The sequence below is a fragment of the Chiroxiphia lanceolata genome, chromosome 15 (genome assembly GCF_009829145.1).
Source record: "Chiroxiphia lanceolata isolate bChiLan1 chromosome 15, bChiLan1.pri, whole genome shotgun sequence".
In the NCBI taxonomy this organism is placed as follows: Eukaryota; Metazoa; Chordata; class Aves; order Passeriformes; family Pipridae; genus Chiroxiphia; species Chiroxiphia lanceolata.
In genome coordinates this window covers 7,058,173-7,200,453 of record NC_045651.1, presented here as the reverse complement: position 1 = coordinate 7,200,453, position 142,281 = coordinate 7,058,173, and the positions used below count along the sequence as shown (strand labels likewise).

General features: G+C 46.7%; 4 protein-coding genes and 1 long non-coding RNA gene across 7 annotated transcripts; 1 reads left to right on the top strand and 4 right to left on the bottom strand.

The window, feature by feature from the left end:
• Positions 1–1,149: 1,149 nt before the first annotated feature.
• On the bottom strand, positions 1,150–33,082 carry DPYSL3 (dihydropyrimidinase like 3). Its single transcript, XM_032703178.1, is given in 15 exon segments — positions 1,150–1,833; positions 2,273–2,435; positions 3,002–3,181; positions 3,778–3,948; positions 4,298–4,439; positions 6,717–6,873; positions 7,650–7,770; positions 10,264–10,332; positions 11,427–11,507; positions 11,814–11,875; positions 11,995–12,159; positions 13,175–13,359; positions 15,596–15,684; positions 32,778–32,989; positions 32,992–33,082. Coding segments are annotated over 15 exon segments (1,977 nt in total). The 3' UTR covers positions 1,150–1,744.
• Positions 33,083–33,214: 132 nt separating this feature from the next.
• On the top strand, positions 33,215–36,080 carry LOC116794376. Its single transcript, XR_004359770.1, has 3 exons — positions 33,215–34,295; positions 35,153–35,268; positions 36,025–36,080. It is a non-coding gene; the product is annotated as an uncharacterized LOC116794376 (long non-coding RNA).
• A 12,313-nt stretch (positions 36,081–48,393) lies between these two features.
• On the bottom strand, positions 48,394–95,969 carry JAKMIP2 (janus kinase and microtubule interacting protein 2). 2 transcript variants are annotated; one of them, XM_032702978.1, is made up of 22 exons: positions 95,860–95,969; positions 75,044–75,309; positions 73,934–74,431; positions 72,517–72,726; positions 71,461–71,559; positions 70,687–70,833; positions 68,810–68,950; positions 67,978–68,034; positions 66,132–66,251; positions 65,530–65,658; positions 64,459–64,542; positions 64,097–64,159; positions 63,830–63,928; positions 62,684–62,782; positions 62,312–62,365; positions 61,502–61,567; positions 60,603–60,671; positions 59,959–60,036; positions 59,142–59,345; positions 58,597–58,662; positions 57,898–57,970; positions 48,394–52,552 (listed from the first exon to the last, which is right to left on the bottom strand). In XM_032702978.1, exons 2-21 carry the CDS (start codon positions 75,170–75,172, stop codon positions 57,920–57,922), a joined length of 2,463 nt encoding a protein of 820 aa, XP_032558869.1. In that variant the 5' UTR covers positions 75,173–75,309; positions 95,860–95,969; the 3' UTR covers positions 48,394–52,552; positions 57,898–57,919. The 2 variants fall into 2 exon arrangements, with proteins under 2 accessions (XP_032558869.1, XP_032558870.1); XM_032702979.1 differs by lacking the exon at positions 95,860–95,969 and adding an exon at positions 91,871–92,451.
• Positions 95,970–96,990: 1,021 nt separating this feature from the next.
• Positions 96,991–107,366, bottom strand: CDC23 (cell division cycle 23). Of its 2 annotated transcripts, XM_032703242.1 has the most exons (16): positions 107,109–107,267; positions 106,554–106,626; positions 105,587–105,724; positions 105,288–105,330; positions 104,825–104,930; positions 104,607–104,739; positions 103,320–103,497; positions 103,133–103,230; positions 102,845–102,926; positions 102,155–102,308; positions 101,904–102,023; positions 100,181–100,256; positions 99,853–99,914; positions 98,884–98,962; positions 98,666–98,785; positions 96,991–97,822 (listed from the first exon to the last, which is right to left on the bottom strand). In XM_032703242.1, the coding sequence occupies exons 1-16, from the start codon at positions 107,243–107,245 to the stop codon at positions 97,652–97,654; spliced, it is 1,770 nt and encodes a 589-aa protein (XP_032559133.1). In that variant the 5' UTR covers positions 107,246–107,267; the 3' UTR covers positions 96,991–97,651. The 2 variants fall into 2 exon arrangements, with proteins under 2 accessions (XP_032559133.1, XP_032559132.1); XM_032703241.1 differs by lacking the exon at positions 106,554–106,626 and having other exon boundaries at positions 107,109–107,366.
• A 14,446-nt stretch (positions 107,367–121,812) lies between these two features.
• GFRA3 (GDNF family receptor alpha 3) lies at positions 121,813–133,939 on the bottom strand. The gene is made up of 8 exons (XM_032702764.1): positions 133,829–133,939; positions 129,792–130,067; positions 129,012–129,104; positions 128,239–128,584; positions 128,051–128,160; positions 126,864–126,998; positions 125,783–125,913; positions 121,813–125,475 (listed from the first exon to the last, which is right to left on the bottom strand). Exons 1-8 carry the CDS (start codon positions 133,869–133,871, stop codon positions 125,335–125,337), a joined length of 1,275 nt encoding a protein of 424 aa, XP_032558655.1. The 5' UTR covers positions 133,872–133,939; the 3' UTR covers positions 121,813–125,334.
• Between the last annotated feature and the right edge of the window lie 8,342 nt (positions 133,940–142,281).

The window sequence follows — 142,281 nt, the reverse complement described above, 5'->3', positions numbered from 1 at the left end:
TGTTTTCCATTGGTCCTCTGCTCTCTGCCCAGTCCTACAGGGGGTCTGGCACAAGGCCTGGTCAGGAGGGACTCTGTCAACAGCTGTCCCTGTCCCCTGCACAGCACATCACTATTGTTGCGTTGCTCTGGTGCAGATAGGGGTCCACACTATCTGGAGTCCCAGACAAGGAAACCAGCCCTGCTCTTCCTGGGGAAAAAAAATCTACTGCTACAGAAATACCACTGTACTGGCTGGTCAAAAAACCCAAAACAACTTAAGTACTTAAATGGTAAGAACATCACATCTTTAGAAATTCCCCAAAGATTTCTACAATCATCTCTCCCTTCCCCTCTTCCACTGTAAACAGAGGTACAGTTTCAGCATAATCACTACTAGGCAACAGGGAAAAATCTTTAATTACTTGATAGCAGCACTTCACAAAGCTTGTAAGCATGAACAGCCTTTCCCTGCCCCTGGCACAACTATTCTGGCCTGGCCCCTTAAGGACTGCTGCATGGACAGCTTGTTCTGCCTGACTTGCAGGCATGTAAAAATAAGTATTTCAAGGTCAAATACTAAAGAAGGAAAAAAAAAGTGTATTTGTTTAGCACAGCCTAAACTGACCTTTAATTTTTGTAATCTTTAAAAAACAATCACTTTTTTTTCTGCATGCTTTTCAAGCTTTAGAGGGCAATGCCTCTCAGTCTGACAGACACTGCTGGATGGAAGGGGAGCATTTAACTCACAGGTGCCCACAGAAAACAGCCTCCAAGCCTGCCTAGCCAGGATGACCCCAATGCCATGCCCAGGCAGTGCCACATGGAGCCAGTCCCTGTCACCACACAGACGACAGTGCAGCTCTTGCCGGGCAGTCACAGCCCCCAGTGCCCAGGCCAGGCTCAGCCAGAAACTGCACGGACAAACTGAACGGGCTTTTACAAACACTTGCAACTTGCTGTTTTGCCAATACCTTGCCTGAGCAGCTACACCAACCCTCTGACACTGCACTGTGTCATCCTGACAGCCCATTCTTGCAGCCCCTCCAGCCCAAACACCACCCCGAGCCCCTTGTGCCACCCCGGCCCAGCTCCCTGTGGGTACAGCTGGGCACTGCCCCTGCCAAGCAGCAGCCGCCTGAGGAAGAAAAGAGCCAGCCAGCAACACGAGTTGTTTGAAGGAACAACTTTTTTTTTTTTAATAAAGTGTACAAAGTAGTAAAACTCCTTACACGAGGTGCTGTGACAGCTGTTACAGAGATGATTCGGGCTCCCCCATAGGCCTCGTGGTGAAGCGCCAGAGCGTTGGGTGGAGATGAAGGACATGAACACGACAGACCCACCTGCCCCTACCAGCTCAGTGCACCTGCCCTCCCCATCCCACAGCCTGCCTCTGGCCAGACCCTGCCCCTTCGCTGGGTCACCCCACGGGCTGTTCCCACTGTCCCACAGCATCCCACACGCGTTCAACACCAATAACACACTGAACCAGCGACCTGTCCGAGCTGCATGCATACAGAGAGGAAGAGCAAAACACAACCCGACCGAACCCACAACAGTGACAACAACAGAACCTTAAGGCTATGCAAAAACAAAATGAAGCAACATCTTTAAAGCTAGGTAGCAAGTAGCATTTGTGAAACATAAGGCTTGAGGCTTATTGATTCTTCTGAACAGGTTTACTTCTTTTCCTTCTTAAAACACCAATGTACCATTTTTCTTCCTTCGCTTGAACAGGGACCTTGTTTCCTCCTCAGCCGGGACATTTAGCTCAGGGAGGTGATGTTGGAGCGGCCTCCCGGGGGTGCGACGATGCGCTTGCTCGCTGAGCGCACACCTTCATCAACCTGGGTACCTGGGACAGGACGAGAAAGCACAAAGGGAAGGGGGAGAGCAAAGTTAAGAGCATTTTGTTCACAGAACTGAGCAATCAAGCAGACTGGGGTCTTGCAAAGGGCCTCCTGAGACTGTCTGCAGCAACTTGCTCCCTCTCCCAACTCCAGTAGCGACCCCAAGAGCAGCAGTGGCTTGAACATCTCTGCAGATGCTCCATGAACAGACCCACACAGCAAGAGTGGCATTGAATGCTGTGCTGGCCTCCACAGGCACAGTCTGCCTTGCTTCTACTGCAAGGTACAGCTCCAGCCATGTCCTTTAAGGAACACACAGGGTCTTGCCCTGCCTCTTGTGCTCACCTTGCCCCACGCCACCTCCCAGCTGCCCCCTGTCCCAGGAGCTGGGACAGGTGGCCAGGGACTCTGCCCTTTCCCAGCCCAGCTGCCACACATACTCACCTGACAGGCTGAATCCGGACTGGTGGAGGTTCCTGACAGGGGGTGTCTGCCGTGTGGGGGACTCCCTGGTTGACCCCGCAGGAGTGCCCCCCTTGGGGGTGGTGGTGAGGTCAAACACGGGTCCATCATACATGCCCCGGGGCACGGCGTGCATCTCCGCCATCTGTCACCGGAGAGAAGAGGACAGTGGCACTTCTCTGAGCCCAGGGAGCATCATACTCCAGCCATCCCTGGCTCCCCAGTCCCCCTGCAGAAGGAACTTTCACTGCCAGCCCCGTGCCCCCTCAGTCCTGCACTGAGAAGGCCTGGCACAGCCCCACCACCCACCCTTCACCTGCCCTGCATGGTGTGTAGAACCAGCACAACAGCCCAGATGGGGCTCATGCTGCACAAATGAGGGAGGACAAGGCAATTTTGGCCGATCTCTTCATTTTTAACTCAGCACTTCCCTCCACACTCCTGCTGCAGCAGGACAGGATGAGGACAGACATCACCCACTGCTGACCTTGAGGAGCATCTGCCTCCAGCTTGGCACACAACCAACACAACAGGCAAAGCTGCCTACCCAAGCCTCAGCTTTATAAGCATATATTCAAAATACATCAGTCTGCAGCACTGCTTATAGGGTCCAGCAAGAACAGCAGAGTAAAAATAACCAGTTATGAAGGAAAAATGCGATTTGGGTGAGCAGCGTCCCAACTCTGTCTCCTGGTATCCCCGTCTCCTCACCTTCCTCCTGGCTTTGATGCGCTTGTAGACATAGTCAGGGAAAGGGCTGCTGGGCAGGAAGCGCCCGGTCCCCTGGGTCACATGCAGGTTGCCATCCTCCAGCATGATCTTCCCCTGGCATATGACAACCAGCGGGGCCCCACGGAGCTCCATTCCCTCAAAGATGTTGTATTCAGCCACCTGCAGCAACCCAGGGATAATGGTCAGGAGGGATATGAGCACTGCCTGCCCACTCAGGGCGGGTCAGTCCCCACACTTCGCTGCTGGAGTCACCAGTGCGGGGAGAGGACACCTGTAACAGCCTTGTCTGCCTCATAGGCCTCCTGAAGCTCACTAGCCCAGCACAGTAAGAACCCACCAGAGCTCCCAACATGACCCATGACCTGCTGCTTTGAAGCTCAGTGTGAGGACAGAGTCCAAGAACAGAGGAGGGCAGGACTTAGGCTTGAGGTAAGGCATGAACAAAGCACACCGGCAAAGCCAGGAAAAAATTGTGCCTGGAAAAGGAATCCAGATTAGAAGAAATGTGTGCCCTTACACCTGCATGGGCCAGGGTCAGGAGAAGAACACCCAAGCAGGGCGAGAAAAACCCCATGTGCAGAGCCCAGGGCTCAAGGACATCCACAGACACAGCTGGCATGCCCAGAGCCTGGGCTCAGTGACCCCTCCTCAAAGACAGACAGGGCAGCACCAAGCTCCCAGCAGCCAGGTAGCCTTTCTACAGAGCTACTCGCACCCCAGCCTCCAGCATTCACACAGATGAGCACAGGACTTACAGACTGATGGGTTTTTGCTGTGATAATCTTCACTGCATCAGGATCCCATATAACCAGATCGCTGTCCGAGCCCACTGCTATTCTCCCTTTCCGTGGGTACAGGTTGAAGATTTTTGCAGCATTAGTGCTTGTCACAGCCACAAACTGGTTTTCATCCATCTTTCCTGTGGCCTGTTCAGACACAAAGAGAACTAAGTATTCTTTTTGGGGAAAGACAGAGAAAGAGCCCTGGGAAGCACCAGACTCCCTCCCACATGAGGTGCTGGCTGGCTGGGCCCAGGCTGTCAAAACTAATCTTACCACTGGCACCAGACAGGCCAATAAGTGGGGGCACCATCACAGCTCCAGGCTGTTCACCCCAAACCTACAAGAGCTGCCTCTCCTGCTCCAGCTTGGTTTGACTCTCAGAGCCAGAGAGGGGAGAAGCAGCTGGGTGCCCAGCTCTGTGGGGCAGGAGCATAGGTGCATGAGGTGGCAGCCAACCCTGCCCGCTCTGCCCCTTCCCTGGCAGGACTCTCACCACTGCCTTGTCCCAGATGATTGACATTCGTTCCTCTATGCCGTTGGTCCCTTCTGGGATGGCTGTGAAGTTGTCTTTTCCAATGGCTTTCTGAGCAGTGCTGAAGGTACAGTGAGCACTTCCCGAAACCTGCAGGTCACCACTGAGGGGTGGTGGCACAAACACATTGTCAGTGGTGGAACAAACACATTGTCAGTCATTCTGCAGTCAGACAGCAGCAGAGACATGAGGGACATGGATTTCCTCTGGCCACAGGCAGCCCCTGGTTCAGTTCTATTTTATTCTGCACCCTCATTTCCACAGCCCCTCAGCCTTAAGACTTCCACCTGACTCAGTCCCTGGGTCACTTGGGGGCAAGAGACCTCTGCCATGCTGTGCTGCCTGCCTGAGTATGGACAGCATCCTGCACACAAGGGGAGTCAACAGCTCAGCTCCCAGGGAACAGGGTGGCCTTTGTGTCAGGCCAGAAGATATCCTTCCACACCAGGCTCCATCATTTGCACGAGCACAAAGGAAAAATCATCCCAGTGCAAGTCAGAAAACCTATTTTCGTCAGTTTGTCAGGTCTGCTGGGGAGAGTCCTTCTGCTACACAGGGAGGAAGAGGTCACTCTGCTCCAGAACTGTCCTGTACAACCAGCCCTTGTGTCATGCACTGCCAGCTCCTGCACCCCGAGGGCAAGCACAGCCCTCCCTGGCCCCACGAAAGCCTGTGGCAGTGGGATGGAGGGAGTCAGGACGGTCCAGAAGCAGCTCTCTCCAGGAGGCCCAGAAAGATGAGACACCCTGACCCATCCCACTCCTCAGGAACAGGCAGAGCCAGAGAGCTGCCAGCAGCCAAGGCAAGCAAGGAGCTGTCCATGGCTCCCTGAAAGTCACCCAGCTGCTGCCGAGTGCTCAGGGAGCAATGGACAGGCAGCAGCTGGGAAGTCATCACTGCCAGGCAAAAGGAAGCAGACCAAGGCAGGCCAGCTCCTGGTACTGCCCATGAGAGGCAAGGGGCCTCCAGCACCCAGACAGCGCAGACACAGCAACTCTGCTCGAGGCTGTGAATCAGCTCTAATCCACTGTTAATCTCCACCTTCCTCTGATAATTTCTGCCATATGTCTGATGGACTGCACAGCCAGAGGCCTGAGCTCATGACACAACACGTTTCCTAATCTCCACCAGATTTGTCCTGGTGGAGGAAAACAAGCCATCCAGCCCAGCTGGAGCTTCACAGCCTCTCCTCCCACTGCAGCCTCGCAGAAAGCAGTATGGCAAAGGTGTCAGGATAGACACCTGTGGGCTGCAGGGACTAAGACGTACTCATCTCTCCTCTGAGGTCTGGAGTAAATTGGAAAGGGAGGATTAGAAAGCCAGTGAAGGAGTTGGGCTCACTTTTCCCTCCCAGTCGCTATGACCTGCACTTATATAACATATCCAGACTGAGTGGAGGCATCTCTTGGTCCTTGACCACAGCAAAATCCAGGGTGACCTGCATACTCAGACCCCAAATGCACCTCTCTTACACCCAGGTATGGCATCTCCACCCTGGCACAACCAGGTTTATCCTAACGTGCCCTGCTGCAGAGACACCTTGTACTGACTGCATCCCTCACTCATCTCAGCAGAGATGTTTCCAGGGTTACCTCAAAGGTCATTTCCATTTACAGCTCCCCCATTGTCAGCCATCCCCTGGCTAACACAGACCAGCCACCACACGATCGGTCATACAAATGCAGGGTGAGGGGGTGTGTGATGGACACAGGGCACGTGGACAGGGCCAGGAATGTGCTGTGTCCCCACAGCTGCTGCACGGGCCTTGCCAGTGAGAGGATGGAGTGTAACTGTGAAAGGTCACAGCAAATTGCTGAAGTGCTTTTACTGTCTGTCTTTTTTTCAACAAACCCCTTCCCCACCCCCTCACCTTCAGGGTGAAAAAAAGACCTACCATCCCAGCCAGATGTGCAGGAGCTGCTCCTAAAGGCCTCCTGCACTTTGCAGGCTCTGCTACTGCTCACCTGTACAGGTGTGAGAACACATCTGCTTTGTATTTGACTGCAGCTCTCACCAGCCTGTGATACTTGCAACCCTTTCATGTTCTCCTGCAGCATCCCAACCCAGGCAGCCATTCCTCACTTCTCCAGCTTGGTGAATGCTTCTGTTGACAAGTCTGTGTTAGCTGGTCCTCATTTCTTTGCCTTCTTCAGGGCATTTAAAATGGTTCATGACTACCTGTCCTGGTATTTTTCTCATTACTGATGTTAACCTCATGGTACCTCCCCTGTCCTCCCTCCACTCTCAGGGATAAACCACTACAGCTTGGAGTCAGAGCCATTTCACCAGTCAGCTCAGTAAACACCTACATTGAAGTGGTTCATACTGAACTAACCTCTTCCTTCCCCCCAGCAGCATCCCCAGCAGAGCTGTCACTCACCTGGCCAGGAGGGAGTTGATGTAGTCAGGAGTTGTTGGGTCTGGGCTCAGTGGCGGAGAGACCACAAATGCTGCAGCCTTGGCCCAGTTCTTGCTCCAGTAGTGTGTTCCATCAGTCCCCAGACTGGCTGTGATGGGCTCACCAAACACCACAATGCCTGGAAAAGGGCACAGAAAGGATGCTGTTTCCGTGGAGCCTGCAGGCATTCTCTGCTCTACAGCACTACTGACAGCCCAGAGAACACCCAGACCCATGTCGGGCTGTCCCACACTGCTGGCCTGGGCCTCTGGTGCTGGGACAGGCAGGAGAGACAACAAGTCCTACAAACAAGTCCTGCAGCAAGTCTTGCAGCAAGCCCTGTCTGCCATCACCATAGGGTCCTCCTGCTCCAGGGCACAGATCCCAGTGCACCAGCCTCCCCCTTCACAGCTCCCGGGGTGGGGGCACAGAGCCCACTGAGCACAACTGTGGATATGCCCACATGCCTGTTGGGAATCCCTGTGCTCCACCTCCAGTGACAAATGGAGCCCCCAGCCACCTGAAGAGGCATCCAGGTACCTCCAAGGGGCCAGCACTTCAAAGGGAGGCCAGAGCTATGTGCAGCAGCTCAAACCACCAGCAATGTGCCTGGAACAAGTGTCCTCAGCAAGCCCTTCACAGCCACAGATAAAGTAGTGTTTAAAGCATTGCTCCTACCTGTGCCCCACATGATGTTACCTGATGTGATAACAGGAGGTGGCTCTATGTGGCCTGGTGCAGTGTCCCCCTACCCTTCATAAGTCAGGCAAACCTCCCCAGTAGAAGGGGAAGCACTGGACAGTACTCCAACCATGGTCATGGTCTTGGCAAAACAACCATGAGGACACAGGGGCCACATAATCCAGGATCCTGGTGGCAGCAGCAGGGCTGAGTGCAGCACCAGCTGCCACTCACCTTTTTTTCTGGCTTGGGAGATGAGGTCAGCAGCACTTTTGCTCATCACTTTAGTCACGTAGAGAGGACAGTTGGTCTGGCTGGCAATAGTGATGGCCCGGAAGACAGCTTCTGCTTCCAGCTGGAAGAGAGGATGGCACACAGCTGCAAAGGAGCACTGGGTGGGCAGGGAGGAGCCCCTGCTCCTCTCATCTCACCATGGATTGCACCCTGTGTCCTTGCTTTTACCCTTGACTCCCCAAGGGCAGGTTAATCAGGGAGATCTGAGGGGGGAAGCTTCAGTCTCCCCAGGGCCTGGCCCAAACCACAGGCTACAGCAACACAATGCCTGGAACAGGAGCACTGCCTGGACCCTGCTCCATGCCCAGAACAGGAGCAGCACCTGGACCCTGCTCAGGGGCCAGCAGAGCTGCATCTGCTGTTTCTTCCACTGCCTGGTTCCAGCTCTCTTGACAGCTCAAGGAGCCCAGAGACTGCTGCACAGCCTGCCAGCACAGGCTGACACCAGGCAGCAAAGGGTCAGCCCTTCCACAGCACTCCCTGCTCCAGGTTGTCCCATGGCTGCAGCAGGTTTAACCAGATGTCCCTGCCACCCCCATGGCTGGGTGCAGGGGGCCATGCCCTGGCAGGCTGCTGGCACTGGGGCCTGGCTGTCCTGCTGCTCACCCCAGCCTGCTGACACCCACCTCGTCCCACTGTCCTGCTCTTACTGGAGGGCGGATTTCCATCAGGAGTGATATCTTTGGACTATTACATCAGTCTGTGTTCAGCCTGAGCTCAACCCCAGAGTTCTGCAACTGTTTGCTCTACAGTTTGGCTTCAAGCTTTGGAATGAGGAAGTTCAAAACAGAAGCCTTAAAAAGACACCACTGATCCAGCCCCAGGGCAGCTCCTGGGGCTGTGCCAGCTGAACTATCCTGGGGCAGAAGAAGCAGAGCACTGCACCCAGACACACCACCCACCCATGCCTCTCGTACTTCTGCTGGGCTATTTGCTGTACAGTGAAAAGAGGTTTTTCTCTTCTGCTTAAAGACTCTTTAAACAGAAATTTAAGCAAGAGAACAGTTTTATCAGCACGCTTATGGACTGCAGTAGTTGGCAATGCTTAACATGTGGACAGGAGCAAACAGCCATCACTCAATACCCTCACAGCAGGTTACAATCTGGAGCAGCACCATCCTGTCCTACCTGGGCATCATCATCACCACCATCACCAGAAAGAAAAACGTGTCTTTAACCCCCATTGAGGTCCCTCCAGGACAGAGCAGACCCACGGAGCCACAGATCACCCTCCCAATGCTTTGCACCTGTGGGCTTTATGGGGTAGCAGGGCCATTTGTGTCCCACCTAAACATTTTCCCAGATAGAATGTGTTGTTGAAGAAGAACATTGTTTATTTTCAAAGGCAATGAGATTTGGATTTGGTTGAACAGATGATATCTAGAGCGTTGCAGTGTTCTCAGTTGCCTTATGCTCTAATGGCATTTCAAGATCAAACACTCAACAATGTTTTACTGACTCTGGGTGAGATCTGCAGCGCTGTCTTATGGCAACAGGACAGTTCTCAAATCCTGGCACAACCACAGCATCCCTTAATTGCACCTTTGCTTGCCAGCTAGTGGCAACAGGTTAGTCATAAAAATAAATGGCAGCTTACATGCAGAGGGACTCTGAGCCACTGTGTTTGACACTGAGACTCTTCCCTGTACAAGAAAATGCTTTACACTCTCGTACTTCTAAGAAAATAAACACTCTATTACACTAGGCCATGTATGTTGTTACCAGCCCTAATATAGCCAACTCTGTACACTTTTAATTTGAGCCAACTGATTTTATTTCAGTGGGCCCTGAAGTACAAATCCATCCCTGTGCTTCCCTGCTCGGCTTTGTTATTGTACCAAATTCTTACTGTTTTCTTCTTTCACATGTTGTGGAAAGTTAAAGCACCTCTCAGCAGGGAGTTATCTCAAGGAAACCTATCTAAAATTAGACTCAACTCAGATTAATGGACCAAACAGAAAAATACCCTGCAAGCTAAAATTAGAAGTAATCTAATTAGTATTCTGACAATGATTTGTAACCAGGGAATTCCCCCTCTCCTTCCCTCCCACTCCTTCCACCAATGGCTTTGTCCATCTGACTCTCAAACATGCTTTAGACTCTAAGCAGATATAAAAGCAGAGAGAGGCTGGAATCTGTCAGCACTCAGACATGTACAGTGAATTCTCAGAGAAACTAAAACTCATCATTTCATTCTTCTCAGGTCTCTCACCCCCATGGAGTCACCTATACCAAACAAATGCCCCCAGTCCAGCCTTAAAGGCTGCTACAGCCATATAGACATTTTTGTTGATTGATTCCTCTCTGTGAGACTCAGAACAAGGGCTTCTATCTCCGCTGGGCAACTTGAGCAAGACTGAGAACTGTTTGTCACAAACATGCACCTCGTTCTTTCCTGGGCTGATGATGAACCAGACAGCAATGTCTGTATAAATGGATACCCCTGGATGCACACACACACACCCCTGCCACGATGTTTGTCTGGCCCCACTACCCACACTGAGCCCCACTGTGACGGGGGCTCAGCAAGGCTGAACTGTCCTCTGCATCTTACCTCCTCAGGTCTGCTCAGCACGTGGCCCTCAGGGCCTGTTATTCCCATCTCCAACATCCTGGCTTGTTCCTAGGACATCAAAAGAACAGAGAGCTTTTACAAGACTGAAACCACCAACCAGAAAAGCAGATCCCTTCTGTGTCAAGCCCTTCCCTCAGGACCATCACTACCCTGTGTCCTGTCTCAGCCATGGTGAGAGGCTGATGCATCCTCAAGGGGTTTGAGAGAGAAAGAGGAAGGATGGGGAAATGGGAGGGCAGACACTGACTGAAATCTCTTCAATGAAACAAGCATAGTGTAGAGGCAAAAAAAGGGTACAAAACTCCTCAGCCTTTCCAATTCCCAGGTTTGTGAAGTGCCACCAATTAATAGACTGGGGGCCTTTTGTGGTTAGGCTGATGCTGAAGCAGAGATAAACTCTAGCCAATACAATTCCTCTGATCACTCCCAGTTTTCATGTGCAGGAGCCATTCAGTTGTGCACTGCAGCTCTAAAAGTCCAAAGAAAACCTGATTTTTGTAGTCTGAGAGGATGTTCAAAGAATGACCTCTCAACTCCTCTCATGAATGACCTCTCATGCTCCTTCAACTCCCAAGAATAAGAGACAGAAATATCAAGTAATTGCAGAGCTTAATTTAGCAATGTCTTCTGTGTCTTAATGAAAATCAAAACATTTGGACTTTCTGTCATCCAGCACCAATTACAACAGAGCAGGCGAATACAGACTACTCATCTGATCACCAAGCCACATCCCTCAGAATACTTCCTTGCAAATCCAGCTTCATTAGGCAGCTGCTTGCTTACAGGGAGAAAACTCACAGTACTTCTCAATGCACTTTACCTCTCCTGACTCATTATGTGCAAAGCAAAGGTCTCTGCCTCTCCACACTGAAAAGAGCTGCAGCTGGAGTGAACATACCATAATTGATGGCTACTCTCTTCCATTTAGATAATCACTAATTCACTATTTCAGATTCACTTATGTACAACATATTAAAAACAAAAAAAAACGGTGCTAAATTTGACATTGCTGCTGAGCAGCAAAGATACCACCTTACAAAAGACATCCATGCAGCTTTAGAGCCATTTTGCTAATGTCCCATACCAAATCTGCCTGGGGTAGATTTTCAGTCCCTGCATGCCTGAAGTAGTTAGTTAGTTACCTGTGCAATTATATCGCCGTTTTCAGCATGAACTTGGGCTATGGCACCCAGCTCTGCCAGGCAGCTGAATATCTCATACAGCTAAAAGAGAGACAAGAAGAAATGATTCCTGAGCAGGTAGCCCACAGCCCTGGCACCTCCCATGGCCCCATAGCTGCCAGGGCCTGGTGCTGCCATGCCAGGCAATGCTCTGGCCGTGCCAGGACCAGCTTTCTGAAGGATACAGTCACCAGCAGGTGCTCTTGGTGATCTCCACACCAGATCTGTGCCGTACAGAGCACAGGAGCTCATCCAGCCCACGGCCACAGCCTGGGGCAGCCCCGCACAGGCAGCCACCCCCCACTGCCCCTTCCATCAACACAACCACGGCAGCAAAGGGGGTCTCACCTCGGTGTTGGACATCTGGTACAAATCCTTGTAGGCCATGTACACCATGAAGGAGTTAACGCCTGGGGCAGAGCAGAGAGGAGAGAGGGGTGGTCAGGCTGCCTGCTCCAGCTGCCCCTCGCCCTCCCCGGCCAGGGCACAGGGCTGGCCGAGGCTGGGCAGGGAGCAGCAGGCAACAAACCTTTCTCCTGGACGATGGTGTGCAGCTCCTGCCGGACGCGGTCGCTCCAGCGCGGGATGTCCACGTGCAGCGCGTAGTCACAGCAGGCCTTCCCGTCCGCCCACTCCCGCCACCGCTCCAGCGCCTCCGACAGGCTGGACTCGGGCTCTGGCACCACATGGTCCACTGCAGGGGCACAGCAGAGCAAGGCCTGGGCAAGGGTTCCCCAACCAGGCCACCCCACCATGGCCTGGCACCTCCACCACCCCGGGCTGGTCTCCTCAGGGGCTTCAGGGCAGCTCCCAAGAGGTTCCTGTTACCTTCACAACGCGCCTTTGCTCCTCAAGTGCATTTATTGGCAAGGAAGTGCACAGAGCCCTTGCTTAATGGCCTCTGGCATGGGACCAGGGGCTTTTACAGCTTCTGCTGAGAAGCTGGCTGGAAGCTGAAGGGCCCTGTCATTCCCCATCCCCACTCCCACCCCATTAGCACACAGCTTCCTCCCACACTGCAACACTAATGCACCTTTTATTGCCCACCATGGAATCCCCACACCCTGCCATAATCCATTCCACAAAACATATTTTTTTGGCACAGAGAGAAGGAAAACTGGTGGGGGAAGGACAAAGAACCCAGCCCTTTACTGGAAGGATCAACACTTGCTCCTGCATCCCAAGAAACCCTGCAGTGCACACAGCTGTGACCACTGCACAGCAGTAACACCTGAACCTCAAGCCAGTGCACAGCCATGGCTTTCTCCAGGGAAGGACCTCAGAATTCCCTTTCCTTTTTCGTTAGCACTGTTTATTTCTGAGCAGTGTGGGATGCCAGCACATTGCTCTGTTTCCCTGCTCAGAGTCATCTGAGCACCACATGCTCTATTTTTATTTAACAGGGAAAAAAAGTGATGTCATTTTTTCTTTTTGAGGGTCCCAGGGGCAGCAGTGGCTGCAGACAAAGAAGTACTGCAGAGCACAGGATCTCCATGGGCAAGTGGTCATCACTTCATGATTACTAAGGATCCAAAGATTCATCCCAATCCTCACTCTCTAAACCGCACTGATAGAGATCATAGAAGATATGAATACACCATCATGGGCCTTTAGAACAAAGATTGAGGAAAACAAAGAGAAAAAAGATCTGGACAGTGTTGCAGGAGTGTTGGGTGGTGTCATGCACAAGCCCTGCCTGCTGCACTCACTGATCATGGTGGTTCCACCAGCCAGAGCCGCTTTTGTTCCTTGGAAGAAATCGTCCACAGCAGTCATTCCCTTGTATGGCATCTGCAGGCGAGTGTGGACATCAATTCCTCCAGGGATCACCATCTTCCCATTGGCTTCTATGGTTTTGACCCCTCCAGGGACAATCAGGTTGTCTCCAATCTGCCTGATGAGATCATACAAAGATGGTCAAACAAAGGAAAACCAGCCACAGTACAAACCCTGAACAGCTCAGCCAGGAACTGTCAGGTCACCTCCCTGCCCACAGAACACCCCTCTCTGTCCCACTCCCAGACCCGGGCAGAGTGAACCCACTCCACTGCACAGCCACATGCAGGGTTGTCTGGTTTGCTGACACCTAAAATGTGCTTAGTCCAGGGGTGCTGCCATCTGTCCAGCTGCTCTGTGGGTGTCTGGGATGGCACCTGCTGCCTGGGGGAGGCCCTGGGTTGGACAGCTGGGGAGAATGGTCTGATGGTCATGCAGATCTCTGCAGTGTGTGGTGAGAAGCTGCCTAGGACAGCTCATACTCTACAGACCCATGGGCAGAGCAGACCTGTGCTCACAAAACCCAACACCAGCCCTGCTCCCAGTAAGCAGCACCCCTAATCTCTCCTCTCCCCCATCCTTCTGCCCACTTTAAGTAAGGCTCAAGTCTGAGGCTTACTTACAGAGAAAGATGATTTCCACTGTAATGCCACAGCTGCTAGGCCAGCTCAGGGCTCATCAGGCACTTGCAGTGCCACTCACAGCACAAGGTCCCAAGGGTGAAGGGACTCCTGGGGGCTGGGGGGGAGCTCAGCAAGCGCCCAGCCCGACTCCAGCCCACTGGGCTCACAGCACATCCTGCAAGCTCCAGGCTCACTGTCTTCCCAAGGCACCCAGAGTCCTCCCCTCTCACCTTGTCTCCTCTGTGCCCTGAAGGACAGCTTTGCTATGAGCAGTGCCATGCTGTAGTTAAGGCAGCTAAAATCACAAGTACCTAAAAATATCTTCTGGAAACAGGAAATCTAGAAAGTTCCAGTATACATTCACTGGTAACCTGATACACAACCACAGTCCTCTGGAGCCTGTTCTGTTTGAGCACAACTCGAGGTACCCAGCCCTCCTGCAGGCCAAGTCACCTGAACCTCAGCACTCCCTTCCCTCAGCCCCTGCCCACTCAATCCCTTTATCTGTCCATATGTAGCACTCAGCCTTCAAATCTCTTCTTTCAGAAATCCTATTTCCATCAAGCCTTCCTCAGTCTTCCCTGATAAATCAAGATAAAAGACAAGTTGGTTTTAGTGGAAAACTTCTGATTTCCTTGGCACACTGGGGAAGTAAAAATGAAAAGCAAATTCCATTTTTGCATTTCATTCAAGTTTGGTCCCTTTGCAGTTTTTTTCCCTAACATAACAAAAATTCTGTGGACAGAACTGCTTGCTCCAGGTCCTCACACCAATAAGCCAGCAGCTCTTCCCACTGCTTTTACAGAGATCAATCTACCACTAAAGGTTTTAAACTGCTCACTGCATTCTTACCAGAATTCACTTGCGAGAGCATTTTGCTTCCAAGGCAGTGAAATTCTGTGACCTCCAGGCTGCAGATGAGGCTCAAGGATACTCAGGAAGCCTGTGCCATAACAAGACCTGAAACTAGCTCTGATTCCTGCCTGGGTGCAACTACTGTCAGTCATGAATGCTCTTGTTCATCTAAAAACAGCCTCATAAAAATACAGTCCCACTTCTTGAACTATTTATCTGCTGCTGGATTTTTAACATATACCACCCTGGTAATGCTGGATATTTAACTCTTATCATAGAGCAAGAAACGCCTTTTCAAGTCTCTTTGTTATAAACTTCCACGGTTCTTTCACTTCACCTTCATTTCATATGTCCCAACATGATACTTTTCCCATGTCTGAACAGCAGACTTTAAACAATGAAGCTATTCCTGCAGCTCTGAGGCACACATGGAGGAGCTGGGGGAACCCAAAGGTTTCCCTGCAGTTCCCAGAAATTTCAAGAGAGCAGATGACTTGCAGCACAGCACTGTCCTTGTTAGTGCTAACAAACAGGATCCTGTGTGGGGTCATTCAGGCTAATATGGTTAACACAGGGCAAAACAGGAGTCAAAGATGAATCTTGTTTCTGGTGCAGTTAGACACAGCTTTGCTGCACACTGGATGCTGTATCACAATCCCACAAGCCTGACTGCAATTCAGTCACTGGAGTTACCCTGAAAACATGTCAGGCAATCACGTGTGTGCTCACACAGAGAGCTGAGCCTCTGTCCAGAGAGGGCTATCAAGTTTTCCTGGCTGGCAAGTTGGGTACAGACCACATCCACAAAAAGCCAACAACCAGCCAACCTAAAGCTGGTTTAAGGGGAGATGGAGATAATATAAGTCCCATACTTACTTAATGAGGCCATCCTCCATGTAAATGTCAGCATAGAATGACTGGTCATCATTGACTATTCTCCCTCCTTTAATAAGAAGACGATCACTCTGAGAAGGGAAGAGCACAGCAGTTGTCAGTAACAGGTATGTCAGTAACAGGTAATATACACACTTCATTCACTTTTCATTGTGAGGGTGATTAGACAGTGGAACAGGATGCCCAGGGAGGCTGTGGATGCCCTAGCCCTGGGAGTGTTCACAGCCAGGCTGGATAAGGCCTTGAGCCATCTGGTCTAGTGGGAGATGTCCCTGCCCATGTCAGATGGGGTTGGGACTAGATGATCTTTAAGGTCCACTCCAACCCCTTAACATCCTGTGATTCTGTGATTTGCAGTGCCCTGTACAGGGCCCTCCAGAGTGCTCTTCCACTGCTCACCTCAACAGGCAACACTGCAGAAAGGTCACACTTGTAATGACACTTGAAGCAACAGGACAAGAGCAAGGACTGAAAACAGCATACTCCTAAGGCTGTTTCTGAATGGGACAGGGGCCGCCAGAAACACCACCCAGGCAGAGTGAGCATAAAGGAGAGTCACTGAGGACACAGCAAACACGCTTCCATAAAATATATAGAGAAGTCAAAAACTTCTTGGGACGTTATGGGCATAACTGGAGGCACCATGAGCCACACACCAGTATTTAGAGCAAGTTTGTACTACGGGCGTGTCCTTAAATCTTATCCAGATACTATGTAAAATAAGTTGCCTTAAAGAAGACAATTTACTCTCTCCTGTTACCATCTTGCAAGGACCACCAATAGGATAGGCAGCCTGTTGCTGGAATCTGTCCCTCCCCTGGTTGTGCTCAAGATAGTTCTTCTGAAGTATTTCACAGGTCTATACAAGGCCCAGGAGGCACTGGCCTGTGTTCCTGTCTCATGATTTACCACCTCCTGTGTTCTCCTCTCTACTGACCAAAGTGGCCAGCAGCCTTGTCCAAAGGAGCACAGCCAGACAGCTGAGGAACACCGAGAACAGAACTGTGCTTATGCTCTTCCTGCATTCACACTTTTGGACCGGGACAGCTCAGCATACACTGATGGGAGAGGATGGACACTGTCCTGGGGGGAACAGACCCTGTCCCGAGGAACTGGGAAGGCTGAGGTTCTGCTCTTCCACCTACGTCCACCCACACAAGTCTGCACAGCTTTAGGCAGTACAGGGGCAAACGACCTGATCTCACACATGGCTGCCATGGATTCAGGCGACACAGGCTGATTGTGCTGTGACAGAGAATATGCCGTGTCCCCCACTGCTTAAAACACCTCCAGCAACCCCCCAGCTTTGCTCTCTGCTCCCCCCCCGTGCCCACAGCCCAGGTTTTGGCAAGGGAGTACACTCCCCGTCTGCTGTCTGAGCCTGGACCAGGGCTGGCCAGAGCCTTCAGCAGGGCTCACACGCCAGCCTCACCCTGTGAAGCTCTAGCACAATTAATTCCTCTGCAGGGAACCGGGTTTGTTCGCCATCCGCCGACCCTGGGGCAATTCCTTAAGGATCGCCACAGTGCTGGTAATTTGCAGCTTCGTCCCTGTCAACAGAAGGATGCAGAGAATACTCCTGCGTCCCTGCAGCAGCCAAACCCCAAAGCCCCGAGTGCGTTTGTACAGCAATCTCATCCACCCGCAGCCGAGACAAAGGAACTGGGTGGGGAAAGGCTGGGAATGCCGGCGCGGCTCAGCGCGGGGGGATCACCGCGGATCCCCGGCGGGGCCGCCCACGGCTCTACCCATGACCGGCAACCCCGGTGTCGGCAACGCGGATTTACCCTCCCCGCCCAGCGCAGCCCATGGGAGCCTCGTCTCCCACCAGGAAAAGAGCTCAGCCGAGCTGTTCCGCGGTTCCCGTCTCAACCACCATCCTCTCCAAGACGCAGACCTGGGATGAGCCCCGCTTCTCCCCTGACCGCAGCCAACACGTCGGGCGGGTCTGCCCGGACTGTGCTGTGTGAGTGGGGGTCTGGAAGCAAGGGCACGTTGCTGGTCACAGCTCCTTCCAACGCACCTCCACGAGCACACGGAGGCAATGGCCTTGACCTGGGGGCCCAGTGTCACCTCTCACGAGCAGCCGGGGCTCAAGGACAGCGGGTGTGCACTGACAGTCCCAGGCGCTCGGACCAGCACGCCAGTGCCACGCCTCTCCCCAGGGGCCACATGCTCAGCTTTGGGGCTGAGGACCCCGAGCACAAACAAGTGCTGCTAATGAACTACTGATTCTCCTCCCCCTCCTTCAGCACAGGGTGCCTGTCCTCCCTTCTGCGTCCATCCAAATGTCATCAGGCTAACAATACTGTGATTTTAAGTTCAGAAACCCCTAAAAGGCATTGCTTGGAGCCTGTCGGTCACGGGGGCAAGCAGCTGAGCTGTGGCTCTCATGGAGGAAAATGATGAGTGTTTAAGTAACATGCAAGAGATGTGGACAAAAACTACTGAGCAATGGTCTCAGGTGTCAGCTATGGATAAATCAGGGCCAAGGTCAGAAACACAGGGAAGAAGAGTCTTGTCTTCTATTTCAGCCAACCATAGATAGAATTTCTCCCACGTAACCAGTTCCCTACTCCCTGGCAGATCCCCCTTGGCCTTACCTAGCCTACACAATGAGAAAAAAAGAGTCTACCTGCCCAGATCCAGTAATACAACTGGGCCTCCACTTTTTTGTCTTGCCCATACCCTTTAAACCCCCCCAACTGACCCTCCCCAATACTGGAGTTCTCAGTAGAGTGGGAGCACCAGCAAATACTGTTGCTGGCCTGCCTTTCCCTGCACATTGGACAAGAGCAATCCAAGGGAGTCAGGCACAGGCATCACAGGGGCAGGAGACTGTAGCCCTTAACAATTACTGAATAAACTGTTAATATGAGCTCAGGAAATATGCCTGCTCCCCCCCCCCAACAAATGGTCATTCTGTGGCAGATGTGAAGGGCTGCTCAGTGCTAACTCTGTTAATACACAAAATTGAGAGGTCCATAATGGCTGGAGCACAAACAAGGCATCTATTTAGGGGATTGGGCACTGCCAGAACCCCCTGCACTCACTCGACAGTGAAGGGGCTGCACTGGCACCCACCCACTGACTTCAAGGAAAAAATGGAACAAAGTAGAATAAGGAAAATCCAAATGACACATCTACAGGCTCTGGCATCGTTCAGGAGTGCGCCCAGATGTCAAGAGGCGGGGGAAGAAGAAAGGAAGAGAATGAAGCAGTTATGAGGAAACGAGTCTGATTTAATAGCCAGGCTTCTGCAGTACACGCTGCCAGAGCGGCTCCAGACCACAATAAACACACTGTTCCCCTGCCAGGGCTCACTGTGTCTCTGCACACCCACCACAGCTTCCACCAGCCAGTGTCAGGCTGTGTCATCAGCCACTGTCAGCAGAGGGAAAAGCTCTCCTGCGCCAGGAGCTGTGGGGCACGGCCAGGGAGGAGCAGCCAGGCCCTGACCCCGGGCACTGCCCAGCACAGCCTCTGGGCAAAGGGCAGCAGTGAGTGTGAGGGGCTGCACAGACCTGGCTGCTCGTGGCTCTACCTGACCACTGGCACTGACCTGTCGGGTTCACTGGCCTGACCTCAACTGCTGACCACGTCTCAGAAGCCCCTGGGCAGCCAGTGACAGCCCATCTGCTACTGGCGTGGTGCTTTCCATGAGGATCCATTTCTGCAGGCACAGGAGATGCCCATGAGGCCAAGCCTGGAGCTTCCTTCCAAAACAGCTCTGCCAAAACCTTCCAGGATCACCACCAGCCCCCAACACCTCGCCACACCAGGAAACCCTTTTGCTGAACACTCCCTGTCTCTCTGCCTATTGGCATTTGGGATCAAGCTTTCAAACCCATTACCCATTGCCTCATGCCCACACTCTGCCCTTGATGCTCTTAAGCATCATCTGGTCATTTTGAGTTCCCAAAATATCAGGCGGTCTCTTAATATTTCTCAGAGTGATGCTGCAGAAGGAAAGGCAGGCAGCAGCTTCCAGAAGGCTGCTGAACCCAGCCAAGAACAGTGCTCACCTCATTTACAAAGCACAAGGGCATAATTAGGGGAGCGTGGAAGCAGGTGTATGGTTTCACTGTTTTCTTCCTTGTAAAAGAAGAGACACTACTTGCAGTGGTGTTTCATCAGAAGCTGATGTCTTCTCCTTATTAATGTACTACAGGACAGCAGGGAAGAACCCCTGGCTGGAGTCAAAGGGACAGATAGCCAGCTGCCAGCTATACTGTGATTCCCAGGGGCCTGTGGGCAAGATATGATATAACAATAGCTGCCAGTTAACCAAAATCTGTCTGAAGCCTTCCTTCCCACTTGCACCTGATACAACATAGTGGCCATCCCCATGCCACCTCCTTGCTATTAGAGGTGTCAGAGACATCACAGAGATTGTGCTCACGGGCTCTGGCAGGGTGACTGGGATGGACATGGCTCACATCAAGAAAAGATGTGGGCTAGGAAAGTGTGTTATGACAAAAGCACAACGACTGAGTAATTTTGATTCAATAGGTATTTTGTGAAATCAGGGCAAGACTTTAGTCTTCCACCTCTCTTTCTGCAGGAAAACATACTGTGGACAACAAGAAGGGAAATACTTTGATTATCTCTCCAAACAACCAAAGAAAAGGAACTAATAAAAAGTCTCTCAACAGACACAGAGGATTTGAAATTACTATTCTCCTGAGCTGGGCATCCCAGCATCAGCACACATCTGGGAAGTAATAACATGTTTAGTGGTCTCTGATGCACGGTGCACAACCCAAGGCACACTGAAGAGCAACATATCCATACCGAGCTGATGGAGCCATCACTGAAAAATCCAAAGGCTTGGTTAACCTCCCCTTCCTGTGTTTCCTCCACTGCATAACCAACAGACACGCCTGTACTTCCCAGTATTCCATCAGTGGCTACAGTCTTGCCTGTCACACTGTCACACACACAGCTTTTGACCAGACTTTTACAATTCAGGTTATGAATAATTTGCACAGCAATTTAATCTCACACTAACACATGCACCACTCACTCGTGCTCCTGGCTTCTCCACTAAAATGGCTGTCCTAGAAAAGCCCAGAAATTGCTGCAAACAGATACAAAAGGCAAACTGTGGTTTTTCAGATGTCACTGTCAGAAACCAACTACAAATACTGACTGCAGCACTGTTGAGTACAAGAGGAATCAGGAGGGAGTGTTTCTGCATCTCCAGAAACACACTAGGCAATTCAAACAATAGCTGTTGGGAAGTACAAATACCCAGTTTTCCAACACATCCTTCACAAAAGCCCAACCTGCCCATTGCTTGGGTGACAGAGGCAAGGAAGGCACTGCTCCCCTTGTTTGTGGGCTCAGCCCCCGATTCAATGCTATCAGCTCAAAGATCTATAGCTGAGTTACCTGCCAGTGGGAGGTGGCTCCTGTATTCTCTGTATACTCTCATGCTCCAGACCTTCCCTCCCCCGCCCCTCTGCCTGCAATGCTTTAGATGCTTTAAAGGAAATGGCACAACACAGTCCCAAACGTTTCTCTACTAACAAGCACAGCTTAGGTGACAATCTGCCATCCCCATCAGCTGCTACCTGTACTGACATGCAAGAAGATTCTGGGGCAGAAACCTAGGAAGGAGGAATAAAAAGTGCCAGCAGTGCTTGGGGGCACAATCAGTAGAAAGGGACAGAAGAGGCTTTGTTCTAGGGGAGTCACCAGAACTGAGCTTTTATTTCTGTCACTCCCTTAAAACAGATGAGTCCATCCAACACCTGACTTCACTTCATTGCCTCCCCTGCATCCGAAGTATGGATTCAAGACATACTAGTCATTTGACCAGAATTCCAGAGCCATCTCCTCCACTCTGACCAGGATATGACAGTGCTACAGAAGGGGGCCAGTGAGTCCTGGGGGGTCATCCCCAGGCTGCACAAGTCAGAGGAGAACAACAGCGACCTGTAACATCAGCGACAGACACCATGTGCCCGCAGCATTGTCAGCTTTGGCAGAAAAAGAAAGGACTTAATAGGGACAAATCAAGCAACCTGGGAGATTTTGTTACCATTAAGGTGAGAGAGCTCCAGAGGAACAGGCACAAGCCCTGCACGTGGGTAAAGCATATCATAAAGGTCCCTGTATAAAAAGCCCTAGGGAATGGGAGAAATCCCACCTACACTAGCAATGGTGGTGTCTCCATAGTGGTCTAAAGATACAGAAGAGGCAAGATGTGTAAAGCCATAATATTGCTTATAAAGCAACTGACTCAGGGCTGACAAAGGAATTTCTCTTTACAGTGGTAAAGCCCTCAGTGCTTCTTTGGGAGCATTTTGTTCACATCTGTAGATTCAAAAGAAGAATTAAAAGCAAACGCTTTGCTTTTCCTTTTTCTTCAAGGAGCCAGAGCTGACCTCAGGGGAAAAATCAGGAGCTACATGAAGCCAGTGAAAAGCCATCAACAAGATGAAAGACCCGACTGCCTTCCCAGGAGCAAGCCCCGTGCAGCCTTCGAGGGGCGGGCCGGGGCGCACAGCTGGCCCGGCAGAGATCGGAGCTCCCGGAGGGAGCGGCACGGCCGGGGGCACCGGCGGTACCGGGGCTCCCGCAGCTTCGGGACCAACCCGCGCCCGGGCGGGCCGGGGCAGGCGGGTCCCTGCGCACCTGATGCGGCGAGACCGGGGAGCGGCTCAGCGGGGGCACCGAGCGCGGGGAGCGCCCACGGCCCCGCCCGGGGGGAGCCGCCCGCCCGGCCCCGGGCTCTCCGGTCCGGTGCGCGCCCCGCTGGTGCCGCCGGGCACCGACCGCCGCAGACGCTCCAGCCCGAGCTGCCCCGCCGGGGCGCGGCTCTGCCCAGCCCGGTTCACCTGCGCGGGCGGCGGCTCTTTGTTTGCGCGGCGCCGCCGCCCCGCTCCGACCCGCCCCGCACCGCCGGACACCGGCACCGCACCGACCGCCCCGCGGGGCGCGCTGCCCCGCCCGCCTGCCGCACCCACCGTGATGCGCGGGATGTTCTTCTTGCCCTGGTACGACATGGTGCCGCCCGGCTCGGCCCGACCCGCCGCCGCCCGCGCTGCCTCCGCGCCGCTCCGCACAAAGGCGAGACCGAGCCCGCGCCCGCCGCACCGGGACGGCCGCCCGCCCGCCCCGCCCACCGCGCCGCCCGCCGCCGCCAGGGGGCGCTCGGCAGCGGGCCCCGGGCAGGGCGCGCCCCGCCCCGAGCGGCAGGTGCCGGGACCGGGATCGGGCACCGGGACCGGGATCGGGCACCGGGACCGGGATCGGGCACCGGGACCGGGATCGGGCACCGGGCTGTGACACTGAGCAGTGACAGCGGCACCGGGATCGGGCACCGGGACAGGGCAGTGACACCGGGCTGTGACACTGGGCAGTGACAGCGGCACCGGGACCGAGCACTGACAGCGGCACTGGGACCAGGCACCGGGACCGGGCAGTGACAGCGGGCACTGACATTGGGCAGTGACATCGGTACCGGGACCGGGCACTGACACAGGGCACTGACATTGGCACCGGGACCGGGCACCGGGACAGGGCAGTGACACCGGGCACCGACACTGGGCAGTGACATCGGCACCAGGCAGTGACACCGGGCAGTGACACCAGCACAGGGCGCTGACAGCAGGCACTGAGCACCGGGCACTGGCACTGAGCGCAGACACTAGGCATTCACACCAGGCACTGAGTGCTGACACCGGCACCAAGCAACATCGGGCACTGACAGCAGGCACCAAGCACTGGGCACCAGCATCGGGTGCTGACACCAGGTATTGACACTGGGCACCAGCATCAGACACTGATAGCGGGCACCAGGCACCGACAGCAGGCATTGACACTGGGCACTGACACCGGCACTGGGCACTGACAGCAGGTACTGAACACCAGATACCACACAGCACCGACACCAGACACCAACACTGGGCACCGGCATTGGGCGCTGACACCAGCACCAGGCACCGGCAGCGGGCACCACTACTGTCACCAACACCATCCAGTGTGCACCTGCATCCAGCCTGCAGGGAGGGCCCGGGGGAATGGCCACAACCAGGGCTCTGCTCCAGCTGAGACTTTCCATGTAACAACAGCCAGTACAATGACCAGGGCTGTAATGGAATGGGTGGTCTTGGGCCACTGGAGTGCACCTGCATTACCTCAAACTTTCTTTCACAAGCACAAGAATTAGAAACATTAAAAAATAATAAAATACACCACACCTCTGGCTCCGGGAATCCTGTGTGCCACATAAACACTGCGGGTGCTGGCAGCACCAAGGACTTCTTGCCTTTCCTCCGCTGTGACCTTGGTAGGAAGGTTTGAATGGTGGATTTGGTTACGAGTACCCAGCCTGTGCCAAGACAGACAATGCTGAGCCTGGGACCCCACAGCCAGCCAGGACCAGGCCAGCTGGAGCTGTGCCATGATGGGATAAACTCGTCTGCCCTTTCCTGCCTGCCACGATCTGTGGTGCTGCCAGCATGTCCAAGAGCCAGGACTGCCCTGAACCTCACTTTCTCTCCCAGGCCAGCTGCGACTCCGCTCATGTGCAGAACTTCAAACACAATCAGCAAGATGTTCCTACAGATCCTGCTGCCAGGCAGCAGCCAATGGTGTGCTCTCCACTAGACAAATTTTACAGACACACCTGGCACAGACATTGCTGTAAATCCAATTTCTAGCTCCTGGCAGAAAAACAAGCCATCCAACCTGGGTGACCAACACCCAACCCCTCCTCCAGTTTGCTTCCTGGCCCAGAACCTAACAATGGCAGCAGGGGCCTCACGAGCACCCTGCTCACCAGTGCGTGCACAGGCAGAGCAATCTCACAGCACAACCCCTGACACTGCAGCCAACTCGGACTGCTACTGAGCTCTGGAGAAGCAGGTGACAGCAGCATGGACTGTCAGGAGTTCGTGCTCTGCCACCAGGTTCAGTGGGGGGTCACCACAGCGTTAACTGTCTGTTCTCCTTGCCCAAGGGTTTATGTACACAGATTGGTGCAGCCCTCCCTCCTCCCTCACCACAAGCTTGGATGTCTCCACCAGTTCAGTAACACAGCCCAAAGCTTTTACTACCCACTGAGTCTGTTACTCTGTGTGTGCTTCCGCTGAAGCTCTTGGAGAGTTTTACTGGATATGCATTTATTCTAAACCCAAAAAGCTTTCACCAGCTTAAAGTGAAAGTCAGCAGATGCTCAATAACTTATTACTGCCAGGACTGTGAGAATGGACAAAATTGCAAGGGCTGCTTGGCCCAGCTGCCTCCCTGTCCCAGCTCCTGTGCGCTGCTGCACCTCCACAGTCAGCAAGAGGCAACTGGAAACCACCCCCTCCCCAGTGGATCTATGGGCAGGGGGTGTCTGCAAGTCCAGGCAGGGAATGGGGGAGCAGCACTGTGCCAGAGCCTCTGCAACTAAGGAGCATGGGAAGAGAAGATCCCCATGGATGGGGCTGGGAGATGACAAAGATCCTCAACTCCTATCCCCAAACCTTCTGAAACTTCACTCGTCCATTCTACAGAAAGTTTAAGAGGATCCCCATGCCAGGTGGTGTCACTGTAACTTTGTCTGGAGTCAGTCACAGAAAGAGCAGCAGTTAATTAGTTAATAACAGATAAATGACTATGCAGACAGATGCTGCTGACTTCAACACTTGGACAGTTTCAAGAGCTGAGCTTGCATCAGCCCTCTGGATGCTGGCCAGCCACGGTGACTTCAGACCCCTCGTTTGAAGAGATGTGCTTTCCTCCTGGTTGCTATGTGACACTCACACAAATACAGTCAAACATGCTGCCCTGGGCCCAAAACATTCAGAATGGAAACAGGCTTTTTCCATAGGATCTCTTCCAGGTGCAGTCTGCGAGGCATTACTCACATGCTTCAAAACATCCTCTATGAGAAGCATGGTCAATTTGAAAGGTATTTAAAATGGCAATCCTCAGAGCTCACAACATCCTCAGAAACACCTGCAGGGATAACATGGCACCAGATGTTCGTGGCCAGCCACGAGTGACAGGAGCACGGCGAGGAGCACCAGCGGTGTGAACACAGAGTAGAAGGCACGTGCTGCCACAAGGACTTTGCCACCAAAACAGGCCCAGCTCTGACTGTGGCCTGCCAATGCTTGGTGGCCTGGCTCAACCCCCATCTGTAAGGGCCCTGGGGCTGCTGAAGTGCAAAGGACAGAAGTACATCCCACCAGCCCTACGTGTCCATGACTGATGGCTCTCAGACAGCCACAGCCCAGGCTCAGTGAATGTCACGGAACAATCTGGGCTCAAATGTTGTAATGTTCAGCACATTTGCCAGGCCAGCCTGTCCCCATGCACACCATCTCCTCCTCCCCATACGTATTCTTTGCATGAAACTCTCCCCTCTGCTCTCCCAGCAGACAAGTTCTCAGGGGCTAAGTTGCCTCAGCGGCACTGAACCCAAGGGACAGAAACATCATCCCTGCACCAAAGCTGGGAGTCCTGTGGCCCCAAAACAGCTCCTGCACCCTGCAGGCATGTAGAGAAGGTGTCCAGGTAAGGGAGAGGCTGTTTCTTCTCTTTGCCAAAAATAAATGAGGTTGAAACCAAACATGTCAAATGGAATATGCAAATATGTGTACACAAGTGACTGCTGCTTCAAGGCCAATTACTTCAATTACGGCCTGATCTCTCAGAGCAATGAAGTGTCCTTGAGCTGGGTGGATCAACAAGGGTTTTTCCTCTCCTGGGGCTGGGTTAGCTGAGTGACTCACAGCGACCCACACGAGGCCAGGGGGTTGGCCCAGCAGGCTACAGGACCAGTCTCTGCTGGGGGCCCTCTGCTCAGCATTGCTGCCAGCAGCAGCAGCGACCACCTGAGACATTTCACCCCTGCCAGCTCTGGTGGAGAATCACCTCTCTCTGGTTCCTCTTTCCAAAGGCACAGTGGAAATGTTCCCACTGCACGCAGGGGCATCCCTCCCTCCTCCTGCCCCGCTTGGGCTGCTCACCCAGGCAGCCATTCCTGGTGAAAGGCTGATGCCAAGCCTGCAGGGAGATGGCTCCCACTTCACTCTTGGCTCCCTCTGCAGGGTGAGCTTTGGCTGCACATGAGCATCTGTACTTCCACTGAAACAACTCAGTTCCATCAGAGCGCAGATGGACCAGCCCAAGTCCCTGAAACACAGGCACCCATCTCGCCCCCTTTAACATGCAGAGCAAAGACTAGAAAGGTCTGAGCTCTCTGCTTAGCATCACTTCTTTTCACCCCTCAGCTGTATGAAAACATCTGATACTGGACAGAAATCTGTGTGCTGTAAAATGGAGCTCAGCTGTTCCCAGCAGAGTGATGGGAAAGATGCTGCTGGATCTGACCCACAGTCGAGAGCCAGTCCAGCTGAATGAGCCAAGGTCCAGCTATATTTTCCAGCTTCTCAGCCCTGTCTCCAGGAAGGCTGCTAGCATGTTTGGTTTTTGTTTTTCTACCATTTCCTCCAGCCACCTCCAACAACTGCTCCCTGGGAGAAAAATCAACCTTCTCCGCCTTCCATCTCTTGGCAGACGTGACAATGGAAGGGGGTCTGTGTAGGGAAAGCTTTTGCCCAAAATAAAGTGACAGAGCACACATTGCTCCAGCTGTTCTCCACCATGGTTTTCCTCAGGATTACGGCTGTCGGTGACCAGCTTTGCTCTCACCTGGACCACCTCTCAAGAGTAGACCACACATAGGAAATTACTTTTCTGGGTCTCATCACAAAACCTCCCTATTTTGTTGCCATTTGCAACAGCATCAACACTTTACAGTCTTTCTCTAGGTCTGTTTGCTTGTACTTTTCAGAGCTGAATCTCTTTTTGTCCTTCCCGGCTCATGTCTCTGAGCCCTCCACACCACATCAGGACGGCTCCTTCCCAGCTGGCACTCACAACATCACTGTCACCTGCACACATGCTGTACCTCTCCTTCCAGATCACTAGAGATACTGGAGAAGAGTCACTTCTAGCACAGATGCAGCCAGCTGCCCACTGAACAACTAGTGCACCCTCCCTTTAAGCCGCACTCAGTTTTCCTATAGAGCTGTATCTGCTGAGCCAATTCCAAGCTCCTGCTCCGGTGCAGACACCCCAGATGGGAAACAAAAGCCCCCAAAAGTTGATCCACTTTGTGGCTGCACATAAGGGAGACAAACACACCCCCCAGCCTGGGCAGGCAGAGCCGTGAGGTTCTGGCCTGCTGGAGGTACTGACATCTTAGATAGAAAGGAAAAGGTTATTTTGGACAGAGCCAACTATTTTGCTAAAGCCAAACCACAATGTTTAGTTTCAATTTAAACCTACTGAAGTTTGCATTTGACACTTTTAACCATGTTCATAAAAAATGCTAAGAGGAGTTTCCAACACAACAAAGCCTCTTCCAAGCAAGAAAGCAGCGAGCCTTGCCTTGCAAATCTCAAATCTCAAGTGTCACATGAACCTGTGAGAACAAGAAGACTTGTCCACATGGCTCATGCAGTTTGGCTCCCAAAGTACGTTTGTGGATTGACGGCTACCTACCAGGAGGTGACACCTCCCCAGCATCCCTGTCAGGACCACAGACACCCAGGAACCAGCCCTTCATCACTGTGCCTCGTGCTACAGCAGCATGGCAGGACAGAGACCCCTCATACCTGCTGGGTCTCACTGGCCAGTCAGAGAGGTGCTGCTGCATTGCTGCTGCCATGTCCTGCTGCATTGCTGCTGCCATGTCCATGTCCTGCTGCAGGTGTTTTCCCTGGGCACCCCCCCCACCAGAGCACCAAGAGAGCCCACGGCTGGCCTGCTGTCACAGGAGAAGCAATGGCAGCTACTCTGGAAGGCTGGTCCTGAAAACAGCCCTTTCCCTGATGCAGCACCAGGTGAGGACTTGCTGTGTTTTTCTGACAATCTCGAAAACATATACAGTATAAAAGAAGCATCACCTCTCCTACCTGCTGCAATGGCCTATGGCTAGAAAAGCGTGAGGTTTTCAAGAACACCATCACATAAATAACACTCACAGCATCATTCCAAAGCACCGGCAGAGCAAGCCTGGCGTGCCCTGGACACGGTGGCCAGGTACCCCACGGTGGCCACACCTGCCAGCCAGCTCCCTGCTCCCACTGCACTGCCCACACACAGGGACCAGCCAATTCCAAAGCCCTGACCACCCAGAGCTGAGAACGAGGACAGAAGGAAACCAAGGACTGTTGCCACAAGGTAGTGTGAAAGATCAAACTATTTCCATGTTAGGGTAAGTTTTGTGGTAAAACATAAGCAGCGAGCAGAAACGCTTCAAATGAATCCCTAACTTCTAGCCCTACTGCGTAACTCCCACAGAATCCAGTATCTGTCTTCTTACACAGGGGTTGGGTTATCAAACTGCAGTTTTCATAACTGCTAGCAATAACCTCTGTACTGGCATGAGCAGCCAAAGAACTGACTCATTACTGTGCTTCAGGCATCAGATTTCTTAAAAAAAACAAACACACATGGAGGATTTTTTTCAATAAAAACCTGAGTATTATCATTCAACTGCATGAACTGTAACACGTTCACTGTTGTATTTGCATTATGGAAATAGTTACTGGCTTGGATTTGTTCCTGCTGTTTGTAAAAGTACAGAAATTAAAGCAACTCCAAATCACTGTCCTTATAAAAGAGCAAGTAAAACCAAAACACAGATGCTGAACAGGTGATACTGAGGTGATGAATTAATATTATCAAAGTGCTTTATGAGGATCCTTCCACAAATGCAAGATTTAAACTGTGCTAAAGGCAGTGCACAACTGCAAACTTCAGACTGCGCCAAGCTGCCTCGTGAGGCACAGCCTGCCGTTGGCTTGGTGCTCCTGCCCATAAATTACTGGCAAGGGAAACCAGAAAGCTGAATGCAGAAGTCAGAGCACATTTTACAAGTGTCAGAAAAACTAAGAGAGCATCAAGTTAGACCAAGCTTTGTTCTCCATTTGAGGCAGCCCTGCCTGTCTTTCCAGCCTTTATCACAAGTTGAACCCGAGCGGTGTCACGCAACCGGACATGTGTGACACTGGCTGCCTGCAGGAGAAAGCCAAGGACTGGCTCCCAACGCCTTCTGAGGGGAGAGACCCTTTGCCTGCTTTCACTGCCTGATAGTTTCCCTCACACTCCTCCTCCTCGACGGAGCTGCCCCAGCCTGCGGTGCAGCCGCAATCCCGTGTTTGTGGGACCACAGCCAGTTGCCTTGGAAATGACGACTTCACTGCAGAACCACGCAGCAGGACAAACGGACGGAGCGTCTGGGGGCGAGCACAGCGAGCCACGTGCTCCTGCCTGTGTGACTGCACAGGAGGATGGAAACATGGGGTCTCTGCACGGCTGAGCAGCGAGGAGGCACATGGAGGAGGCCACCACAGGCGTCTGGATGACCTTCTTCCCAGCCACCAGGCACAGAGCGTAAAGCTCTTTCCCTGTTGCCTCTGCAGATGCCCAGTGCTGCAGCTCTCCAGTACCTGTTCACACATCAGCAGCCCTTGGTGAACATCCTGACCACAGCAATTCAGAGGGTGTTATCTGCGACCTACAGAGAAACTCTCCTTGACTTCACTATAGTAATCCACTCTGGCTACACGAATGGCATGACATCTCTCAAGGAAAACTGCACGACACTTCACAAGGGTAGAGTCCATATTGGCTATTACAGATGGAAACCTGCCCCAAGTTAAATCACTCTTGTTAAAAAAGGTCTCTGCAAATAGTTCAGAGCAGAGCAGAATGTGGCCTCCCAGTGTTGTTCCTCCAAATTTTAAGTGTTCTGCAATGACAACCCTTGCTGCAGCAGAACTTTTTACCAGGGAAAGGGGCCTCCTGCTCTGAGCAAAGAGCACCTGAAAGGCACATCTCTTGTTCCCCAGGAAGCCCACCTCCCCACACAGGCAGGCAGCAGCAGTTCCTCATAGCCAGGGCCTCCCCCAGCAGCCTCCTAGCCCCTGCCCCTAAAACAGTCACTCTCTGCCCCTGAATCCACTGGCAAACCTCAAACTCCCACTGATGGAGCAAAGGCACGGCCCCCAACTGCTCTGAGGCACATCCCCACTATGGCTTAACTGTGCCCCAATACACAGCCCAGGTTTTGTCCTTTCACTAGACTCTGTGATAGAACAAAGTGAGGTTGAACCATGAGCCTGGGCCTGTACTACACCATCCAGCTGCATGACACCACATGTTATCACTAGGCAGTTATTCACTGCAGTTGTGTCCCTGCAAAAATGTTGGTGCTTTAATTGTAATTAATGTTGCTACAAAAAAAAAAAAGAAACTTTTCACTGCAAAAATTAGACGACAGATCTCTGTCTACTGCCCTGGGCACAGGCAAGTCTCTTACTCTCAGCTTCTCTAATAAACAGGTTGCTTGGACAAGGGTAGACGACTTGAGCTCTCTCTCTGATTCTTAATCTGTGAAATTATTCAAAGAAGTTCAATTTGCCTTGACAAAAGTGCCTTTGTGTGCTCTGAGTCTGCAGAGTCCAACGCAGGCAAACTCCCCGTGGCTGTGCAGGCAGCGAGGCTCAGTGTGCACGATGTGCATTTCCCACTGGACTGTCCTACTCCGGGATGAGTCATATGATTCCTTCGAGCCATGCACACACAAGAACACATGTATGAAGCTTCCCACCCTCTTAGGCCAGACATGTAGACAAAAGGGGTTTGGTTCCTGATGCTTGTCCGGTGGAAGGCCTCACAGGAAGAAATCTAGAGGCAGAAATCTTTAGGAAGAGAGGACTGCTGGAGAAAAACCTCAGCTACAAAAGGCCAGAGACAACGGTCTACATAAGGCCTTAAAAGGGAACGAGACTGTTTCAAATTTTTGGTAGAGCTAATAAAGAAAAGCTCACAGCAAAGCCTGCAGACAGGCTGTCGGGAGCTTCTGCTTCTTTTCCAACAAGCAGCAGCATAAAATTGTTAATGCAGTGGTCAGTTCTGCAGCTGCCATTCAAACCACATGGACAAGGTTGGTACCGACAGGAATAATCCTGACTTTGTAAAACGAACTGTAAAGGAGCAAAGCTCAAGAACAGGAATTGAGAAGCATGCCAGTAAGAAATTAAAAAGCAGAGGCTGAAGAAGTTGAAGTGCAATGAAGAAAGCCCAAAGCAAGCATTGCCTAGCTGGACATTCCTACAGAAGACAGTAGACACTAAGGACAGCCTGATGCTATTCCCTAAAACCCAGACAGGCCAAGTCATCACAGTTCACTGCTGTGCTCCCACCAGGCTCTAGCTGGTGAGGTCAGGACTCCAGATCACAAAAATCTGCAGTTTATCAGGGTTTGCACTCCAGAACCCCGAGACATTCAGGCCGCCTCTTTGTGCTCAAACACAGATGATTTTTGATTCCCTCTTCAAAAATGGGTTTTATTAATTTGCCCCATTCACCATTGAAAACGAGTGACCTTAAGATGGCTACTAAAAAGTTCAGCTCCAAACAAACTCATTGACCAGCAGCAGTGAGTGGCCTTACTTGCCTGATATAAAAATGAGCTACAGGGCCCATTGAAACCCCAACCAGAGGATTCACTCCACACCATTAACTTAATCACCTTCCTGCCCAACTGCTGGTGCAAAAGGGGCCAGAACCAGCACAGCGAGCCCTCTCACCCTCTGGCAGAAGGACCTACCCCGTGGAGCTGGATGGATCAGTTTATCACCTTCAGTTTGATGTAAGTGGAGAAACTTTGTGCCTGATGATACCTCCGGCACTGCCACTTCCAGATCAACGTAACGCCCCTCACTCCTGATGCGGTACTTCTAGTTTGTGTCCATGGGAGATAAGGATCGCCTGCTTTGGACCAATAGCCCCAAAATCCCTACTTTTTTTTTTTTTTTTCCTATGCCCGGCGGCGCGGGGACAGGTATTCTTTGCTCAAGTATAAAAGAGCAGCTGCAGCAAACCGAGCCCGCGGCTCTGACACTCGGCCTTTGCCGCTGCCGGTGCCGCGGTGACATCGCCGACACCCCATCGGGCGGGCGGAGCTCCGCGTACCGGCCACGGCCGCGACCCCGCCGGGCAGCCGGGCCTGGGGAGCCACCGGCGGCTCCTCCGGGCCGGCCCCGGGGGTGAGCGGAGCCGGACCCGCCCCCGAGCCGCCGCCGCGGGGCCCGCTCCCGCCGCCCCGGTCCCGGCCCAGCCCCGCCGCAACGCCGGCCCCTACCCTGTGGTCCGCGGGGGCCGCGTCCTGGAGCCGCTCCTCGCTGGGGGCGGCGCGGGGGTCGCCAGCGGCCGGGTCGGGGCCGGGGGCCGCGGCGGGCGGCGGGTCGGGCTCGGGGCCGGGGCGGGAGGGCGGCGGGGCGCGGCGCTGCCCGACGCGCAGCGCCCCGAAGTCCAGGGTCTTGCTCTCGAAGGCGCCCTCGACGCTGCAGAAGAGCCCCCGCGCTTCTGCCGCGGCACCGCCGCCGAGCCGGGCCGCGCCAGGTACACCGGCAGCTCCTCGTCTTCGCGCCGCCCGTCCGCCGCCATCCCCGCCGCGCCGCGGGACGGCACCGACGGGGCGGGCGGGGCGGGACGGGGCGGGCCCGGGCCGCGGGCGGGGCGGGGCGGGGCCCGCGGGACACGGGCGGGCTCCGCCCGGGCGGCCCCGGGGCGGCTGCTCCGGCGTCCCGCGGGCCGGCGGGGCTGGCCGGGCCGCCGCGGGGACCTGACAGCGGCCCCTTCCCGGGACGGAGCGGACACGTGGGAGCGCACACGGGCTGTGCCCGGGCGCACCGACAGCAGCCCCGTCAGAGTTTGCCCCCGCCGGTTCCTGGGCGCTGCCCGCAAACCGCCGTTCGCTCATCTCATCCCGCTTGGCCACGGCCCCTGCACGGGCGCTGCGGTTGGGTGAACGTTGCAGCCCGACGCGAGCGATGTCTGCTGCACAAAAGCTTCACTGCTCCCACACGGGTGCTGCTGTCACGCAAACACCACCAGACGAGCCGCACGAACAAGCTCCGTGTGTTCGCTAATTTAAGGTGTTGCTTTGAGAGTTCCATTGCAACTTTATTTCAAAAGCACTGGAGGCCCGGAGGACAGATGGAGAGCCAAGGCAATGCTAATGGCTTGACAGCAATGCTAATAGCAGCAGCAACCTGTGAAATCTATCATGCAGCACCAGAACTGGAGCTTTGACTAAAGTTGTTTTTCGAAGTGCTCATTTCTTTATCTAAAACAAGCGTACGTGGTACCTGGGCTCAACATTCCTGCCAAGTGATTCCTCACACCACATATTTGCATTATGACGTTGTCAGTTATGCTTTTTCCAACCTTTTCTGCACAAAGCAAACAGTGCCATTGTCTCTACCGGTCCTCCGAGGACCGGTGGTTCTTAAGGAAAATCCACATGGAGCCTGACCCATCATGGAGAACAATGACCCTGTGATTAAGCCTGGAGAGGCGGTCTGTGGGTACTGGCTGACTGAGGCTTGAAGTTATGAGGGAGGAAACGGTTTGGGATTGTTTCCTTCCTTTTGCACTCTGGGAAGGTTTTGTAACTGGACTTGTACCAGTGTCATTAACTCACTCAGTTTTTTCTCCACCCAAGTGGAAAAATCTACAGAATCTTGAATTTTTGACTAATTATTCAGGTCTGAAGGGTCAGGAGAAGAGAAGATGCACTAAATATAAACAGGCTGTGTCAGCAAACTTGGAAGAGTTACTTCAACAGCCTTGTGTCACGCAGCAGAGTAAAATGCTGGTCAGTGTCTGCCCTTACTTTCTCTAGAGCAGCACCAGAGAAGGTTGCATTGGGTTGTTATTGTGTTCTTACGTGAACTTTACCGTGCAGCTGCCTCAGCACTGTGCCTTCACAGGTGCTGTGCCTGCACCAGAGCCCAGCCGCCCCTGACCAGGGTGTACCAGGAGAAGAGCCTGGCACTGACCCTGGTGGGGGGCTCGCTGTCCTGTTTCAGGTGCAGGGGCAGCAGCGGTGCCTGGCAGCTAAGGAAGGAAGTATCCCTTCAAATAGCCAGAACAAGTTTGTTTTGGAGTTTTTTCTACTATTCTGCTGGCAAATGCTCTTCCTCTGTAACTCGCTCAGTGTCAAGACCACCAGTACTGGCCAAACAAACACACACAAAGGGGCCGCCTACTAGGTCTTTACCTTCCTAAGGGACTGCCTTAGCATAAAGAAATTTATCTTCCCCTTGCTGCAAGTGGGATCCACTGAGTACAAGATGAAAACCATCTCAGCCAGCTTCTGCCCCTCGTGAGAGGGATGTGCTGCTCTCGGAGCTGGCGGCCGTCCTGCTCCACACGGAGAGCTGAGCCTTGACCTTCCCAGGGCCAAGCACGTGAGGCCTGAGCCTTTCCTGGGACAAAGAGCCCTGAGCTGCAGCTGCCCCTTGGCTGTGTGCTCTGACCACAGTGAGGTTAGAGTGAACCCCTTGTTTTGGTTGGGACCTCTCCATATGGTTGTGCAGCTTTATGAGGAATTAAAATTCTTTGGAACAAGGCCTGGCCTTTGTCTGATTCTGCAAATGTGCAAAAGTTTCAGCATTGTACTTTAATAGCAATATTTATTCAAATCCTGATTCCAGTGTTTATCTTTCCTAGTGCCTTGCTACATAAATGGTTGCACTGCAATTATTTGCACCAGTAAAAGGAGTATGGGGGCTCTTCTGAGAAGTGGAGGCTTTAAAATCTGACCTTTAAGGAAAATCACTCACTGTGTAAGAGATAATTCTTAATTTTTATTTCTCAAATTGCCATTTGCTTTTAAGATCTTTTTTGTGAGGTGTTGTAAGGGCACTAGTTCAAGAATACCATGAAAATTGAAGTTTGGGTTCAGTGTGTGTTCACTGCATACCTGCTTTTGGGCCCAGCAGAATGCATTATTTATATTTCTCTGTGTGTATGCCTTGGATCTGATGTGAAGCTTTTAATTACACAATGACAAAATGCATGCCCCCTGTAATTAAGGAAATTTTCCTTTCTTTAAATCACATGTTTATATGCTCGTGGACAAAAATGCTTGTCAGGCAAACAGTCATGAGTGGTGCATCTTCAGATCCTGCTGGGAAAACAGCTCTCCTTTTGCTTCTCTGTGCAAAGCAGATGGGAGATAGAGATCAGGGAGGGATCTGGCCGGAACGCTGTCTCCCCTGCCCAAGCCCAGGGAAGATGGAGATGGCAGACATGTGAGCTCATGTGCTTGGTGCTGCCTCAGGACCCAGCAGAGCCAACCATCAGCCCTGCGGGGATTTCCTCGGCTCGAGGGCTGGGTTCACATCCTGACTCCAGAACAGGAGTGCTGGTCCATGTGGGTCAGGAGTCTGAGCTGAGCCTGCCACATGGGCACTGCTGATTCTAGCATGAAGGAAAAGACATAGGCTGCTCTTCTGATAGAGGGAACAGCATTTTTTTTAATGGGAAATTATGTTTTGTGGTGGCAAGCTTCTCATTCACATCTGACTGCATCCTTCTAGTGGAGTAAGAACTGTTTAAGGCACACTGAGAAATGGAAATCAGTCACGTTACAAGGTGAGCCTCACTGGTTATGAATGGTGGAATGGTGCCTTCTGGGAAGTGGTCTTTAGGCAAATCCCTTTCTGCAAAAGGATTAGTTAATAAGATGGGACATAATCACTCTGTCTGGGGTGGGCGTTTTCCTGTTCTGTGCACTCAGCCCCCGTGCTGGTTTTCTTTGTTGCTCCCTCAGCTGCTGCCAGAGCTCTGTCTGGGGTTCCCATCAGAGCCTGTGCAGGGAATGAGGGGCTCAAACTACTGGAGCTGCAGAGTAATGAGTGAGAGGCACAACACGTGGTGTAACTTTCACAAGTTACTAAGTGTTATCTTTAAAATGTTTGAAGGGGAATTTAAATTGCCAACTGAATCATTCAAACAGCAAAAGTATTGACAGAGAAGTCAAATTAGGTCATCTTGCCTCCCACTGCCAAGGCATCGTTTTTCTCTGATGGGTATTTTCTGATGACTTTGCTAATTCATTTTCTGTTTGTCAGGGCAGTGGGCAGTTTCTTAATTGGAAAAACTCTGCATTCTCTGCTGGCAAACTTTGTGCTGGTTCCCGGATCCCAGATGCTTTGTGCAACATCCTTCTATCTGTAATAAAACCAGAAAACAGAAAAAGTGAAACATGTCACAGCTTGTGATTTCTTGTTCACATAATGCTGCCTGTGTCACTGGAAGTTGCTTATTACACCAGGAAGCATCTCGGGCTCCATAGCTGTGACTACAATGTTCATTATACTCAGAGAATGTTGTGTCATTTGAAGGAAAAAGGCTGTTGACATTAGGTGGGATTTGACCCCCTCCTTCACCAATGCTTACGAGCTCAAGCAAAGGAAAGCCGTGTCCTGAATGAGGACATTTCCTTCCTTGATGTCAAATCCATACAGAATGGCTTTACACTGGTTTTCCTGTGGGCCTGGAGGCAGCAGATCTTTGATTGCACATGAAAGGGATGTAATAATAGTGTAACTTTGTTAGCATGATAAATAAGCGTCGGTTTTCATAGCTCATTTTCCTCTAAGGTCTGTGGGTCCAGCTGGAGAAGCACAGGGAAGCAGCAGGGCAGTGGTAGTGGCAGGTTAACACTGATTTCTTCGCCCTCATCTGCTTCCTACAGGGCTTGATAAAATCGCATCCCTTCACTACATGCACATGAAGTAGCAATGGTGAAATAGGCCTGAGTTGTCTTGTTTCATGCAAAGTCAGAGCTGCCTTCTCATACTCTGCAGTCATGATTTACTAGGGTGTCCTGTTTTTGGAGGCTGCCAGACAAACAGGGTTGTTCTGCTGATTCATTCTTGCAGCAACATCAGGACAGCCCCCAGCACTGCCTTCCATGCACCTCAGGGAGAGTCAAGCTAAGGACAAACACAGAAGAAACAGTGAAAGAGCCAAACTTGACAAGAAAATTTGATTGTCCTACTTACCTTTAGAAGCAGAGATCAGAGATGGGTGGGATCTTTCATTCCCCAAGAAATGGCATGTTCATGAAGGGCAGGTGACTGACAAATCTGCTCTCAGTCAGCTGGGGAGGGCCAGGGGCTGATGCCTCCGTCACCACGCTCCAGTTTCTAAACTTTTGGACATAGCAGGTTAGAAGATGAGACAGACCTTTGTGATCCTCCAGGCTGCTCTGCATATCAGTCCCTGTGGGACTGCTGTGTGCAGGGTGATGTCTTTGATGAAATCCTTTACCAAAGTCAAACCGCTGCAGAGTCAGAAAGACAAAGCATTTGACTCTGTCAAAAGCCTGTTCAGTGTTTCATATCAAAGCCACAGGGAAAGTGGGTTCATAGCATGGTAATTTCAATTGCAAAATGCTATTGTATTGTTGGAGGGTGCAATTCCAAGCAACACACACAGCCTGACTTCAGCGTGCTGTCAGTCTGTCATGCTAACAGAGACCACAACTCTGATGAGCAGCTGGAAGTTATAATGTTCTATACTGGGTTATTCCAAGAATATTTCTGAAATGCAGTAATGCTTTTTGCTCCCAGATTTATTTAGTGCGGAGCAAAACCTATGGAAAATTTTGGCATTTCAACATGTGTTGTTTTGTTTTTTTTTTCTTCCTGAAATGAGCTGCTACTCAAAATGTTAACAAATAATAATTGCTGAACAAGGGTTCTGAAAATTTCCCTGTGGGGAATCTGAATTCTCCTTCTCCCTCTCCAAGTCCTCCAAGGAAGGACTATTATCTTCTCCTCAGTGCCCAAGGATTCCTGTGGCACTTCAGGCCTCGCATTCAGATGCAAACTGAGTCACCCAGTCATGAAGTTGTTGGGAACAGAAGGGGACAGAGATAAAGCTCTCACAAGGCAGAAGAAGTAATGTTTTCAAGAGAGTCAGAAGCACAGATCTGGCATCAGTATGAACCCCAAAATATTCCAACCTAGCTAGAGTCTGCTGGGCCCACCTGAAGTAACAAGGAGGAACAGGTGGTGACCCAGGAGGTTGTGCACATCAGGTGAGCTCCAGCCACCTTTAAGATGGAGATAGTTCAGGACCACCCCAGAGATGTCACTCCAGACTTCCAGGAACAACCAAGTAAACTTGTAAACATCTTCTGTTGATTGCAGGTCAGTGGGCATCTTCAGGATCACAGTTTGGAGAAGGGTGAAACCGTAGCCACTCTAAGAGCTGTCTAGCTTTGTGTGAAGTAGACTGTTAGGGCTTGGTTGAGATGGATTTACATAAGAAAACACACATTCAGTATAAGTTTGAAGAAAAATATTCTACCATTACATGTGCCAGATTCACTCCAAGAGCAGCCAGCTCAGCTCCTCCGAGTTCATGTTCTGCCTCTCAAAATCAGTCTCTTTCCACCTGTTCTGTTTGTTCCCTGCTTCCCAGATGGCATCATCATCCAGCATCTTCCCCAAGCTGTGCAGCCTGGCTTGGCTGGTCTCACTCTGCATTTGGCCTCTGCTGTGATGGCAAATGCTGACTTGCTTCCAAACATCAGTCTGCTGTTGTGACTGCCTCTCATTCCAGCCTATCCCAGGGATCACCAGCTACTCTCCTCCGTGCCTGCTTTTGTTCCCAGAAAGGACTTTGAGGACTAAGCTGAGATTTCCTTGTTTCCATGGTGTTGCACTTGACCTAATCAACCATTGCAGACCTCAAATGTCCTTGCCTTCAACCTCCCTGCCCATGGCTTCAGGAGAGCACGCTGACGCTCTACAGCAAAAGCAGGTGGTGTATCTAGAGATAATTAGTGATTACATGCCAGTGATTACAAGCCTATAATGAGTAATTAGATGTCAACAGAGTAGAATTACAGTGGATTTAAAGGCACTATGTTTGTTTGTTTGTTTATATGGTTCCTTGTGATTGTGAGGAAGCAAGCAGTCAAATATGTTTTGGCCAGGCTGGTGAAGGAGGCGGAGCTGCCATTTGTTCACATTTTTTGTCATGGCCCTCTTCCCTCTGGTAAAGCCCATGACAGAAACTGTGTGAGTTCCGCAGGAACCAGGCTGTGACTGAAGATCCCGGTCTGTTTTCCTGTCAACCCATTTGCTGCCACTTTGGAGGAAAACTGTACTCTCTAAACTGAGTGACTGATGCCTTGCAGGAACTAGAACCTGTGCTTGTTATGGTCAGGACTACTTCTTAATTTTTCACTTAATTTTCACACCCCCAGCTAATCTAGTTATGTTAGAAATTGCGTTCAGTCTGTATTCACTGTCCCACCAGTGAATTTCCTTTGAAATCACTGTCAGATTATCCCACTCTTACGGACTGGGGAGCTATCCCTTCCACACAGATGTTAAAAATAGATAAAAATAGATTATGTCCATCTGTGTTCCTTTTAAGTATGTCCCAGGGAAAAGCAAACATAGCTTACAGGCTCCCTTTTGCAGAAGATAGAAAAAGGCTTCTGTACTACCAATATCCATCACCCCAACACAGCCTGCCCACCACCTCCTTTGCAAGATCACTCTTTTGCAAATGGCCTTGGAATGGGTTCTTCCCTAAACTCTTCTTCAGCTGCTCTTGTGAAACCCAAGACTGTCTGACGCTGCATCAAACACACCTGGAAGAGGTGAAGAAGTCACCTGAAAAAGAAGGACTTAGTCCTTAATCTTGCCACATCGAGGTCAGTGTCAGCTATGACAGACCTACAGGGTGGAGGAGAGAAGGTTGTGCCAGTTCCAGACCACCCACCATCCCTATTTCCCAGGGAAATCCTCACCTTAGCTTATAGGATTACTGTGTTGCACAGACACTAAATTAACATCAGTGTTTTATCTGTATAATGCATGCTCATACCCACCTTTGCTCAGGATGAAGGGGCTTTCCCTAACTTCTGGCTTGGTTCTTTCATCTCAGCTGTTTTTACTTTTAAACCAGTGGCCTGTGAGTGCCACACCACGAGCAGAGTGTGGTGGAAGGAGCTGAGCTGACTCATCAGACCACAGGCTCGTTCCTGTCTAACAGGGGATTGTGCACCACAAAATTCCATTGTGCTGACTGTCACCACTCTACGAATTTTACTAAATATGAAAAAAATAAAGACCAAAGAGAGAGATGAACTGATAAAGAGCAAGATGCTTTCTTGCTGGAACCCGAGGTCAAATTGCAGCATTTTACAGAGCACGGGTGAGTTATCAGCATCAATTGCTGTGAACTTTCTAACACTGTGAGGTGTTTGGGGTTGGGAAAAGGCAGCTTGTTAGTCATTTCCCCACAAAAGCATATGAATGTTGTATCTGTTCATGATAAACTTTGAATGCCTGAAGTTGAAATCAGTCTGCAACCCAGATGTGCTAACTGCAATACAGTTTTCATGCATCCATAAAACACAGAGTATTTTAAGAATTTCAGACCCATAACTGCCAAATGAACCACTTGCAGTCTGTGGAGCTAAAATTATTTTCCTTTTCCCTGTGCTTGTTCCATTGCTACAGATTTCTCTTGATAGAACATGCATAAGAAAGTGGCAGGTTACTTTTGCATTAACTGTTAGTGATTTACCTTTCCATTATTTCTGACACTGTGATACAGAAGTGAGGACCTGTGTGTGTTACACACTGATATGTGCAGGTGATCAGACAGCGTTAGGTACCATATCCATGGTTTGTTCTTACAGGTTTAGACTAAGTGGCTGTCCATCATCAGAGTATTCAAATCCTTCATTCAGTGACTAGGCTAGCTGATAAAAATCCAAGTAACAGATACCACGGTAACCTCTGGAAGTTTCTGTGCTGAGAATGTGAAAACAGAGGCTTGTCTTTCTTGCCAAATCAGAATCCTTGAATTCTTTTCACAGCCCCTATCAGTTAAGCAACTGCAACTGTACTGGCTGGCTTACCTGGGACTGGGGAACTGGACACTTTAACAGTTCCCTGTTTCATAGGCAAAAGAATCCAAACTACTGTAGGTTGTTGTCTTTTTGCTGTAATACTTGGCAGGTTTTGCCATTCTTTCTTCATTCTCTGAAGTGACAGGGCAAGTTTAGCACCAATGCTTTCTGTATGTGTCCAAAACCAAGAGCCTGGTTTGAGAGTGTGTGTTGGTTCTGGATGAGGAGGTTTACAGAGAGAGCTTTCCCAGCATCACTTCTGGGCTCGGGGGGAGCCCTAATGGCTCAGGGGGACTGAACTCCAGCTCACACAGCTGCCCTCTGCTCTCCTTTGGCTTGTCTTATATACATGTAAAGTGTGTGCCTTAACCCTGCTAAGGAGTGTGTACCTTTTCTGTACTTTTTCTGTGCTTTCCTTTGTTTGAAACTGCAGTTTCTCTACTTAGACTTGCACTGTGATAGTTTCTAACACACTCACATTTTTCCTTTGAAGACTGCAAAGCACTTTCCACAACAAAGAGGAGAGGACCAGAGAGGTTCACATTTTCCCTGCAGAGCTCTAGCAACAAGGGCAGCTACGGCACAACCTGGAGTGGAGTGTGGGGACAGTGCAGGCATCACTGGGGGGACTGCAGCTGAGGAAGTGTTGCTGAGAACATGGCAAGGAAAGCCCTAAAACATGCTGACTGAGAGAGTTACTGTGGTTCTAAGATACCGTGGTTGTCATCCTGAAAAACTGTTTCATGCATTCTACGCTCATGATTAATGCTATTTTTGTAGATTAGAATGTTTCCATGGTTTTAAATTAGAGAGAGTATCACAGCTTGCAAACTCAGGACCTAAAAGATAACTGCAGCCAGTACTACTTGTCAGAATGATCCTGTAGAATTTACTTGGCTTCCATTCATAAAATTCTATTTTAGATGCCTAATGAAAATAGACTGATTTTCCTGTGTGCTGAGCACTTCCAAATCTGCCATTTTCCCTCCTTCTTTTTCAGTGTAGCCTCTCCATTAATCCTAAAAAACATCCAGTTGTATTCTCTGCATGCCTGGACAGGAGTTCAGATCCCTAACTTGGAAACTGCTGTTGAAAAATGTTGTCTTCTGCCAGCTCTCAGACCTCCTTTATCTGTCTCCAGGAAATGAAGCTCATTATATTTCCCCTGGACCATGCAAAGCAGAATAATAACCTTGTTTTGTAAAGTATGTTTTGTGTCAGGTTAACATGACTTAACTTCTGGGATGGTTGAAAACATACAAAGAATGTACAAACAAAAGATTTCCAGTTCCATTCAGATCTCTGAATGCACATAACCTAATTAGGCTGTTATAAGGAAATCAGAACTAATGAGCCACTATTACTTGATCCTGACTGCATTTTTTATCTCAGTTTGTTATTAAAGGAAATGGTCTGCTCAAGACCTGAACATTTGAAGCACCTGAGAATCAGCAGCTGCTCCTCAGCAGATGTGGGGCTGGGCCATGAAGACACTGACCCGTGGGTGTAACTTCATTAGAGCGTGAATGGAGCCACAGCAGAAAGCACACAGAGATCTCCTGCTGTCTGTGAGCTGGACAGGCAGCCAAACCCCGGCGGGGGTGTAGAGTTGAAGCATTTCAGAACAATGTTAGTTCATGCAAAGGATCAGATGTCCTCCATGGGAGGCAACTTTCCCTGCACAGATGTCTGCTGTGGGTGGGTACCAGGCTGCACATCTGCCTCTTGCAGGCATTCTACAGCAGTTAGGTCATGGTGTGTGGCTGCCTGGGAAGGAAACTGGTGTCTACCCTGGTTGTGAACTCACTCCTCTGCTGCTGGCTCATCCCAGTGTCCCTCCACAGAGGTTCCCAGCGCAGGCACTCACGGCGGAGAGCAGGCCCTGATGCCCGTGCCCCAGCTCACCACACAGTGCGTCTCACTTAGGGACAGAGCTTTACCGGCTGGGTTTGCTTCCCTGGTTGTGCCACACATGGCACCCACGGCCGTGGGAGCTGGTGGGTCCTGCCCTGCCAGCCCGTGTTCACACACAGGGCAGGGAACGACCTCGATGCCCGCACGGGGCCCTGGGGCGCGGGTTTGCTGCGGGTGCTGCCACGGTGGCACAAGGGTGACTGCCCTCCCAGCAGCCCAGAGCTCACATGGGAGGTCCATCACCACTGCTGAAGTCAGCAGTTTGGGCTGGAGGCACTGAAAACATATTTGATGACTGCATCTGGCCAGATCCCAGGTTTTCATTACTAATCTCTGCCACTGCCTTACACTTCCATGGGTAAGAGGTGTCCTCAAGTCACAGTCACACAGTCATTTAGGTTGGAAAAGGCCTTCAAAGTCATGACTGGAGGTTGAATTTCCTGCTCCTGCTACACTCTTGTGGCTCAAATATGGGTGTTTTTCCTGTGTCTGAGGTAGTTGAGGAATTTGGGCAACTTCAGCATTAGGTTAGTGTCTGCATTTTACGAGGTAGGTTGGTATAGGGTAAGGCCAGAAGTAAATAAAAGAGATATCATTAATTTAGGTATGACAGGAAGCAGGGTTGGTGATGGGGTCTTGGTTAGGGCTGTGGACTCAAAGCACTGCTGGCTCTAGGCAGGCACCCCAGGTTCATCAATGCCAAAGCTATTTTCTCTCCCAGCCATTATCACGTAGCTAAATCTGGAAACAACAAACATGGGGACAGGTTGACAGGATTGTTCTTTGGGTTAGGGATCTGGAATAAAACAGCTGTTTACCTTAGTTTATAGATGACCCTTGTTTGGCCCATGCCAGTGACAATGGGATCACCTGCTTGGTTGGTGATTGCTTTAGTTCTTGTGTCCCAGGGCTCAAAGTATCAGTTAAAGAACAGATCCCAGTGCTAGGGGTAACACCAGGGTCCAGTTTTGTGGGCTCTGTAAATCTCAGTGTATGGTTTGTTATACGACTGACTGGAACAGAAGTAGGCACAAAGGAGTGGCAATAATGTGTTTTCATCTGCTCCAAGGCCAGGACTCAGTAAGATGGGACCATACTGGGATTAGTATTATGGACAATGTTGAGGTTCACATTCAGAGGTGCTGAAGATCTGTGACTGGTTTATAGAGGTTCCCCTCTTTGTGTTGAGAAATGTGACTGACTGACAGCTGGTCTGTCCTCAAGGGAGTGCCTGGTGTGGAGGAGCCTGCTCTGTGCAGCTGGGGCCCTGTTCCATGCAGCTGGGGTCCTGATCCATGTGTCTGGGGTCCTGTTCCATGCAGCTGGGGTCCTGATCCATGTGTCTGGGGTCCTGTTCCATGCAGCTGGGGTCCTGCTCCATATGTCTAGGGTCCTGTTCCATGCAGCTGGGGTCCTGATCCATATATCTGGGGTCCTGCTCTGTGTCTCTGGGGTCCTGCCTTTGAGTGCACATGCCAGGCCCCTAGACATGTCCCAGTTTCAAGATCTGCAATAGACCAGAACTGAATGCAAGATATTCCAATATACAAATGAGCAAGAAGTTGGTGCAGTGAAATTTTCCAGTCTGTGTTCCTTCCCTAGTTATCCCTAACATGGCATTCAGTTGTTGAGCACTGACCTGCAAGATCCCTCCCTCAGTGGAAATGCCTCTCTCTCATAAATGGTAAGTGTTAGTCTATAATTAGGGAGTCTGTAATCCATAGATTAGTGCCTCCATGCTCTAAAGTCTCCATCTGTTGTACACACTGAAATCATTATATCTCAAGTCTCAGTCCTGTTTCAGGCTTCTAAAATGGTTTTCACAGGATTTTCTTTGTTGTGCAAAGCAGTTTGTTCATGGCTGTCTCTTGCTGTCCAGGCACTGGAGCAGACATTGCACAATGGCCTCTTGTCAGTGTGGCACAAACTGTGGGATGCACCTCTGTCCCAGGCAGGAATGGGACTTTGGAATGTATATTTCTGCCATCTTCAGAGACTCAGCCCCCCTCAACACAAAGCATATGGCACACTGCCAGTTATTAGGGTTTTTACTATGTTTAGACAATCTCTCAAACAATGGAAAACTTTTGCCTTCCAAACAGGCTGCAGAGACAACCCAGAGACCTTCTAACACGCTGCCAGACTTCACACAAGCCATCAGCACTGGCCATGCCTGCCCTGGCAGAGGCACAGTCTGGGACAGGGCTCAGTCCTTCACTCTCCAAAGCCTGTTCAGTGATAAACCACTGCACAAACTGGAGGTGTCTCAAGGGTGGCCCACACAGATGCAGCCTGGGGCTCTCCCTGCCACCATACACCCTGCCCAGGGCAGGTTGACCTGCTGTCGTGGGACAGGGACAGGCTCACCCCAGGCTTGCCCATGGCTTGTCCCAGGACAGCCTGGGACTCCCTGGCATCATCCCATGCTTTTATTGTATTGTAGCTGAAGACACCTTGCAGCTGTCCCAGAGGAACACCCAGAGCATTCTGGACCCGAAATCTCCCACAGAGTTCTTTTTATTAAAGTTCTTTTTATTATCACTTATAAAAATTATCCCTTGGGTGGCCATGCTTCCATGTATACACGGGAGTCAGACATAACAGATGTTGACTTAGGCTTACCATTCCGAGCTGTATCCGTGCAGGATGCTGGTTTCCTTGCACTGTCTCTTCATTCCATCAGCAAAGTACTCCTGGTACAGGAGCAGGTCTTCAGGCTGGAAGCTCATCCAGGAGCTTTTCTACACCCCTACTGATCTGAGTCCCATTTTCAGCACCTTGCCTGAAACACATTTCTAATTTTATTACAGGTTTTTCAAAGTCTGAATGTCTCCTGGTCTGGTCACTGAGCAACTGTTGCAGAAGAGATGTTTGTAGGGGCACAGGAGCTGCACCCCACAGCCTCACCCAGGGAAGATCCACAAAGTCCTTCTGAGCTGAGCTTGTCCCATGGGCCCTGTAGTGCACATCTATTTTACACTGCATATCTATTATCTTTAAAGTAGTACATTTTGATATTAAATAGCCCTTACATTTTTTTACTGTCAAAGGAAATAAGACTGCTTGGCTCAAGTTCTTTGCGTCATTCATTATTTGAAGATTATTGTGCAAGGGAGATGGAGATGAACATGTTTGAACTCTGTAATAGCAGAGAAATAAATCTAGATCCAAGTTTCTGTGGTTTGGACCCATTTATGTGTTTCAGTCTTCTAAGAACACTTTAAAGAAATGAGCTGCAGTTCTTGGGAACCAGAGGTTATTGGTCACTCCTGGGGTTACTGGTCAGTCCCAGGGGTTATAAGTCAGTCCTGGGGGTTACAAGTCACTCCTGGGGTCTTTGGTCACTCTCAGGGGTTATTAGTCAATCACAGGAGTTATAGGTCACTCCTGGAGTCACTGGGCACTCCTAGGGTTATTGGTCACTCACAGGTTACTGGTCTCTCCCAGGTCATTGGTCACTCATCAGTCTCTCCCAGGTCATTGGTCGCTCAGGTCACTGGTCACTCACTGGTCACTCACAGGTCACTGGTCATTCATTGGTCACTCCCAGGTCACTGGTGACTCCCAGGTCAGTGGTCTCTCAGGTCATTGGTCACTCCCAGGTCATTCATTGGTCACTCACTGGTCACTCAAAGGTCATTGGTCACTCACTGGTCACTCCCAGGTCAGTGGTCACTCCCAGATCAGTGGTCACTCCCAGGTCACTCACCGGTCACTCCCAGGGCCAGTGGTCACTCCTAGGGTCAGTGGTCACTCCCAGGTCACTCATTGGTCACTCCCAGGTCAGTGGTCACTCCTAGGGTCAGTGCTCACTCCCAGGCCACTCATTGGTCACTCCCAGATCACTCACTGATCACTCCCAGGTCACTCACTGGTCACTCCCAGGGTCACTGGTCACTCCCAAGTCACTCATTGATCACTCCCAGGTCACTCATTGGTCACTCCCAGGTCACTCATTCGTCACTCCCAGGTCACTGGTGACTCCCAGGTCAGTGGTCACTCCCAGCTCACTCACTGGTCACTCCCAGGGTCAGTGGTCACTCCTAGGGTCACTGATCACTCCCAGGTCACTCATTGATCACTCCCAGGTCACTCATTGGTCACTCCCAGGTCACTCATTGATCACTCCCAGGTCACTCATTGGTCACTCCCAGGGTCAGTGGTCACTCCTAGGGTCAGTGGTCACTCCCAGGTCACTCAGTGGTCACTCCCAGGTCACTCATTGGTCACTCCTAGGGTCAGTGGTCACTCCCAGGGTCACTGATCACTCCCAGGTTACTCACTGGTCACTCACAGGTTACTCATTGGTCACTCCTAGGGTCAGTGGTCACTCCTAGGGTCAGTGGTCACTCATTGGTCACTCCCAGGTCAGTGGTCACTCTAGGGTCACTGGTCACTCACTGGTCACTCCCAGGTCACTCATTGGTCACTCCCAGGACATCGAGCCCTTCCCGAGCCGCCGTTGCCGCTCCCGCTGTCCCCGTGCTGCCCCCTGGCGGCGCGCGGGGAGAGCGGCTCGTCGGCCCCGCCCCTCTCCGGCCCCGCCCCTCTCCGGCCCCGCCCCTCTCCGGCCCCGCCCCTCTCCGGCCCCACCCCTCTTCGGCCCCGCCCCGCAATCGGCGGTTTCTTTCACAAACTGGGACAAGAGAGTCGAAGGACCCCCGACCCCGCTCCCCGAGCTCCAGTAAAGGGAGGCAGCAGCTTTCCGTTGTGTTTTGGTTTCTGCTCAGGCCCGGCAAAAAGCAATAAATCCACCCGTGGCCCCTGCCGGGAACGCTACCTGCCCCCCCCTTTCCCACTGATCCCCCCGGGACCTCGCTAACGCTTTAACCGATGTACCCCCATCCCGAAGCACTCCCATCCCGATGTACACCCCAATCCAGTGAACCCCACCCCGATGTACCCCCAGCCCGAAGCACCCCATCCCGATGTACATCCCAATCCAATGAATCCCCTCTCCGATGAACGCCCACCCCAATGTACCGCCCCACCCCACCCCACCCCATGCCGTGTCACAGTCCCCGCCCCAGCCGGGTCCCAGCCTGTGCCCCCACAGCTCAGCTTTACAGTGATTCCTCTGAACAGATTCCAGACAGATGCCGAGATCTCCGTGAATGTAAAGTGATTTTTTTTTATTATTTTTTTAAAAATGCTGCTGTTTTTTTTTTATACAAACTAAAACACCAGAGGTCATTGAATCCTATATTAAATACATAAATTAAAAAATAACCATTCATAAAACTTTACATACAATAAGGATTCTCTCCTACACGTTAATACATATAGTACAGATACATGTCCAGTGTTTATCAAAGGGTCATTCTGCCAAGTCATTTACAATTTTGTTCTGGAATAGACACCAAAAAAATTGGGAACAAAAAAGTATATATAAAACCACAGAGGTGCTGATGTGAGGGAGGGCAGGGGAAGAGAAAACCCTTTGGATCACCAGCAGCTGTGTGTCTGTTGTCTGAGCCCTGCCCCAGTCAGGAGAGCCTGGCCTGGGCAGTCCTCTTGGGATGCCACGGAACGGAAAGCAGTGGGGTTCAGAGGCTGTTTCCCACTGAGATGAGGGCAGGGGGTTGGAAGATGAAGAACACCTACAAAAAAGTCTCCATGACCCCCCAGGCACATCAGTAAGAGAGGATGGAGCTGTGAGCCAGGCTGACAGCACTGCAAGAAGAGCCATATTTCCTTCTGCAACCCCAACTGCCTAAATTCATCTCGCCTAACCAGGCCCTCATCTGAAGAGCTTAAATTGAAACTGTCTTTGAAATCTCCCAACTTGGTCAGTGGAGAAAAAGCAGCAAGTCAAATTGTGGTCAAGCTGATGTGCACTACCTTCTGTGGCTCACCTCCCACCTCAGCGGGACAGAGAGCCTGGAGTGCTGGTACTCCCGAACAGGGATGGATGGGAGGGATCCAGGGCTGTATTTGCTGTCCTCAAAGGCTGCAGTAAATTGATTTTTATTTTGCTGGTTGGTCCTGGGGAGGGGAGGTTGGCTGTAGTGACTAATCTGAGGGGGGATTCTCAATCCTTTGCTTCAGTGAATATCAGGAACAGCAGAAAACCCAGGATTAACCAGTCCCAGGTACAGAGAAGGGTCCAGAAAAAGGATCAAAAAACTGGTTGCCCATGAGATGTGAACTAAAACTGGAGGAGTGTACCAGTTGGGGCAGCTAAACAAGTCTAGATTCAGTTCCCCATACCCAGATTGAAGTATACTTTCATCAGCTATAGCAACGATTTCTATATACAACAGGGAATAGATAGGTATATGTATATATATGTATATATATGTACATATACACTATATATAGATACATGTATATATATATACACAAACATCAAACTCATTTAGATCTAGCTGATAGCAGGACGTTTGTATTAACTCATATCAGCAAGTGTGTTTTAGGCATGGCATGTGTTACGCTGCAAGGGGAGTAAAGCAGCTGGTTCAGCTCCATGGAGGGAACAACAATCTTTGAAAGGTTTGCAGACCCAGGTCTGCTGTGGCCAGACCACCACCCCACCCTGAGCCCTTGGGAATAGAGCACCTGCAGGCACATGTGTACACACAGGAGTAAGGGAGGGCAAACTGGGTAAAAAAGAGAAATTAAATAAGACAACAAGGCTCAGAGAGTCTAAATGATGAAGCCTGCCACAAGATCAGTCAGGTTTTTTCTATCTGTGCCTAAACCTTCCCTATGATTGCCTGAAATAAATGTTTCTAGTCTCTTTTTTTTTTCTTTAGCCAAACCAGTGGTGGAAGTTATTGCACTGTCATTGAACCAGGTGCTGCTCATTCTTCTGCAAGAAGAGCTCAGTGCTTTAACTGCCAGCCCTAACGCTGAGGAAAGCAGCCTAATGGTGTGAAATTAAGTGGTGCTGCAAGAGGGAAGAAAAGAGTGAGAGGAGAAGAACGACTAGCCAATGAGACACCCCCCCCCTTTTTTGTAGCTATCAAGCTGTTGTAAAGCTGCCAGTGATCTCCAGCTGTCACAGGAGTGGGACAAGACTTCCCCCGACTCCAGAACTTCAGGACTGAACTGCTGGCTTATGGAAAGCATGTGTACATTTGAGTCAACCTGATCCATGGAGTCTTCTGCTGAGGAAAAGGAATTTGAACAAAGAGCATGCAACGTACCTGCAGTCGTGTATCCTATATGCCTACAAGCCTGTCTTTTAAAACAATGAACCAACAAACATACAGCAGAACTCAGTGCAGAACTCAGTGAACCCCTTGGCTGAACCAGAGTGCTTCAAGAAGACGTGGTCATTCTATAATTTAAATCAATTTTAAGGAGCAGGGAAAAAAAAATCACTTGCTAATAGCTTCTAACCTTTGATGGAAGGCTTAACACAATATGCTGGCATTCAAGAAATGAGGATTTAAGGAGTCTGTGGAGAAACTGAGCCCAGCATTGCTATGCAGTTGGGTGAATGGACACTAGTGATTAAAAGCTCTTCTGGCCAAGAAAAAAAGATATCTGTGAGGTGCTGGCACCCTTGATACTAGAGAACTTCCTCCCTGCTAAGGCCACAGAACTGCTTTTGACCTGACGAGTTGCTGTGGCAAGTGACTTCACTGCTTTGTGCCTCAGAAGCTTCATATGTAAAAGTAAACAGGCAAACAAAGGAGAAGCTCTTTGAAAAGCACTTTTTGATGAGCCATCTGTGTGCGTAAGATGTTGGTACATGTGAGCCCTGTTTTGAAGGTGTAGGTAATGCACAGGCTGTATTCTGGCCCTTAATTTTCTAGTTTGTAGTACAGACATCCATTTCTCCCAGTTAAAATAAAGGCTCCATCGTGGAAGACACAGCCTTGCCACAGGAACCCGAAGTCTGCCCAGGCAGACTCTCCATTCCCAGGAAAATGAAAGCCGAGGCACAGAGATGTGCACTGTCAGCCCAGCAGTGAGGGAAGGGAGGGTGGGTACAGCTGGCTGTGCTGCTCCCTGCAGCACAGGACCCTTGCAGTGTTTGCTGCAGGAAGATGCTTCTCAGGGTCGTTTTTATAGTTCTGGGGGCGTGGACCTGTGACCCTCAGGGAGGCACCAGGGCTGGGTTCTGAGCTTTGTGATTAGAGAGGTAAGTAACGCTTTGAAATGCAAACTGCTTTCACCTACTCTTAACAGTGGAAAAATCTAAACAGACTAGCAATACCTCTTACTTGTAATAAGCCTGTGTTCACACAGCTTTTCCCCATTTTTGGTTTATGTGTCATTGATCAGAAGCCAGCTACCAAGTCAGTAGACAAGCTGAACCAAAACATTTGTTCCAAGCCAGGACAAAACAGTTTGGAAGCTGATGCTTTGTGGATCATGTCAAATGGGCTTCCCCCACCCCACCCCCCATCCTCCAACATTTGTTTTCTTTCTCAGAAGCTACTCTGTAGGTCCAATCCAGTGATCCTCAGTGGTTATTCAATAGTAAAACCAAGTATAGTCATTATTATCTCAATGGCAGTCTTTAAAGAATATGAAAAGTATCTGATAATAGACAGGCTGTTCTTCATGGAGGGACAGTGAAGAGAGATAAGGCTTCAACTCTGTCAGAAACCCTCCTTACACCAGACACCCTCTTCTCCCCTTCCTTGACCAAGGCGGGTGGTGCTGTGTTACGACCTCAAGCATAAAACGTGGTGACCTGTCCTGCCCATCCTGCAATAACCCAGACCGGTTTATTTTCCTTTCTTCCTCCCACATTGCAGCTGTCATTTGTTCCTGAGGTTAAAACCAAAGAGGGAGAGCAGGAGTCCCTGCAGCGAGAAAGCCGCACAGTTCAAGCCGAGTGCTTGGTTGTCACCATCTCCCCACGGCTCGAGTTTCTCCTGCTCTGTCCTGTTCACTTTTGATCCATTTGTGGGATGACAGGGTGACATTTAAATGATTGCCCTGCACAGCAGGGATAGATTTTTCTGTTGTAACTTTGGTTCCATGCCCAAGACACACTGACTTGATCAGCTGAAAGTGGTTACTTCCCTTTAAGTTCCTCCCAGGTGACGTAGGTTCACAGTTTGTTTTTCTTCCCCTTTCGTAATTTCAACATATAGAATTTCATTAGATGCAGCATATATCATAGCTTTAGACAGGAACTGTCAGGTAACAAATTTTGAGTGATGGCTTTAAAATACAAGGTGGTTGCAGTCTTGGCTACAGGTTGTTCATTTTTATACTTTTTAAAATAGGTGTAAACAATATTCTCTTCATCGGGGGATGGAAGCATTTGCCTTTATAAGGACTTATCTGGGTGGTCGGGCACTCTAAAAATAAAAAAGAAAAAAAAAGAAAATCTGTATCAGGTAAGTGGTAAGCTCCTCTATCTACCTATCCCAGCTGCCAAGATGCAATCTATCAATCAGGAAGCTGAAAAGGTCTGATTTTACAGCTACCAGTGTTAAACTGGTTTTGTTTGTCTGTATGAAAAGCATTTGTGAAAATTCCGGGTATTTTGCTAAGCCTGTCCATTTAAACCCCTCAAAGTCCAGCCCTTTGGTCCATAAAAGTCCCCATAGGCATCTTCAGATGAATAGTTACGCACAAGTTTCAATGACTCTTGAACCAAAGCTGCCCAAAATTCACCCCTGACAGGAGACATGGCAGCAAGCAATACCCTTGTGGTGTCAGGGCAAGCCCAGAATTTTGGCTAATGCAGCACTGAGGCAAACACAGAATGCTGCTGTCCCAAGGAAGCTTTCCCTATAGAAAAGAACTTTAGTTCTCAGGTTTGCACCTAGGGAAAAAAGAGCACCATTTTGTCTTTGTTCTCTCAGCATTCAAGCCTACATAGTAAAATTCACTGGGTGCAAAATCCACACAGACCACACTTCCTTATGTGATCACAAATAAGTGAATGTGTAAGTTCACAAACACAGAGAGAATGCAGGTAGGAAAATCCCACGTAAACAGGAATTAGAGAGCTTCTGGTCTGCATACAATATACTGCTGCACATGGTTTCCTCCATGCTTGTCCCTTGTTATCTCAGTTCAGCAGTGAGTGCTGTGTTCACTCTGGGCAAGAAAGAAACCAGAAAGTATAATCTGTGACTGCACTGTGGTTTTCTCTCACCTGGTTAAAAGGTCCATAAAGAATAAACTGCACCAGGGCATGAACAAAACCAAAGACCTTTCACCACCAAGTGGCTCCCTAGGTGCATTTCAAGGAGGAGTTGAGGTTTTTGTTTGTTTGTTTGTTTGAAGTCCCTTACAATAAGGGTAACACACTTCACTTGCATCCAGTGGAAATAAAGAAATATACCTCAGTAGTTGTAATAAGAAGAAATGTTGATGGCACACTCCCCATGCCATTCTCACCTTTGCTGAGTTTGTCACCTGGGTAGGCAGGTGGTTTTTAACGTGAGTGGGAAACACAAATCAATGTTAGTTATTCTCTCTGATTCCATGTATTCCAGCCTCAGAAAATATGATGTTGTTAAAATCCCTCTCAGTCTTGCCAACTCCATTCCCAAATTGCTTCTGTCTGGAGATTTTCCCTCAGGTAGTGAGGGGAAAGAATCCCGTGGAGGAAAACGGAGGGGTGAAGGCAGGGGACGAGGAGCTTACCATTGCCTTGTTTTTGAGGAACTGCTACAAGACTTGATGCTTTGGACCTGTGGAGTGCCTGGCCTTGGTAAAACACTCTACAGGTATCATGCGTGCTGTGATGCTGGGCCTGCTGCAGCTCTTACAGTTCAAGGGAGTTCACAGCAGTGCAGATCCTCTGGAAAAGCATTGAGTTTATGTATCCCACACACACACCTCACCCATAAGATTTTTCCACTTTCACTGTCAATGTCCCATTCTCTAAGTCACTGTATCTCCACCGCTGTCACGGCTCCTTCCCCGGTCACTCAGCTCACCCTAACCCATCTTCTTGATTCCTACCTGGCATTCATAAAGCCAAATATGCAAAAGAATCCTTCATCTCCTGAGTGGTCCTAGGAGCAGCATAACCCAACAGCAGGCTCTCTGGGGCTGTAAACCACATTTCAGCTCTCGCTGATGCTTCTTGTCCTCTCTATGGGGAACTGGACCCCCGTGTGACCTCAGGACCAGCCACTATGGAGCAACAGTGAATTCCAGGAGTGAAACTCATCTTGGCACTGCAGTCAGAGCAGCCTTCCTGGGCTCCCCAAAGTGACACCAAAGGGATTTACGCCTGCTAAACCTTAGATGCTGTGTAAAACAAGTGGAAAACCCACTGAAGGAGATTGGGCTGGGCTGGGGGGCAGGGTGTGGTGCAGGGAGAGAAGTTTGACACATCCCTAAGGGATCCATGTAACCCCCTGCAATGACAGCAGTCAGTGCTGCAGCTGGGACAGTCCTGTCAGCCCTAAAGACAGCAGAGAAAGGCTTATGTTGCCTTTCACTACTAGCCCTGCTCAAGGAACGTGCCAGCGAGGTGGATCAGCTCAGGGGAGAGCGAGAGCTGGACGGGACCCAGCAGCCCCTGCAGGCAGAATGACTGCAAGTGAACAACAGCAAATCTGCTAGAATTTTAGGAGAAATGTGGAGTTCTGACCTTAAACACCTCATCAGCTTTTCTAACCAGCCAATATCTCCCCTCAAATTAGGCCAAAAGGACATAAATGTTAGCAAATGTGGAGGTGGTGATCTATTTTAGATGGTCTTGATTCTTCTCCTTTTCTGTTCTTGGTTCCCCCCTTCCTGCTTTGAGAACAGGGAAGGAATGGCTGCTCTGCAAAGAAGAATGCAGTCTGCCTTCGAGTACATTGCAGAGCTCATTGTGAGGGCTGCTCAAACACATTTTTCTTTGCATGCAGACACTGAAATGTTACAAGGCACTAGAGATAGTTTCATAGGCTCCAAGACAAAAGTTAATCAGCATTACTGGAATTCCATGTCAGAATAATAGATTTCTTTTTTGTTTTGAGAAACTGCCTATTTCAGAAGATATTGCTATATAATTGCAGTTCCTGAAAAGCCAATTTTCCTTGTCTAGAGGGTCTGTAATTCTCAGCATGCCTCCTTTCTCCTCTGTGCTGGTATACCAAACCATGCAGACAGTCCCAGGAAGTACACACTGGCATTTTTTCCCAGGAGTAGGGATTTTGTATTCTAAATTACAGTATAATTAAATTTTTCACGTGAATCATATTTTTCTTTTCTAATGAAAAATGTTCTAATGAAAAGATTCTTACCACATTTTGTGAATAGTTTTGTCAGTTGTATCTACCACTGGTGGTTTTTTTAAGCTTCAGAAAAAAAAAGTGATTTTCAAACTAATAACCATTTAAAAATCAGGAAGACAACAGTTCCTGATGAGTTCTAATACTAAGAAAATTTTAATTGTTATTTCCTCAGGATGCATGCTCTACTGCAAAGGCTTCACTGCATGCTTCATCTTAAAAGAGACAGGATTAGGAAAAGCTGTTCAGTAGTTGAATGTCATGAATTACATTTTTAATCAGGGTGACCTAACTGAGCAATGTTGCCCTTTGAGGTACTCCCTGGTTTCTAACTTTTGAAGTGCTCTTACTCCACCACAGCCAATACCAGTACTGGTAAAACTAGGATGTATAAGCTTCTTACCAGTTCTGTAGCTGTACCAGAAGAGGCAAATAGTCACTAGAGAACCAATTCCATACTCACACAGGTGGAAAATGTAGGTGCAAATGTATATACAGCAAACTCTGAACCTCCTATTACTCAGTTTTTCTCGTATGCTGCACAAGGACATTATTGTAGCTGTGACAGGAACTGAAAAAGGATGACACTACAGGCAAATGGAAAAAACTCATGCAGACAGGTTCTTGCAAATGTCACTGTCAGCTCCTGTGACTTTTCAAGGTGCACCTTAAATCCAAGGATTTTTTTTTTATTTGGAATCTCCCCCTAGGTTGACTGCTTGTTCTGGACTCCTGATCCTGCGGTACAGCAGAAGACACAGTCATGTAAAACTATTTGCTGCTACTGCGTACAGTGAAAATTTGGGCTTCTTAATATTACCCTGTCCGTAATTTGGCTGTTTCAGAAGACTTTCTGATTTTTTTTTTCCCCACTGTGAATAAGTGAGAAATTGTAAAGTCACATTTCCACCAGTCACAGCCACTCAAAACATCTCGCAGCTGCTGTGCTGTGTCACGGTTCCCAGAAACCCTGCAGCAGGAACATTAGTAAGTATGCAGTCAGAACTTAATCTGTTTAATGATCACTGGATCGAGGCAGCATGTTTTAAATAGCAGCAGCTCAATAATGATATTGGCTGTTGTTTACAGGAGCTGTGATCACTGATCTGTCCATTGCTCTGATTTTTTTCTACGGCTCGTTCCCCATCCAGCCCGACCTACACATATATTGGTGCCTCAGCCCATGGAAATGTTCATTTTGAGGTCTGGCTGGACAAGGAGGCAGCAGATTCCATTTGATGTGGATAACAGAGTTGTGTCTGCATCTGCACAGAACTGAAATCCTTGATCTAGCTGGAACAAAGCACAAAGTAGGGGCTTTTCCTTAAAGGGAAAAGGAAAACCCACTGACCTGGACCCATGGCACTTAATTGTAATCAATACCTTGAATTGCACCTGGAAACAAAGGCTGAGCTGGTACAAATAGTGGAAGGACATGGAAGAACATCTTTCACACAACTGTATCCTTGGCTTGCCTTAAGTGCAGAGCAGAGAAATTTATTCACTGACATAGCTGAAGCCAGAGCCAAGAGATACAGTGAGAAATTCAATGGTATGGGTCTGCCCCCAAATCAGAAAATTCTGCTCCCCCATTACATGTTCTTGAGACTAAAATAATGTTTTCTAGGCTGTGTTCTATTTGTTATCCTGGATCAAAGAAGATTGTCTATCCCAGCATCCTGGTTCTGGAAGTGGCTAGCCACAGATGGAAAAAATGGGACCATCACAGTTCTTTGATTTATTTCCCCATCTTCACATTGCTTTTTGAACTCTGAACTTCCAGCTGCAAAACATGCTGTGACAAAGCCTTCTTTACAACACTGTATCCTTATCTATCAATTTTCGTTTCCTTTAAGCTTATCACACGATAATTGCTTGTACTTGAGGAGACAGTGAATGATAGCAAGCTATCCATCCATCCATCCATCCTGTGACAAATTTTCTAAACCTCTCCAATACCACCTTTTAACAGTGTAACTTCCTGAGCCAGAGAAATCCTTCCATCTGTCTCCCCCTTCCTGTCTCTCAGCAGCTCATCATTCTTCCTTCCCCTCCTTTGCATCCTTCCTACTGCTGGACATGGAGCTCTACCTGTTACAACCTCCTGACCTGTGTCCTGAGTGTCACTTCAGAGCCCATCACAGTGTGTATATGGTTGAGATTATTATAACTGTTTTCCATCTGCATCCCTTTGCAAACATCAACATTGAATTTCACCTGCAGTTCTCTGGGCTGTGTGATATTGTGAAATTCCTGGTAGCTTTTATTTTTACAATTCTGAGTAGCACAGTATCACCAGTAACTCAGCAGCAGGACAACCCCCTGTTGTGAACTATTACAAATTGACAACGACCTGCTGAATTCGCTGGCTCCAAACATCCACCAGAACACACGAGGATGTGATCCTCAGCTCTCTGCAAGAAGTGCTAGCTTTGGGGAAATAAATAAAACAGTCTTACCTTTCCAAGAGGCACATTGACATCAAGGCCAAAGAATAAAGGCAAGAGAGAAGAACAAGAATAGAAATAGAAACTGCAGAAGAAAAAGAAGATTGTGTAAAAACTAAAGGTAACGGCATTGTAAGCATCAGAATTATTTTTGCACTCAGCAGAACAATTAGAGTAACTATGCATTTCAAACCCACTGTATTTCCCTATTTACTTCTGTAAGTACCATACCACCTCCCAGGCTTAGAAAACAGATCCCACTAATTCCAGTGATGGATTACAACTGGCACAGTATTGAAAGCCTGAGGTGTAACTGTTACTAGGAACCCCCAAGGGTTGACTTAAGTCACAAAGCTGGATATCAAAAATAGCATGGGGAGTATTTTTAAGTGCATTAAAAAACAGTGGCTGCAAGCCACGCTGGAAATGGCCTGGGAATATATCTATGTATATATGCACATACATACATACACAAAATGTTTATCAAAGATTAAATTAATTAACAATTTAACACATTTAAATAATGTAATGTAGTATTGTAATATTAAAGTCTGTATCGACTGACACAGACTGAAAAGAAAGGACAGTAAATCACCACCAGTGGGTGCAGCTGATGGAGTGGAACAGAAAGGTCATGCAGTTCAAGAGCACTGGGCCCCTACTTTCAAACCACAGTTGACCAGCTTGCTTCAGAAGCATAAGAAAACCAACCTTCTCCTCCAGATCCTTAATTTGTCTCTTTTGGATGTCAGTTTTGTCTTCCAAATCTCGGATCCTCTGGAAATCAGAAAAGAAAGCATCCACCTTAATTTCTCAGTAAATCTGTCCCACTGAACTACAAACTTAATGTTCCAAGTGCAAAAAGCCTAGAAATCCATTTCTGTGGCAGGGATAATCTTGTGTCATACTGTGACTCCATCCCCCCACCCTGCCAAACCACAGCTTTACCACATGTTCAACTGCTCAAAATATGATCCTATACACACGTAAATGGATTCTCAAATGCTGGAAATCAATATCAATGGTGGTTTCGTTTCACATTATCTGTTTTTTTATTAATCCTTTGTTAAATAGACGGAAAGTGTAAGATCATGGTTATACTCTTCGCATGCACAGAAAAGACACAAAGCATGAAACAATTCTAAAAGCTAGATGCCAGGCTCCCTCATGGCCTGGAGCTTGCCTAAATTTGACCTCAGATTGTGTTCCTGTACAGCAAGGCTGAATAGATACATGTGTGTAAGTTCTTTTCTTACCTGATGAGCCTGCTGGAGCAGCTCCATCCTCTCCTGAAGAATCTGGCAATCATATTCTCTGCTCTTCCTCAGCATCTGACGCCTTAGCTTTTCTACTGCTGTCCTCAGCTCCTCCTGCTGTTTTTCAGTGAGTAGTTCCCCAAACTTTATCACCGTTTCTTGCTGCAAAGCATTGTACAAGGTGGCCTCAAGCTCCTGGATCCTCTGGTTGATGCAATACCAAAAGCCAGTTAGAGATGAAACATGGTTTAAAGCACATTGGGAACTGGGGGGTTGGTGGCAGATTCCCTGCATGAGAGGTGGTCCCTGTGCTCAATTGTGCAAAAATGTGAAAAACTGAACTCGGAAAACGGTTCCGTGTTCTGGAAAAAGGATATGAACTTTTATTTTTAAAATATTTTAATACTAATTTTCACTGAAATCCTGTACTCTTACTTTTTTTTAATGCATTTAACAGAGATGGAGTTTGATAGAATTTTCATACCTATTTTAAGTGTAAAATATTTCACCAATTCTAAAATTTCAAGCCATCGTGCTAAAAAACTCCAGTTGGACAAGCTGACATTAATGAGCAATATCTACCTTTAACTGTTCCAGACTTCAGGAGATGTTGCCTTTTTATGACACGAAAAGGCAAGATGATGTGTTGAAGCCATGCAGATTGCATGCTAGTACATCAAAAAATGAGAAAAAAATCAAAATAAAAAAACCCCCAATGCTAAGAAAAAAGCAAAAACGTCTCTTCCTGATTCAACAAGAGTCTGTGTCCTATTGCAGGGCTGTCCAGTATGTGCTGCACAATTTCCTTTGTACATACCATGTATGCTTGGTCAAGAGCTTGTTTCCTGTAGTCTAATTCTTCCTCCAAATAACCTTTTATTTTGCAAAATTGCTCCTACAATGAAGGATCATTTGGACAGAAAAATGAATTAGTTACTCCAAATACTTCAGGAAGTTTTATGAAATCATCTACAGACACTTGATTCAGCAGGATGAGGAGACTGGTTCTCAACTGACTCTCTGCAGAGTTATTAATAAGGTCCTAACTTTACTTAACATAACACTGCTTGCTTTCATTCAATAATTCATTAGTTTCTCACTGGTCCTGAATAAAATGCAATACAACAGCTGATGTTTAGACTGTGAATCTTATGAGACAAAGACTGCAGGCACTTACATCCCTGAAAATTACTGAGCAACCTTTGAGCCCTCTGTACTTATTAATAAACAGTCATCCTCATGGAAAGAGAGAGAAAGCTTTCAAACTTTCACTATTTCTGTTTCTGTTATTCTGCTGTGGCATGTGAACCAGACTAGGAACAATTTCATGGATTCACCAATAATCAGAGAAAGGCTGCATAGTGCATTTGCCAATAGACTCTCCTACTACTCTTTTGGCACATCAACTAAGTGTGACACACTCAGTGTCCCCAGAATGTGTAATAAGGAGAGTTTTCTTACCATATCACTTTCCAGTTCCATCATTTTCTGATGCAGAGCAGCTTCAGCTCCCTCAATCTGCTGGATCCACTGGAGGGAAGACAATGAGAGCTGTAACCTGCTGTGTTTTCTAGGTACAGGAGCAGTGGGATATCTACAGTTTCTTGCTAGTCTGTTTTTAGTAACCTATTGCTAGTTCCGGGCTCATCCTGGGGCTGTTCTCCTCCTGTGACAGAGGCAGCCAGGATGTCTGCAGGCAGCACTTGGCAGGGAAGCAGCAAGAGGGTCACCACTGCCATGTCACTGGAAGATGGACACGTCCTTGGATGGGCAGGGAGCCCATTTCATCTCATGGATAAAGGCCCACAGTGAGGCTGTAGCTTCTCAAAAATAGCTTAGCTGGCCAGATGGCAACTCTGCTTGCAGAGGAGGAATTGTTCAGTAGTCCTTCGAAGCTCACATGTTGACAAAACTGTATTGCACTTGAGCCTCAGAAAGCAATTTTAACCTACTTTTAACCCCACTTCCTTTTTCATTTCCAAAACACAGAACTTAAAACACATACTGTCAGTGAAATTTTGGGCACAGATCCCTTCAGAAGTTTTAGAAACCTCAGGCCTAGAAATCTCAAACTATATTTACTTGTAGCTTAAATGTCTGATGGTTTTTCGTTCAGTTTTCAATTTCAAGTTTCATTTGATATTCTTTTTGTATTTGCAGTTGTCTCTACTTCACAGCTTGGGCCAGATGAGTTTGATATTTTTGCTGGTTTAGCAAGGTGTTTGGGACTCTGCTGGCACACTTTATTTGGGGAATCACTTTCAGTGCTAGAAAGTTTGACAATATTGACAACAACAGGGCATGAAATGTGTTAGATCAGGCTTTAGATAACACCTGAGAAAAGCAAGCACACAATTTACCTTTTCTGCCAAGGACAATACGGTGGAAGCCTGAATTATGGCCACTTGTTCTTCATTTCTTAAATTCTGTGATGAGAAAGTGAGGAAAGGAGAAAATTGGCAGCAGTTTCCTGCATGAATAAGGACAATCCAGCCTACAGACAAGGTGTACAGTTTTCAGATCCCTGTAGTACTGAATATCCTATTCCCATTGAAACATTCAGAGCCCACTGCTTCTGCCCTTCCATATGATATGGACTAACTGTATGTCTTCATTAAATTGCATCTTACGAGAAATGTAAACTAAAATTAGACCCATTTGTTTGTCTTCCTGCTAGTTTTACAAAGGTGAGTTTCCATTATTAAAGCTTTTGTAAAAATAATGCTGATTTACACCAGCACATGAATAGACAATCATGATGCTTTGTTGTTTTTCTTTTCCTTGTACACTCTCTTAAGACATATCTAATGTTGGCCAGAGATACAGGATGATCTCTTTTATGTGGGCAGCAGTGCCTTCTTAGAAAGCCACAGGGAATTTGATAATTATTGCCTATTTATGAAACTGTTTGGAGGAATCTTAGTCCTGAGGAAGAGTGGTTGACTCAGACTGCCAAACTAATTCATGTGCTTTCCTGAGTGAATGGAGCACAGTCAGGCCCAGTTCCAAATATCAGTGGCCTCTGGACATTCTTCCCAGTCTGCTAAACCAGACGTAGAAGATGCATAATTTAAAAAGCATCTTAGAAAACAGACATAATTACAGATATCACTTACTGTGCTGTACAAAATGCAGCTTGTAAAGAGAAAATATCTCCCATTTCAACTTACCCCATTATCACCTAGGATGTCTAACTGCTTTATGAGGTCTGGGATGCTGACATCCTGCAACGAGAGAATAAGGTAAAGGCATGGCATGCACCTTTCATCATGGTTGCAATATCCATCCCTCCTATGAACCATGTGGAAATCAGCCAGTTTGTTTTATCCTGTGGAAATGCATCACACATTGATTTCGGTTGCCTTTGAACCAGATTTTATCATTATGGTGAGAATTTTGAGTCTAACTGAACTGTGTCAGTCACCACACTCTTACATTAGACTGAGTTTAAACGCCTGAAATTTAGTGGCATTATTAGTAAGGGGTTATATGGGCAGCACCCACCATCCCTGCAGGGAGAAGCACTTATAAAACTGACCTACCTTAACCCCTTCCTTCATGCAGTAGATCTGTAGAGCACTCACACCATCTGAGAATGGGTGAATCTGGAGATTAAATGGTGGGGACCGTCTCTCTCTTTCCTGCAAACAAATTGGCAAACATGCCAGAAGAAGATATTAAAATAAATGCACACAGAAAATGCCACAGCTGCTGTTTACATCATGTTTCACAAAGCCAAGCTCTTCATTTTACAAGTCGAAGGAAGAAACATTTAGACCTAGTCTAAAAAAGTGTGCCAAGAGGGACAGGATCCTAAACCCAAACTAATTGTTTTGCGGGAGATTGTTTGATGAATTATGTCATTTTGCAAACTGTCTGTGGAAAGGCTGTCACCTAGCTAAAGTGATTCGATTTCTGAAGCTTTGAAGAACTATGTGTTGTTGTAAACACTCCCTTTAGAAACAGGTGTTTGACTTTACACCATTAGGACACTCAGATTACACATTTGCTATTCCGGTACCTTGTACTTTCTGACATCTGTGGAAAACAATATGGTCAAAAAAGTTGATCAACTTAGGTACTTCTACATCTTTGTTGCTTAAAATTTACAAATATTTGTCCAGTTTTAAAGGACCAAAGACATAAATAAAAATTTGATGATGGTATTTCTTATCCCTTTCAGGTATTCAGGCAAGCACAGAAGTGAAGACGAAACTTCACTTTCAAATACATTTTTAATTTATGAACATGTAATTCACTTGATCAATCCAGCTCCCTGTCACATGGAAACAGCTGTCAGGTAGAACTGTGGGTTACTTCTGTAAATAAGGGGAAAGTCTCACACAGCACTGATTTACGAGAGCTCTGTGTGGCAAATGTGTTTGGCCTTGGGCAGCAACTGAAATGAACAACTGAAAAATAAACCAGCTTACAGTGGATATTAGAGCAGGTGAAGTTTTGGTTGGCTGGTATGACAAGATTTTCTAACTAGGGGCAGTCTGTGAAGAGGGAGCTTGAGGTCTGGCCTGTCCATACTTCAGCTCACAATTAACAGTGCTGGGCCTGATTTGTTGCTGTTTTATCGCCACATCACTTGTAAATCACTTAAAACCTTGCTTAAAGTGGGTGTCCAGTGCAAGTGCACCCTAATTTTCTACCAGTTCTCCTGTAAGGAGCCCATCCATCACCTCCAGCTCAAGGTTTCGAAACTCCAGCAGCTCGTTCTGGTCTCGGGCATCCTGCAGCTCCTGTTGCAGACGACTGTTTTCTGCTTCCAGTTTCTCTATCTAACAGAAATATGTAAAATCAGGATCTCTGTGACTGTTACAAGAAACATTAAACATTTGGTGAGTAGTAGCTGAGGTAGCACAGGCTGTGCAAAATCAAAACCCTAGAGATGGTTCACAGGATCCAGACAACCCTCCAGAGTGAACACGCAAAACTTGGGAACATACCTTGTCTAAGAGTTCTTGGTTCCTCTTAATGAAAAGCTGCTTGTCTTCCACCCAGTGTGAGTCCTGTTGGATGAAGCAGTACTGTTATAAAATAATCAAATTCCATGAGGCCGGGCACATTTGTTGACAACTGGAGCCACAATATTCAGGCTTTAAAATCCTACAGGAACAAACTGTCACTTACAGATCAACATATTAGTTTACCAAGCTGTAGCAAGAGTTCTGACTTTGCCAGACCTGCCTGTTTACTGACCAGCAACACTGCATCTCATGGAACTTTATACTGCAACTGTGCCAGGTATTTTGTAAGCAGAGCGGGTAAGATACAAAATAGGGAAGAAAAATACACAATAATTACTTACCTGTCCTTTCTGTGCCAAAGTTTTCTCCAGATCTTCTATTTTGGCTCTATACCTCTGGACTTCAGCTTGGAGCTGCTCCTGAGCCTGTTGAAGTCAGACACAGCATTAAACAGTAACAAAACCAGCACTGTGACTGGTAGTAAAAGGAAACCAAAACCAGCAGGGCCTGGGTTCATGGGGTTCATGCTGTCAGTTCCACTGAGTGAGAAACCATTAGAAAGATTCAGACTCAGTGATGTTTTGTGCCACCCCTCAGACTGGCACACAGATGACACAAGGGAACACAGTGGTGGATCAGCCCCAGCTCCCCACCCAAGCCTGTTATTACCATGAATTGGCATTAAAGCAGCAAAACACAAGTTCAGGTACTTGGGGTGCTCTGCTCAAAGACCTTGGCAAAGGGCAGTCCCTGAATTTAAAAATAAAGGTGCTTAGTAGATGACAGTGGTAAAAGGTAGTGGGAAGAGGCAGTTAACAACTGCTGGGGGGGGGTCTTCAAGAGCTGACTCAACAAACTAGTATGATCTCACAGCTGACTACTTTGAGCAGGAGTTTGGGCTGGAGACTGCCTAAGGTCCCTTCCAGCCTGAATGATTCTATAATTTTATTAAAGGCACAACATTTTTAGCCTTGGAAGGTTTACTGTAGCCTGCATCACCTGAAAATTTGAATTCAATTTGCATTTCTCTGCTAGAAACATTCAGGTGTTCCTAAAGTAGGTGCAATGTGTGCTTTTGTGAAAACCCACCAGTCTTCATTTCCCTTTAAAATGCAACCCTATCATATGCAGGCAAAAGATGAGAAAACCTTGTGATTCTGTGCCAGGCTGCAGAGTTGTCTGCTTTGGCAGACCTGCCTAACTGCAGAGTTTTCAGGTTCAGGTGGAGGACAGCCTCTTGTGAACTGAGTGATTAAAAGTCACTCTCTTTAAAAATGCCCTCAGCAAACGAGTGAAGAGATATCTCTCAGTGTCAGGGACGTTGTATGTACTCTATTCCCCTGTACGTCCCTTTGAGGGGTTTGTATGTCCTGAGAGCAATGAAATGCTGGTACCCCCAAACAAATACTGACCTTGGCTTCTCTTTCAGCATCTATGACCCCTCCTGTCTGCTCCTGCAGCAGTGCATATGCTCTCTGCAGGGCCTGGTACTCCTTTGTCAGCTGCCGAAACCGCAGCTCTGACTCTTCTGCTGCTAAACCCTGAAGAACAGGAAGGGACATGTCTGAGCACTGGGACAGCAAAGCACTGCCAGAGCAAAGAATGCAAGTGTGATTTGTTAAGCACAGTAGTTGGTTTACAAGTCTTGGTTCAAATAGCTTTTTGAATCACAATGAGCTTGCTGGGATATGAAATACTAAGAATGGGGAGTTTATATAGCATTTATAGGTCTTTAAGCTGAAAGGAATGTGATAGGTTTGTTTCCTTGAAGGGGGATAGGAAAAAAACCAACCTCAAATTGCAATGTAGTCATAGCTGTAGACTCTATGGACTAGGTTGTGGAAGAAACTCTCAGCATTTCAGTATATGAGTAACCAAAATAAAGGTCAAACTTAATTAAATACTTATCACTCAATATGCACTATAAAAACCTAAGTGTTCTTTAGAGCCTGACCACTTTTTTTGGAAGTCATAGTATGAAAACCTGTATTTGCTTACCTCATCCAGATCTTACCTCATCCAGATCATCATCTGGGGTTGCTGGTGTCCTGTCTGTTCTGTATGAGGCCACAGAGGATGTTTCAGAGTCCATGGAATCATCATCATACCCAAAAAATGTATCCACCACATGTCTCTATAGAAGGAAAAACATGATTTCTGAACCTTCTTGGAAACTCGTAGCTTGAGTTTTGGAGGAGGGCAGGGGAGAGTTGCTAGTTACTTAAAAGACAAGGTATCAAAAATGAGCAATGGGCTTCCCCTGCAATTACCAAATCCAAACAAACTCAAACCACACTGAAGATCAGATCTTGTGCTGGTGGAGAATAAGTTTGCTGATTAACTTTCCCAAACTGAGGAGCTGTCTGAGAATTGTTTTGTTAACCACAAAGCTCTTCAGAAGACATCTATCAACATGCAGACTGGTGCACAAAGGTAATACCACAGAGAGCTGGAAATGTGTGCAGAATGTCTCCTCTCATGGACAGTGCTGATACTTTTAATGTCTTGGTGCTTCTCTTGCTGATGTTGCTGTTGGACTAAGTGAGTGAAAGCTGTGCTCATACAAAACTAGCGTGAAGGAGCTTTTATCACATCTTTCCAGGACTGCAGAAACTGGCACGTGTTGCAAGAGGTTGCTCACGCTGCACAGTTTGGTTTTATGTCTGACACTTCACTATCGCCAATCTCAGCAGCTGAATTAAATCAAACGAAAACGGTCAGATGTGTCCTGTGAAGGCACAGATGTTTGACCCTGCAGGCTTAGTTTCAGGGTACAGATTTGAGCATTTAAATACTTGGCTTATGAATAATTCTGCAGACAAACGGATTTATGAGCAATTAAGATGAACTTCTGCTTTGTAACATTTTTCACTTTTGCTGACAGGTTAAAACCTAAATCTGGAATTCGAATCACACAAAAAACACGTACCAAAGATGCCAATTACCTTTTGCATATATTATCATTTTTGTTCACTGTGTTGTCAGGGGAAGATAATTGCCATATTCTCTGATGTTATGCTCTCTGGTTTAGAAATAAAGTTTACTGATGAAAACACTTTTCAATCCTTGTCTCCCAGTTGTATCTACTGTGTATTGCTTCACAACCCATATAGAAACAATGAGATGACATGTGTAGGATTTACTGGTCTGAAACTCCCCATGTGTAGGACAGTGTTGCATTACTTTCACAGAACATGCTGATGCACTAAGGGATGTCCTTGGAGGACCAAGAGCAAGCAAGCAACCAGTATTTATGCTTTTTGGAGATGGGACATGAGTGTTGCAAAGTCATTCTTCACATCTAGCTGATAAAGAAGCTATTTGAACCACTACTGACTACTCAGCTCTAAAATCATTGTAAATTATTCCAGTTTGGGATTTAACCCAATTCAGGCTGATACAAAGGCCTGTGGAACCGAGCAGGAGAGAACCACACTCAATTTCTCAGGCAGGAACTTCTACTTGAAGAGTAGAGATGCACAAGGATTTTGCTTTAGCCCATATGTGCTGTGAAAAATAGATCACGGAAAACAGTGGGAAGGTCTCTTGAAACGTAAATAACTCTCAGACTAACAGACCTTGAGATCAATATTTATAGAAACCAGATGGAAGGACGATTATTGCTATTTCAGGGGGAGGGGGGAAGCCCCATTTTGCTGAAAGTAAAATAGCTGCACACCCTTAAACGAATTTCAGAGTGGATTTAAAAAGCTCTCCCAAAGTAACTAAGGTGTTTATAAACCTGATCATTAAAGCAGATTGTTATAATCCACAAAGCTCTCTGTAATCTGATTGCTAAAGTGTGTTTTCCTACAGAGCCTACTAGCATTTTGTAAACTGAAAACAATTTTTCTTCTTACCTTAATTGGCTTTGAGCTCCTTTTATGCTTCCTGCGACGAATGAGTTTCTCCCTGTCCTGGAAAATAAGATTAAAAAATTACTCTCTCTTCTCTTCTTTGCAGAAGGCCAAACCTACAGAGGAAATAAATCATAGAACTTCCAGTGGCTCTCTGCATACATTCAAACAGGAGTCTGATTCCAGATGGAAGGGAGGATTCATATCCAAATCTGAATGTGTGTCAGCTGAAAATCACCTGAAGAAAGCCCTTGTGCAGTTGCCTTGAGCAGCTGTCAAACAACAGGAACTGAGGGATTGCCCTCCAAAATCCCTGTGACACCTTGTGCACGGGACTGGTTTGGACCTTGCATGAGGGGCTGCCTGCCTTCCCTGCCAAGGAGATGCTGCCTCTATCTCAAAGTCATTAAATGATGGGAGTGTTGATCTCACCACTCCTGGCAGTGATGTCTCAGAAGAGACAACAGCCTGTTTTGGAGTCTTTCTCCTTCTCCTCAATATCATAATGCAAAGTCAGCTGACAAACAAATTGTCAGCATTAAATGACAGAACATGCCCTGTGAACATGTAGGTACCTTCCCAAGCTCCACAGTTCTTAGTCTGCATTCCTTTCTGGAGCTCAATTCACACACACTGTTATGCTTTGAGCTGCAGAGGCTGATGCTCCACTAGAAATTCAGTTAAACTGCACACATGCACACCTACATCTAAACACCTGCAGATGTTAAAAGTAGGCAAAGTATTAACTTTCGGACCTCTGGTTAGAAGAAGAAATACCACCAGCAGTGGACAGTACACAGCAATCATTCCTAATTTCCTGGTGCTCTGGACATACCCTTGTTAACTCATCGATTATGTTCTGCTGTTCTATGACCTGAAGCTTTAAGAATTCAGTTTCTTGTTCCTCATTGGCCTGATCCAGGTCATTGAGAGATCTTAACTTCTTTAAAGGGGGATGTGATGTTATTTTTTCTCTCTGTGGTAAAAACAAACAGATAAAATAAGATCCAGCACCTAAAAGACCATCTTTTCGTTAAAAATTAGACATTACCTCTCATTTAAGCTGTACAGCCCTTTTAATATGCTTCAGCTAAACCATTTTTATTAATACCCATCAGTGCCTTTTAACAATAAAGTAGCACAGCAAGGCTGAGTTCTTCAACCAGAACAACAAAGCTTTATCTATTTAGTTATGGTGTGTCAATACAGCTTCTACAGCAGCCCTTGAAGGTCACATACTGTAGTTCTTCCCTGGCCATGCATCAAGATGCCCCCAAATGTGGCAAATAGAGTTGAACCTGTCCAGTGAGTATGCAAATAGTATCTACTCCCATGACCCCACGTGCTTACTGATGCTCAGTGTGTGACCATACACAGTGAGGAAATGGACATGCTGTACTCATGTGAAGGACATGTATCCAGTCAGACCAGGAGGGAAGGCAAAAAGTGGTGGTAACAGATCTGTTTTAACTACAAGTCCATATCCTGCCTGCTCCTGAGCATATGTGGGAAAAGAGATGGCTACAGCCTGTGAGAATTACTGTAGCCACCCACAGCTCACTAAGGTTCATGATTTGGGCATCCATAGCATGAAGAGCAGATGTCAGGGAGCTCAGTTAGAACATATATGCTGTGTGTGCAGATATGCACCAGCAGTGCTGCCCACTGATGCCTAGTGCATGCAGATTCCCCAGTCCCTTCTCTGCTCTGAGAGAGCCCAGGGGACTGTGATCTGCACTACCACTGCTGTGGAAGAATAACTCTGACCCATGACACCTGCAATAAGTTTATCTGTCTTCTGGGCATGGGTGAATTGCAGTCTTAAAGTGGATTAACCTTGTAACACTAAAGTCTTTTTTTCTATGAGACAAGAAAGTGAATCTGATCGTCTCAGCCTAATCGCCAGGAAAGCTGCTCCCACTGCAGGGCACTCAGCCTGCTCAGGACAGTGGCTGCTGCAAGCCAGGGACAAGGCCCACAGACACACTTAGCAGGGGAAGCTTATATCTGGCAACCCAGAACATCCATCTCCCTGTTTATTATTGCTGAAGCAACATCAGTGCATGTGTAGGGGCCCGGATGCTGACTGATAGTCAGGGCAACCCCCCTTGAAGGATATGCAGACATAAATGCTTTGAGCCCGCTTCATATAGCCCCTACATGTGAAATTTATAGCCCTAGCCAAATTTAAACACCACCATTCTCCCTTTCCCATATCCATCCATCATGTATATGTTTTATGGAAAGCAGTATGTGCTCAGTGCCACACCAGAACTTTTTGTTTGCATCATCAGCTCTAACAAGAATATATACATGCAAGATGAACATTATGCTGGCTGAAAACATCACTCTTGAAAGCTTCCTTTTTGAGTTCCAGATGAAAAATAGAACAGTAGGACAATGCCTCAATAATGCAACTTTTTTTTTTTTGTTCTTTTTTTTAAGCAATTGAAACTTAATATTCTAAATTTGGAGACAGAATTAAAGACTGTGACTATGCATTCACCTAAATATATTGCCAATCTATGCATAATACACAGAGTTATAGTATGTAAGTCTATAATAATACAGACCTAATCACAACTGTATATTAGCAATAGTATTACACTCTATATACAACAGATACTCTCTGTGCATATATACATGCATACACTATGAAGATTTGGCCACCAAAACAGACATAGATCATCCATTTTGCTCTTCAGTACCAACCATTTCTATATTTTCTTTAGTGACTGCTTTGAGTTTATCTTCCATGCGCTGCAAAGACTGCATAAGTTCATCATTTCTCTTCGTGAGGCACTTGTTCTTTTCCAGAAGAGGTTTACATTGTTTCTCAGCTTCTCGGACACGTTTCAACTGGATTGATAACAGTAATAAATAATTGTCATGAGAGACACGAACATACTTGTAATTTGCAATCTTGATAAGACACTATTTTGCAATTTTGACATCAAGAACATTGAGGAGATCCAAGCCAGCTAAACTGATATGAAAGGAGTGCATTAAGAATTATAGCTCAGGAATAAAAAAAAACAACAAGAGTTGAACTTATCACACTCATCCTTAATTGCAGAAGTAGGAATGTGAACAGGTCAAAAAACCAGTGTGATTCAACACACAGGTATCAGCAGAGGAGAAAATCAGACAAAGAGATCAATTCTCTGTTGTCCATACTCCCTAGACCCAGTACTTTAATATTCTCAGCCTGGTCAAATACTGGAAAGACACTATAGACCCTGTTTCATTTGCAAGTCTCACCACACTGCTGTATGCTCAAAAGTCAAGGAGGAAACAGCAGCATTCATGTAGAATCCCATAAAGCCTCAGTGCCTCAACTTCCATTGTGATTTTGTACTCACGTAACTTCAGTGAAATTACTATTTAACACTAGGATAAAAAAAAAAAAATCCTTCTCAGCCTCCCCTCTCTGCCTTTCCTCATGGCTCTCTACCTCCTCTCTCTGCCAGAGCAAAGCTCACACACCAGTTCATTTCGTTCATCCACGAGCAACGTGTTCCTGTCCTCCAGCTTGCGGATCGTGGCGTTCAGCTCCGCTATCCTCTTCTGGTTCCTGCGCAGGTCCTGGGGGCAACAACGCCACAGTCACTGATCCTCCTCAACATTCATGCTTGGGAAGAGAATCCTCAAAAAACACACACACCAGCCAACCTCAGCTTGCCATCATCAACAAGTTATCTTAAGGGACTTTTACAACACCGAACATGCCGGCAAAAATACATACATTTTTGGAAGGAATACTTAATTGGAAAACGTTAAGCTGTTTGAAAAAAAATAAAGAAAACCAAGCAGATGATAATTTTTTAGGATGGGTAGAAAAAAGCTAAAATATTCCAATTTTTATTGCCTTTTCCTAGAGATTGCTTCTATTTACTGAGCCACTACATCAGGTGAAAAGGCAAGGACGACCCTTTCAGTATGAATTGCATTTACTTTCTTATTCCTCATTTGTGTATGTGTAAATATGCTTTCACATATACTTTAGTTGTGTAAACACCTTCAGTTTAGTCTCACAATGGGTGGGTTTATATATACATTTGTTGTGTAAACATCTTCAGTTTAGTCACACAATGGGTGAGTTTATATATACATTTGTTGTGTAAACGCCTTTGGGTTAGTCACACAACGGGTGAGTTGCATGCTTTGTGAATGACATTTGTGGGAAGGCTAAGACAGACAAAAAGGAAGATCTACTAAGAGCCTCATGGATTCTCCACCCCCTGCCCCTCCCAGCCCATCCTCCTAATTTTATCTGGTTTTGAGGATGCATGTTATCAAGGCAGTTATGACCATCAAATGATTCTTTCAAAGGGGCACTAATTACTTAAGATGTTTTATATTTGTAAATAGAACAACCAAGGAAACAAAGTTTTGCCCAACTAGCATTCTCTCTAAAGACTCTACAGACATAATTTTTCTGTAGTGAATAAGACAAAATGTTTTCCAGGGGCTGAGAAGCTATTTCAGCAAGCAAAACACATCCATGCTTCTGTTTTTCAGGGACCAGTAAAACCTGCATACAGGGCTGCTGCAGTGCTCTGAGCCATCTCCAGCCCTTCCTGGGATCTCTCTCTTGGGACTGCTCATGTTACACTCTGCCTCCTTCACCAAGAAGAGCTGCTCATCCAGAGCTTCCTTCTGCAGCTGCAGCTTCTGCACGTAGCCTGTCTGTGTCTCCAGTTCTTTCTCCAAGGAAAATATGATCCTGTCTTTAGCCTTGATCTCGTCCATCTGAATGAGAGAAACACCAAAACAATATCACTGTGTGAAAGCAACAGCATCTCAGCCTTCTCCAGTCTTGTAGTACATGAATTACTTAAGAGCACTGTTCAGCCCTCAAGTCTGCTCTACCAAACTGCACCAGTTTCTGCAAATCACTGTGGCAAAATAAAAGTACTATTATCTAGGAATGATATGAATCATTGCCTGAAAACAAAACTTATGTTAACTATGTTAAATTTTGCCTGAAGCTGCCAAAGATCCTTTCTGGTCTTGCAGCTTTCTAGACTTGGCAAAATCCTCCCCATAGCATTTTTCAAAGGGTAGGGCTAGGTGATGATCTCCATTAACTAGATGTCACTCTGATACAACTTCCTCCACTCTGACAGCAATACAGTGCCATTGGAAACCATTGTGTAAGTCTGAGAAAAGTAATTCTGGACATGTTCAAGGTTCTTATGCAAGTAAATAGCCTTTAAAAAGCCTTTCATCAGTTGCTAAAGATAAAACCATATAATACATATGTAGAACCTGAGTTGATTTTACTAAATTGCTTTGTTTCATCCTGAAATTCAGTGCAATTCTTTTTTATACTAAAAACCTGAAAACAGCTCCTCAATTTCAGATGAGAAAAAAAGAAGAGTAGTTTGTCCTCAGGGTGAGGCAGAACGAGCAAGCACCAGCGTGGTTTGGAGAGTCTCAGTGGGAGCACTAAACTGGGGAGTTCCATTCCTAGACCACAGCACAGGAAAACAAGGCAACCTGCACCACTGCTGGCGTGGGCCTCTTTTTGTTCATTTTCCCCAGTAATTACTGAAGGCTATGCCAAGGCCAAATCAAAAGGTGTCTCCCCTCCTGCCATGGTTTAACATGCTCAGGGTACCATAACATGTACCCTGGAGAAACCAACAAACTGCAAGTACAGATGCAAACACTCTTTATCTAACCCTTTTCACCACGCAGGTATTAACACCTCAGGAAGCCAGATCCTTATGGACTAGGCCAATCCCTCTCCTGCTTGGAGTTGTTAGCTGCCATCACAGTGCTCTAGCTGACTCACCATGATCTATCTCTTCCTGAGACACGACAGTGAGAAGTTTGTAACACTTTTTCAAAGTGAGGTGCATTGCAGAGTTCTGTTATGCACAAAAAGCTGAGAGACACAGAAGGCAAACTCAGTGCAGCGTAAGAGAACACACGAACTGTTTTGATTACTGACCAGGCGTCGGATATCCCTTTCACTCTCCCATTTGATCTTGGAAATGGCTTCCTGGTGGGACTGGTGCTCGCTCCGAAGATCCCCCGCCTTGATCTTATCGGCCTGGATCATGTTGTTAAGGGCCTCATCCACCTGCTTTTTGGCAGACTTCAGTTCAGTAATTTCCTGCAGAAGCTTAAGGCGCTCAGAGTCGAACTGTTTCCTGGCCTCCTCGCGAGCCTCGATGGTCAGCGCTGTCCGTACTTTGTCGCTGCTCCCGTCCCGCAGCGCGCACAGCGCTGACTTGAGCCGCTGGATCTCGCTGTCCCGGACTTTCACCATCCGCGTCATCTCCTGCTCGTGCTGCTTGATGAGGTTCTCCCTCACAGCCTGCAGCTCCTTCATTTTCTCCTCATGGAGCTTGGCTTTCAGCTCCGTGATCTGCACGGTCTGCTTGCGCTGCTCCACCTCGCGGATACGCTTCGTTTCTTGGGTCTTCTCTCTTTCCAGTTTAGCAACCTGCATTGAGACACAATGGAAGTCACCTGCTGCCAACTTAAGGTTGTCAAAACAAACCCACCCAGACACATCCATGCCAGCACCCTGCTGCAGACCCCAGATAATCCTCCACCCTCCTGCAAAAAAATATGGGCCAGCTCCTGAGGCATTCTCATAGGTTACACTGCCTTTACTCAAACAAAACAACCCTGTCTTCTCCAGGTGTCCTGCCTCCCACAGTGACACTACACGTACTTTCAGTATTTCCTTAGGAAATAAGACTCTGAGTATGTGTGTGCATTTGTTTAAAACCCTTTCTAACTCAGCAGTCAACATCAGTCAAATTCACCAGAAAACTGGAGGGCTCAGGAATAGCAAGGTTCCTACAACTTTCATGAATGTACTGCTCCATTTGAGGGCCAGAGGCTTCTTAAACTTGTAGCTCAGTAAAAAGGAATCTTTTCCAAGGGAGCCACAGGACATCCACAGCAAATGCTGTAAGGTGGGAAAGAATCAGAGCACTGTTCTAGGAAAGAGCTGTGTGGCATCTGTTGAGTTCTGTGATACCACTTTTTCCATGTGTTTCTCTTCCTCAGCACAGACACTGCTATTTAAAACCAAATCCTCACTCACCTTAGATTTCTCCTGATGCAGCTCAATTTGAATGTCTGTTAGCTTGGTCCTGAGTTCCTCATTGGCAGCCTGTAGGGCAACAATCAGTGCCTCAGGCTTTTCGCCCTTGCTACGTCCTTTTTTTGACATGGTTTCTTATCTGCAAGAGTCCACGTGTTTATTTCAAATACAGACTGCCATCTTTTTCTGGTCCTTTCAGTGCCAGTTAGTTCAGCAACCACTGTGTGACATTCCTTAAGGTCCTGGACTCAGCTGCTTTGGAAGCCCTGCAAAAAGTAAGACATACTATTTTTTGTCAGTGGACACTGCAGCAGGACAGCTCACATGGTTACAGATCACAATAGAAAGCTCCCATCTCCAAACACTGCAATCTTTGTCTGAAAACCTGCAAGGGACATCCCAGTACAATCATGCTTCTGTCCACCAGCCTGGCCCACTCGTGGGGATTGCATGTATGTCCTTTTTCAGTCCTCAGAAAGGGGCACTGTGCACTGAAGACAGGAGTTTTTACCATAAGGATTAGTGCTGTTGAAGGCACAGGACTAGAATGTACAGGTTATCTAATCCAATCCTTGCAGTCTGAGCTAACCACAAAGCAGACACTTCACTCTCAAGGATCTACCAACCATATCATTCTCTTCCCCTTCCCAACCCTTGATCCCCTGAAAGATCTTGTGCCAAACTCAAAGACTTTTCACAGCACTTCTACCACCTGCCACAGGAGGAAAGGGCAAGTGCTGGTCCCCGTCAGCATTCTGGGTCTCTGTAGAAGCAGAGAACTAAGGACATGCAAAAGCCTGTTCAGATTGAAAATTGACCCTTTCACCATTTCCAAATTGTAAAAAAAATTCTACCAATGGTTTCTGTCAACTGAATTTTATTGGGAAAATTCTGTCCTAAGCCAAGGTGATGCAATAAGCTCAAATCCAAGCACATCAGCCTGATATACAGATCAGGAAACCAAGGGGGTTTTCCATATCACTGAGAATACAGGTGCCCCTTTGTCTCATATACCTGTTGTTCAGGGTTTTTTGGTGGGGGGGGAGGTGGTGGTGGGTTTTTTGCATTTATTTTGGATATTGGCACTAACTGACAGCCTCAGATAAAGAGGTGTTCTGTCTACACTCAAAATAAACATGGATTTAATAAGCCGCCTAGAAATTTATGTCCACATGTCTCAGCAGTGAATTAGATGATGCCATGTTCGTGTTCACATGGTCATTCTGACTTTCCTACCACATCCATGAAACATGCAGAAATGACACATCCATACTGATCCTGCTATCCTGAAAACACTGTCCTCCATCACCCAGGGCTTCCTATGCTGCTCCCAGTCACACCACCTCTGAAATCTTGGCATTGCTTTGTATACAGCTAAACATTGGTCTTTTATGAACTGATTTCCTTCCAGAATGAGCCACCTTGGATGCTTAGTCCTGAAAGAATAAAGAGATAAATAGAGAGGTGCCCACCCTACAAATGGAATGCTGGGGTGCCTCTGGACAGCACAGAGGGAATGGCAGCAAAAAAGCCCACGTCAAATGGCAGCACACTTGAGCTGGAGAAAGAACATATTAAAGGGAAAATCCATAATGAGGGTCAAAAAACATTCTCAGTCTTCTACTAAAGGGTAATTTAATCCTTAACAATCAATCCTTAGCTAATCAAACAGGCATTTTTATTTTTTCCTCTGCAGACTTAAACCAGAGGTTTAGTGTTTAGTATGCACAGCCATTCTAGAGGCAGCAGCGATATGCTGAGAGCATAGAAATTTGTGGGACCCCAGCACTGCTGAGCTACTGATCTTGAGCTGAGCAGACAAGGCTTCAAGGAAAGTAGCAAAGGGCAAACAGAGAAAGCAGAATATTTTCTACTCCTGTGAAAGGAAAAATGGGACACAAAGCATGAAATTACCCTCATTATCCTGTGACAAAACACCAGCAACTCGATGGTTTAGAAACTGAAAGTGGGGGGTTTTTTTTTGCTTATGAGCCCCCTTCCTTCCTCACTGCAAGCCTACACAGTTCATTGCTTTCACTAGCACTGTCAGGTTTAATATTATCCTGCAGGCTCCTCCAGCAAAAGCCTGCTCTCACAGCCACGCTGCCAACAGTAACAACTCCAGGAGTTCTGCTATTTTGTGTGCAGTTCGCCATTTGATACAATTGATGTTTGGTCAAAACACAAAGATTTGCTCTGAAAAGCAAAAGGCATCACTTAATAACTGAAGCCACCATCCTGATCTTTTGAAATGCAAAATACTAAGAAAACAGGAAGCACCAGAACCATCTGAAAGGGAAATGACAAGTGTGGGTATACACTGTCTACCTGGCCTGCAAAGAATGAATGTGACCAAGCTGGGCATAATGTCACCAGAAGTGCAGGGCTGTGTGCAACTTTCCTGGTGAATGAAAAGAAAATCTCTATGGCATAAGGACAAAGCAGATGTCAAGGATGGCAGAACGACTGATGAATGTACAACTGCTCTTCAGCAATCAGTGTAAACAGTGCACCCTAAGGGGCCACAACCTTATTCCTGCTGAAATCACTGCAGACTGCCCTCTGCCTTTTCTGAGCTGTGTCTGAGAGACAAGAAAATCTTTCAATTAGCCCAAATTAAACAGAGCTTGGAAACAGGAATAAGCCCAAGAGCAGTACTGTCCTCCTCAAATCTTTGATAGCTCCTTAAAATGAAACTAGATGCAAGTAACCCTCTGACTTTTGATGCAACAGCAAGGAGGACCTAAACACCTCTGAAGCTGCTGCACACCTTGGAGGATACTGGATGGCAAATCCTTCAGTTACAACACATCCACCACCCCACGTCATGTAACAGATGAGAGTCTGAGCTGGGTTTAGCAGGGCTGAACAAAGCACTTCAGGTACTAATGGCAATTAATTTCAAGAAGTCCCAGCTCACGGGACTGGCTGCAGGTCTGTTCAGGAATTATCTAGTAACAGAATGACTCCACAAGAAGTATAACAGCCACAGGCCACATTGTCACTTCCCCACCTTGGCTTCCACTGAAAGGAAAACTGCATCGTTTGGAAGAGCCTATTCCTACTGTATCTCTTGATCTGGACATCAGGCTGGAGAACCAGACTTCACAGCAAGCTGTGGGGCACTGCATCTTCTGAGATGCATATTGAGTTAAAATCCAGTTAATTCACTGGAGAATTTGCCACACCTTTCATGAGAAGTAGGAGCACATTGCTATAGGCTGTGGAGTATTTATCAGTAAGAGATCATGGCTACACTGGAACTTAAACTGCTACAGCAATACAAAAAGGCACATTTCAGTCTCAAGGTTTGTTTGTTAGTTGTTTTGGGGGTTGACTTCTGTTGGGGCTTGTTTTAGGATCAATTCAAGCTTAGCTGCATGGCATAAGCAGGTAGAAGTTTATTTGTATTCACGCTCCCAGAGGTCTCAAACAAATATTGGCCTCTCAGCATGACAAACACTGAGTGTGCAGATAACAGTGTGTTGCTTCCCGTGGCAGACCAAGCCATAAAAGCATACATGCCTCAAGGAAAACACTCCATAATCTTTAAGGTTGAATGTAAAAAGTATAAATGGATGAGCAAGTACACTGGAAGCTTCTTCCTATACAGTTTCTTTATTCTTTTGTTTTCCTTCCATCCTACGAATTTCACCCATTGCTATTTCTTTTATTGTGGCTTCCATCCTTTCCTTTTTAAATTCTTTTTCCCTTTTTTTGCTGTTTGCTCTAGTTCTTTCTTTTCCATGGCATTGCAGGTTACCTTCTTGTTGATATTTGGGTTTAGTAATACCTTAGGATAGTATAGAGGAAAACAACAACTACATGTGCTCCTCAATAACAGCATTATCCTTTATCTGAAGTGGCAAAGGAATCTGTTCTGAATGTTGCTCCCAATCATAATCTATGTATAACACAGCTAATCTCTACCTATCTAATTCATTTCTCTCCCTTTCTCCTATAGTCATTTGTTGTTTTGTTTTCTCCAAACCAATAGACACATTATTTACCAAAACAGGCTTTGCATATTACAGAAGTGGAAAAATACCTTTCTCTGCCATTACAAGAGACACCTTGGGATGGAAACACCTGGGAAAGAAGAAATGAGCACTTCACCACCACAGCCTCTACCCTCTCGCATCAGAGTGTTCTGGGCCATGAGGTAGGTGGAGATGCCAAAGCATTACAAAGCCCTGTGCCTCTGCTTCAGGGACGTTGGGGATCACTCAATCATTTTCATCAGTAGCTCTCACGCTTTTATCCTCTGAGAAATTGTTGCTGCATGATACTGTCCAGAGCAGGAAAATGGTCACAGATGTCTAGCTCCCTGAGTATGAAGCGTGCAGGTCTCTGCAGGGAGACACAAAGCCTCCAGTGGTTACACCCAGATCTCAGAAGCAAAGAATATGAAGAACAGACCAACCCCTCCCCTATCAGTCATTTCTCTATTGATTACAACCCTGAAACACAATTTCAGGCTGAAGGTGAAAAAGCAGTGGAATGAAGTTTGCTTTGAACACTCTTTTTTCTCTCTCTCTCAGCATGTGTCCTGCTGATGAGGCCCTGGGAATGACTGCTCCATTTCAAAGATCTTTTTAAGCCAGGCATGCCTTTCAGGGTTAAGTAATTAAGCAATTGCTTAAGACAAGACACAGATGTGCCCTGCCAGCATATGGAAGGTCAGTCTGAACTCCTGGCACATGAAGAGGTGGTTGAGATGGCTGCTGAGAGCTGAACTCTGCTGGCTTTGGCCAAGAGAACCCAAATCCTCCTCAGTCGGGCCCCCACGGTCACAGCCACAGTCAGACCTCAGACTTGCCTCTGCTACTGCAAGTCTGAGCAGGACCTGAATATACTGCAGGCTGCTTCCTCCAAGCTCACACTAAAATGTCAGCATGACCTTAGGCTGAACAGCCTTCAGCCTCTGAGGTGCTGAAGCCAACCAAGATGGATTAGTAGGGGCAGGAATCAGCTGATAACACGTTTCTCAAGAGGGCTTGTCCCCTGAAGCTGCTGTTGCAGTGAGTTCAAACATATGCTTGCCTGTTCACATCAGGACAAGGTCAGTCATACCCCCTCATCTGAAAGGATCCACGATGAAACAATCCCACAAAAGATATCTGAAAGTTTGGGGAGGGTTGGAGTTTAGCCTTCATTTCTAAATCTGTAAAAATCACTACTATACTGAATATTAATCTGTCAGCTTGGGGTCAGGCTATTTCAAAGCAATCTGTTTTTAGGGAAGGACTTTGTCATGAGAGTAGAAGGCTCAAAATTGGTTCCTTTCTCTGTTTTGGTCTGCCAGGAACAAGACAAATTGCAGAAAATGCCTTCCTAGTTTCACCAGAATAACAGCACAAGAGAAACAACAAAGCCTTTGCAGGGAAAGTTCAGCCAAGTATGAAGGGGTGTGAGCATGTACCAATCAAACAGCCATGGGCATACATGCCCCAGTTTGCACAAGTGACAGGCGACCCCATATTTACAGAAATTGCCTGCTGCCTTGTCAGGAAAAAAGCTGAGGCCATTGTCTCTTACAGCTCTCTGTTGGAGTTTACCCATTTTTAGTAAGACTCTTATCTGTTTTATCTTGTTTTACTGTAATAAAGTGCATTAGAGGAATCCAGCTGACTAGTTTTGTCTTCTGAACCATCGGTTTGCTTTTTCCACAAACTGTGTACAAGATCCACTTGAAATGGCATACCCAAACTGTGCAGGCAAAATGAACTTCATGTGGAAGTTCATGGTGGACAGAACTTGACCGTGGGTGCAAAGAGGGTCAAGGCCACACACCAGAAAATAATATGCATAATGCAAATTTTGCTCTTGCCCCAGCAAACACACTGCATTATACACCTTTATGTGTGGCTAGACATACAGACCTATATTCAAGGACATGCATATAATGACATAACTGCAGACTATGCCTTTCCCACCTGGTAATTACTAGGTAGGTTGTCTATGAATTCCAAAACATAGCTAACAGTGCAAACATACATCAGCTCAAAGAAGCCTTTAAAACAGTAGTCCTGAGCACTTTCTCACCCCTGGGAAATAATCCTGGGTACACTATCCTCTGAGGGACTAGGACATGCTTTACTCTCCATCTTGACCTCACGTTTAAATTGTCATGTCCACAGGTAGCACAGGGTTTCACTGGCAACTTCTAACTGCAAAGAACTGGACCAGCCTCACAAGTCATTAAAAAAACATAAATTATGTTGCATTCCCATCACTCTTGCCTACAGCTATTCGGAAAAAGTAGAGAAACAATCTGTAAAACATGATCTCAGAAAAGACAAAAATCAGAACGGAAGAATATAACCAATCCCATTGTTAATCTATCAGCACAAAGCTAACTTTCCACTTGTACAAAACAAAAGAAATGAGAATAAAACAAGTACTTTTGGGACTTACAGATTCTTTCTCATCTGTCAAAAAGACTTGCTGCTGTATTTTGAGAATTCCTTGGCATTCCAAGAAAAGCTTTTATTTTTATGTGGAATTGGTTTCAAGTAAAAAGTGAAGAGACAGCAGGTCGAGCAACCCCTCTGTCCCAGACGCTTTACAGCCTGATGTGCTCCTCCTCCTCCTCCTCCTCAGTGCCCGGAGGGAGCTGGTCTAGGATGGGGGACAGGAGGGGATGGGGGTGACAGGCAGATCATTAACTGCTCATCATGTACACCAAGGCATCCAGCCGTGAGGACACAGGCTCCGGCATTCAGCCTTTCCTAAACAGGAAAGCTCACACACGGAATGTGGCACGGCTAAAGGAAAGAACCTGTCCACAGCATAGACACACCTCTGCTCCTCTAGGCACCTTTGTTTCCTGTCCGTCTCTCAGCCATCCACCTCATTGTCTTCTGTAATCAACTCTCCAGAACACTGGGCAAGGGGAGCCATGCAGCACCCAATGGCCTCAGTGGTTCCTTGTGCCCCCGGGAGCCCGGCTCTGAGCCCCCGGAGCCCGGCTCTGAGCCCCCGGAGCCCGGCTCTGAGCCCCCGGAGCCCGGCTCTGAGCCCCCGGAGCCCGGCTCTGAGCCCCCGGAGCCCGGCTCTGAGCCCCCGGAGCCCGGCTCTGAGCCCACGGGAGCCCGGCTCTGAGCCCCCGGGAGCCCGGCTCTGAGCCCACGGAGCCCGGCTCTGAGCCCACGGAGCCCGGCTCTGAGCCCACGGAGCCCGGCTCTGAGCCCACGGAGCCCGGCTCTGAGCCCACGGAGCCCGGCTCTGAGCCCACGGAGCCCGGCTCTGAGCCCACGGAGCCCGGCTCTGAGCCCACGGAGCCCAGGTTTGTGCCATACACGAGTCAGCCCAGCCATCACCACTCCACTGCCTCGAACAGCACAGGGCTGCCAGCGCAGCCACAAGTGACTACAGCCACACTTCAGCCACGAGAGCCAGGTTAAATTACATATCTCCAGGCATCTTTTCTGGGTCAGAAATAAGTGTTCCCGAAACGACGGGTGATTTTGCCCGAGAGGTTTTGCCGCCTCTCCAGGTGAGCTCAGCAGCAGACGCGGGTCCTGCCGCCCCGCAGTGACCCCCCCGCAGCACTGAGGGTTTGCAGCTGTGGGCATTTTCTAGGTCATCCCCACACAGCACAGCCAGAGCAGAGACACAGCCTCGGCGTGCCCAGAAAAACGCAGCAAATCGGAATTGATCTGGACCACAGGGGAACGGGAGCAGCTGGAGATGGGATAGGGCTGCGCTCCTCTGGCCGCCGCAGCGCGGAGACCACGCTGTCACTGCGGTCCCTCTGAAGTCTCTGTTTAGATGGAGGCCTGTGGCAGTGAGCTCCCCTGAAACCCAGATGCAATTCTGACCCCGAGGTCAAAGAGCACAGGTTTTTATGCCTGTACTTAGCAAGCAAGCCTGAACAGTAATTTTTCAGAAAAGCAGAAACATGGCAGTTTCCATAGAATTTAGAGTCATTCAGTGTCCCTTTAAAACATATTTTAAAGCATAGCCCCTCCTTACAGCAAAGCAAAGTGTCTCATGAGCTAAATTTTGCCTCCACACACAAAAACTCTAAGTCTCAACACAGGAATAACCTTGACTATGAAAGAACAAAAAGCACACGTTGTACCTCCTGAGGAACAATGAAACCTACATTCATTCAAAGTAGTAAAGATCACAGTGCAGGCATCTAGCAAAGGCAAAACTAAAACCAAACAAATGCTCATAATAGCCTTTTGCAAGGGCAGAGAAAACAGCTCATCCCAGTAACTTCCATCATCTGGCCTTCAAACACCCCATAGAAACGGATCCAAAAATAGACTAAGAATGCTCCCTCCTGCATATTTTGTGCCCAAATATCTCAGTGGAATTTTGGCCTGTAACTCTTTTAGGTTTTGTAGAAAATGCAGCTGCAATATTTTCCTGTAAACAATAAAATCTTGAAAAAACTTTTTATCTGCTCAGTGTAGTACCTTACAACCTGCCACGGGGTGAAAAACGAGTGCCTATGCCTTCTGGAGGATTAGGATCCTAGTTTACAAATGAGGCAAGAAATGCCAATATCACACTGCAATCTAACCACTGGGGTTTTAACACCTATTTATTAACTGTATAAAATAAAATTCTGGACATAAGACAAACATCATCATTATCCCTGTATTCGTTTTCATTTGATAGCATTATCGTTCCCATTTGTGGCTGCTAGATAAGAGAATGTTTGGAGATCTGGTTTATCAGTTTGGAGATGGGTAAACTGCTGAAAAATGAAGACTGCAAAGAAGGGGATAGTGCATAATGCATTGCCAGTGGTGAAGCTTTGCAGGAACCATGATCAGAGCTCCAATGCCAGATTCCAGGCAAGCTCTCCTGCATTATTCTCAGGCTGCACATTAACTTTCATTTTTTTATTTAAGTACAAAACATGAACAGAATCATAATAATAATCTCCTGTGTTCAAACAGAAGAGATCTCTAAATATTTAAGTCTGTTTAACTCAACAAAAACTGCCATGCATCAGTAGAAGGAAGGGCAAGAAAAGAACTTAATTTCTCTGTGTTTTAACCAAAGAGGGAATTTTGAGGCTGTTCAGGTAAGTCTGACCATCATTTCCTATGGCACTTTACTCATTCCTGTTCTTCTCTAGAGTGCTACAGTGACAGCATCAGGACATTATTAGAGCAGCTTAATACTAAGGCTGCTAGAGAAAGATCACTTGCAAGCTGTAGACCACTTCCCCTGGCATGCTCCAGCTGTGGAGTGCTGTTTGTACAACCAAGAGCATCCACAAACCTTGTCTAGCCAGAAAGTCACATGGGATTTGCCATCAGTATCACAAAGCAAAGAGGGAGAAGCACAGTAACAAATCTCCTGTTCTGTCTGGTGGTACAGTCAGTATGGAGGCTGAGATGGCCTATGGAATTCAAACCTGCACTTCAGAGCAAAAGGTCCTGTAGCAGCAGTAATAGTTCAGTTCAAAGCCAGAGGAGCAATCTCACACAACAACAAATCCTCAGAATTAACCTCAGTGAGTTACTGCATACCACGAGGGTAAGACAGAGGAAAAATTTTAAATGTAGTCTCTGCCCCGACAATCTTATAGCTTGTTCAAAACCCCAATTCAGTTACTGTGAACCAAGTACTTTCCAAAACACAGAAAAACCTATCCCTTTTCTAACACCAGGTGCTGTGCCCATTCTGACTGCACAGCATGAATCTGTACCACAGTCACCACAGTCCCTCACTCTGTTATTAATGCATCTCCCAGCAGGCCTCATTACAGAAGAATATGCATATAGCTGTACATTTATAGCAAGTAGAATGACTGTGCTAATTATGCAACAGCTGCCTAATATGAGGACCACCAAATGCAAGAGGCATCTGAAACACTTGTGTGAAATAATTTTACAGAGATCCAGTGAAAAACTGGTTCCGACCCTGTAACAAGAAGTTCCAATTGAATAGTTATCCACTTGTCTAGCAAACTGCAGTTAAAAAAAAAATCTTACTTGAAAATATAAAACCGTGCCTGCAGTTGAAAACTGCTTTACCAGTACATCTGTACAATGTTAAAGTAAAAGGGAACTTTGCCATGGATTGCAACAGAAGCAGGAGACCAACATGCCTCCCATGGTAAGTGAATCCATAAAATGTACTTACAGCTGAGCCTGGGGACTTGGAAAAAAGAAGGAAACAGAATTCTATTAACTCTTAGAATCTTAATCAGCCATACTGCCTTTCATCTTGATGAATGAATAAATTAAAGCACTCACATTTTTTCTTGAACAATGCCACACATGTACCAGATTGCTGCAGTGAGGGGCTGAGAATTCATAGCTCTGGTCTGACTAAGAACACTTCAGCAGTGTTAAGCAGCATCCAGACTACTCAAATAACACATCTTAATTTCCTCTCTCAGGAGAGACCCAGAGAAGCACCATTTAGCCCAATTAAAGTTTAAATATGAAACCAGGTTTAAAGTAAAACATAACTGAACAGTCCCCTTTGCTGCATGGGTACTATCTGCTCTGGATGTGTGTTGAAGATGGGCACAAGTATCCAACTTTCATCTCTGACAAGTAACCTCTCCAGGGGATGCTGCTCTTTGTAGGGTCACTCCAGCTCTTTTTACCAGACTTGAAAGCTAAAAGACACACATTGTAACCACAGATATGTGTGGCATACTAGACTGGGATTCAAATGAAAATAACTTGGAATACAGTAGACAAAACTCTGTGCAGGGCAATCTGGAGAGAAACACAGAAAATATTCACTTACAGGTGCTGCACGATGAATATAATTGCACCATAGTTCAAAGGGGGGACTTATCAGACCCAGGCACAGGAGTGGGTCTGATAACACACCCTGGGTTATCGGGAAAATCAAGAACAGACTCAGTAGTCTCCTCTCAAAATAGAAAGCCCTTTTTCCAGACAGGAAAAACATATCTGAGCTAAGAGATTTATGGAGTACCTTCGGATTCAAAGCAAAGGAAGTGAAACAAATGCTGCCCTGACTAAGCATCGCCCTTGAGATAAAGGAAAGCAGCCTGAAGAAGCTGCAAACCCTTGTTGGACAGGACTGTGATGGGCAGTATCACCAGACACACCTTTATAACCACATCATCACCACACACTAACCCTGGAAAGGACTCTGCCTCTAAGTTATTGTCTGGCCAGTCCCTTGCCAGGTTTGGATTTTGTGACCTGACTGAACCTCAGCTGGGGTTCCAAACCCCACGGGCCTTCTGTAAGTGCTCATGTTCCCCTTGTAGCAGCAGAGTCAGGTGCTCACAGTGAATCTGCTCACTGTTCATACTACTACACTTGATTCTGTGAGACTTACCAGAAAGCAAAAGCATCAATGGACTCAGGACTTCCAGAGCTGGTTCAGACTTCAGGGGCAGTTTCAGACAACACAAAAATGAGCAAATTGTGCAGTTCAGCCCAACTGAGGATCGCTTCTCAACAGTATTTAAAAGTTAACACCTCAGTGAACTGTTGATATAACTTGTTCTACCAACAACGAGAAACAGGGCACATGCCCAGGATTTGACAGTCCCCTTTCTCAGAAATCCCTAATACAAGGAAAAACACACTCCAATAAGGATGTTGGTACAAGTACCAGCTCATCTCTATGTCCATTTCAAGGATCAACTGATCACCTGTAACAAAGCATCTCTGACTGAATCCTCCAAAATCTGCAGTCCCAGGAGGAAGTTTCTGGGGATAACATAGCACCTAAAATATTAGACTATCAGAAATTCTTGAATTGTCTCATTTGTCTGATCATCTGTGTTCTACTGAAGAGGAACTTGTCACATGGGCAAATAATTTTACTGCCATTGACCAAGCTGCTTATGGATGAAACTGCAATTAAAAGAAAGGGGCTTTTATTTTTCTTGCCCATAAGAAAGGTCTCCCTCTGATCTCACTCCAAGGGTCACACTTCAATTTCAGTTACATTATAATTTTCTGCTTTCTGAGAACAAGAGCAGGTAGAAACCACAACTCATACACATGTCCCTCCTGACACCTTGCTCTCAGACGCTTGGCTCTGCTCAAGTGACATTCACTCCACTGTGAAGTGGATTTAGCTGTGTGAACATGTAAAAACTCTGATCTAAACTTGTTTTCTTCTGGGCCCAGAGCCAGCATTTCAGCTCTTGCCAAGGTAATGATTAACATGCTAATTTGGAACTCCACTGACCCAACCCCCCACCAGAAAAGGGTGCTGTGATTCAGCCTAGGGAACGTCAAGACTGCTGATCCAAGCAGCCTGGCTCTAGATCCCAATCCTGACTCTAGAATCAGAACTTCAGAACATGGAAAGCATGATGCAAATACTATGTGAAGCTTTTTCATCCTCAGCAAATCCTTTTCGTGGTTCACAATTTCTGCCAGCAATCTGCAACAATTTTAAAAGAGGCATTTTCTACTCCCACAAAATAGTGAAACTCCCTTGGAACTAGAAGAGCAGTTTCAGTGCTTACCTGCTGGAAATTTCATCCAGTAGCTAGACTGGATTCATGCTTGTTTGCTGATGTGGTCATAAGCAATATTTTAAGGAACTAATACTTCCACATAAGCCAATTCCCATCACTGCACCAACACTGTTAGCTACAAGGGGAACACCAGCCATACACGATCCCCTATGTCTCCAAAACCTGTCTCATTTGGCTAGTGGGATTTGAATGAATCCTAAATGAAATCTTTGCTTTGGCTTTTGTTTACCAGGTTTCATCTATGCTTTGCATTCTTTCAGAGTAAAATTCAAGCCCTAATTATTGCATCGCACCCTGTCCATGTTATACCACATAACAAAATACATAATTAATGAAAGCTGTGATTAATAGCATGACTTGTATTATTTTACTATTACATCATAATTCAGCATCCTGAGATCAACCCAAAAACTCAGACTTGCTGAAAATATTTCCACCATTTACACAACTTTGTTCTGCATTTCTTTTCATAGTCAGAAAATTACAAATGTTACATGGTAGTAGTTTATGTGCATTTTATTCCACCAAAAGGTGACAAACAGCTCTTCAGAACAATCCCAACCACTCTCTGCTTTTGACTGCATAAAAATCATTGTCCTGTAGTTAGATTTTTAATCAATACCATAGTTATTTTCAGGAATATTAAAATACATTCTGGGCTAAACTCACAATATCCCTTGGCTTTGGGGTTCTGCACACAGAATACAGGATGAATCTGGCACTGTGAGGCTGCTCATGCTAAAATTACCTTGGCCCTTGCTCTAAAACATGAACCAAAAACACCCTATCCAAGTTGCTGGCGACTCCATGGAAACAGTCAAAAGGGGACAGAAGCATTATTGTTATCTGCAGCAAAGCTAAGCAGATTTGTTAAACCAATATTCCAGTATTCTGTGGCTAAAATACCATCTGTCTCTTTTCCATACAATTATTTCCCCAGGAGTTGCCATAACACAATGCACACCAAGATCAGCACTACCAGTAAAAAACAAAATCCTGCCCTATCCCAAAAGGAAACAGCCATTTTCCAGAACTGGTACTTTTCAGCATGAGATGCACATGGACACTGACTGGAGACTCTATTTAAGAACAGAAGGACTGCCAGGACAAGGATGAGCTCTACCAACCTGCCCAGCTCACTGCAAGAAAACATTTCAGTGGGTTTGTACTGTGGGCATTATTCAAGGCCCATTCTTAGTTTACAAAAAAGATGGCTTTTGTAAATGTATTTTATGCAAGTAGGGTCACACTCACCCACGAGACAACATGCACTGCCTGGAAGAGAAACTCTGCAGTTCACAAAGCTTATAGTATCAGCTCCTCCTTTATTTGATTTTGACTTTAAAACCCAGCAAAACCATCTTTTATTTAACTGAAATGCATATAAACAAGACAACAACAAACAGTGAGGGAAAATTCATGTCCCGTATTCCTTCTCCTGAAAACCCCTCCTTTTCTTTCTAAGGCCATAACCAAGATTATCTCTTGTCTTACAGATACCAGAGGAAGACATTTTACATTCACCACTAAAGATTGTCAGGTATTTAAGTAATTTCTCTATTTTAAAGCAATAAGGTTAACTTTGGAAGTTTTTGTCATTTTTAGCTCAGCTCTTGATACAGCCAATAATGGCAGATATTGGTTTCAGAATGAAGCAGAAAAAAATCTGCACTCCGGCCTCCCACGTTCACTTTTAACAATGTAGATCTCTACCATGAATTCTTTTCTTTTTTGAACACCTTACCTCCAATCAGATTACTACCTTCTTGCAGTTTCTTATCAGGTTGCAATTCAGTGCAGCTTCAAAAAATGTATTTTCTTCTCCCATCCTATTGCTAATAATGCCTTACAGAACCTCATGTACACATTGCTCTAATTTCCCATGTCCTGTACCCCTCTTGCCTTTTCCTTCCATATACTGGGAAAAGAATATGAATGTTCCCATTACCAGGGAAATTCAGAAAAAAAAATAATCCAACAGTTTGTCTCTTCACATCAGCTTTTCAGCAGAAATGCAAACACATATTTTACATTAGCCACTTCTAACCATCTTTTAGAGTCAAAATACCTCTAAAAATAAAAACATTACAAGCAACATTGGCTAAAAACACTCAAGATTATTCACTTACGAACACACTGTAACCTGAGTTACAGTTCTCATTTGTGAATTGTTGTGAATCTCACCCCTCTATCATACGCTGAAAGATGGGTTCCTTCATCATCCCTGGAGTCTGTGAACTCTTCAAGAATGGTCTGAAACAGGACTTTCATCAGATAACAACAGAAACCTTTTTTTTCTCACCAATGGCCCTGCTCAGCTGAGGAACAAGTGCCTGTCGTGCCTCGCCCTCTCAACAAAACAAAAATGAAAACGTGTAACACCACACATGCTGACTTAAGCAGTTCTGCCTATAATGGGAAGAATAGAACTTGACAAATAAACAATTAGGATAAAGTGAAACTCATGTTAAATGTAGAATTTATCCTTACAGTTCACTATTTAAAAACTACCCCTGAAACTTGCAGGGTGATTTTTAGCTGAACTGTGCTGCTTTAAAAATGAGAGCACCAGCTTCCATTTTTATGATGATGACCACGTAAGCAGGTGATGAGTTGGATTCTCAGCTGGAAAAGGTGTAACCATGAAACACCACCCACTAGATCCAGCTGAGATGCTGGTTCATCGTTGACGTGACAAAGCACAAAAAAAAAAAAACAAGAGGTTTCCCTTATGTGACATTCAGGATACTGTTTTGAACACAGACTTCCATGAAGGCTGAAACCAGAAAATAATTTTCTGGTAATTTCAGAGAGATTTGAATATTCATTAAGGTATTGGATACAATTTCAAATCAACTTCCAAGGACAATGCTTACATCTTCATTGAGCTCACCTAACACAGGCTCCCCACTCGGTGACACCCACAGCACATTCCAAGGAAACAGCAACATGTAGGTCAGGCTGTGACCCACAAAAACACAATGCAGGAGGGATCTGTGAGCACAGAGCCCTGCTGAGCAGGGATCCCACCTCTGGGAAGGCAGGGATGTGTGTCACCCAGGAGCTGTGCCCCTGAAACACGCGCTGGACACACTCTAAACTCACAGCTTTGTTCTTTAGAGCATTTCCAAATTAATTAGTGCAGCCATTCCTTAGTTGTAAGCTACCAAACAGTAACCAGCACCATTATTCTCTCAGCTGTAAAATAACACAATCTTCCTCCAGTGCAACAGTCCCCACATACTCTTTGTTTGCCAAAGATTGTAACTGATCACAATTTCCCATCAGAGAGGGGACGTGAAAAGGTGATATTATTAAGGGTTGTATTAAATGAAAGCAGACTCTTCAAAAATGACTGCATCTCATTTTGTTCCTCACCAATGCACAGAAATGGAACAGAGCAGCTTGCAGAACATTAAACATTAAGTACAAATAAATAGAGTGAAAAAAACTCTCAAGGACTTACCTACAAATCACAGAAGTTCAAAACAAAAATCACATTATTGTTCATGAAAACCTAAGTGTATATTATGCATTAATATAACGTTAAGTATTTTTAAAATTTTTGTACACCAGGCTTACCCCAAATGCACACAAAACAGTACAGTATTGGTTCTAATTAATTTCTATCACCTGTAACATTAAGAGTTCAAAGGATTTGGCTTAAACTGTAGAAATTAATAACTAAAAGTATTTTTCCACCCATTAAAAAAACAATTGAGTGAATTTTAGCAAACCAGTGCACATGCAGAGAAAACCAAATGCAGAAGCCCTGACTCCACCCTTTCTCCCAACTTTATTTGCTGGCTCATTACTGATTGCCCCAAACCACCTGGGACCTCAAAGCAATTTTCAACAGCTGTTTCTTCTCTTTTCAGTTTTAGTTTCCATGTTACTTAGACCTTTTGTTTACAGTCCATGCAATGTGAGGTTTACCAAGTCTTTCCCCTAAACACTTAAAAGAATATTACAATAAAAAATTTCAACAAACATCAACAAATATCTTGAGAAATGGAGTACAGGTGTGAAGCTATTACCTCCTGGGTGGAGATGGAAGGAATGAATAAAGTGAAAGTGGGTGACAACGTGCATTTGAGCATCAGCTGTTCTCAATTAATACAAATAATTCCTTTTATTATTTTTTACTAAGTAATCTGAGATGCTGTTATACTTTGCATTGTCATTTCCAACATAAAAGAAGGTCTGGCATACCCTACCAACTCTTCCATCCTAACAGTTTTCTCAGGTACATCAGTTTGCTTTGTTATCCATCTGAGTACATTTCATCCAAAGTTAGAAGAGCAACTGTAGTCTATCCAGTCTTCATTTGTGTTCCTTATTTGTTGGTACTTGTTAAGCTGTTAACTAACAAGGTTTCACTGTGCAGCTCTGAACCAAAACGTGTCCTGCATTTCTGTGCATCTTTCTTGTGCAAACGCTGCCGTGGGGATGGTCACAGACATCAGTTCACCTCTGACAGCTCCCCTTCTGACAACTGCTGGTGCAGACTGTTCAGCACAGGGAACTGTGATGTCCAAATGTCATCTTCCAGGGAAAACACAGATCCTAAAGTTTCCAGGACGTGTGGTAGTTTCTCAGCAACCCACCAGTGATCCAAACGCACGGCCAGCAAAGCAAACAGCACCATCAGTTCCAGTGAGAAGAACTGAAAGCCCATGTTCCTGAAAATGCCTGCACGTATCATTTCTCCTTTAAAGTTCATTGGATGCTTTGGAATCCAAACTGCAGACTGTGATCCACACTGTTCTTCTGTCATTTCCAAGGAGCTGTATTTACACTCCTTTGACCTGACAGCGTTCAGTGTGGCCGCACCACAGAGCTTTCTCATGGCTCTTCCCAGCATGCTGTCGAATTTTCTATTTAGAGCCCCACCTCCTGGAGCAAAGATTTCTAGTCCTCATATTTTAAAGGAGAAATTCAAATAGACCTTAAAGATACAAAACCTAGAAGTACTACCAAAATTACATTTTTCTGCCCTCATGGATTCTGGACATTGAGAGCTGATGACAGAGAACTGCACAGATGCTTTGCACAGACCTATAAAGAGAAGGCAACAGAGAATCTATCTCTGAAGATGGGAAGATAAATTTGTTATAATCTGGTAAAGACCAGATCTTCAAGGGATATAGATTTATAGAGGAACTTTGAAAATGTTAGCTGCCTGGAATTTAAGTAAGCTATTGATTTAGAAACACATAATACAAATGTAATTGTAAATTCAAGTAAAGCTATAAACATAAATATAAAACAAAATAACTGGGTTTATAAAACAAAAATATTTGTTTTGCAGTCTTGTAGTGCAAACATTGCGTTGCCATGCACAAAGATTAAAGAGAAATCTGACAGAACCCAGAAGATACGAAATCACTGGAAAGTGATTAAAAATTTGGGTATCTGGTAAGGACTGTTTTGCTGCCTCGTGACTTTAAAAAGCCAATGGAAAGCACATATACTGGCCACAATTAAAAATTACCATGGCTCAGTAGTGAAAGCACCTTCAGGCTCACATAGTTTGGTTAAAAAGAAGAGGGGGAAAAAACAGAAGTTATAATTAACAAACTATTTGGATTTCAACTCTCAAGCTACACCTGAGTTACATCAGCCTTATGACAGTAGAATCCACCACCTTACCTTTGTTACAGTTGGAGGACTATTTTTATAACTTTCTAAACTGCAATATCAACTATCAAATGAATGAATAGGAATTAAAATTGAAAATTATTCTGGGCATTGTTCTACCAGTTACATTTCACAGCATTTTCCTGACTTGAATACCCTGAGGTCACTTATCCTTTGTAATGGAGGAGAAATTATGCAGCATCTTTCCATATACATTGAAGTCTTGATAATAAAAGGTCTACCAGAACCCAGCATACATTTACAAATAACAACAGTCAATCACCTCCTCAAAACACAACCATGTTTTAGCTGTACCTTATTTTCAATTCACAATGAGCAGGACACAGAAGTTGTTATCGAAAAGATTATTTTTTAACTGGGAATGGCCCCTGAAAGCAGAGGGGTTACCAGAAGCCACTGGAAGGTGACAGGGACAAGGTTCTGGGAAGGGAGGCTGAGGCAAAATCACAGAGCCTGAAGTGGGGCTTGGGGAGGACGCTGGAAACACTTGGTTTGAACTAATCTCCAAGGCAAGGGACATGTTTCTCTACCTTAGGCACTACCAGAACAGTTTGAGAGCAGAAAGGTTGCAGCATCTGTCACTGGCAGCCTACTCCTTTCTGCTGGGAGTTCTGCTGACAACCAGGGAATCCCAGCAGCCCACCCCACTGCCACAGTTCTGGGAAAGGGACAAGGCCAAAGTGGCAATCCATCAATAGCTCCTGGCAGCCACCTCCACCAGGCAACTCCTATGGAAATCCCAGCAAAAACTTGCCAACCTTTCCTCCCTGAGGCTTCTCCTTGGGATTTTGCTGCCTGTGGAAGCAAAGGTGCAAGTGGCTGCAGTCCCATAACTTCATTAGAATCACAGAGTATCTCAAGTTGGAAGGCACCCATGAGGATCACTGAGTCCAACTCCCTGCTCCTCACAGGACCACCTAACACTAAACCATATGACTAAGAGCATCAACCAGACACTCCTTGAGCTCTGACAGGTTTAGTGCCCTGACCACTTCCCTGGGGAGTTTGTTCCAGTGCCCAACCACCTTCAGTGAATCAGCTTTTCTTACTGTCCAGTCTGAACCTCCCCTGATGCAGCTTTGCTCCATTTCCTTGTGTCCTACAGCTGGTCACCAGAAAGAGGAGACCAGCACCTCCCCCTCTGGCCCCCTTGAGGAAGCTGCAATGGGGTCACCCCTCACCCTTCTCTTCTCCAAGCTGAACAAAGCAAGTGACCTCAGCTGCTCCTCCTAAGCCTTGTCCTCAAGACCTTTCACCATCTTGGTTGCCCTGCTCTGGACACACTCTAATAGTTTGATGTCCTTCTTGTATCCAGGCACCCATGGTGTCTTTTGATCAGAAGTATTGACAGAGCACTTGTGTCCTGCGCCCTCTTCAACAATGACCATCTCAACACTCCCAGATTTCACCAAAAGTGTAGCCATTCCTGGAGAACCTCTTAGGATCACTGGGAATTTACCTCACCAAAGCACCCATCTGAACCCGGTCAAGTGCCAGCAGAGGCAGCATTTACAGCACAGCAGGCCTGGGTCTGAAATTCCTGTGCAGACCAGCAGGCCAGATCAATAGAAACAAAACCTGAGTCAGAGCAGACGCAATAAATCCCACATTACTGTCTGAAAAGGGACAATACATTCTCCTGATGGGCTACCCAGATGGCTAGACCAGGCATGATATCTGCACTACTGCAGAATCTGACCCAGCAAATCAGAGACATTGAGAACGGGAGTCCAACGTGTCACCTTACAGTGATGCACTGGACAGCATCAGAATGCAAATATTTTAATACATGTAGTTCATTTTTTTCCTTACAAGAGTTGAAATTAAACTTCTAAAATATGTAATTCTCTATGTTCCCAACCTATAAGGTATGATCAGCACCTTTTATATATTTGCATTCCCGGTCTACAAATGAGTATTCAGTGCCATAACGTAGCAAAAATGCAGGATCTAGATCTGACCTGAGTAGCCATAATGAAACTAAGGGATGGCAATCCGGTAATTTCAGCATAAATTGCACACCAGCCCAAGAGGCAGGTTTCATCCATCAGTGCCTGTGAAAAAGGCACTGCACGCACAAAGAGATGCATCCTGCGGGGTCCGTGGTTGCAAGGGAGAACAGAATGTCTTCACACGCACACGGCAGCCCTGACAGCCCAGGACACGCACAGGTGCCGTTCCGAGCATCCCGCTGGGCAGGGAGCCTTGTGCACGGCCGTGTGAGCGCCGGGGCGGCCACAGACGCCCCGCGAGTGCGAACGAGCGCGGGGAGCGCCCGCAGGGCCGCGCCGGCCCCGCTCCGCTCGGGCTGCCCCGCCGAGGCCCAGCCCGACCGGCCCCGGAGCATCCCGGGCTCGGCCGATCGCCCCCGGCCCCGGAGCATCCCTTCCCTTCGCTCCCCTTCCCTGCAGCAGCCGCCGCGCCCAGCGCGCCGCGCCCGCACCGTGCGGACAATGACCGGCGGGCGCACAATGGTGCGGGGCCGGCGGGCGGCTGCGGGCTGCGCCTGCCACGCCTCTCCCGCCATCGCCTCTCCATCACCAGCGCCGGCTCCCGCTCCCCTCCCCTCCTCTCCATCACCTCCATCGCTGCCTCTCCCCCGCCGCGCCGCCGCCCCGGCCCCGGCCCCCCGAAGCCGCCCGGTCATTGTTCCGCCGCCGCGGGCACCGGGCGACCCTCTTCGACCGCCGCCGCTCACCGTGCCGCGGCCAGGGGAGGATGCCGAGCGGCGAGGGACGAGCGCGGCGCATCCATCTTCCCGCCGCCGCGGCGGCTCCAGCGCCCGCACCGGCCCCGCCGCCTCCTGCGCGCCGGCGCTGAGGGCGGGCGCCCGCCCCGCCGCCGCCCCGCGGCCGAGGCTGCGCTGCCGGGCCGGGGATGCGGCAGCCCCGCCCGCCCCGCCGCAGCTGCGCGGGGAGCGCGGACGGACCGGCCGGGAGCGCCCCGGACCCGCCGCTCCCCGCCCGCCGAGGGGCCGCAGCCCTCGGGCCACAGCCAAGGCGACGCGAAGCCTCCGCAGCCCCCGTGGCCACAACCTGGAGCTCGCCCCAGGCCTTGCGACCACCCAGGGACACCCCTCGTCACTGGTCTCCCCTTGGACAGTGAGCTGATGGCCACAACTCCTGGAATGTGACCATCCAGCTAATTCCATACCCACCCATGGAATCCATGTCTCTCCAGCACAGAGCCAAGGACACTGTGTGGGTCAGTATCAGGTGCTTTGCCCAAGTCCAGGTAAATGACATCAGTCACTCTTCCCTTACACCCCAACACATTAACCCCATTGGAGAAGGCCACTAAGTTCATCAGCCACAATTTGCCCTCGATGACAATAATTTTACAAATGGTCTCCTTCATACCCTCAGGTTTGCATGGAATAATTAGGAGAGTGCTTCCAAAATACATCAAGATCCAGCTGTTCTGTTTAGAACCATCTGCTGTAGAAATGCTGCTTTGATGGGTGCTATGGAGCAGTAATTTCTAGGGATGCCCAGAACCAAGAACACGGGATCCCTCTGCTCCATGCACATGCATCACAGAGAGGGCCCAGGGCTTTGACCCACAGGTTTCCACCTGTACAACTGGTCTCATGAAGCACAGGAAGCTATGGCTAAATGGCAAAGGGCTTTTCAAATGCTTTGTCCTGGATTAAAATCACACCACAGCCATAGGGATAAGGCTGTAATAAATTTATAGGGGTAAACAAGGACACCAACTCTGAAAAAAGGCATAATTATCTTTTTGCCTCCTTAACAAAATGATCCCCTATGGTTCCTCCAATTCCATTTGCTACAGTATATATGAAAGCTGCACCATAGAGAAACCCAAGGACAGTAACTTCATTGTTAGTTTTTTTAATTGTACCATCCCACTGGCTGCTTTTCTACTGAAAGCCAAAATTATCTGTCAGATCCACTGACAGAACACCAGACAGCTGTCACCTGTGGCTACTTGGGACTCCTCTGATACTTGTCAATCCTTCAACATAGACATGGCACCTATACAAGTGCCTATTCTACTGCTTTAGTGAAACATCTCCCATGTTGGTCAACACAAGCCAAAGCCATTAAGTAGCCAAGCAGGTAACAGTCTCTGATGAAGACAGCGGTGATATTGCTAAGAGGTCATCCAAAGAAATGCAGTAAAGACCAGAGGTCACGGGGCAGAATCAAACTTCAAATGTACTTGAACTTCAGCAGACAAGCCCCTTCCAATGCCTCAGTTAGTCCTGTGTACTGGCACACGTCTGCCCTCTAACTGGAATGACGTGGCGAGAAGTAGAGCAGGTTCTCACATTCTCAGCAAAGGCACTTTCACATCAGCTGCCCCTCTGCCTGTCGGGGCACATCTGTCTTCAGCTGTGGGCTCTGCTAACTCCTGCCCTTCATGGGAGGGCAGCAACCAAAGGAGGGATTTCCCTAGAAAGAAGTGGTTACACGTCCCATGTGCAGTGTCACGTCCAACGCACAGGTCAGAGGTATCAGCACTGTTCATGGTGTTACAGAGGACAGGTTGAGCGGGGAGACACGACGTGTGGGAGTGTTGTTGGCTGACAGTGACGCAGGGAGGAATAAGGGAGCAGGAACATCTGTGGATGATGTTTCTCCTTGGTTGCGAAGCTGTAAGATCTGCCGCAGCAGGGCCTTTCCCTCTTCTCTAGTCTGAAATTCATTGGTGGAAAACAAAACAATGCAAATATGAATGAGTGGTTTCTGGGTCAAATTCAGTATGTAAGCAACATAAGTTATAGTAGTTTGTCATTCTGTAAGGCTACAAGCTATAAAAACCATCCTCATTTCTTTTTTCTTCTGCTCCTTAAAAACGCTAAAGTATGTAACTTTTTTTGGTTTTAGTCTTTCCTCCTTTTACTCCCCTGATTGGCACATTTCTTGGGTATTTCAGAGACTGGAACAACTGAAGCATTCCAGCAAAAAGTAGATTGGAAAAATTTCAAATAAGCTGAATTCCGGTTTTCTAGAGCTCCAGGCAGCTTTGTTAAGCACAGGCCAAAGACCCTGCACTCATGGCTAGTGTGTGCCACTAGGCTGGGCTTAAAAATCCCAAACTGCCCACTTACAGAACACCACAGAATACAGAGATGCCACAAAAACCAAGTATTATTATATCCTCTGCACTGCCTACACACAGATGAGATAGAAGAAGTTTTTATGAGTACCAACACTACACAGTGTGTGGGAGTTTGTGACCAGTTAACTACCTTCTCATCACCAAGATTTTCAGCAGCCTTAGGACTGCCATGTGGAGCCTCAAATTCTTTTATTTAGTGAACACCAATGAGATATGGTTCAATTTCACTATCTACATCACGTTCCATGACTTTTATCAATCATAAGCAGCATCAGTTATCAGGTGTACACCACCACTCAGGATGTGACCTGCATGGCAGACAGCCCTCGTTCCCTCATAAAGGACTCTGAGGGGGGCCAAGATCAAGGTCATAGATCCCTTAAGCAGGAAGCACCACAGACTGCACAGCTACTCACATCATTGAAGGCACAGCACTTCTGAGCACATGCTGAGGCTTCATCCCAGAGCTTACACTTGAAGTAGTACTGGGCCAGGTAGCGGAATGCAGTGCTGACCTCCAGGTGCTCCACTATCTCCTACAATGAGGAGGGTAAAAAACACCTTCTGTAAGTGCCTTCCAAGACAGTTCTACACCATGTTTACTTCTCCTTTTATCCCCAAGTTATCCTCTTACCCCACAGGAATAGATATCCTGGATGTATTTGATGTAGCACTGAGCTGCCTGTTCAGATTCATTCAGCTGCTCGTGCAGCCTAGAAAAGGAGAAAAGTGGGTCACTGGAACAAGAATGACTGAACTGTTAAAGACCTTCTTGGTCTACAAGAAAGTACCTGCTCAACCTGACCTTGACTAAAGCCAGGTCCTTTCCTTCAGAATTTGCAGGACATGCACCATGTACTGCCCCTCGTGGAAAGAGATGATCCAGCTTGAGAACATTCAGGCTGGCAGGCAGAGAGGCAGTTAAATACTGACTGCCAGAAGCAGTGACAACCAAAGCAGGGACCTTTGCTTATTTTGTTCCATTTTAAAGCTTTTAACAGACCTTCGATATTCTACTTACTACTTACATGCTATTTCCTCCAGTGCTCCTTCTGCCCCTGCTACATCCCAAATTTGTACAGCAGCTTCACCTTTCACTTGCCCTTTTTTTTCCCCTTCACTTTTCCCATTTTATATTACTTTATCCCCACTAAAAAAAAATAGTGCTGATGTCACAGTATTCACATTTATTTCACACTAGACCCTTTCCCAATGTTACAGCCACATACTAGAGAGGAAAAATAAAATCAATCAAGCTACAATTTTGTACATCATCTACCATCATGGATTGCTTTTAAGCTGCAATACAACCAATGCAATTGCTAACACTGCCTGCTCAAATCACCTCAGGATTCAGAGGTGCCTGGTAACCCACATTATGCTATCATTCCCTCTAGTTATCCTGATGGAAACTTAAAGCTAAAGCTGGACACCAGAATTTGCAGTCAGTACAGATCTAAAGACACCAGTCCTTACACAGCTCCCAAAGTAATACTACCTAACAGCAATTCCACTTGTTTACATTCAGTATTTTATCATTAGGTATCAAAGTGTGACTTGCATTTAGCACAACCCTGATGGTTCAGTGACAGTACATACTCACTTGGAAAGTTTCACAAGTGCCATTTTCTCCACATCTCCCACAGCATAAGCCCTCCAATAGCACTGTCAAGGAAGGAAAGTCAGTCAAGCATGCCAAAAAATGACCCCAGCACAGAAGTCAACAACAGAAAACTACGGGGTTTGTCAGCAAAAGGGGCAGGTATCTGTAGACAACTCCTTATTTATCAGCTGCTCTAATTACATTGCAGCAGTTATAACTGCCACAGGAATGAATTCCAGCTCTGTGCAGTTTGGGTGGCACTAGCTACACAATTTTGCTGTGATTCCACCCACTGTCCTGGGAGACACCTTAAAGTCACAGTTCTCACCTTTTTGGCTTCCACCAACTGATTGAGTTTCTCATAGCATTCTCCTAGAGCAACCAGCATACGAGAATCGTTCGGTCTGTAAAAGAGCAAAAAACTGAAACAGTTAATGATTTGCACATTCTAGGATTGCCAGTGGAATTTTGCAGGCTGGGAAGAGGTGGCTGCTCACCCAGCAGGGCCCACCCCCTGCCAGTGCTGCTGAGGGGTCGAGTCCTGAAAGGCGAGAAGAGCCGTGTTTGCCATGCCCTTCACACTCTGCACGGAGACGTTGGAGGCTCGTGGCACGGCCCGTGACACTATCCATGGAAAAACTCCCTGCCCCAGGAGGTACAAGGCATTCCCACCTGAGCTGGAAATATATAATAACTCACAGCTTCCTTGAGCGTGTGGGCTTCCCTCCCCCAGCCCCAACGGATGAAGGCCACCATTTCAACTAACAGACATGGAAGCTGCAACTACCAAATTTCATCGCTGGACCCTGTGGGCAGTGACCATATACATTTTTCCACCCTTATCCTTTCTCTCCCTTATGCATTTTCCTTAAAGATTATCTTTATGCCATATTGCTATAGATGACAGATATGGATGATAACACCTAAAATGGCAACATACCTGTTTACCTTTGAAACAAAACTGTACTAAAGTAAACCCTACATATATACGTTTTCAAACACTGATTATTCAGTGTCGCTTTTCACTCTCATCCACCCCAAGGGATTTATTAATAAGAAGCTGGTTACCTCCCCACACCCTTTTCCTGGGGCAGGTCACAACATTTTTGGCATCATGGACAGGATCCTTTGGATGTGGTGGAGTAAACTGGTGAAGTCCAAAACTGATACCAAGGGCAAGTCAAATGGTGACCGTTTCCTCATTATAAAATTAAAGTGATAATTTTTCTCCTCTCAGTGTGACCTGGGCACATCAGACCTGTTGAAAGGCTTTCTGGTGTAGCTGGGACCTGCTGAAAGGTTCTCTGGTACCTGGGCCTGTTGAAAGGTTTTTCCAGGAGAGAGTCAAACCGACCCTCAGAGGGTTAAGGGGGAGAAAGACATTAACCTAAGCTGGGTTAGTGACTACGTCAAAAGGAATAACACCCCAGGGTGAGTTATATGGGGATTATTCCCTCTTGATGTCTGTCCTTGGGTTAGGACTACTTCTTGTACGTGCTGTTTTGGGTGTTGTCCTTAGAGCAACACAAAAGGAGAGGCTGGCTGTTCAGAAATCTTCAAGTGAAATTATAAGGTCTTTACAAGAGTCAATGAAAGCATTGCAGGAACAACTAGAAAAAGAACGCTTGCAATTCACTGCTGAGCATGAAGCAGTTTGGGGGGAAAAGGGAAATTAATCTGCTGCTTTGGTCAGCTCTCCAAGATGAGGAGGAGCAAAATGAAAAGCCTGAAAAGGCACTAGAAACAAAAAATTGTGAACTATGGGACATCAATTTAAGAAGTCCCAGAGCAGTGGATGTTGATAAGTCCCTGTACCCCTCTGGGGAATTGGAAGAGTTTAAGCAAAGTTATCCGGAGGACGAAGTAATACATACGTGTCCCCTCATTAAAACTGAAACCACTGGCCAAGGGGCAGCTCAGCAAACTGCACAAATTACAAAGTACTGATTTTTTTTCTCCTTCCCCAACTTACTTCCTGTATGTAATTCCTTAGCCAGCAGGAACTATGTCAGAATGAAGACCAATAAACATGGCTCCATTCTCAACTCTACCTGAGCTGGTGGGCCCGTCTGTAGTAGTAGAGACAATAAAATGGCATCTTGAGGATTTCATAGGTTTGTCCCAAGCCATACCACGCTCTGTAGTCCCTTTTGTTCACCTCTATTGCATGTCTGTCAAAGAAAAGGAGATGAACTAGTCAGAAAGCCATCAGGATCAAAACCAAGTTCAGCAAAACACTAACTAAAAACAGAAGGTACTATTACAGACACAAACACCATTTTGTGCAGTACATGAAGGATACCTGTAAGCCTGGATAGCTGCAGATGTATTCTTCATTTCCATATACTCATGTCCCATAAGTGTCCAGGCTCCCAGATAACGAGGATTCAGTTTCAAGGCCCTTTGGAAATAGAGTGCTGCTTTTTCATGCTGGGAACGCAAGCTATAATAATTTCCTAAAGCAGAAGTCACAATATTTAAATAAATTTTAAAAATCCACAACCAAGAAAAAAAATCCCAACACCAACAGAGAAGTACAAAAAAGGTTCTAATAGGTATTATCTACTACCTCCTAACTTACATTATAAAAACTAAAGAGTCCTACTAAAGGCAGATCTGATTCAAACCTCAAGAGACCTAATAGCACTCTGTTCTCCAGTGTTCTGGACAATCCTTTTCCAGTTGTACCAACTAATTTAAGATCCCATCCCCTTGGAATGTCATGATCTAACAAACTAATTTCCTGGTGCTGACACACGATTATTTCCATTGTAGAAGACTATAAAGAGATTTTCAGGTACATGGGTCTCCTTCCTGCACTGGCAGAAATGAGGGAAAAGGGTATTCTGTCATTTAGTCTGCTTCTCAGGCTGCCTGAATCCAAATTCACCAAGTGGTTTGGACAGCCTTGCTGGCTGATGACTTTCACAAGTGTTGCCTTGCACAGCCTGCAGACAGCAAAACAAGGACCTGTAAAAGAGCTGGCTCTCACCGATGACACAGCAGGTCTCCACACGGTACTTGTCTATCTCACAGAGATTATGAGCCAGGTAGCTCAGCTCAGGCTTCATGCTCTAGTGAAACAAAGAAATGAAAGAGGTGAGAAAGAGAGCATACTAGGTTTTCTCAGAAAACCTAGGCAGTCAGCAATGCATACATCTCTTCTGTGGAGCTGGGAAGCAGGAAGCCTGCATTCAGACAGCACCAGCTGCATTGCCAGTGTTTTACATACCTCTGACAAACACCATAAGTATGGACAGGCCACAGAAAGAATGCTTACCCTTACATAGAGCAAGTTGGAGAAAGTGTCCATGTTTTCTATCCTGTAAGGATCTTGTTTCCTTAGCTCATTAAAGATGGATAAGGCTTTGTCAATATCTGAAGAAGAAACAGCAGATGGGACACCAAGAACTACAAATGCCAAGTTTGCATTAAGGTGCTCATTCCTACTAGTTATTATCACTGACCTCGAATATTGTGGTAGGCAACTGCGATCTGAGAGATGATGTAAGTGCTCTTGGAAAATCCTGCATCAATGAGGCTCTGATACTTCTGCAGGGCCTCCTCTATCAGCTGTAGCTCTGTATAAATGTGTGCAAGAAAGAACTCTTTCATCCATGTATCTGGCAAGGACAGGAACTTCAGCTATCAAGAACCAAAGAAGAGGAGGAAGAGATGACAATCAGTAGCATTCTATGAGCCACCTGTGGCAAAGAATCCATTATCTTCCCTCCCATGATTTAGTGATGGTCTCGAGGTAGGAGGCTTTCCTGCAATTGCTTTTTTAAACCATAAGACCAACTACAAAAGAGCAGTATTAGGACCAAGAATTAATGTTGGGTTCCTCTGCAGGACAGACTAAATAATGCCTATAAACTGAGAGTATTGAAACAGCAAAGGAGCACTAAGACATGGCATCTAAAAAAGCAGTACAATATGGACCATGTAATTACTTAGTTACTCCCAATCTATTCCCGTGACTCTTGAAATTGCAGATAAATTGAAACCATTTGGTTAACTGGTGAAGATATTGTCAAATCTGACATCACCTGCCTCTTGCTTCTGCCACTAAGCTTATTTCTCCTTTAAAATCAGAAGTCCTTCGAAAGACTGCATTTTCTTCCTATGTTTGAACAGTATCATATCACTATTTTCAATGAACTAAGTGAACAGACTCCAAATGAGCTCATAAAAAATGCATTTCCTTTCTTCCACAAATCGGTAAGGCTCTATTCAGTATCACCTGTACTGTTTTAAATACTTCATCAGCCAGAATTTACTGAAGACTTCCAGCAGTGGGCTCATAAATTCCACGCAGAAAGAACAATAATCTATTTTGGTTTTATATCTTAAGTTTGGTTCTTTGATACCATTCACCTCATATGGGTGGCTTTGTACATTATTGTCTCAGCTTTAGAAAAAGCAAGTCTTGGGAGGATGTCCTTCATGGGACAAAGTGATAACCATGGTGACAACTACTTCAGAATACATGAATTAGACATTTCTTAAACACTATGTGGGTGAATGATATGAAATTAACCCTGCCTGCATAAGGATTCTCAAGCTACAGCATGGCAAGCAATTGAAGAAAAAGGGGTTTTAACAACACAATTTAATCTTGGATTGCCTTGCCTGATAGAGTCTTAGAATAAAGCAGTGGGCAACATCAATCCTGTGGCAACAGAATCATTGGTTACTTAATCAGGCTAAACTCTGGAATTTGTTAACACATCTTGGTATCTCTCAAGTTTTACCATCTCTTTATCTGTAATCAAGTTGCAAAGCTCCAGCCAGGCTCCCCAGTGCAAAGGCAAGACATGAGCAGCTTCAACAAACACATCTATTGCTTCTTTCACCAGGTCCAGCTTCCGCAGCACAACACCATACCTGTAAAAAGAGTTATCAGGTCAATCACAATCATAAAACTCTCCATATCCACACAAATATATAAAAAATGCATGCAGATGCTTACAGATAAAGGCCAAATCCATCCAGTTCCCGTGCCTTGTGCTTCTTGCTGAGCTCAACTCTCAGTTCTCGTAGAGCTTCATTTTTCACCTGTCCTTTTTCCAGAGGTCCTGCATGAAGAGAAAGTCACACAACAAGCTTTCAATCAGGAGTCTCACCACAGCAACTGCAAAGTCTGGGGCACATTCAGGATCATCACTGACAAAGGCTTCACAGCCTGTGAATATTTTCCTTATTTTAAAGAAAATCACTTAGTCTGGTCACCTACTTTAACAGAAGACCTAAGAGATGAAAATCTGTAAGCTGTAATTAAGCCAATGAATAGAAAGAGAATGAAAGAAACCATGTTACAGCACACTATTATCCAAAATTGCGGGGAAAGCCATAAACCCAAGATGATTTACATGAAGAGATAATAGTGACAGTTTTGTTACATTGTCTTGTATTTCTTGAAACTAGAGACTTACCCAAACTATCCACTGTCTCATCATCCTTCTTCTTTTCCCCTGACTGTGGAATAGAGGAAATTCAAGATTACAATAGCATATTCCCTATGTTTGCTGCAGCGCTTGCAGCAGCACGTAAACTGAGTTTTCACAAACGTTACAGTTCTGCCAAAACCAGTCCTATTTTCCTTTCCCCCAACACAGAATTTGGACTTCAAGGTGGCCGTTTGGAACAGAACAGGCAAAAAATAAGGTATGCCAGGGAAGGGTGAGAAGCAGAGGAGTTCAGTGCTAAAATGCAACTTTTTCCTCTCCCTTACCAGGTATCTGGAGTACATGTACAAGAAGTAAGCTTTCTGGCTCTTGCAGCCCCGTAAAAAGTAGGCAGCCCTGTCATATTCCTTCAGATCAAAGTAAGACTTGGCCAGTGTGTAGGCATCCAGGTCACGAGCATCCTCCTGCGGGGACACACGGGACTTTTAAGACCTCAGAAGCTCCAACATACTTTAGGAAAATCACAGTTACAAACATATCAATGAAACTGCTCCAAAAGCTAAAACTGTAGTTTATTCACCTTAAAGATGGTTTGAGTACTATCAGAAAAGTCCCTCCACCCCCTCACATGATCAGATTCTGGAGTTTTCAAATAACAAGTACAGACTAGCTAGGAACGTTTAAAATAAACAGGGAGATTCCAAAAACAAATCATGGCAAGCTGCCAGAAGGCAGGAATTAGCTGCCCAATAAGTACAAATGACCACAAGCAAGAAACCTGCTCAGGAATTCCATATCAAAGAACATTAACCGGCTAATTTACACAAGAACATGTCCTTGGTAACTACACCTTGACATGCATTTATGACACGTTACACTTGTGCAAGTTATCAGCACAGGCACACACCTACGAGTCCTACCGCGCACCTACGGAGGTGGGGATAGAGACACACAACGTGGTTCTCTTGTGTCCTAAGGAGCACAAGTTTAGTGGCGTAACATAATTTGTATTAAAGTAAACTTTTACCTCAGTAAAGAGGAATAATTTTGCTTTCAGAGTACTTCATTCAGGACACGGCAGCAGAGAATGCTTTCACCGGGGAAAGCACACTCAGCTCTGCCGCCCCGCTGCACACGCAACGGAAAAGGAAGCTCCCCGCGTTCCGGCCTCCCGCCCGCGGGCTTTGGGAGATCGGGATCACGTTTTTTTTCCGCAGGACTCGGGATTAAGCGGCCCAGCCCGCGGGAGCTGCAGCGCCTTCCCCGGGGCTCGCAGCCCGCCCCCGGCCGTACCTCGGTGAGCGCGGGTGGCGGCGGCAGCTCGCTCAGCGGCAGCGGCTCCAGCGCGAACGCGAGCTCGGCGGCCCTGGGCGGGAGAGAGCGGTACAGTCATCGCAACCCCCCGGCCGCAGGAGATCTTTAGGACCGCCAAGTCCAAGCCCAGCACTGCCGCTGTAACCCCCTACACCACTGAACATCACCCAGCGCCAGATCCAGACGCCTCTTGAACACCTCCGGGGGACGGTGACTCCACCACCTCCCGGGGCAACCGATTCCAGCGCCTGACCGCCCCAACAGTGAAAAAATAGTTTCTTATATCTCACTGAATCTCCCCTGCCTCAGCCTAAGGCCCATTTCCCCTGGTCCTCTCACTGCGGGAGAGACAAGGCCCCACCTCACCGCAACCTCCTGTCGGGGGGTTGCAGAGAGCGATGAGGCCCCCCCGAACCTCCTCGAGGCTGAACCACCCCGGCTCGCTCAGCCGCCCCTCACACAACACGTTGGCGCCGGGCCCGGCCCGGCCCCGCTCCCCGCTCCCCGCTCCCCGCCGTGCCCGGCCCCGCTCACCATTTCCCGCTGTGCTGCAGGCCCCGCTCGCGGCTCCGCTCCGCCACGCTCAGCAGCTGCTTCTTGATCTCCCGCAGGTCCGAGAAGTCGGCACCGGCACCGCCGCTGCCGGGCGCCATCGCCACAGCGGCCGCCATTGCTGCGGGGTCTCGAGCCCGAGCGCTGAGGGCGCGGTCTCGGGGCTGAGGGCGGGCTGTCAAGCACGGTTTTTATGTCGGGAGACTTTGTACAGAGGCTATCGCAAAACACCTGCATTTCCTCCCGCGCACCCTCTTTTTAGAGATTTGCTGCTTCGGTAACGGGTAGAGGGGGCAACGTGAATTCCTTTTACCTTCAAGGGAAAATCGCGTGGATTTCTTAAAACTCTCGCCAGGTTTTAGGGCTTTTATGAAAGCATAAATTCTACTCGCAGCAAAAGCCGTTTCTTTAAAACCCATTTCAAAATGCACATACTAACCAGCCTGTCCCACTGCAAGCTGGGGCTCACAAGATTAAGCCTTATTCACCTTCAGTTTACCCATCATTCCAAGGAAAATTAGGCATTTTCTCCATTTTGCCCCTCGTGGACTTCAATTTCTGTACTGTTAGAACCAAACACCATAACAAAGATACGGTGTATTAAAGTAATTATTTTCCTGTTGGATTTCTCCTGTGATGCCCTACAAAGTTCGCTGGTGTTGCACTGAAAAGGAATTACTTTAATACTCTGTACCTTTGCTGTGGTGTTTGGTCTAACCGTACAGAAATGGAAGTTCTTGTTTTGGGATGATTGTGCTCCACAACTTTTTAAGCTTTTCCAGAAAAGTAAAGCTTCTCCTGGATGCAGGAGATCTTTAGGACCGTCAAGTCCAAGCCCAGCACTGCCGCTGTAACCTGTGTGCTCATCCCAGGATCAGAATGTCAGCTTTAACTCTCCGTTTTAAAACAGAAATGAAGGAACAATAGTGTGAAAATTAATTTTTTTAATGTCATTTGTAGGTTACCTTTTTTGGGGTTTTTATTTTTTCTGAGGGTAAAGGCCGTAAACATTCTGCAGCATGAAAGTGCCCTTCAAATTACTTCTTTTATTGTAGAAGTGACTTGAACCAGAGGACCCAGTGTTTGAATTGGCAGCAAGTTCACTGGTGATGAAAGGAATGTCACTGTTGAGCATGGTGTCATCACACTTGTCTCATTATTATTGTAAGAAAAGATTTGGGGGTTTTGTTTGTTTGTTTGTTTGTTTGTTTTTGGTAAGCCATGAATGTCACTAATTCTTACACTCAGTTTCCTGCCTTCTGGACCCGGTTCAAGGCCTAAACCCAGTCTCATCTTGTCCATTTTGTCTTCTTTGTTTAGTTTTACATTAATAAAATGAATGATTTAAAAAAAAAAAAATTGTGTGTGTGTGAGGTCTATGAAGTAATTTTATCAAGGTCTGTTTATCTTCAGTTTGGGTGTCACCTGCTGTTTTTCCTGCTGGAAACTGTGACAATAGGCTTGAGGTGAGATTTCAGTACAAAATATGGAACCTGCTGCAAAAATGCACAAAGTGCTACTTGGCTGCTTGCTGAAATCTGGGCAAAATATGCTCTGTGTCCTGTTCCTGGTGTGTGCCCCTGGGCAGCTGTGCTCCAGCTGTTCATGTGACTGCTCCTCTCGAAGGGCAGCGCTTCTGGCAGCTGTGCCAGACCGAGCCGTTCAGTGAGAAAACGTGTTTGTTTGTTGGTACCCAACCCGGCGGATTTGAGTGTGTGAAGCGCTGTCCCTGCAGCGGTTCACGGGCTGCCGAAATCGGTATTTGTGGTTCCAGACGCTCAGCAGGAGATGGCGCTTTGGGTTCTCGAAGCAACAAGAAGCAGTTGAAAGTTCGTGCTGGCTAAGAGTTCGATAATTCAATTGCTCACAACGGGCTTCATAACGAGAACTCGTAATTCTTCCTGTCATTCCGTTCTGTAATAGATGGGTCTTTGAAGTGACACACGGGGCTGGCTTTTAGAGCAGGGGACTAATTAAATCCTCTGTGCATGAAAACTGATAATATCTTGGGGAGATACAGGTTAACTGAGCAGTATTAACTGGGTGCTCTTGGAAGAGCAGGAATTTGTTCCTCATGTTATTGCACAGCTACCTGGATGAGACTGTCTCTAGTCCCTCACAGAAACACAGTGACAAAACCAATGAATGTTGGTAATGGGAGGGTGGGAATTGTGTCCATCATACCAATGGGTTGTGCAGGTGCTTTGAAAGGAATTTTTTTACCAAGGTTAAAATCTTCAAAGGTACAGCTGATGCTCAATGAAATCCAATGTAAGTGGCCTTTACCAAGTGAAGTGTTCTTGCCAATACAGTGAATTTCATCCGTTGACAGTCAGAGAAAAGTCTGCATTATCTGAATTCAACTTCTTTATTATGATGCTATAAAACTGTACTTTTTAACTGGATTAAAAATCAACTATGGTTACAAGTTCCAGTATAATTTCACACTGAAAAATTTGATGTAATAAGAACATCTTTTCTACTCTTGGTTGTATTCTCCATTTATGAGTTAATGCAACTCCCACTTTTGCTTTTGTAGTCTGCTGGGACATCATTAACATTAAAACTTGGAAACCATGTGACCCTAAGGTGTGAGGGAAACCATTTATACTTGATTTACATCGAGACCAAAGAATAAATTGTCACCAACTGTGGACAGTTTCAAAAGGTGGGAGATTGCTTGTCAGAAGTGAAAAAGGTTCCCCTGAGATTTGTGTAAGCTCCATGACACAGGTCATGTGGAGTTACTTCTATTTGTTTAAGGGGACTCTTGTCAAATCCCATGCAGACAAGTTTTTCTTTCCAATATCCTTTATATTTTTTCTTTCTAGGACTTAATGAGTTATTTCCAATAAAATGAGAGTTATATTTCTGCCTAGACTGTATTGTATGCTGCGTTAGAGCTCTCTCAGTGACCTGGTGTAGGCTGGAAGTTACCAGTAGCAAGTGTTGGCAGTGGAAACATTAGCCCATGTCTAGTCCCCCTGGTTGGTACTGCCAATCCTTGAACTCCTGGTGTAGTGCTTAGAGAGAGTGCACTACTGGAAAGAAGTGGCAGAGCCATTCTTGGAATGTGAGAGACCAGACTGGCAACAGGCAGAAGGCTGATAGGGAATTGGGAGGATATATGAGAAGGTTGATAGAGCAGCACTAGCAAATAGGAGTGGGAACACTAGAGCTGGAGGGGAAAGGGTGTGCCAAGGCTACCAATACCACTGTCCTGGTTGGACACTTCCAGAGCATTTATGATTTCAGTAACCTCTTCACAATTCTCCTCACCACACCAATCTTTTCTTCAGATTGAATGTTAAAATGCAGAAGAGGATTGAAAAGCACAGAGAGTATAGAAATGTTTAAACAACTCGAGGTTTCCAGATAGCATTGGACTGTGGGATGGGGACTGCAACTTGTGGAGAGGGGTGGGAGGTAGGATTTGATATACATTTCTTGTGTGGAATGCAGTGTAGCATAATGAAAAAAGTGTCTTAAATTAATGTAGCAAATACTGATGGTTATTTCTGTCAGTGCTGCTATGAAAAGGTGGTGCTGGAACAACAATATCAGAACAGGTAGCTGCAGGTAGGAGTATACAGTAAGTTGTCTTGTCTGGAAGTAAGGAGATAGAAAACCATATTGTGACATAAAAGATATTGTGAGAGAGTTAGAATTACTGTAGTATTCATTTACAGTATGTGCAAAATTGAGAGATGGGGAACATTTTGAAGCTGAATAATGTGTTACAGTGCAGTTGGGAAATCTTAACTTTTAGCATTAATAACTTCACTGACATATGAAATAACTTCTCCTGTGATTCAGCATATAGCTGTTCTTCTGTCAGTATCTCCTGCTTTCCTGCTTCAAACCTGAATTCCAGGAAATCTGCCTGTGACTCAATTAATGCAGCATTATGACATCAGAGTAGGCTTTTGTGCATTGTCAGTAATGTCTTTTTCGCCTCTCTCTTGTTCAGATGTGAATTGTTTTCTTGGGAGGTTAATTGAGATGAAGTGAGATAAAATGCCTCTGAGGAGCCTGAAGTAATGCAGCAAAAGTGTTTACTGTGCCTAAATCACTTCATATCTGAGAAATTCATTGACTCATGCCATATATTTTCTGGTTTTGAGAGATTTTATTTAATTGCAGCTTCTGATGAGCTGGAAAGTAGTAGCAGTTATGCATGCATACCTAGCCCATGTGCTGTGAGGAAACCAGCATGCATATGGCCCACTAAGCCCCCTGGATATCACAGTGAGATTGTAAACAACCATGCAGATGCTTAGGATTCTGTTATTCAAGAGCCTTCAGATTGCTGCTAAACTGCAGTTCCCGACTTAATGGAGAATGGACTTGCTCCCCTTTCAAGAGACCAAGACAGTTGTTTGAGCCAGTGGTCAAAAATTATGTTTAGGTTGAACTGCAGGAACTAGAATAGTTTGACTGGGTCACATTTAGTGTGGTGGTGTCTGTGCTGGGAGTCATGGAGGAGAAAAGGATCTGGAGACAACACAGGCAGTGGTGCTCCTTGTCTCACAGTGGAAGCAGGAATCTGGGCTGGCTGACAGCCCCAGCAGTGCTGAGGGCCCACTGGCACTGCTGTCTGACAGCCCAGGCAGGTGACATGTGCTGAGGATGTCAGTCCTACACCTTTCATCCTCCCTTCAGTGCTAATCGTTGTATACTGAGGCAGTAGTGAAAAACCAATTGGGCTGCAAATCCGTTGCTGTTTTTTCCAGGGGCCACTGGAGTTGAGACTGAGGGAACTGAATTTGGGAAGGCAGAACTGCCCCTTTCGTTACTGGTGAAAGTTTATGCTGGAATAAATAGAAGTTATTGATATGCAAGGATTTTTTTTCCTCTCCTCCCTATAAGAACTGAGTGTGGAAATAAAATAGTGGTCGAAGCTGCTGGTAGTTTCCTTATGTGTGAGCTTTGTTACTAAGCAAGTCAGAACAGATTTCTAATGTCAGGAAACTTAAAAGTTCTTTCTGCAAATCCTTATTTATATTTGGTCTGTCCAGGCATTTCTTTCTCCTTTTTCTTTATATTTATTCTCCATATGAGAGAAAAGGAGGATGTTTTACAGTGGCCAGCAACTCATTACTATGTTTTAAGGCAGCAGCATTTTATAAAAATTGGAGCAGTAATTTTCACCTTACAAAATAACTAAATTACAGGGACCCACGGCTCCTCCTGATTGTAAGAGAGACTTATGGTTGCTCAGTGCATCACAAAATCAGAATGCTTGGTAGCATTTCCATTTTGCATCTGTGTTACTGAGAGGATACATTTAATTGGAGGGATGTCATCATCAACTTGGTCTTTTCAAACAAAACACAATATTTCTTTAATGTTCTTTTGTATTTCCTTAATGTTCCTTCAAAACTTTCTGTTGATTAATGCTTTCTACATAGTGCCTCAAGGAAAAAACAGTTCTTTAAATAGCTGCTATAAACCCAGTGTCTCTCCAGCAAAAGCATGTTTTCTGCATAACAGTTCCTGTGGAGGCATAGTGCAAAGTAGAATTGTATGTACTGAAGAGCAAAACAAAACAGAAGTGGGTAGTAGTCAAAAGGGTGTGATCAGCATCTTCTGAAGATGCTAAAGATGGTGGTACTCTGGATGCCCTTGTAGAATTTACCTTGAAAAATAGCTTATCTCAGCAGTTACGGACAGCCTGTGAGGTGATGAGCGTCGTCATCACTGCTCGAGAGCACAAATCCTAACTGTAATGTCTGAGCAAGACTATAGAATGAAGAGTCATCTAGGTTTGGGTTGGGTTTGGTTTTGATTTTGTCTTTTTCTTTGGTTGGTTTGGTTATTTTTGGTTGGTTCTGTTTGTTTGGTTGGTTTTTAATAGCCAGAATAAGTAAAAGTTCAGGAGGTAAGAAAATGGAGGGTAGTTGAGGGATTTGTAAAGCAGAACTCTTGGGTTGTGTGTTGTCCTTTACTCCTACAGGAGTTGATGAATTGCTGCAGAAGTGTTTTCTGCTGTCACTGGATCTGTTACAAATGCAAAATTCATTTCCTTGATCTATCAGTGTATCATATTAGGCATCCTGAGGAAATTAAGTTAAATATTACTAAAGTATGTTCTACACATAATTGACTTTATTTTCTTTATTTGAGAATGATGCTGTTCTGAAAGAGAATTTAGTATATCTAAATTGTCTGGTGCTGGCTGCATTATGATGGATTAGAAAGTCCAAAAAACCCAATAGTGACTTCTGTGACAGCTTGTTTCCCATGAATTTTCCACTGGTCAACAGAGATTGAGGTAATAAGAACCTTCAGTTTAACTCCAACACTGATATGTTGAGTGTTATCTCTAGCCATTGAAGTACTTAATTTCCATAATCCATGCTTTTAAACTGTTTCTGAGAGAGTTTTGTGAATTTTGCCTATGGGCCTGAGTTGTTAAAATATTTTAAACATGTGCATGGATTGTGGCTCTTTTCCTCCCTTTTAAAAGCAAGAAATATAAAATCCCCACAAAGCCCACTGGATTAATATAATGGAGATGCACTATAAGGGAATTTGTAGGGATGTTTTCAATAAAAGTGGCTTCCTTTAGTTTTCTTATCATCATGAAAAGTTAAGATGATTCCCCATCATCATGGAGTGCATATTAAAATACAACATTACAGAAATTCCTGGTAGCTGCCTTGGTTCAGGAAAAGAAAAATACCACTTTATGTAGGTTTGCTGCCAGTGGCATTTGATTTACTGCTTATCCCCATTCTGTGCTGACATGATCTGGAAGAACTGTTGTGGCACTTGATGCCTTCTCTTCCAAGGCTGCACAGTGGCATTTGGTCAGATGACTGAAATCATTAATAGTGATTTAAACTACTACAGCATCCTCTCTGAAAGTTCATCTGCTGAGGGAGGGCAGCTGAACATACATTCTCCTCTGTTATTACTAAAAGCAAAGCTTAAATCACTGTGGTGTTTCAGTGGGCTGGGAATGTAAAGCCATTTGAAGGATTCTTGGGTTTTAAAATTGCTCTAGCTTGTCTGAAGTCATCTTCCCACACTGCTGTTGCACTGCTGGGGGAGATGAGTAAGAAGATTCTGTATTCAAAGGTGAAGAGGAGGCTTTTCATGCTTTCTGCCTAATTGAAAACTGAACCTAAATCAAGTGTCTGTGCTCCTGCTTAGTAAATTGAATTTCTTCTAGTAGTTTCACTTCAGGAAATTTTGGTGTCCTGTCCTCCTTCGACCTCTTGGCCACTCCAAAGGAGCAAGCTAAAAGAGGTTTGTTGGTACGTAGCTCACATGATTAATTCACTTCTACAGACATATAGAATTAATAACTAGCAAAGAAAGTCCAAGGAAGACTGAGCCTGAGAGCCTGGAGTTTTCTGTGAGTGACAGGTGCAATAAGCAGGGATGATTGGACTGAATCCAGACAGTTTATAAATGGAGAAGTCAGCACTGGTAGCATGTCATGAGAGTGTAAGCACAAGATTTATTCAAGGAACATTTAATTAAACCAGAAGGTAATGGAAGATACAGTGTGTAGCTCTTCCATTACAGAAAGTACTACGTTGCTTAGATGATTTATTACTGGGGAGAAATAACAGCTTCATGTTTTTTCCAGGACATGGTATGAAAGTGATATGACATTTGAAAGTTACACAGATTGCATTGATATAACCTTAAGAATTTTTACTGAGCTGAGTTGTTTTTTTGGACTGTACATGCAAAAGCAGTAAATTCTGGTGGCCTGTGTGAAGAACCTGAGGTACTGTTATTTAAAAAGCACTTTTAACAAACACTACAAAAGTCAGTAATGGACCCATAAGCTGTAATTTGATTCCTTGTGTCCATGTATTTTGTGAATTGATAGGCAGTTATTGATAGCCATGACACTTCCTTGATATAATTTATTGTATCATAGCGTGTTCTCTATTAAAATGCTTCTATGGTTCCCTAGAAGGATTTGTCATTCTTTTTTTTTCCCCGTTGTGATTTTGTTTGGGGCTTTTGGGTTGGTTGGGTTGGGTATTTTTTGTTTTGGTTTTGGTTTTTTGGGGGTTTTTTTGAATGGAGAAAATTTGGGTGAACGTGCTGCTTGTCAGCAGGAGATGGACAGTGCTGCATGTTTATGTTGTTGGGCAATTGTGCACTTTGTGTTCTGTAGAAGTTGCATAAGGGGCAGCTGATCTTTGCAATGCATTTTTCAGGGGCATACTTTTAAAACCCAGTAATTGCTGGGGGTCAATTCAGCAATATCTTCAGCAACAAGGTGCCAAGCAGTGAATGAATGTCAGTTTTCTTCCTAGACTACGCTGTAATTTTTTTCCAAGTGAAATCTCTTCCTGACAGTCACCTTGTGCAGTGAGCACTGCTGATCCTTTACTTTTGGAAAATTTTGCTTATTCAGAGATTCTCTTCAGTACACTGACTTCAAAAAGTCCAATGGAAAACAGCTCTTTCTGCTTTATATTACACAGTCATTCATATATTCTCTCCAGACCTTGAGTGACTCTTCATGTTTTCTGTTTCCCAGTATGCAGGCTTTCCTTGTGAAAACTTTCTGATAGTTTTGACCACGAAGTCACTCTTTTCATTTACTCTGTTAACCCCACAGATAAAGTTAAGGCTGGTGAAATATACTTGGTGAAAGAGCATGTACTTTGAGATGTTCTTTGATTAGAAATTAAATCATTAAGAATTGTGCAGGGTTTGACAATGGGACAGATTTTTAAAAGTTTGGATAGACTGCAGTATCCAAAAATTTTTTTTGCAGGATATTAAACCAACTGAAAGTGTGCAGTAGTAGTTGTAATCCCAAATTATCAGTTGTGATGTAGTGTGAATACTTTTGCACAAGCAGTTACCAATTTCAAGAAGGCTTTTGGTTGAAGACACTGAATTATTGAGGCAAACTTTGTGTCCTTTTTAAGCATAAAAGATTGGAGATTTGGTGTGAGAAAAGGGGAGGGAAGAGTTGTCAATTATCACTCTCTTTTTTATGCTTAAGTGAAATGTGAGAAAACAAACTATATAATAAGGTCCTACAATAAACTCCTGGGAATGGGGGGTTATAGGAGGGGTAGATATGCATGTATTTTAAAAATATAGATCTTGAAACAACCTTTAAACAATAAAAAGTTAATGTGTTTCTCAGTCTGCTATAATATTCCATGGTGTCCTGCTTACCCATCTAAACACAAATAATGAAAATTCCGTGTCACTGCAGTTGTTTGTTTTACAGATTCCAATCTCCCTTAGCACATGGATGTTGTAACCACTCTTGTCAGATTATAGTGCCAGACAGTACTGGCTGCAGTGCTGCCTGTTCCTGTCAGTTATGGAATTTAAACTAAATATTCTGTGGCATTTTAGATATAGTTAATGTTATCCTCTATTCTGCTTGAAGTGTCAAAGCCCCAGGTTGTACACAGCTGTGGAATGTGAACGTGAGCCTCATTTCTTTCAGTGCTGTCCTCTTGTAGATCTGCTTGTTTCCGATCTTGTTAGATAAAACATTTCAGTGGAAAGATTTGGCTTTGTTTTGCCACATCCACTCTGTTGTGCAGGAAATTTGTAGTGCAGTTGCTGCCTGCTACATTTAAAGGTAAAATTCAACTTCCTGGTTAGGGGACCAAGGCAGTGTTGCAGTTTTCCTTAGGGAACGTACCGAATGGGGCGGGGTTTAAATTTTTGTCATGAGAAGGGTGTGCTTTTTGTAATGTTGCCATATGAAATCTCACCAGCTACAGTTGTCAGTTGAGTGTTTTACATTTGCCTGTTTCAATATAGATTTGTGATTCTCTGCAGAGGTGTTAAATTCAGGGTCGAAACTGTGTGACTGATGGGCTCTTGAGTAATGAAGCCTGGGACTGAAATGGCAAAAAGGGCTGGATCTGCTGTTGCCAGTGTGGAGGTGGCTGAGTTTTACAGGATGGAGCAGCTGCATGTAAAGATGCTTTTCAGTCACTCTTTCTTAAGGTAACTGTGAAAATAATATTATTAATACATGTTGGAAAACCAGTGAGGTTTTAATAGAAGCAAATGTGGCTTCTCCAGCCTGTGGGCTGCTGGTCCCATTTGGGAAGGCTTCTACATTAATCTGACATCTTGTTTAGCGCTGATAACACTAGAGAGTCCAATTAAAGTATTTCAAGAAGACATCCCCATACAAGACTACAGTGATTGTCCGCTAATGTGTATTGAATTTTGGCTAAATACAGCCCCGGGTGCTGTGCTGGAAAGCAGGGGAGCTCGCTATTCAAGCTCTTAATTCCTTTTATATCGATTTGGCTGCTAATGATATAACCTTCTACTCTAATTAACTGACATCTGCATTAGACTGAAAAAGAGCCCCCTGCTTGAAGCCATCCACTTGTTTGTGTTATGAAATGTGTCCTTTTATTTCAGATTTTGTCCAGATTAGCTCAGTCTGTGCAAAATAGACCATGTAAAGGATTGACTTTGCACTTAAATACTGTGTAAAGCAAGTTTATCTTTCTGCTGTCTACATTTCTGCCTGTGCATCCAGGACTTAAATTGCTGAGAAGCCTGTCCAGAGCTGGTTCAGTGACTGGGTGCTTTTCTAAGCATTCCTTCCCCATGGATTATTAGCTCCTTTGACTGATTTGTGGCTGCCAAGAAAGGTGTAAATTGAGATGAAGATGGGCTATGAAGACCTCAGGACAAATGGTTCATTTTGTATGTTTTAGGTCATGAAACAGCCATCATATGTAAAGGACTTAAATCAAGCTAAAAACATTACTAGATTGGGAGGGACAATCTGCTTATTGCCCCTTCTAATTTGCAAAAATTACAAACACCAATTCTCAGATAAATATTGATTTCAGAATCTGAAAAATTAAAATGCATGGTTTTTTACATCACTTAACAAGCTAAAGACACTGGTTTGCAGAAGCTCATCATGAGCATATGTGGCTGTTGCCAGGTATGCGTTTGCCCATTTATTTCCTTTGGGAGAAGGTTGTGAGTCTGAGGAAAAACTATGTTTTTACCTCTGTAGAAGCTTCAGTGACAGGTGCTGCAGGAAGCTGCTTTCCCTTGCTCTGTGTTTAAAATGTTGTTGGGTTTTTTCATTGAGTGCTGTTTGAGAGTCTCCCTCACTGGAAATATCCCAGAGCCATCTGGACACAGTGCTGTGCCATGTGCTCTGGGATGACCCTGCTTGAGCAGGGAGGTGGGACCAGATGACCCACTGCAGTCCCTTCCAACCTGAGCAGTTTTGTGATTCTGTGAGTCCTGAATTGCAGTGGTTGGCACTGAGCAGTTGGGAGGAAAAAACAGTCTCGTGGAGAATTTCTTCAGTCTCCTGTTAGACAGATTATATGAACTTTTAACCCAAAAGCAGAAGTGAATTATTAGGTTAGCAAGCGTGCAGATCATTTTTACTTGTTTCTATGTGTTTTCTTCTTTCTGATTGAAGATATAATCAGAACTAAACCACAGAAGATATCTCAAAAAGAAAAAATAAAACAGTGTATTAGACTCAGTCTTGGAAATACCTCAGCACAGTCAACTGGAATCTGAATTGAAAAATTCATGCTTGAAAACATGAATTAAAATACAGACTCAGGTGGATACCTGAGCAATACTATGCTATCATGAGTAATAGCAGGGCTCCTGGTGACATCTACTAACTGAGATCAATCCAAAACAAATGAAAAATAATCTAGTAAATTGATCAACTCATCATCTCTCCATTTCGTTACCATTTTATTGTATCTGATTTGCCAGCTGGAAGCTGTTACTCGATGATGCTCGAGAAGACAGGCCAACCTTGAGCTCCTAATGTTAGCATTTCAACCCTGTAGGGGGGAAGTCGTGTCCTACATAGTGTGAATAAAATAGCTCAGATATTACTCCCAGCGTTTTAGTAAATTGCTTCATGACAAGTCATAATCTTTCTCTGTCTAAGGGCCTTTCTGTGTTGAAAATGTCCATAAAACTGGCATTTGCTCTGTGATCTGTAGTTCTGTATTAGTTCCCTTTACACTGTGATTTGTACTTGCATATTAAGAATGAAGTGTTCAGTGCACAACAGTCCTTCTGTTGTGATACCACTGCAGCTCCCAGTTGGGACTAGAATAGCAATCAGTTGAGTAATGTATTTGTGGATCTGGATTCCTTGTGCATTAAAAATTTTGCACAAGAATGGATTGAAATTGAGAAAAAGATGGGAAATCTCTTCGCTAATTTCTGCTAGAATTGTCATAACAAATGCACATACCCTGATTTGGAATGATGGGTGTGAAATGCAAAGAGCTTGAGGCTGGAAGAATTAGCTGCTAATCTTACATTTCTACAGAAAGACAGAGCAATTCCTGTTTTGTAGCCCTGAAAACATAATGGAGCTCTGGGGATCACTGACAAAACAAGCTTCTTAGAGCCACTAGCACTTAGCAAAATTGACTTCAGTTAATCAAAAGATTCTTTAGGGAGGAGGAAAAAAAAGAAAAAGCTGATGGTTTGGAAAGCTGGAGAACAAGTAACTGCGTGCAGATGGTTAAAGAAATTCCAGTTTCTTGCAGTGGGGCTCAGTGACCTATAATGACAGTATCTAATGGGCAAACTTAAACAGAAGAAAAAGCAATTTAAGTGCTAGTCTGGTGGGGAAAAAAAGTGAAAGGGAGGAGAGTACAGTGGCACTTTGTTCGCCCTGCTGGACACAGAGCCATTGACCACAACCCTGGCTGCCAATTCCTTATCCACCGATTAGTCCACCCTTCAAACCCATGTCTCTCCAGTTTGAAGATAAGGATGTCATATGATTTACTAATTAATTTTAATTCAGCCATATTATCAGTAGAACATTTCTCAGTCTTTTTACAGTTCTCTCTGTGTGTAGATAATCTTCTCCTGTGCTCAAAAGCCCACTAGCAGTTCTTCCTGCAAAGTGCTTCTAGAAGCTCCAGTCAGCTCTCAGCTCTTCAAGCATCTTGTGGTGTGAACTCTGTGATTGTGGCCATACAATAAAGCAAAGGCAAAGATGGTTTTATCTCCATCAGGATAAGTGATTTGAACGTTGCTTAATAAATTCTGTCATTTGATGGGGGGAGGAACAGCTGAATCACATGCCTTACAGGAAAACAGGAGAGACCAAGGGGAAAAAAGATGAGCCAAAAATCACACCATTATTTTGTGCTAGCTTAATGTCTGCTTGTTCTGCCCAAAGGTAAAGACATAGTTATCAGCACCATTTATCAGGTACACCATTTTAGTATAAACTTGTTTAAAAAAGGGTAGAGCCCCTTTGTCATCTTAATTAGACAGTAACTCATTGATTCCAAGTGGGCCTTCATTTTCTAATTATTTAGTACGTAATGTCATTAAATATCTTTGAGTGGACAGGATTGCTCTAAAAGCTTTAGTTCCAGAGCTCTAATATTAGGCTTTTGGCATTCGTCCCTGTGTGTGAAAAGCAGTCAGTTTGTTTACCAGGAATTTAGATTCCCATTACTGGGGGAATTAGCAGTGAGCTATTAGTCTGATTCAAGCACTTAACAATTGCTGATCATCTCCTCCTAGCTTGGGGATAATGGAGGTGATCAGCTGTAAATGGAAAGTATGTGGGGCTATTTTCATGAAGGCACTTGGAGAAAGTGCAGCATCCCCTGACCTCTGCTAACCCTGGGGTTTGCAAGAAACCCAAACACCAAGTGACTTCCTGGAGGAGAGCTAATCACCTATCAGAAGAGCTTCCATTAGAGACTAACCAAGCTCAGCCTCAACCGACCCTCCCTCAAATGAAGAAAGGTTCGGCCACAAAGTCCCTGGGGTAGAAGTAATTAGCCTCTGATCGTATTTACCGGGATCTGTCTCGACGGGGGAAGCAGCTGTGGAATAGCTGCGGGCTGTGATTCCACAGCAGCGCTGAGCGATCCTGTGGAGCTCAGCAGTGCTGGTTGGCTTCCTCTTTCTCCACTGTTGTTCCCAAAAGCTTTGTCTGGTTCATGGACACCTCAAAGATTACTTTGACAACTCTCCTTTTTATTCCCGTGTCAAGCTGTCTACCATTTTGGCAAATAGTGATGAGATTTTTAGGATGTATTGAAAAAGACACTTTCATTCTTTACAGATGCCGAACCTGCAGTGTTTTCCTGTCAACTGAAAGTTACCTTTTATTGCCAACAGATTTGGAGAGGTGTGCCAGGGATCTGTAGCCAGGAATCAGTTTGAAGCAAGGCTCAGCTTTTCCTCATCTGCAACAACATTTTGTTCCCCCTTTTAAAAGGAAAACTGCAGCCACTTGATTCTTACTGAAACGTAGGCACTTCTTGGAGGCAGTGGGAATGATTTTAATGAGGCAAGGACACCGTAACTTTGGGCTTCCAAATTCAAGGCTTATCTCTGTCTTCACCTTACTTATGACCTCGGGCAAGAAACGTGCATTGCTTCTCCCACTTGTCACAAGAAACCACTTACCTAATACAGTTGCCTGAGCTCCCTGCTAGAGGACTATATGAATGCCCTTTGTAAATGCTACATTAGACCACGTTAAGGGATCTAAAGCTCTACCAGAGTTCTAGAAGCAACAGCTGAAGTACCTGACAGGATACTGTCTGTAAAAGTTGTTAAGATTGCTTTGTAAGAGATTCTAACTCTGTTCTTTAAATTTCTTTCCCATAGGGCCTCCAGCAGTGGAGACAAGGAGTGTAGCTTCTATTAAATGCAAAGGAAGGCAGGAGACTTCTAGAGTTGCAAGATAAATTTTATTAGTGAGACTTCACATTATTTTACTCTTTAAAAAATAATATCTACATTACAACAATTAGAGGGTTCCCTTTTCATATATGGTTGCTGAGAGCTCAATATTAAGACTGTCTGGATAGAGAATCTTTATTGGATTATTTTTGTATTTTGTGGATTATATTTTGTGAGACCACATGTGCTCACAGGATGCTGTATTCCACTTTCTGGGAACAGAAGCTGAGGGGGGGGGTTGTAAACTGCCCTCTTGTGTGGTCAGTAAGGACTGGGTTTAGGTAACTGTGCCAGTCTTGGAACATTGGTGGTGCTAACAGAACTGACCTGATACTGATACTGGCATGACATTTCTAGTAGCAGCTATACTTATGCATGCATATATGCTGTGTAGTTGAAAAACTGTGATATTTGGAGATCAGGTGTCAGAAAAGTCTAAGAGAAAATGGGTTTGTACTCCCAGCAGTGAGAGTACCTGTGAATGCAAGTGTAGTTAGCGGTGAATTTCGCTTGCAGTTATTGATGAACAAGCCTAAGAGGCAGCTGTGATTATAAACGTGCACGTGAAAGGGAGGCAGGGCACTTGGAAAAAACCCAAACTGACACTTTTTGCTTTAATTTCAGTCCAAGGCAGGATTTGTCTCAGGATTTGTCAAGTATTTTCCTGTGGTGTAACCAAGGACATGACAGGAGAGTGCAATCGCCATCAATAACCTTCTTAGCAGGGGTAAAGAGCTAGAGGTCCACAGTGCCCTAAACATGAACAACAAAATGCTCATTCCTTTTTCACTACCAACCTGTCTTAGAGCACTGAAGCTGGGAAAGAGGAAAGATCCCAGTGCAGATGAGTAGATGAGTACATTGTGTACCAGTGTGTGTGGTACAGACGGCTCAGGGAAATCCACTCCTTTATACTCACAAATATTCTCTCTGATGTGTGGAATACTGCAAAGAACAACATTTTCTTCTTCACTGTTGCTCTCCATTAAATTCTGAGATGACAGATGCTATTACATTACAGTCAGGAGTCTTGACACATTTCTAGTCCCACCACATGGAGGATGGTCTAATGTAGATATTATATTGTTGTTACTTGGACTCTGTTTTTGTTAAACAATGGTAGCAAACATTCTAGTGCTGTCTCTTGCTCCAAATAGCCATATTTCAGTAGGTAATGAGAAATACCAGCATTAGTACTCCTGTTTTTTAAAAAGACATGGTATTTGTTCCTACTGCACAGAAATAACATATTGCTTCTCTGTGTGACAGAGGAGATCATTCTGCTCCATGCAGTGATTTCCTTGTTCTACCTGCCCAGGAAGTAAACAGAAAAGTGGAAGTGGAAATGGAAATATTAATCCTGCAGAAGGATAATTACTCTGATACATGTGACAGTATAAGATTCTGTAATAAGGTGTCTGACAGTGACTGGGAACCACAGCATATTACCTAGCTGGTGCTTCCCTGGCAACAGACAAAGCACAGGATAAAAAGAATACTCACCTGTTCTGCCTCTGTTCAGGACTGTAATCTTGTTTGGGTGTGTATAGTACTGTTCAGATCTGTTGCCTCTCAGGGTGAGCAATGGGCACTATACATGTGCATGGAGGAGCTGTTTTGAGCCGAGTTTCTGGCTATTCAAAAGTGTAGGCTGGCTGATGAGGCAACTCTTGCACACAATTGATTGCAGACTGTTAACCTATGCTTAGAAATCAATATTCACTTAACACCACATTTTAACAGGCAAACGCAGTACAAACTAACAGCAGTTACACAGTGCACACATTTACACTCGGAATAAACAGGTCATGAAGCAGCACTTGGCAGAGGAGCTGGGGATGGGGCAAGCAGCTGGAAGGGGCAATGGCAACTTGAGTATGTGGAGAGGTACAAGGAGATTTTTGCAACTGAGTGTCCCAGGGGTTTTGTGGTCAATACATCTTCAGTGAGCTATATGCATTCCCTAAGGGTTACTGAGAAGGTTTGTCCTGAGGCCAGGCAAGATCATCTTTTGCTGGGTAAAACTAAATTTACTGGAGTTGAGCACAGAAGTCCATCTTGAACAACAAAACCCAAGTGTGTTGCAAGCTGTGATAATGGATTATATATACGTTGCAAGGGGCAAAACAGAATGGAGCAAGAATATAAACTCTAGTATAGTGTCCTTGATCTGGAATGGTATTTTTCATATACTTAAAAAATGGATTTGAAAAGGGAACTGAAAGTAATCCAGAAATGGTGTTTACCAGGGACTTTATGTGTCTGTTTATTGAGCTTTCTTTGCAACCCACCCTGGAGTACAGACTCCTAGTCTTTATGATATGCTTACCCTTCACAGACTTGAGAAGTAGATCCACACAAACCTCATTAAGTTCAACAAGTCCAAGTGGAAGATGCCACACCTGGTTTGGGACAGCCCTCAATGCCAACACAGAGTGGGGGATGAATGGATTGAGAGCAGCCCTGCAGAAAAGGACTTGGGGGTATGGTAAATGGAAAATTGGACATGAGTAGGTAATGGGCACTTGCAGCCCAGAAAACCATCTTGCAGCCTGGGCTGCATAAAAAGCAACATGGCCAGCAGGCTGAGAGGTGATTCTTCTCCTCCAGCCCACCCCACCTGAACCTGGAGTTCAGCATCCAGCTCTGGGGTGCCCAGTACATGATAGACATGGACCTGTTCAAGCAGCCCCAGAGGAGGCCATGAAAATGAGGGGGCTGGAACACCTCTCTATGAGGAAAGGCTGAGACAGTAGACTTGGTTTGGTCTGGAGAGAAGAAGGCTCTGTGGAGACCCTGTTGTAGGTCTTCTTTCAATATATAAAGGAGGATGATAAGGGCAGATACACCAGGGCCTGTGGTGACAGGACATGGGGCAATGGTTTTAAACTGAAAGAACGTATGTTTTGATTACATATTAGGAAAAACTTCTTCCCAGTGAGGGTGGTGAGGCCCTGGCACAGGTTGCCCAGAGAAGCTGTGGCTGCCCCATCCCTGGAAGTGTTCAAGGCCGGGTTGGATGGGGCTTGGAGCAACCTGGGATAGTGGAAGGTGTCCCTGCCCATGGCAGGGGTGGAACAAGATCGTCTTTAAGGTCCCTTCCAACAGAAACCATTCAGTGACTGCAGGCCCAAGGAGGAGCTCCAGAAGGTGGGCTGGGTGGACATCCTGTGTCAGGTCATCCCTGCAGTCAGAAACCAAACCCTGCACAAGTTCTGACAGAACTCAGACCTTTGTTTTAAACTACTGAGCTGGAACATGAGCCTGGCTGTTACTCACAATGCATACATGGCAGAAGCAGTGGTGAGAACCACATCTGCAGAGCTCAGTGCGAACTGACGCGGGGAAAGTGGGCTGCAAGTACGTGGGGAGGTTTCCAGAGCCTGCTATTCTGGGTTAAGGCTGTTCCATTCCTCTTGTCTGAAAGCCTTCTGTTTCCCAAAGGTAAATCTGTAGTGGGACATGCCTGGATATGGAATAAGATTAATAATATGGGAAGGAAAGATTCCGTTTATGCCAAGTTAATGTTCAGCAACAGGGGCAGGAACAGAGCCAGAGAAGGCCAAGAAGCAGCAGCTCCAGAATGCTCAGAGGAGGCCAAAGGCATGCTGCTGTGTTCAGAGCTGTCTCGCTGCATCTTCCCTTCAGCCACCTGGGAAATGAAAAGGAGGGATGAGTCCCAGTTAGACACATTTATGCTCAAACTTCTGGCTGCAGAGCCTCCAGTTCAGAGCCCTAATGTGAGACCATTGAAACTCCTGTGGCCAGGCATGTGGCTTCCTATTTCTGCTTGTCTGTGAAAGGAACAGCTGAAGGTAGAGTGGTTCAGTGTTCCACATGCACGTGGCATCCCTCGCTTTGATGTCCAAAGTCACACATTTCCAGATCCAAGGTTTTTCAGCTACTGTCTCTAGGCTACTTGACTCACTGCTTTGTGAAGACAACAAAGCAATGCATACCTGGGACATTTCTGAAGCAAGAGATGTGCTGGCACTGTCTCCTTGGAAGCTTAGGGAAGATGAATAAGGTAAGTCTTCCTGTCTTTCTAGAGCTGTCTGCTTCAGGTGCATTTGAGACCAAATGGCATTTTCTGCAAACAGAAGTAAAGCAAGAGTCTCATTGTGCTTTTCTTGTGCAGTCTTGGAGTCTAGTGAACAGAAATCTAGGGAAGCTATTTTAGAAATGCACTCACAGGCTGTGTGGCCTTGATTTAGAAAATATGTATTCTCTGTTCAGTGAATGGCCTGTCAGTTTGTGGGTTTGCTTGTGAGGTTGAGGAGACTGCAAAAGTGTTTGCACTGTACTTGAGGACTTTTGGGTCCTTCTGTGACTTTCCCAACTGTGTATTTTGTAAGGGGCTGATTTTTAGTATCTCAGGTGGGATGTTTAGGTTGTAGATGTATCTACAGTGCTGGGTGTAAGGCTCTTCTATACTGCAGGAGGTAGGTTTAAATATTAATCATTTACATAATGATGCTGGTTTCTTTTATATCCTTTGGAAGCTTTTACAAACATTAAATATTTAAATCTCATTAAGGTATGTTGCTAAAATGCTAGGGAGATAAAAAAATACAGTTGCATGTAACAGGATTTTTTTGTAACTGCTATGCTGCTGAATCTAATTACAGGCTGCCTCAGGAGCTACTTATGTTGATCAAGTAATTGAGGGCCAAAGGAGAGTAGAGGAACGAGGACAGGAGGGGAATCCCAACCCATAATCCTCACAGACGTGGTTACTCAGCAACCTATGGACACAGCACATCTGACCTCCCCTTGTGAAGTTTTTGCAGTGCCCTTCATTTGAATGGTGTTTGGAAACAGCTTCATGGTGTTTGAGATGAACAGAAGTGTTTCCAAAAGACAGAGAAACACTTCTGAGAGCAGAGCCAGGCTGGTCCCATAGGTTGCAGAGGAGATTATGGAGATATTGCAGAAGAAGACAGAACTATACACAAGAGCAGTGCAAGGTAGGATCTTGAAACCACAGGAGTTGAATTCCCCCATGCTGAGCTGTTTCTCTGTGATGTGATTGATGCTTACCAAGGCATTTGTTGCTCTCAAACATGCCGAGTATCTGGTCACACTTCTCCTTCTGGTTGCCGCTGCTCTCACAGGTACACCACAGGGAGACCTCCACACTGGAGTTACTGACATAGTTGGGTGTCATGGGTGTGCCTGTCCCAAACCCCCGGATGAAAGAAACATCAGCAATCATGTCATACTAAAGGGAATGCTGCCCTGGAGGCAGAAGCCTTCCACTGTGATAAGTGTGTTACCCAGGCCAGGTCAGGACTCCCAGCCAGGTGACCCAGGCCTGAGGAACCAATCTGAAGTCTGCTGGCCTGTGAGAAAGTGTGGAGATTGCTACCCCTGACTCAGGCACTCTGATGGTGAGAGGTACTGGGAACTGAAGCTGGTGGATGCATTAGACTGAAGGATGGGAAGCACCTGCAGGGGCTCAGCTGTGGTACGACCATATGGCAGCAAAAGGTGCTCCTGCTCCTTGTGTAGCTGGTAACACTGTGTGGCCAGGTGCCTTTTGCCAAGCAAATACTGCACACCCATAGTGTGCCATTCAGCCAGTGTTCATTTAGCACAAAACCAGCAGAGGCATCTGGGAAAATGGAAGGTACAGTCTATATTTACAGCTTCTGAGATGCTGCTGCTCTTTACAGCTCCTCTCTTGAGCCACTCTGAAAACGTTGTTGGCAGTAAATAACTCAAACCAAAGACGACCTTCCTTCAAACAGCTTGTAGTGCCATGTTCTGGCTGGCCCTGAGAACACATTGTGCACAATATTAACCAACCATTAGGTGTATAAAAGTTGGGCAGTGATGGAATGCAGTGTTTAATCCCTGCTGTGATGGGATGTAACTCCTGCATCACGAATGACTTAGTTCACACAAGCCCAGAGAGCCCCGTTGATGAGGCCCTTAGAGCACTTTGCACCAGCCGAGGATGCAAACAGGTGTTGAGAAATCTCCTGATTTGGTAACAGAGGATGGGACAAAGTACAGCAATAAATGCCAGGGAAGAGCTCTCTTTGGGCTGCATTTGCCTCAGAGGCAAGGGGGAGCACTGGCATCAATCAGTACAGCATATTCACTGGTACACTGAGCACCACGTCCTGCAGGAGAGCAGGATGGTCCTTTACAGCATCAGAGTGTGCCTGCAAGTTCGTGGCCTGAAAGCATCTACCCTGTATGCTCCTGTGGATATCACTTACCAATCATCCCCATGTAAGCCTGCAGGCATGCAGCATGGTTGTGCAGAGAGCAGCCATCTGGAGACGTGTCCGCAGGTTGACAGTTTTGTTGGAAGTCAGCCAGTCGGGATCTGCAGGAAGGAAAATGAGACCATCAGTGTCTACGTTGTTTTCCTCTCTTGGCCAACATCCGCTGCTGCCGGACCTACTTGCAGAAAGGGTCCTCTAAGCATAAGTCCAGCAGCCAGAGGCAACTGGGTTTGGTGTTAGACTGGAAGGAACAATCAGGAACAATAGTTTTCCGGCGTCTTTCCCCACAAAATTCATCTTGACACGGACAGAAGAGGATCCTTTTGGTGAAATCCTCAGGGACTTTCTCAAAGAAGTTCCTCAGCCCCCTGAGGCACTTGCGCCGGTCACACACGTCCTCACTCCCCGCCGCCCTGGTGCAGGTGGAGGCGTAGTCTGTGCGCAGACGGACACACTTCTTGCTCAGATTACAGACATGAGTTTCTTTCAGGCACGGGTTTGTTGCATCTCCCGCTAACTGTGAGCCTATAAAGCCACAAGAAACACAGAAACCATGAGCAGAGCCCCAAGAAAAGATTCTGTGTGGAAGCAGGAAATAGCCCTTTCTTGATGGCCAGATTTGGAACATCAAAAAGAACAAAGCAAATCAGTCCTTGTACGTGCCTGCAGTATGACACTGTAGTTATATTAGTTACAAAAGGGGATTTTTTTTATTAGTTCATGGTAGGGTGCTTGTTTCAGAAAATTGATCATTGTGGGTTATTCCTGGTTTTATGGGCCTGGATCTGTGGCTGTATTCACACTTGATAGCAGGAACAAATTTAGGCAAGTATCCAGAGCAGGTATTCCTCTGATTAAAGGGGCCATTACCCCAAATTGTTCCTAATAACCTTCAGCCTCTGAAAAGGTAAGAGAGGGCAGCATTATATCATGTAACCATTACAATTTTTACCTGATACCAGAGCTGCCAGTTTATTATAATCTGTCTTCCAGTGTTCTTCATTTGCTGGGTTCTCATAGGGAGAGGTCTCCAAACTGAAATAACCTAGGCAAGATACAAGATATTTCATGCAGTGGAAGAAATGCTTTGTGACCAGCTTGCTTATTTACTTGTTTGTTTGTTTATTCTTAAATGGGTATTTTTCTTATTTATGCCTAGCTCTTTCCTCAGGCTGGAGTTCAGAGGTGCTCTGTCTTGCTCAGATCCAAATGCCAGGAATGGTTCTGCTGGAAATGCAAAGGTACTAGTGTGTAAACCCAGCACTACATTTTGTCTGGCTGGAATTTGGTCTAAGTCATCTGGCATTTCCAGCCTCAGTAGGAGTGAGGAGCTGAGCAGCACAGACAGGCTTTAGTGAGAGGTCAAGTAGAAGCATCCCAGTAAAAAAAGCAGCAGCACATTCAGGGATGCCATGACAGTGTGTGTCATAATCACAAGTGCCTTTCAGTGATGGACAGATAGGACCATTTTGAGGTATTTTTTACAGCACTAAATTTAACTGCCTCAGAGTAGCTGCCTTTATATCTTAGAGTCCCTGGTGTATTTGAAGGGCTGGTCCCAGACCCGACCAGTTTTCTCTGCTTATCAAACACAGCAGTAAATTCTCTTTACTAGATGTCGTTCCAAAGCAATACCTGCAGTGTTGGGAAGTGGCCTTTCACAGCTGTTTTCAGATGGGGGGCAGGGGCAAGCCTTGCTAGTACCTTGTAAATTCCTATTTTTTCATCTCACCATCTGTCATGCTGGAGTGAACGGTCCAGAAGACACGTAAGCAGTGCTCCTGTCTCTTCATGCGCCGGTGACACTTGCAGTGCAGCAAAGAGCTGTTCCCAAGGTCCAGCTCTGCATTCAGACATCTGACCCTGCTATCGTGATCCAGTGGAAGGAGGCGAGTCTTGGCCAGGGCACAGTTTTCCAGGATCCTGTACGTGGCATTGCAGGTGGAGTCCGAGAGGCACAGCCGCTCTGCCACGACACAGTCACTCCTGGGCAGAGCCAGGAGGTCTCCTGCTCGAGTGGAGAAAAGATTGTTAGGACCCCAGTCAGGATGAATGCCACACAAGCACCTTGTCATTGTTCTGCAGGGATCCTTTCTGAAGCAAAGACTCCACGTGAGAGGCAGAACTCGTTGGGGTCTTTCACATGGAGTAGTAAGGAACAAGAGCTGTCTCCACTCAGAAACAAAAGGATGAGTATTTATGAAAGAGGCAACAGAAGGTCAAATAAAATTCTCGAAAATAATTTTGTTTAATAAAACCTTTTTTTATCACCCTTAACTCTTTCAACCTGGCTCTGTATTTTATGGAGCAGTAAATCCCCGTGAAACATCGGGGTTGCTGAGGCCTGCTTTGAAGAAGCTCTTCTGTCTGAGCAGCAAGAACTGCAGTGCAATAAGCACATAGTAACACCATACTGTGTGCTGTGAGTCAGTGCTGCTGCAATTACTAAAGTATATGCTGGTCATTAAGAGATGTACTGAGAAAGCCATTTATAGAGTGTAAAAACAACCACTTTACTGAGCTTGAAAATATAAGGATGTGTATTTTTTGCATAAGAAAACGAATCCTTAACGTAAGATGCAAGTAGCTTCATCTAGAAGTGCTGATATGCAGTCATTTTAAGTATTTAAAACACAGTCCCTGAAATCCCTGCCAAAAATGCAGATGAAGGCTTAGCCTGCCAGCTTTCACCTGTTGGCTGATTGTAAACCCTTGCCTATATCTCTGTGTGTACATATATTTGTGTGACACATGCATTGTATACCTATATACAGACACGTGCTACCTTATGTAGAAGTATTAAATAATCTTAGATTAAACAATATAATCTTTAAAACTAGTTTTTTTCTCAGCTTTTCATTTTCTTTATGGACTGTTGTCTCCTAAGGGGTGATACCTAACACTGCCATCCAGAGGGACCCAGAAAAACTTGGCATGTGGGCCCACGAAAACCTCATGAAGTTCAACAAGTCCAAGTGCAGGTGCTGCACATGGTCACGGCAATCCCAGACATGAATCTGGACTGGAAGATGAACATACCGAGAGCAGCCCTGCAGAGAAGGACTTGGGGGTTCTTGTGGATGAGCTGGCCATGTGTACTTGCAGCCCAGAAAGCCAAACACATCCTGGGCTGCACCAAAATTGGACTGGGCAGCAGGTTGAGGGAGGAGATTCTGCCCCTCTGCTCTGCCCTCCTGAAATCCCACCTGCAGTGCTGCATCCAACTCTGGGGCCCTCAGCACAAGAAAGTTGTGGAACTGTTAGAGCAGGGCCAGAGAAGGCCACAAAGATGCTCCAAGGGCTGGAGCCCCTCTGCTCTAAAGACGGGCTCAGAGAGCAGGGGTTGTTTAGCCTAGAGACAAGAAGGCTCTGAGGAAACCTTAGAGCCCCTTCCAGAGCCTAAGGGGTACTTCTAAAAAAAAGAGGGAAAGCAACTTTTTATATGGGCAGATAGTGATAAGACAAGGGAGAACAATTTTAAAATAGAGATGAGATCTAGGTTAGACGTTAGGAAGAAGTTTTTTACTCAGAAGGTGGTGAGGCCCTGGCACAGGTTGCCCAGAGAAGCTGTGGCTGCCCCATCCCTGGAAGTGTTCCAGGCCAGGTTGGATGGGGCTTGGAACAACACAGTCCAGTGAAAGGGGACCCTGCCCATGGCAGGGGGTGAAAAGAGATGAGCTCTAAGCTCCCTTCCAGTCCAAGTTTTTCTGTGATCCTGTGATTATGTTGTCACAGGTAGGTGAATTCAGTCTGTAATCTTCCTTCATTTCTGCAGTTTATTAACCTATGTTTACAGTACAAGTACAATGAAGTCTTAGAACAAGACAGTTTGCTAAAAACATTATATATAACCTAGTATGTTTCTTCCCTTCAGGTCAATATTGCTTGGCTGGTTTTAAGAAATGACTGTGCTGAGCCTTACATCTACCTTTAATGTTCTTTGGGTACATCATCTTACCCATCATTCTTTGTTCAGCAGGTGCAGTAGTACTATATCAGTCTGCCTTCACTGCAGATTAGGAAAAAATTTTGGTAAGCTCATATTGCCTGATGTACCATCTTCACCATCTACCTTGTTTTCCACTCCCTTCCCTTTTGCTGGCTTCATCAGTAGGCAGCAGTCTGCATAATTCTATGCCAGTCTGCTTCTCAAACTTTCTACTTTTCCTACAGTCCAGTAATACTGCATAGGTACCTTTGTCTCATCTGTATAAATTTCTTTATTTTTCTATCAGCTTACTGTACTTTGTAGTTCATCTGGCTCTTACACAGAGACTCAATGACTTTTTAAGCTCCCTGAAAAGTCTCTTGTCAGAAATAGTTTGTACTCAGCACAGTGGGTTCAGGTGAAGCTGCTTTAAACCTCAGACTTAAAACAGACATCATACAATAGCTGTGCATTGTTGTAAACCCTGAAACTTGACAAGTTATTTCAATTTTTTAAATGAAAATATTCCAGATAACAATGTGAAAGAATAAGAAAGCTAATTCTTTCCTAGACCTATGGTCTAGGTTGCAGAACATGTTAAAGACCACATGGGTATGGGAATCTCTTCCACAGTTAAAAAAAAAGTTAAAAGGTAATAACCAATTAACAGATTATTATTTATACCTTAGAAAAAATGGATAGGTAATATAGTATATCTTTTTTCTCCCTTTTCACTCAATGGCCTGTCATATAGATATGTATATCCAGTTGCCTGTGGTGCACTGTGGTATTGAAAGAGAGGATGATTACAGAAGGGAAACCTTTCTGTAAACAGTTAGCAAAGAAGAATTGGCATTTGAACATGGGAAACCGGGGGAAATCTATCATAACCATGTGGCTGACAGTGCTACTGAGGTCTAAGTGCAACAGCCCATTTTTTAACAGTCATTGTGATATTCAGCTTTTCCTGAGTGTAAAGCACTGACATCCCATAGCCAGGGTCTAGGAATGCTTCAGAGCCATTTGTAGTTTCTATGTTCCCAGTCACATCAGCCACGAAGGCTGCACAAGAGATTAACTGGAAAGAGGAATAATTTCAATCCTCATCTCTTGTGATTTGGCAGTAATAGGAGGCAGAGTGGAACCATCAGCTGCATCTCTGCAGGAGCAACTTGGATTGGTCTCGGCAGACTGAGCCTCTCCTCGGAAAATTATGGGCCCAGAGCACTCCAGAAAGGGCATGCATGGGGGGTAGGTATCAAAAACTGCTCTGGCCGAAGCCAGCGAGAGCGCGGCGCAGCCGGGACCCGCTCAGGCGCATCCTCGCATTGTACCCGTCCGGCCGCGGTCTGGGATCGGCTCCGGCATCTCCCCTCGCTCCTCAGGGATCGCCTCCAGCATCGCTCCTCACCCCTCGCCCCCAGGGCAGACCTTCCCCTCCCCAGAGCGTCCCTCTAGTTTGGTCACAGCCACATCGGCGGCTCCCCGCTCGGGCAGAGCAGCAGCCGCCTTTCCCGGTTGGAAACGCGAATTCCGACGCGCCGCCTGCGGCCGGAGCAGCCGGGGGAGCACCGCGGGGACCACCGTGGGAAGCGCCGTGCATATAACACCGAGGGGAGCACCGTGCATATAACACCGAGGGGAGTACCGTGCATATAACACCGCGGGGAGCACCGGGGGGAGCGCCGGTCACCCGAACGGCCGCGACCCGGCGCCGCCCGCAGCCGCCCCGCAGCGGGACCTGTCCGCCCGGCGGGAGAGGGACGGGGACGCGCCGCCTGCTCTGCCCTGCCCTATCCTGCCCTGTTCTATCCTGCCCTGCCCGCCCCGAGCCCCGTTACCGGCTCTGGAGAGGAGCAGCCCCAGCAGCAGCGCCGGCCCCATGCCCGCTGTCGGTGCCTCCGAGCGCCGGGGCCGCCGCTCGCCCCCGGCCCCGCCTCGGCTCTGCCGGGCCCGGCCCGCCCCGTCGAGGTGCGGGCGGCGAGCACCGCCCCCGGCCCGGCCCTGCCCACCCCGGGGGAGCCGCGGGGCCGGGCCGGGCCGGGCCGGGCTGGGCGGCTCCGAAAGGAGCGTTTGTTTATCGACTCTTAGCGCATCCCGGTACCGAGGGCAGAGCTGTGACTGCGCACCTTCGGGGGCGTACCTGGGCAAAGGACAGTTAAGTGTCAAGCAGAGGGAGTGTTCTTGGAGGCGAGAGATGCTGACTGGCTTTTGACTAGATTCCCCTGCTGCTTCTTGGCTTTGTTGTGAAGGGTGTTGTTTCACTTTCTTACCTGTTGCTGGCTCCGCCTTGGCGGAGCTGCCTGTGCGCACCCAGGCATTTCCGAGAGCCCACCCGGCATTTAGGCAGCTGTGCTTCTTTGGAACAGGTCCTTCCTTTTAGTTTGCATCCTAAGATCGCGTTACCCAGTGCGAAAAAGTCACGGTCCAACACACGCACGTCAAACATTAGTACATGAAAATGAGGCCAACCTTTTGCAGGTCGACTGTTTGCGGGAGTAGAGAGACCTACCCCTTCTGCCCGCAAAGCCCGACAGAAAGGCAAATAACTGTGCAAATGCATTAAGTATTCACAATCCAATTCAGTGGTGCCCTCCTCATCCCGAGTTTTTAACAAGGTTAGTCCTCCTGCTTACTGCTTACAGGGAACTGCTGTGGGAGATCTCTACTGAATAGGAACAACTTGTCCACAAACGCTGGAGGTTCTACTTCATGCTTAAGGCAGAGAGGAAAACCATTCTCACCATGGCTTGAAGTCTATTTAAAGTTTAATAGTTGGAGGAGCTTAAGGAAAATGGTGAATGGGACAGAACCTTTTTAACTTTCAAATTAATTGTTTGCAGTTACCATTCAGACGGAGGAAACAGAGGAGTTAGGCTGAAGAAAAACTGGGAGCAAAGAGATTTATTTGTAATGGCAATATGAAAAAAGAAGGACTGGCTTGATGCTGTGAACTTTATGTTATTGTGAGACATGGTAAGAATAAACAAGTAGATCTGAAAGTTTTTAATCATGATCCAAATTATGACTGTGGCACAGTAGAGACGTGTTTGGATTACTAACATGGATGGAATATTAGTACACTAGTGTGCAACTTGTGAGAAGTAACAGGCAGGAGAAGAAGAAATGTTGCCTTCTACAATCATGGATTTGTATACTTTAACAGTGTAGGAGCATCTTTTCTACACAATTTGAATGGTGGTTAAAAGGAAAGAAAATTGGGCACTGCCATTTATATTCCAGGCTGCTTGGCAGCAAAACCATGCAGAATCATCCATTGCACAGCACTGAGAGATAAGAGCTGCCCAGACATCCCTCATTACAGGAGTACCAGTGGTACAGGGAGTTTGTGGAATGTGTTACTGACTTTGTGGATATAGAAAATGTTGACAACCTCAGGAGAGGAAGCTCTGCTACATAAACAATTAATTTTCAAGCTCTAGGAAAATAACAGACTTGCTATTTGTTTCCCAGATGGATTTGTCAAGGACTGATACATTTTTTTCTACAACAGGATAACAACTTTTGTGGGGAGCGAAGAAAAATAAGAGATCATATGTACTCAGGACCTTTAAGAACAGCTGTAGACAGATTAGTCCAGCTTGGTACAAGAGAACAGTGTAGAGGATCTTTCAAGTTCCTTTCCAGATTGTTTCTCTGATTCTGTGATTATAAATCTTCACCCAAAGCCCTCTGAAATGATTCACTAACTCAGCTTTGAATTATGCTCTGCAGCAGATATAAAAGGAAAGGGAAAATTCTCCTTTCCATACTGAATGTGTAACTGTGTTTTCGAATTCCCTTGGCAAGTGGCCAAGTAAAGGAGCTCTAACTTGATGTCTGGCAAAGGGTTGGCCAATTCACTGCTCTTCAATAGCCAGCACAACCTGTGACTGCATTGGAAGGGTCCCTTTCTTGATTTTGCAGACTTCTGTGTGTCTCTGCCTAGGGCCCATGACATACAGGGTTATTTGGTTAGTCCTCCCTCTCCACACGGAGGTTACCAGCACTGTAACCTCATTACAGGTCTCAGAGAGTTGGATAATTACCAGTCTCTCACGACTGAGGCTTTCATCATTCTTTCCATCTGAAATTGTATAGGCCAGCTCTGACCTGTGAGGGTCATCTACCAGGGTAATGTAAAATATGTCAGGAATCAGTTTCTCTAATTCCATGCAAGGTCCAGGCCTTTGACCTTCTCAAACAGCTACATAAACAGTGATCAACTCTGATCTGATTTCCTCAGCTTTTAGCCCCAGTTCTGTGCTTTATGTTGTCTTTGTTGCTCTTTGCGGGTCCATGTAAGGTCCTGTGATGACAGATGACACCAAGCTGGGTGGCAGTAGTAGGGTAGGAAGGTTCTACAGAGGGATCTGGACAGGCTGGGTCTGTGGGATGAGGCCAACTGCATGAGGTTCAAAAAGGCCAAGTGCTGGATCCTGCCCTTAGGTCACTACAACCCCAGGGAATGCTCCAGGAGCAGCTGAGGGAGCTGGAGGGGCTCAGCCTGGAGAAAAGGAGGCTGAGGGGGGACCTTCTTGCCTCTCTCCAACTCCCTGACAGGAGGGTGCAGCTAGGTAGGGGTCGGGCTCTGCTCCCAGGGAACAAGGGATGTGACAAAAGGAAATGGCCTCAAGTTGTGCCAGGGGAGATTCAGGTTGGACATCAGGAAGAATTTCTTCACAGAAAGCACTGTCCAGCCCTGGCACAGGCTGCCCAGGGCAGTGGTGGAGTTCCCACTCCTGGAAGGATTTATTAGACATGTACACGGGGCACTCGGTGGTGTTGGCAGTGGCCGAGTTAACGATTGGGCTCCATGATCTTAAAGGTCTTTTCCAACCTCAACGATTACATGATCCTATGATTCTATGAAATAGATGTGTGACTAAGGCTCATAGTAAGTAAATTTTTGTCAGACCTTTGCCAGTATTTTGTTTTACCAAAACATACTCTGTGTGAGGTGCATACAGGGTCCTCTGTGAAACAGGAAACCCACTCACCATGCTGGTGCTGTTTGCTCATTTGTTGTTCCTGTCTTTGGCAGCAGGAAGATCCCTGCAGTATCTGCAGGATAGTTTCCTCTTCTGTTCAGATCAACTGCAATGAACAGTCCTTTCCATCACTGGGGAGCCCTTTTGAGAGCAAAAATCATTAGTTTTCCTCTGAAATCACTGTATATCACTGTATTAAAGCAAGTAGCAGTTCCGGTGATGCGCGAGACATTTCTTTTCTACATCCACGACTGCCACAGCCAGTGAAGAAGGGGTTTTACCACAGAAGTATTTTGTTTGCAGTATGTGCTGAGTTACTTGGTCATACCTTATTCTGTATAATACTAATCTGATGAAGATTGTAGCACACTGGTGCTTCTGCTGCTTTTGTCAGGATTTGATCATTACCACCCTCCTTGAGTCAAAACCAGAGCACGTGGCTGTGCAGGGCAGGAGATGCTGAGCCTGGGCCGTTTGTCAGGAGCACTATCAGAGTATTGCTGGGGGAGACAGCACTGAGGAGGGCTGAGCAAACACTCTCTGCCTGGGCTAATATTTACAGCACCACACTCTGCTCTTTACAGGGCTAGAGACAGGCAGCAGACATTCACAGCTCATAGTAACACCTGTACACTACAGAAATATTAACCTAATGCAAACAACCTGGCAGAAGTTCATGTCTGTATTTATAGAAAACCAAATAAAAACCTCCTCCATTTCCTAGAATGAGTGCTAGTGCCCCAAACAGCCCTGGCTGCTCATTGCCAAAGGTTCAGGGGTTTGACACCTATGGCAGCTGCCCATAGTTTTCTGCTTCAATACCTGGGGTCCTTGGCCTCTTCTGGCTCAGATAATTTCATTCTTTTGTTCCTGTGAATAAAACATTCAAAGCTGCTTTTGTATTTTAGCCTCAGTGTGGTCTGCAGCAGGAAGGTCAGAGACATTTAGGTGTCTATCTGGATAGCTACAATCATACAGCTCAATGGGTAGACTGTCTTTGGTGGAGAATAACTGTCTGTAAGTCATCCTACAGGAAAAAGGAACTAGGAAATTTATGACTATAAAAATTCAGGGTAAGCAATTGACATGCTGAACAAGAGCTTCACTCCAGAGGGACTTTGAGAAATGAAAGGACTGGGTCAACAGGTGTCTTCTGACGTTCAGGAAGGAGAGTGAAGTTCTGTAACAGGGCAAAGTGACCCCACGCATCTTTCCTGGCTGAGGACTGAGTGGCTGAGGAGCAGCCCCGCTGGAAGGAGCTGGCAGTTGCCATGGATACCAGTAAGCTCTGATTGCGAATGAGGCAACCCACACATCACACTGTGTTAGGAAGAAGATGGCCAGACACTGAAGGAATTTATTCATGTCTGCTTAGCAGTGGTGTGGCCACACCTGGACTCCTGTGCACAGTTTCCTGCCCCTGAAGTTCAAGAGGGATGTGGAGGAACTAAAGAGGATCCAGTGGAGGGCTACCAACATGGTAGCCTGTGACCTACAAAGACATTAACAGAGCTGGGCTGGTTTGCTTGCCAAAGAGGAATTTCACAGATGATCTACTATCAGCCTACAGCTACTTGAAGGTGAGCTGCAAAGGCAGCAAATCCAAATGACAGGTGATATAAGAAGTGATGATGGCCACAGGTTCTAGCTTGGGTTGTTCAGGCTGGATGCTGTAAAAATTCTTTTCACTAAGAGTTTGGTGCAGTACAAGAATAGTTTATCTGGAGATGTATCGGAGTCTGTATCCAAACTTGTAGAAAAAGCCACAGCTGACTTGCTCTTGTGTTGGTGGTAGTACTGCCTAGCACAGATGTGTTGGATTAGAGACTCTGTAAGTCCCTTCTCACCAACTAGTTAAGGCACATGTTAGTGTGCACATGCTTGGATGACAGAACCAATCCAAGGCATGAGCAGCTCAGAAGAAAAATTATTTGTAAAAGGAAAGTAAAAATATTTCTTCAAGAGAAGAATGGAGGAGCATCTTAGAACAGCAGTGCCCTACTGCTTTAAGTCTGAACCTTTTTAGGGGTGAGAACACAGAAAAAGTAAATAGCTTTAATAATGCATTACACTATGTTTTGATGCAAAGACACTTAAGTGATGCATTGTGAGCCCTTTGTTCTGATTCTGGTATGTCCATAATGCATATTGTCTCTCCCTGTCTCAAGTGAAGCTGAATTGACTTGCAGGACAATTTTCTCCTCTTTGCTTGTAAAAGAGATGGGCACATGGCAGGGCAGCAGCCCGGGGGCTGTTTACTTTATGTCTTATCAGCAGCATTAGGTGCTTTAGAGGCTACCAGGAAAGACCCAGGTACTGAGCCGCTCCTACTAAGTCAACAGTGTTCCCTGGCAGCCAGGAGGGCCGGCCTGTCCTGGGGGGCATCAGGCACAGCATCGCCAGCTGGGCAAGGGAGGGGGTTGTCCCCCTCTGCTCTGCACTGGGGTGGCCTCAGCTCAAGTTCTGGGGGCAGTTTGGGGCACCACAGTATAAAAAAGACATTAAGGTATTAGAGGGTGTCCAAAGAAGGGCCATGAGAAAGGTGAAGGCTCTGGAGGGGAAGCTGCGTGAGGAGCAGCTGAGGACACTTGGTTTGTTCAGCCTGGAGGAGACTGAGGGGAGACCTCATTGGGCTCTTCAACATCCTCCCAGGGGACAGTGGAGGGGCAGGTACTGAGCTCTTCACTCTTGTGACCAGTGACAGGACTCGAGGAAATGGCTGGGGCTGAGTCAGGGAAGGTTTAGGTTGGATATCAGGAAAAGGATTTTCACCCAAAGGGTGGCTGGGCACTGGAACAGGATCCCTAGGGAAGTGGTCAGGGCACCAAGCCTGCCTGAGTTAAAGAAACCTTTGGACAACTCTCAGGTACAGAGTGGGCTTGTTGGGGTGTCCTGGTCAGGTGGGCCAGGAGTTGGACTCGATCCTGATGGGTCCCTTCCAACTCAGCCCACTCTCTGCTTCTATGATTCTGTGTTACGTGGCAGGACTTTGGACCACAGCACAGAGCTGCTCTGTCCAGATGGACGGGGCTTTCTTTACTAGTTCTGCCTCAGCAACAAGGTTTCTAGGATTTCCAATTTCTTTGTCTGTCCTCAGAAAAATCCCTTCTTCCCTCCTACCCCTTCTGTTCTTTTTAAGCAGCCAATAAAGTACTTGCCTTAAGAGCTATCAGCAAGAGTGTTGACAGTCGAGGAGGATACCTTGCTGCACTCAGAGAGATTTTAACTGAGGTTTTTATACTGGCAAAGGTCAGCCAGAACAAATGTAAAGGGAGACTCCGTGGGCTGTAGGCAATTGTGCTCCAGAACACTAAGGCTGTTTAGCTAATGTGTGAGAAGGCCTGTCTCTGAGGTTTTGAGTGCAAACCAAAAGGGTAAAGCTGCCCAATTTTTTTAGTAGCTATTTATAGACACTGTTGTGGTGGTTTTGGTCTGTTTTATTTTTTACTAACTCATGCTGAAGGGAAGCTGTGCCAATAGCTGAGGCACCACCACAGCTATGCTCATGCACCTCTTTTACCCCAATGATCTAGATAATTTGCAGTAAAATGGAAGATGTCCTAGTCAGACCCCCGGAGCCCTGCTGAGTAGCACAGCTGCAGATGCAGGAGAGCTGGGAGTGACACAGAGCTGTACAGCACCATCTGTTCTGGAGCAAACACACTCAGGGGCTGCTGTGCTACAGTCTGTGGCCCAGCTACTGCCCCAGGGTGAACAAACCCCCACGCAGGTCTGGGGAGGCTCAAGAATATTCGATATTCCTCGGGACTCTGCAGTTCTCGTTTATGCCATCTCTGGAGAGGGCTCTGCCTCCTGTCTCGGGAGGGCTGTGACCCCTATCCCGGGGATCTCTCCCCCCTATACTGAGGATCTCTCCCCTATCCCGGGATCTCTCCCCCCTCTCCCGGGATCTCTCCCCCCTCTCCCGGGATCTCTCCCCCTATCCCAAGGATCTCTCCCCTATCCCGGGATCTCTCCCCCCTGTCCCGGGATCTCTCCCCCTATCCCAAGGATCTCTCTCCTATCCCGGGATCTCTCCCCTGTCCCAGGATCTCTCCCCTATCCCGGGATCTCTCCCCTGTCCCAAGGATCTCTCCCCCCTATCCCAGGATCTCTCCCGTATCCCGGGATCTCTCCCCTATCCCAAGGATCTCTCCCCTATCCCGGGATCTCTCCCCTATCCCGGGATCTCTCCCCTATCCCAATGATCTCTCCCCTGTCCCGGGATCTCTCCCCTATCCCAATGATCTCTCCCCTATCCCAAGGATCTCTCCCCTATCCCAAGGATCTCTCCCCTATCCCGGGATCTCTCCCGTATCCCGGGATCTCTCCCCTATCCCAAGGATCTCTCCCCTATCCCGGGATCTCTCCCCTATCCCGGGATCTCTCCCCTATCCCAATGATCTCTCCCCTGTCCCGGGATCTCTCCCCTATCCCGGGATCTCTCCCCTGTCCCGGGATCTCTCCCCTATCCCAATGATCTCTCCCCTATCCCAATGATCTCTCCCCTATCCCAATGATCTCTCCCCTATCCCAATGATCTCTCCCCTGTCCCGGGATCTCTCCCCTATCCCGGGATCTCTCCCCTGTCCCGGGATCTCTCCCCTGTCCCGGGATCTCTCCCCTATCCCGGGATCTCTCCCCTATCCCAATGATCTCTCCCCTATCCCGGGATCTCTCCCCTGTCCCGGGATCTCTCCCCTATCCCGGGATCTCTCCCCTATCCCGGGATCTCTCCCCTGTCCCGGGATCTCTCCCCTATCCCGTGATGGTCCCGCCGCCCTCGGGCCGCGTTGCCGCAGAGCGCCCCCTGTCGGCCCGGCGGGGGCCGATGCCGCAGCCCGGGCGCGGTTCCCGCACCCGCGGGGTTGGGAACACGCGGGTCGGGCTCTGCCGTCCCCAAAGGACGCGCAGACACGGTGACACTTTTCCCAGCTGATAAATGACTACGGACGCCTCCCAGAATCGCAGCCGCGCTCCGTAGGGCGGGAGAAAGGTAAAACATACACAACTGTAGACTGCAATTCACTTTCCTCTGGCACCTAGCAGAATTCGAACAGAAAACCAGTATTTTCTTTTTAAGCCCTACTCTCATCACCTCCATTTCATGCCTTTTTTTTTTTTTTTAATTGTCAGGAGCAAGTAATAGTTACTACATTACACTGAAATGCTCTTTGTCCATGCCGGGGGAATCACCGGCTGCTGTTCACACGGGTTATCAAGGGCTATTCCCACTTGCAGGTTTATAAACTTCTTCAAGAGTCTTCCTCCCAACACCTGGTCACCAGCTGGCAGTTCCCATT

Excerpts from the sequence above, each read along its gene's own strand:
- CDC23 (XM_032703241.1), bottom strand. The coding sequence starts at position 107,363 with ATGCAGGTGTTTTGCGATAGCCTCTGTACAAAGTCTCCCGACATAAAA. Across the intron at positions 103,231-103,319 it reads TGCCTACCACAATATTCGAG|ATATTGACAAAGCCTTATCC; the intron begins GTCAGTGATAAT and ends TTTCTTCTTCAG. Across the intron at positions 100,257-101,903 it reads AGACGGGCCCACCAGCTCAG|ACCGAACGATTCTCGTATGC; the intron begins GTAGAGTTGAGA and ends GCTCTTTTACAG.
- JAKMIP2 (XM_032702978.1), bottom strand. The coding sequence starts at position 75,172 with ATGTCAAAAAAAGGACGTAGCAAGGGCGAAAAGCCTGAGGCACTGATT. Across the intron at positions 64,543-65,529 it reads ATGCTGAAAGAGAAGCCAAG|GCTCAGGAGCAGCTCCAAGC; the intron begins GTCAGTATTTGT and ends TGACTTCAACAG. Across the intron at positions 64,160-64,458 it reads CTTTGGCACAGAAAGGACAG|GACTCACACTGGGTGGAAGA; the intron begins GTAAGTAATTAT and ends TTCATCCAACAG.
- GFRA3 (XM_032702764.1), bottom strand. The coding sequence starts at position 133,871 with ATGGGGCCGGCGCTGCTGCTGGGGCTGCTCCTCTCCAGAGCCG. Across the intron at positions 128,161-128,238 it reads TTAGAGGACCCTTTCTGCAA|ATCCCGACTGGCTGACTTCC; the intron begins GTAGGTCCGGCA and ends TCCTTCCTGCAG. Across the intron at positions 125,914-126,863 it reads TGAGAGCAACAAATGCCTTG|AAAATGCCATTTGGTCTCAA; the intron begins GTAAGCATCAAT and ends TTCTGTTTGCAG.